This window comes from Diadema setosum, chromosome 4 (genome assembly GCF_964275005.1).
Source record: "Diadema setosum chromosome 4, eeDiaSeto1, whole genome shotgun sequence".
NCBI classification, from domain to species: Eukaryota; Metazoa; Echinodermata; class Echinoidea; order Diadematoida; family Diadematidae; genus Diadema; species Diadema setosum.
In genome coordinates this window covers 2,185,782-2,329,960 of record NC_092688.1, presented here as the reverse complement: position 1 = coordinate 2,329,960, position 144,179 = coordinate 2,185,782, and the positions used below count along the sequence as shown (strand labels likewise).

The window sequence follows — 144,179 nt, the reverse complement described above, 5'->3', positions numbered from 1 at the left end:
AAAGATTTTCCTCTTCCCAATCCAGTAGACTGTCACATCAAGGGGGAGATTTTCCACTCTCCCCCTTCCCTACTATTTTGCTTTCCGATGACTATTGCCGACAGATTTAGGTAACCTCACAATGACAGGATTTCATCCATAACGAAAAGAGTGTCGTCGCAAGTATTATGTCACAACAGCACAAAAAACTCAATGGCCCAACTGCATTGAAGACTTGCTGTGATGATTAAAAAACAAAAGCAAACAGTAAACAACTTTGCTATGATAGCAACCACCTGGTAGATAATACACAGGAATCTGTAAAGCTGACTCCCTGGCACTGTAATATACAAATGCTGACTGCTCTTAAGGTCATAGTACAAAATATTGATGTGAGATATACTCATCACAATATATACAATGGAAAGTGCCCTGAATATCAGAGGTAATGAATAAAAAAGAACAGAAATGGAAAGACTTCTTTTGACAGCAACTGCCAATACAGATAACACTGTTTGCAGTACATGCTAACTGAAATTCACAGATGATGTGATATTGGTATTGAGGTTGACAGATTGCCTAATTTGCACATTGCATTCTTGAACTGTCTACAGTGGTTACCATCAAGATGTTACTGTAAAACGTGGAATGTTTACGTGCATTTTAGTTTCGCGAGAGCCAAGATTCAAGAAATTAAAATGCACGCCAAAGTTCTTTCCTACACTATATGCATTGAATGCCAGTGGCAATATTGTGTTTGACAGTATTCTAGTCAATATGAGTGATGTCAGAATCTGAAACACATTATCAACCTGTAGTGGAGGATGCACAGTTCTTGTGTCAATCATTGCATGGACTCCGAGCCAATTCCGGACGCCGCAATCAACCAATCAGAAAGCAGCATTCTTTGGGTGATTCATCCTTTGATTCATATGTCAAGTAAGCCTTTGATGCAGTTGGGCCAAAGAGTGGTAGGGAACACATAACAGATACTTTTTTTTTTCTTTTTTGGTTGGTATGACACTGTGCAGTATTCTTGCACTAGCTGGACTAAAAGTTGTCTACAAACCGGTCAATTATTGTTATGTAATTAGAAGATTGATTCCTTTTGAAGTCATCACAGTCATTCTGTCAGTGGGTCGTCTTTGTTGTAATGTAGCAGGAATTTGGGAGGGGGCGCAAAATGAAAACTTGACGTAGCATACACTGGATGCATTCTTCAAGACCTCCAAGGGACAGTGTTTTTTGTGTATTTTTAGCATCAGTGGGGATGAAGTGATGTGAGTTTTCATCCAGGGTGAAGTGTACCCTCCCTGGTGACGGAAGTCCTCAGTTTCCATGGCACTGTGTAGGCACCAAAAAAACAAAATACGATGAAAAATCACTGTTGCAATTTCACAGCCACACTAATACATTGCAACGAGAGAAAAATTATTTTAATGGAAAGAGCACATTTATGAAAAAAAAAAGATGTTCTAGTCAACAACAAACAAAATTCCTCACCCCAATACATATCACCTGATATCAAGTTCTTTGCATGTAATTTCAATATACAAGTTCAATATTTTAAATACTCTCAGTGGCAGCTCCCAACTAGTGTTCAGGCTGTATTAAAGAAGGTTGGCATGTTGTCATTCTAACGAAGTGCAAGTTTAAAAGGCAGTGTAACCAGAAGATTGAAGGTATAAATCTGTTGCTGTAGTAACTCCCATCTGCAGCTGAATAACACAAAGAGAGATGGTAGAAATAACGTAATGGACTTGTCACTTACTTGTAACTTATTATTTTGACAAACTCTATTGTAACGTTAAGTGGCCTGACAGACCAATACCAGACACTGTATGACAACTACATTTGACAATTAGGCATATGTTGTGATGGCAATAATTCCTGAGCTCAGTCAGCTATGATTTTAGTGATGTCATGAAATGTATTGGTATAGGCGATTTGTATGTGATCCAAACCCTAGCAGCATTTGACAATTTTGTGGGTGGGGTGGGGGGTTGTCATGTGGACCAAGCTATGGATTGTGTGTGTCTGCATACATCTGTTGGGAAGTTTATCCTCGCAGACACACGATGCAAGAGAAACCAAGGACTAACTGCACCCAGCTGAATACCAAAGCACAGTCTGTTTCATCATATCTTTAATGGGCGTCATTCAGATTTCATCTTGACCTTTTTTGCGAGGGATGGAAAATTTGTGGACGTGGCCAAGTAAAGATACTTTTAAAGAAAGTGATACTAATGATGATAGTGATGATGTATTGCTCTCATAAAGTGCGCGGCATTTTGCCTCAGCATGTAGATGTGTGCTTAAAAGCCAAAGAAAGAAAGGATGAAAAGAAAGAAATCTTGCAGAGAAATTTCCCACTTCTGTTTGCATATTTTCAGGCTTTATTAGTCTAGGGTGTGGGTCTAACTTTTAAATGCATTTTAGTTTTAAACTGCTCAATCTAATGGGCTTTTCTTCATAGAGCTGTCCTACCTGGAATTAACCAAGTCTAAATACAAGATTTAACTCGAATAATGTCATTTCTTATAATGACAGTATTTCAATGTGCTAGCAATGAGTGCTTATACAGGGAATACAATTTTTTTTTTTTTTTTTTTTTTTTGCCTTTGCCTTTGTTAATGCAGCTTGCTGGATTTCATCTCCAAGCCCAGGGTATAACTATAGTACTCAACGATGTTTTTCCACCAACAAATGTATTACTGTTCATTTTGACAGTCAACTCCATGCCGTCCGATCCAGGGAGGGAGGCGACAAAAAGAAAGCGCGCCAGCCGACAGTTGTGGTGATAGAAATCATGTTCAATTATTGTGATTGAAACTCTCAATGTGGATTTGACTTTTGTGAGCCATTTCACTCGCAAAAAAAAAAAAAAAAAGAAGTCTTGCTTTGTAGTAGCCACTCTGTGATGGGGGGAAAAAAAATGAAGACTACCAAAAGAAAAACATGAAAGGGGAGATTGTAATTTTGTCAGCTGCACAAGATGTGAAATCAAGTTCATGCGATGATATTCCATGTGTATTTGCAAGTATTTGGGTTGTAATCGGTATATGCAGTTTGAATGGCTTCAAATAAGTGATGAGTTGGAAGTGTTTACAGCAAAGACATCTGCAAGCAGTTGAAAATGACATTCATTCCATGTAGGTTGTTTAGAAAGAAACAAAAATAATGATGAAATAGTGAGTGAATGAATTGCTTCCATTTTGTGACATCTTATCATGCATTCAAATTTGATGAAAAAAAAACAAGAAAATATGAGGACATATGAGAGAAAGAATATTCTATAGACAAAAAGTGTCAATGTGAAATATTGAAACGTGCATTAAAAAAAAAGAGGATAAGTGTTTTAAAGACAAAGATTTCTTTACTGTCCTATTTGTATTTTTTGATTTGGTGTGTGTCTTAATTCTTTTTCAAGAAAAAGTAAGTCTGCAGGTGTGTGCTGTATGTTTGCCCCAATCAATTTCTGTATACCCCAAATATTTTGAGAGTTGGGTGCTGTTTACTCATTTAAGGACATGCAAAAATAAACTCTGATCCCGACATGAATATGACTTGCACGCATATATTTCTCCATTCAGTATTGTATTCCACGATCACAAATTTAACCACTTGTGAAAAATTAGACTAGCAAAATATATGGCGTTAACAGTGTACTAGCTCAATAGGTTCTACAACCAGGTATGTGTGTGTTTGTGTGTGTGTTTGTGTGTGTGTGTGTGGATGGGGGATAATGATAATGTTCTTATCAGTACTCTAGTGACACCTCGTGACGGCTCAAATATGTCTCAAGCCAAGTGAGAACAAGCGTTCCCATAATGTACCATTCACAGCTGAGCTCACGACAGAAATCTAGGAACATTTGTGGAAGTATTCGAGCCCAGAAGAAGAGGCAGTTTCAGTCTTTTGCGTAAGTGCCGTTAGTGGGTAATTGATGAACTGTGCCATACAGGCATTTGTGTGTTATCACTCTTGTCTTTACGTAACCTGCAGTTTATTCAAAGCAAGGATAGTGAAACAAACGAACAAAAAAATCACCAAATTTGACCATTTGGCAATTTTTTCATGCATTTTGCAAGACTTTTTGTAGACCTATGTTATCAGAAAGATTATTGTCAAATGATTTTTAAGTGGTTGGTATTTTCTGTAGTCTGGATTGATTCAAGGTTTTAAAGCAAGTAAAGTTGACTGTAATTATTCTTCTCCCTGTCTCAATAAAGATATTTACCAGCAATGAATCTGGCAAGCCCAAAGTTGTTGATTTTTGCTTGTCATATTAATCATAACAGATAAAGACAGAGAGAACAAAGAGAAGGGAGAGCAGGGGGTGGGGGGGGGGCACAGTCGCACTACACAAAACTACTTAGTTTGCTATTGTTTGCTTTTCCAATAACTTCCAGAAGTTTGAGCACGCAGTCGCACTTACAGCCAATGCTACGCATGACGTGAAACTACCCGTAGTTTCAATCTCTTACAGGAAAAATATGCAAACATGCAACAGGGTACAAAATATTATATGCACAATGTTCGTCACCAACATGAATTGATCGATTGTCCCATCATATTAAGTTTCAGCCGCACGCGGTCATACTACATAAAACTATGTGTAGCTTTGCGAGAAGTGATCAACTCCCCAAATGCATGCAGTGAGTTTAGCGGGCAGTTTTAGCCGATAACTTCTCAAGAAGTTTGCGATCACACTGTCCAAACTACGCAAAGCAAAATTGTGGATAATGAAAGTACTTGTAGTTTCGCGTAGTATGACTGCGCCTAAAGATACAGAGGTTAAAAGGATGATAGAGCCTTAGGTGTATATCAAATCCATTTCTAATCACAGAATAATTTAACCATATTTGCCATTTGTCTAATAAGCAAATATTGTCATACCTGTCTATAGCGGCCACCCAAGGGAGATAAAAAGAGGGGCTATTATAGACAGGTTCTCCAACACTACGAATTATTATGACTGTACGTAGTGATTTAATTTGACCTTCTTTAAGTGTACGCGTATGACATTCTCACTAGTGTCCATCCTTCTTGCATTCTTTTTCCTTTTTCCTTTTTTTTTTTTTTTGGTTCTTTCTCTGTAGGGACTCTTTAATTGCAAAAATGTATGCTTTTTTAAACCTCTTTAATCACTAATGTCAAGACTTACCAAACGAAGATTCCAAGTGGAATTAGTCGAGTGAAGATAGTTCTGTGGTACAAGGGTAACTGTTCCGCTTAAAAATACACATAGACACACACAGAGGAAATACTTGAGCACAGTAAGCAAGAGAGGGCGTCCTGGCGTACGTTCCTAAGCTCACCGAGTACACTCCGTCTCTGATCCCACTGATCTAGTCAACTGGTTACGCCTGAGAGAAAACGTCGATACACATGAACGCAAACAGTGTACTCTAATACGTTGTAAATCAATCGATCGCGTATCTCGCGTCAAAATAAATGCTTTGAAGGACGGACCGATCAGCGCAAAACACTGATGCACATCGGAGTAAAGCTAAAAAGGTTGTACAGGTAAAACTCAAAACTGGTTAATCAAATCACCACCGTTTTGCATTTGGTACGGCTACTGCAATCACAGCAATCTAGAATGAAAGTTGATTATGTTCAACAACAAAAAAGGGGAAAAAAGGAAAAAACGGGGTTTCGCAGAAGATCTCAGGAGATTGGAAAAGAAAATTGATACATTTGCAGGTTTTGTGTGCGATTGCAGCTATATAATTATGAGGAGCTTGATCGCAACACGAGTCAGGTTAAGATTTTTTCCTATTTTTTCCTTTTTTAAACAACTTTCAAATATATGATATAATCGCAATCTCAAATTTACACGAATTGAGTTTAACTCGATCTGCGATTAAAGGCATAATTTACCATTTGCAGATGAACCAAAAACCCAGTATTAGTGCTTTAAAATAGTTCCAAAATGTGAGTTGGGGATAGAAACAACCACTGTAAAATTTGAATCCGTATAATCAATGTTAAGTATTGTTAAATGCACAAAATGTGAACAAAAATTATGATGAAATTGTTACCAGTCTAAACTGTCTACAGTTATGGTTTAATGAGAAAAATATTGATATCTCCTTATATCTTAGGATTCATTGCGAAAATTTTATATGGACGGGTGTTTTGTGATACAACAGACCTGCATCAACCACACTAGGACATTTTTTAAAATCACTGTTCCCAAAGGTAAACAGGACCTTTAAGCTCTTCACTTTAATAGATCTCAACACAATTTTTTTTTTCTGTTGGCTCGTTCGGGCCACTAGAATCTTTCAATCTGAAGTTTTGGTCGCCCGAAAAAGATTATTTAGTGGCCCGAAATAAAAGCAAAAGAAATGGGCAACCAAATTTAATCTGGATGGAGTTGATTCGTAGATGGCGCCCTCCACCTCTACCTTTTACCAGTGCCTTTTACCCGTGACTTTGACATCAGATCCGGAACCTTCGGAGATTTTCGGAGAAAAAAAAAATGTACACAATACACCAGGGAAGCAACCAAATATCTACTCATCATAGCAACTAAAATACAAAGTTAAAAAAAGAGCAGAAAAAAGACGCAATTATGCAGACTTTGACTATTCAAAAGATGATTCATCAAGGAACTTGAGTTTGTTTGCCCTCTGTTAAAAACACACGCGCGCGCGCACACACACACACACTCCTACATGTCATTTCCATATGTAGCTCGAAGTATTGAAATATAGATTAAAGATATAATATATCATTATGGCGAACTGAATAATATGAGATATATGAAGGTATAGGGTGGAGATTCAGTGCAGCAATCCCAACATTACGTAGAATTTCCCTTACATCAGTGTTCCAGTGTGCATCTTTTTATGTGTGTGCGTGTGTGTGGGTTTAACCATTTACTGTTGCATATATATATATATATAAGTCTTTGTGTTGAAAGTACCTAGTTGTATGTATTTCTAGTCAATTAGCACCGACTGATTTTCTTTTATCAAACATGGCTGATTGTATATTGTGTTTATTCAAGATAAATGTTTTTGTTATGTGAAATTATAAAAATTAAATAAACATTATGAAAAAAGCAAATATATATATATATATATATATATATATATATATATATTGTGTGTGTGTGTGCGTGTGTGTGTGTGTGTGTACGTGTGTGTACATATAGACATGTCCAGAGAGAAATATATATAACAGACACGAGTACCTCAAACAGACAGTAAAGATATAAACGTACATTACATACAGAATATAATTATATACGTAACAATGAGGCCAACTATGGGTGCACATAATAGATAGGCCCTACAGCATGTATGCCCACTTACAAGGCACGCAGTCACACATGCACATAAACAAGCGTACGCCTTGAGTCCAGGCTACTGCTTGCGCGGCTTCTCCTTGTTTTGTTTTTATTTTTTTCTTTTCTTTTTCTTTCGTAATGACTCACCTTGTTACTAGGCAACCGCTAGACGTCACCACTGAGGGGGAGCATCTAATCTACACGGTGTGCATATGTATCGCGCGGCGGAGCGAGCGGTTGTGGTCGATTGTTACCTGTCAATGGACCAAGGCCTTGTTACGCTACACTCATACGACCGTGTACGATGACTGTTCAAGCGCGGGAATTACAGGACTGCTTAGAGTTGACCGTAAAATGCGTCGTCCTCATACACCGGTGCAGATTAGACACCAACACTTGTTTACGGGAAAAGAGGTGAAAACCGAAAAAAGGTACCGCCCACGGCTTCCTGTAGACAAGATCGGTATCAAAGGACAATGACTGGATAGGATACGGTATCAGAAAGATAACGAGTCAATTACTAGTATGCCGGCGTTTGCTAGTAATTCAAGAGACATACGGAGCCTATATACGGTCTGATTCAAAATGAGTAGGCAAAGACAAAAACAATATATTAACCTGAAAATCACTTCCTGAAAAAGGTCTTGAATTGTTTTACACGGGTACGGATCATTGCATTAGTTTGCTAGCGCTTCTGTGGTGTGGGAGAGGTATATATTAGTTATCATCAGCTGTCTTATAAATGGAATTTATTCAATGTATGTAATGGAATTATCGCTTGCGTGGCGGGTATGAATGTTCCTTTAGTATAGATCCTCATACCCGTATATTGTATACTCTCACTCGAACAAGCGCGCATAATAGACCGTTTATGTAAATTACAATTCATATAGTGTCTTTTGGCCTACAGATTTTATTCTCTGATGGTACAAAATAATATAAGGAAACATTTCATTCAACTGCTCCCTCCAATTAAGTTTCATAATGATATAGGCAGGAATTCACTTAGTTGTTGCTAGAATCGATAGGGCAAATCTCCGGCAAGTTTGTGTTTGCTCAAGGAATCCAAAACCCCAAGTCTCATATAAGCCTAAATGTGGATTCAGTGAAAGCAGCAATATTAGTAGAACACTTCAGTGATAGAGGAAAATCGGACAATTGTTTCAAATGTTTTCGAATTTCTAAACTGTCGGTTCCGTCATCGATAAGGACAAAATAGTTTATAACGTCATTATACCATGGACAACAAATTATGAAGAAACTATAAAGAAAAATCAACATAATATTGATATCACTTGTATGGCGCATAATGAAAGAGCACTTGAATTGCCTCTTACAGAAAGCGGGGGAAATGTCGATAGAATGTGTACTTTTCATGAAAAATAATATTTTTTGGAATATTCTTCTATATGCTCAAAAATATTTTCTTTATACAGTGATGTCCATAATGACGTCATGAACTGAAGAAGGCCTATGCTAGTAGGCCTAGTCTTCTTATCCAGCGTTTTGACGGCGCCTTAACTTTAAAATGGGTAACTTTTAAATCGATTGTCCGATTTTCCTCAATATAACTTTCACTGATGTGTTCTACTATAATAGTGCCGCTTTCACTCAATCCACATTTTGTGTCTGGATTTTACTTTCCTTTAAGGGCAAATTTGTGGACAAACCATGCATATACAGAATTTGAATACATAATCCTGACCACATCAATGCAGTTGAACTGAGAGTGGAGGAATGAAATGTATGTTTGTGTGTGTGTGTGTGTGTGTGTGTGTGTGTGTGTGAGTGTGTGTGTGCGTGCGTGTGCGTAGGGGGGGGGGGGGCTTTCGGAGAGTATAGCATACTATCAGTTTATATAGTCATCATGTATTACAGTTACCACAGAATACAGGAAATGATCGGTCGGAAGCGAAACTATGGTAATTGTCCATGTAGGCCCTATACTCATCCGTTGCAGATATGAGAATAAAGTAAGCCCATATGGACAGGACATGTGAATATCATTACACCGCACTCTTTCCAACTAGAAAGAACGTTAGTATAGGCCTATAACCCACCTAACAAATTGCCAACAGTGCTCTTGCACTATATACGCAATGTTATTGTCCTTTAAACGCTATTTATTCTACGCGCTCAAGTCTCCTTTCTGTACAGTATTTCTGGTTGATCATCACAGTCTCTGAGCTAATTGACTCTCATTCTCACTAGATCAAATGCAGCATATATCCGGAATATAAAATACGTTGTATAATGATGTATAGTGTGTGCGATGTCATTGTTTTGATAAGAACGCATGAATCCCAAAAATTCTACGACTTCCTTTCGTCTTTGTCCCATTTCTTTCTGCGATAGTGTTTGATTTCCCTCTATAGGTATGAGCCCTATCAAATATTATTAAAGTCCCGGTGAATATGGAATGATATCTCTCGTTGAAAAATGAGCTCATCAGCAAGCATCCCTCCCTGCCTCCTAACCCATCCCATCCACCACCCCAGATCCTAAAAACCCTTATCCACACCCTCTCGACACCCCTCTTCATACATATAGGATGAATATACAAAGTTACACATAATTGCATTTCATTCAAGGCCATCCATTTTCGTTTCATTTTTTTTTGACCCGTTCGCATCTATGATATATTGAATCTAACGCAAGAGATTCGATCCCATTATATATATATATATATTTTGTGTGTGTGTGTGTGTGTGTGTGTGTGTGTGTGAATTTAATAACTCATTGTGATTCGTGTATGAGATCAGCAGTATAACTCCCTATAACAAAAGCAAACAAACAAACAAACAGTCCCCCCATCACACATACACAATACTTCTTACCGTCTGGGCCCGTGACACAATAATTATGTCAAACGTTGAATAGAACCAAGAAGGTAGGCTTACCTACTAAACGAGACCTCGCCCAATACCATCTTGGTAGAACTACTCACATTAAGAGGTTTTGCACCTATTCGCAACATATTGCTATGCCTACACTTTCGAGCCGTGATATCTGTGAAGGACTGCATAATGAATAGATTGAAAAGCGAAACTGCAACTTCTTGAGGACTGACAAAAGGTCTCAAAGAGTTCCCATTCAATTCAATCGCGGAAATGATATGAACGCAAAACTTTGCAGCAAGAATGATAAAATCCCCGGTATGCTTTATGTTTATGATCTAAACATAATAACAGCTTTAGGCGTCCTTGCTCCCAAATCAAATGATGTATACTTCAAAAGTGGAGTAATTAATGGTGAAGAAGAGGATGTTAAAAGCGCAGACGACTGATGGTATCATCCCTAAGTGTAATGAAGATACTGACGACGATGATGACGATGATGATGTACGATGATAATGATGGTGATAATGGTGATGATGGTGGTGATGATGGTGGTGATGATGGTGGTGATGATGGTGGTGATGATGGTGGTGACGATGGTGGTGACGATGATGGTGATGGTGGTGATAGTGGTGGTGGTGGTGATGGTAGTGATGGTGATGGTGGTGGTGATGGTGGTGGTGGTAGTGATGGTGATGGTGATGGTGGTGGTGGTGGTGATAGTAATGATGGAGGTGATGGTAATGATGGTGATGGTGGTGGTGATGGTGATAATGGTGGTGATGGTGATGGTATGTAGTGGTGGTGGTGGTGATGGTAATGATGGTAATGATGGTTGTGATGGTGGTGGTGATGGCGATGATGGTGGTGGTGGTGGTGATGGTGGTGGTGGTGATGGTGGTGATGGTGGTGATGGTGGTGATGGTGGTGATGGTGGTGGTGGCGGTGGTGGCGGTGGTGGCGGTGGTGGTGGTGATGGTGGTGATGGTGGTGGTGATGGTGGTGATGGTGATGGTGATGGTGATGGTGATGGTGGTGATGGTGGTGGTGGTGATAGGAATGATGGAGGTGATGGTAATGATGGTGATGGTGGTGGGGGTGGTGGTGTCGGTGGTGGTTAGGAACAGTTTCATCCATCATATTCTTTGCACGATATACAGTCTGATAACGTGACATGCTCAAGTCTGTTTATAGGATACATCATAACATTTTGTTATTTCAATCATTGCCTTTGGAATTGTTTGTGTATTTTGAACTTAAGTTTGAATTTGCGTTTGTTTGAATGCAGAAAACGACCAAACCAAACCAAAAAAAAAAAAAAGGAAAAAAAAATACATAAAATGTGGAAACAGTTACGTTCCACATTCGACATTGGATTTGTCAAACTTGTATGGGGTGGTCGTTTGGTTGAAATGGGGGAATACAGATCTTAAACTTTTTGCGAGAAAATTGGAAACTGCTTATGAATATGAAAGAGCAAACAACTAAGATGTATTCAAAGTTCTCGATGAAAATTGATTTGAAATGGCTGATATCGAAAAACAAAATAAAACAAAGTGATCATGTTAATTAAAGTGGTTCCCACCTTTTATTAGGACCCCTGTGTTTCTGAATATTTCAGCCATTTCAAAACCAATTTTCATCAAATAAACTGAATACCTCTAAGAACGGTATTCTCTTTCATATTTCATAGCAGGTTTATCATTATCGCACAAAAAGTTGGAAACCTGATGCCCAATCTCAATGAAAACTACACCACCACTTTAAAACACATATACGCGGGCGCACACCCGAAGTAACATTGTTTCTGCTTAGTTTGCACATACTATTCTGGCAATTCGCTCAAACTTTGCCTTGTAAAATATCAATAAATAATGCTCCTTAAACTCAACCACTCAAGGTCGTTTGGAGATAAAATGATGCCTCTTCCAGTGTAGAGCCCCGAAATAAAACCAAACATGAGTTGACCGCAAAACCAGTGCTCGCGATGTTGTGAAAACGTTGGCATTCGAAGGAGAATAAAATTATCTTTTTGCACCCCACTTCTACTATCACGGGGTTACAGCTCTAAATTTGCTGGTATATTTGAAGTCATCCCTTTTTGAGAGAGGGAGAGAGACGCTGCATTTGATGTAATGTGTTTATGTGTGTGTGTGTGTGTGTGTGTGTGTGTGTGTGTGTGTGTGTGTAATATTTGATTTATATGTAGATACACTTGTGCATTTTATTTTCATCCCTTGTTCTGTACAGTGGCAGATCCAGGCGGGGCGCACCGGGCGAGTGCCCCCCCCTTTTTTTTTTGTCAAAACAAAAGAAATAAAAAAAAAATGAGCTGGCGTATGCCTACCACCCTTTTTACAAAATTCCTGGATCAGCCCCTGCTGTATGTGTGTTATAATTTCCACAGAGATTTCAAAAAATGCAGATCACCTTGCGCAGTGTTGATAAAAAGAGTATTAGCTATATGAGTCGTGTGTACGTGTGTATATATATATTTTTTTTTTTCATGAGAAGAGAAGTACTTCTCAAGATAAGATGACGTATCAGCTACGCTGACATTAATCCTACATCCCCCCCCCCTCTTTTTGATAAGGCAGGAACTTATAAGTTATATTTTCTTTTTATCATTCAGTTTATTTCATTACGTCTTATTTACACAATCCTCTATAAGTTTGATGTACAATAAAGTAAAGATATAGTCAAAGGTATAGTTGCCAAGTAATGTTATTTTCTTTCAAACTTGCATGTTTCTGTGATATTAATGTGACTAACAAAAAAATATGGCGAGGGAACATGCAAGTTATGCTGAGTCGAGGGGAAGGTGCATTCCAATATCTTTTGTTAAACATTTCAGTACTTTAGCAATGGTTGACAGATGAGGTCATCTGAGGAATATTGGTTTGGAAGGATTTTTGTGGGCGTTCCCAAGTAATCTGAAGAAAAATAGGAGAAAAAAAATCGTTAAAAATATATGGAATGTTTCTGAATATTCGTTTCACTGCAAAAGTGATGTCGAGGGTATCATAAATCAACACAAATGCATTTTCATTTTAGGTAAAATGTTAAAGATTACAACCACAAGGGATGTTTAACCCTATATATAACAATGCTTATAAATCTATCCACTTTTGATCAAATAAACCCTTTGTTTCACCAGATTGTTTTATGAACTCTCATCATTATCTTTGAGTACGATATATAGTGCCCTTCTGCTTGTATACGCTGACTATATAAAGTGGAAGTATATGAAACATCCCTCCCTCCCAGGAAAGTCTATGATTGGCATTAGTGGCGAATATTATTGTATGGGGGGGGGGGGGATATCTTGCCAACAATACTATAAGACAGTTCACATCGTTGATAATAATCATGATAATTATTATATTTGTCACAGGCATGAAACACATTTTGTTTTCGATTAGGAAGTACATTACATATACGACAGGTATTCTATAAAATCTTGTTGATCGCACCCGTGTTAAAAGTAACTTGTACTATATTATAATAATGTTTTATGACATTATTTGCAAACTAATAATGTGTGAAAGTAAGTGTAAGATTCTGATTTACCTAAAACAGTACAGAATTCAAGTCAAATCAAATCATATCCAATCTAATCCAATGTATAACTTAGACTAATAGAATCAAATTAAACCAAATCGATCACATCAAATCTAATTGATTATAAGTATGGATAGGACGATGATAATGCTCAACGTGAATGTGTCTCGTAATACATGAACTAACGCAGGGAAGCAAGACAAAGTGTTCTAGATCTCGACCTTACATACCTGCTTGGATGAACCCTTTGAACACAAATGCATTATTTCCATCACCCAGTGTTTGAAATCGTCGCGAATCTCTACAAAGGCCATGTACCACACATCACTGTTTTATGTACGGAACCTCATAATGCAAAATGAATATGAGTGGGATTATTGATACAAGCTTCGCTCTGTTGGTTTTCTAAGGCTATTTATTATAACAGGGCTGTTGGAGTTGTGGAGGGAGTTCGAGTAAGGGCACAACCAATGAATTTAACTGCATGCATAGTAATCCAAAAAAAAAAAGCAGGCGAAAAAGCAAGCAAAGAAAAGGGATGCGGGGAAAAAATACAACGTACAATGTATCCGGCTTTGATACTTCACTGAACTCTCATATACGTTCCTGTGCAAGACCAGATCATAATGATTGAACCCTGACTATTCATGCACAGTTAGTGTACGCTGGCATTCACTAGCAGGCGTGGCTGGAATTTGATAGTGTCATACCACTCGCGGTCTGTATACCAGAGAAGCGACTCGGCTCTCGATTGAAAGCATTAGCAGAAGATCACAAAAGTTCGGAATACTCGGGTACCCACTTTGCAGTCACTATAAGGAGAAGTTTGGTCTATATTAACATTTTTGCGATGGCGTGCCATTTGACTTTTCCTCTACATGACGGCGTCACGGAGGAAGAATTTAGCAAATTGTGCGACTTTGACAAACTTTATTACACGGACAATGCTCGATGGTCCTGGGTCCAGAGGGCCAAAATGGCAGAGATGACGGAGCAATACGACGGTAGGTATAAAATAAAGTAATGTAGCCCTATAAATGGAGAGTTAGGAACTTTCAAAGGAACAATAGGAGGTACACTTGCCTTTGAAGAAATTTTGTAGTGGTCAAACATAAACTTATCATTAGTCAGATACAGGGCTGCCAACATTGGAAACTACTTGAGAGTGAGACTCCCATAGGCCAATGCTATAATTTCGGAGTCAAAATGAGTGAGATCAATAGAAATGCATGCAAATGAAATAAAGTTTTAGAGTGAGAAAGGACCAAAATGAGTGAGTCTCACTCTCAATGAGTGAGAGTTGGCAGCCCTGCAGATATTTCAGTAACAACCCGACGTATGTTTGGATTACATTGTTTGGCTGTGTACAGAAGAAAATAAAGTGTTTCAGTATTAATTCAGTAAACGGATACTAAGTATGAGAATTATTCACCTTTATTTGTGTGTGTGTGTGTGTGTGTACTGTACTAGTGTGTGTGGGCATGTCATCCTCCATAATTATTCTGTTTGCTTGGTTTGCTTGTTGTTTTTGGTTTTTATATTTTCCAGTTGAAATAATTTCTCTTGTATGTGTGTATGTGTCAGAGTGCTATTCAATGTGCTATTGCCGATAAAGGATATCAGATATCCTTTATGGATTATGATTATACAACCATTAGTCCTTTCATTTCATGATTTCATTATATTGTATGATCTTCAGTTAAGAATTAGATTGTGATACTTTCTTATTAATCTGTTTGTTGTTGTTTTTTTCTTTTGATTTGTTATGCGCAGTTGAGTATATAATTATGCTCCATAGAAATTGGGCAATACTGATAGGGGATCCATGGCTGGACTGATTCATTCGCTGCCCACCGAGGTAGTAATAGTGCATTCGAAAACCATGAATGCGCCGGTACGTACCGTACATCCATGGGTTCATGGTGGTACATCGAAGAGTTTGAGAGCCTACGCCCATCGCCTGTCTGAATAAGCTGTTCGCGATTCGTTATACGCGTATCTGATTACTAGACGGCGATTCCGCTAAGATCCTCAAATCGACAAAGCGCGGCATAAATCTTCTCCGTACGAGCGGAGGGTCGCCACTATCGTCGCCGCCAAGTTTTGAACATGTCCTAAACTTCCGTAGAGAGAGCGCGGTGGTTTGACTCGTTGTCTGATATGACTTGTAGTTTAATCTGTGCTTGTTCTATTATACAGGTCACTATAATTACCCTTTTAATTGAATCGATGACTTAATAACCGTGCAATTTAACACAACAGGTTCTAACTGGGTTTGCTCTAGGAAAGTGAAACCATTCTGCGCATCCATGTTGGTTTGACACTGACATTTGACTGAAGAAATTCAGTTGTGTAGCTCATACGCACAGATCGCTTGAGATCGTAGCACGAGCCCGGCATTTGTTTATTTATTTATTCATTTATTCAGTTTTCTTTTAGCAGGGTAGCCCTTTCAGCTCACTCGGAACTGCTCTGCCAAAAGGGCCCTGCATCACGGACAAGATACAATTTGAGTAAAAAACACAGTTACAAACACGGTAACAAGGAGGGAACATAAAACACAAGATATAAGTTCATATAGAGCGTACACAAGAAAAGGATTGTACACAAGCCAATGAAACAAAAGTGGAACAAAAAAATACAATCAAATCCGGGAGAGATAGAAAATAATGCTGTAAGAAAAGACCTAAAACCAAAACCCAAAGAGAAAATGTGGATCCTTATCCATGGTTCCAACACCAAGACTTAAAAAATTCGTAACTTTTGCATCGATTGTCCGATTTTCCTCACTGATGTGTTCTACTAATGTTGCCTCTTTCACTCAATCCACATTGCATTCTTTTGGGTTTTGGTGGCTCCGATCGCATCAACGTTGTATTCTGCATAGCGAGGTCTCGATAAGCGTACGAACATCGCATCTACGATCGGACAGATCGCAGAAGCTGCGCGTCTCTTCGGCCTGGAAAAGCGACAAAAAACGTGGCAGAGTCGTACGTACTATCATCGTGGCACTGTTGCCTTTATTGCAGGTTGAGCGTAGAGAAACCGTATACAGTGTAATCGCCTTACAGGCCAAAAATGAGGATGGATGGCGATTATGTGCCACGATTTGGGAATTTTTCACAGATTGTCATGGTCGCCACAGGTCACCGTGATCGCCTTCCCGTATTAAGGCATCTCTAATAATATTATATCCGAGCCGGGCTATAGCCTTCCCTGGTCTCTATCCTGGGCTGTATACTCAAGCCTATGAATGCAGATTGACACGGTCGATGAACAGAAAGACTATCAGTAGTGTGGCTGGTACACACTTCCGTGTGCAATGGATATCCGTAATGACTATCTCGATATATGCGTATAATATACCAGAATGTACATGTAACACACTCGTAATCATAATAATTATGCAAAACACAATAACAATTATAAATTGTGTTTTGTGCATGCATAAACACACACAGACATGCATCAGCTCTATGATTGCACACACATACATGGATCGCCGTAATAATTGTCATGAATGTATCCTGACTGCAATTCGCTGAGTCATCTTAGATATCAACGCTATTAAACAGGTAATTTGGTTGGAATATGTTTTCACCGGCAAAGGATGAGTTAATAATCATTAATGAATTTTGTTTCGGTAAAACTATACCATACGACAACTGAACTGTTATTTCCACAATCATGTCAATGTATAGAAAGACAACACATTAAATGTTATCATCCATCAAAGCAATATAGGATATAGGCCTAGGGAGGAGACGTCTCCGCGACTCGAAGGAAAAAATAAATGCTCTCTCTTGCTCTCTCACCACGAAGGTGACTCCAGGGCAACGTCTCCATGAGGAGACGCCGCGGAGACGTCACGGAGACGTCATGGAGACGACAAGGTCTCTCTGCAGGGCCGCGTCCACCGAGACCATTGCGAGTCGCCACTGCAGGTCGCAGCCTTGTCTCCAAACCAATATTCTATACCCACTTGTCCACGGTTGTTATTGTTGTTTTCTTCTTCTTCTTTTATCCCCTAATATAAAGCGTCGCCGCTATTCGAAGAAAGTGCTACTGCTCGTAAAAACCAATATGCGTATACATTCTAGTCTGTAAAGTGCATTGAGATATTAAAGGGACTATACAGTACTGGTTGAGGTGAAGCTTCAGCTTGTAACGTTTTGAGAGATATCTAGAAACCACTCTATGAAATGTTAAAGAGCATATAATTTTAAGGGGAATCAAAAGTTTATTCGATTAAAATCAGTTTTGAAATTACTGAGATATCTAAAAACAAGGTAAAACAAAGAAAGCATAATAAAAGTCGTGCTAATGACCTGTCAATTTTATCAAGATCCCTTTTTTGATATCTCTGCCATTTCATGGCCAATTTTCATCAAATAAACGTTCTGGAATCCTTCTTGAAATTACATGCTCTTTCTTATTCCATTAGAGATTTCTCATTATCTCACCAAAAATGTTATAAACCTGCATGAATCCTCACCTCAACCCGTACTGTACAGTCCCTTTAACAATTAATGCGCTATATAAAAACCAGCTATTATTATATTTTCATCGAATAAACTTTGAATTCCTCTTGAAATGGTAAGCTCAATCCTTTTTCATAAGTGGTTTCATGGTATCTCGCAAAAAAAGAAAAAAAAAAGAAAAAAAAAAGAAAGGTTAAAAGCCCCGGCAATCCTCATCGCTACAATATCACCCCTTTAAAACCGTTAAAAGAAATATGCTCACGGTGGTTTTTATAACGAGAAGTCAAAAGAACAAATTTCACATTTGGTGTAAGATGTGTTTTCTTTTTCTTTTTTTTTTTTTGGGGGGGGGGAGGGGGGTATCGGTGGGGGCACATAAATGGGTCGTGTGGTATAAACTATATCCTAGGGACGATTTTGTGTGTGTGTGTGTGTGTGTGTGTGTGTGAGTGTGTGTGTGTGTGTGTGTGTGAAACTGAAAGCTGCAGATTGATGAAATACATGGCAGTGGGGATTTACAAACAATCTTTTGCATCTCATAGTTTGTTGTTGTTGTTGTTATTATTATTGTTGACTACAGTGCTCAGAAAGGTAACCTTATGGCCTACAACTTGGTCTACACGAGTGCACCACCTGTGACACTCAATAAAAAGTTTTAGTTTCCATCAAAGTCGAAATGAAATATGGGTGGGAATAGAATTATTTTTATAACCTGTTCTATATACGATAAGGTGCATAATCAAATTAGATCATTTTGCAACTTTGTCCCAGGCATGTAGATATCACAGATATACAGTAAGCACATTATCTTTTGGCAAAAATTCAGCCTACAAGTTCACCATTGCTAGATAGTTCATTGCTATGCTGAAATTCTTCTGGAAAAGAGACATTAAAAAGGATGGTACATTGGTTGAGGTGAGGATTCAGCTTTTACTTTTTGTAAGATACGTAGAAACCACAATGTTGAAGAGCATACAGATATTCTAACAGGAATTCAAAATTTAGTTGATGAAAATCGGTTTTGTAATTGCTGAGATATATCCAAACACAAAGATAAACAAAGCAATCCTATAATTAAAAAAAAAAAATGGGTCCCACTGACTTTTATTAACATCGCTTTGTTTTGTATATCTCAGTCATTTCAAAACCATTATTTTCATCAAATAAGCTCTGAATTCCACTTAGAATTATATCCTATTTCATAAAAGATTTCGCTTGAGTCTCAAACAACCATCATAAAAAAAAAAAAACAACGTTGGAAAACTGAAGCACCATCTCAACCAAAACTGTAGCATTCCTTTAACTTTGTCACAATCTGTAATAGAATTGGGGGTGTGCTGCGCATCTATATGTAATAATTATAGGGCCTAATTAGTGTGACTTCCTGTGGCCGACATCATAGAAAAATGTAAATCCTTCAGAAAATGTTATTGTATTAATTATGATATATAAATACCTATATAGGGCCTATATCACAATCACTAACATCACAATATTTACAATATTGAGCTTTTTTGGCAAAATCTTTTAATGCAAATTATTGGAACTTACGATCATAATTGACTTCATACTGAATGCAAAAAAAAAAGTGTCCGAAAAAAAGATTAAAAATTAAACTTTCCAACAGAATTGTTGCAGAGCTGTTAATATGTGCTTGCAACTACAATGATGACAAGTGCCTATTGGGCGAAAAGACTTGAAATCAGATTAGTTCAAAACTTTTTGAGATATGAGATCGAGGTGCGCAATGTCCCACGTCCCAGTTCACTCCACTCTCCCCTATAGGGCCTACAGCACTACGTAGAGGAAGACATTGGCAGTCACCATGGAAATCATGAACAATTGCAGGTTTTTGAGGAATATAAATCAAATTCAATTTAATTCAGTAAAAAATAAGGCCTACTTTATTTCTACCCAACGAATATGACGAAAGATAATGGTTTGGGCCTATATACAGTGCATTTATTCAAAAGGTTGATAATGTGAACACAATGCCTATAATAAGTCTACCAAATCCCCGAAATGAAGTTCGTGTACGATTCCGATGGCTCGTATACTGTATGCACTTTTTTTCAGGTTTGTTTCATATTTTGGATTCATCGGAATAGCGAATTTTACTTGTACAGTGTACAACTTCGTTCATTTTAACGAACATCACCGAATGGAAACTCTGTAGGGGCCTACAGTACAGCGCAAATTTTGTATTCCTATCCATTTTATAGTCTCTGCGTATCGCACAAGAATTCATTGCTATTTTTACTGCAGTAATTTGTCCTAATTGCCGTGACACTCTAAGTCAATCTCATATTTTTTTTTTTCAAGGCAGCTGCCCGAGAAACTATGAAGAAAACGTGCCCCCAAATCTATGGTATCGGGGCCTGAGGGAGGTCTTTTGAATTGTTATCCGCTATGGAGAAGCAAACGATCATACATGTCATAATCTACTTCATATTGTTTCATTGACATTGGATGAGTTTGTACAGTTTTGTTTTTGGTTTTTTGTTATAAACATGTATGCTTGTATGTACTATGTAGTGTTGAGACATATCATAAAAAAAAAAACAATGTCAAACGTGGAGAAATCGGAAATAAAACAGAAAAGAAGACTCGAGAAAATAAATATCGATAACCGGAACTACATTTCCGATAACGATTACGATCGCACGATAGCGCGGGTGTTGTGAGTGTGCAGCCATTTTGTGAACTACGGTGAAATTTTATCTTGAACTAAAATCGTGCTGAATCTGTGTTATAATAATTACATCTACCATGGCAACTACAAGGGATGAACACGTATACATGGCTAAACTAGCCGAACAAGCAGAGAGATACGATGGTAAATATTAACTGTTATTTAATCCCATTGTACGCTTATGAACCAAAGCTGTATTCATCTCCAAGGTACGTAAACGCTCCATAATGGCAGCTCGGGCAAGCGGTGAATTCTGAACACTGCACTGTGTGCTGTGTATGCAATCTGAACGAACGATATGCGTGCGCTAGCCGCTATGGATGCAGTCCGATTATAAATCTCGTCGATACCTGAATAATGTTTTTCAGATGGATTAAGTGCTAGCCTGCATGCCATTCTGTTCAGTTGTTGACTTTGTATATAATATTCAAAATCCTGTAACGTTACATTCTAAATTTGTATATCTACTTGACTTCTAGGCCAACATATTACTAATACAGATAGCCGCTCACCTGCTGAGACCGCGTCATTTGGACATAGCATTGTTGGCTACTTGCATAGACTGTAGTGGAGCACACGAGTGTGTATGTGTGACAATTGACATGCAGACTCTCGTAGCTCGGACGGGAAAGGGAGGGAGAGAGACTACGCCCATTTCGTACTTCGCTGCTGTTTTTCACTTTCCTTTCAATTTCTGTTATTGGAAAACACATATACAATACCTGTACATGCAGTAGATGTCTTAATGTTTTGAGAAGTGCCATATTACTGCAGACTTTTTTTCACTGCTCTAGCGTGCAGTGTAGTGTAGGACAGTGAGTGGGTGGATGTGAGTAACCAACATCGTGCATCAAGCATGTGCATTGTTCACAGCACAGTGTCGGTGACTTTTAGGGTTGAGGTTTGGGCCGTGGCTCACCGGGCCATCACTGTGACCCTTGAGATACATATTTGTCTCTTTAGTCCTTAGATTATAAGAATCTACTGTATGAGTGTAAGAGCTGAAATTTTGGCATACAGATATTTTTGCAAATTGCTGCGTGGAGGACATTTTCGCATGTTGTTAATTTCGCGGTTGCGAGGGTCTGACTGAACTTGGGCCTATATATTTGCGCATTGTTATTTTCGCGTGTTGTTTTTTTCGCGGTTCAAAGGCGATTCGTGAAAATAAAACCACCGCGAAAATTTCAGCTCGTACACTAACTCTTAAGTGAGTGAGCATGACACAGGGCTGAATCAAATAACCTTGGCTTTGAGCCTTTGATGTATGGGCGGCCATGGATATTGCGATTTAGAATGCAAATGTATTCAAACACAGAAACCATGAGTAGGGTGGGTGTTTGGAGTAGGCCCTATTTTTCTTTTGAAATTCCTTGAAAAGCCAATTATGAACTCTTTCATATGAAAGAGGATTATGTCATTAAGTAGGCTGTCGGCTCGTGCGCTGCTGCACACCTTTGATCATTTATTTTAGGCACTTTTCAATTTGCACATTGAGCCCAGCGTCATCGTGCTGTGATGTATTTTTTACGTACTGCGCATGCGTGAGTGTCGACCCCCGGCTCATCACCAAATTTTTGAACGTGTTCACCCCAGTTATCACCGTCCACCCAAATTCACTCGCGCCGCTCTCAAGCGGCCTTGTCTATGACATCACACTCCTCTTGCGATAGACAAAATTGCACGAGAGAGCATGACTCCTCTCAGGAAATCCATGCTCGGTTCACCTGTTTTGCTATTTCTTTCGAGAGAATATTGATAATTTGATTAAATGAAAGCGTATGATCTTGATACGTCACAGCAGCAGCACTGACATACAAACTACAGCCTTTGGTATCTACTTATTTGCCCTGCCCGCTGTCACTGTTTCGCAATTTGCAACTGCATACCATAGTCCCACACATGCATTTGCACGTAATGCTGTATACAATCACATCTCAGTGCTTGGCCTGGTGCAGTGCATTTTACTTTGCAGCCTTACAATGCATTATGTTTTAAAATCCACATACATGTAATTCATCCCAGGATACTTATTTGGCATTTAGTCAAAGACAAAATACATATTGCAGGTAAAAAAAAAACAAGTCGCAAATTCCACATGAGCACCCAAGGCACAGGTACGAGGTAGCCTGCCGCACGCACACGCCACGAGACGTGACGCCCGGAATCAAAATGTACAAATTCAGCAGTGGGTCAACATAAAGATGTGACACCTTGATATACAACCAGTATACGCTTGCGCTCTGCATCACAACCTTCTCGTTCACCCAATCGAAAACTCCCTGTTGAAAATGAAGGTGCCATGCAGTTAAGTTGTCCGAACGATGACATGGAACACTCTCCTCAGACCACTGACATTGTTGACCTCTTATATTAATATTTTGGGCCACAGGATTTCATTACCGGTACCTCCGACAAGGGAAGAGGTGTTTTCATAGGCATTTGTTTGTTAATAAACAGCTGTATGGTCATTACCAATCCACATGTAAACTAATAGTACTACTACTACTAGTAGTAGTATTTGTTCTCTGTTTTCAAATCAATTGAATTAGCCAAGTAGACCATATGTGGTTTGTGAGCATGGATATATCCATAATATTCACATTGTTAATGAGATGGAAATCATAAGTGTTGTAGAGCTTTTGCAAGGCACGGCTCACTTTTCTATTCACGAGTGCAGTGGCACGGGTATGCACTTTTATCTACACATACACACGCACACACGCACAGAGCTAGTTAGCTAGCTAGGGGCTCGCTTTCTGCATACACACACACACACACACACAATCCAGCCTTCCACCGCAAACGCCAAACACCAAAATTATCGCAAAAAGATGTCTTCAATGGCAATAATCCCTGCAACAAGTCGTGGAGCTACTGAAGACTAACCTCACCATCGTATTCAGCATATCCTAAACTACTCACACACTACATGCTGGTACGAGTACTGAAGCAGACACTGAGATGAGATAAGTGGGATTCTATTAAAATGATGTTTGCACCAATTTGTTGTCGGATTTATGTACCAGCACTCTGTGATATGGAGACAGATTTCTTTCATACGATACCAAATTTGTTAGGATTCGGTTGCGGCATGGACTCGGGATTTTGCCATAAAAAGGCAATATTTGGCACAAAATTGCAGGGTCACCAGATTTGCATTATGTGATACAGGTATGTTATGATTTCTACAGTACACTTGTGTAAGTTTTGGAAAGGTACCACCATGCCAGTTTAATATTTTATTGGCAGATAAACTACCGTAGGAACAAGGAGAAAAACACATACCGTAAAGTTCCGTGTATAAGACCCCTACTTACGGACCTAAAATAAAAAAATAAAAAAGCATGCAAATTTCCACGCAAATATTGTGTGTGTTATACAATTATTTCAGCTCAAAATTTCCCTAGAATGCAGCATGCATTTGCTTTATTTTTTGTTTCCTTTTAAAAATGGAAGACGCAAAATGCGAGACTTGTATCGGTACTCACTTGCTATTGTTACGCCTTTCAATTGTGGTACATGTATCATCAAAGATTGTACTCATGAGTGTACGGCACGGTCTTTGCATGCTATCATACATTGATAGTACCGTGGACGTGTCTCGAAGCAAAATGTTCTTTATGAAAAACATTAACAAGTGTAGCAAAGGGATCGTATGCCGAGACGTACGGTGCGTAACTCACTGTTTCGGCTGGAGGGATTACCAGTAACACATGTGTCTCTTGTACCATGCTTGTATGTACAGTGCTAGCCTTTTGCAAAAGGCACGACACGCACACAGAGAGCAATGGACTTGTGCACACAGCACGCAATGGGCAAGCTCGCTCCGATCCGATGGCTGTAACTGTACTGTGCACGCTATGCGAGTCCATTGCGAGAGCCTGCTGTGCCTTTGCAAAAGGCTAGTGTAGTGAAGAGCAAACGAACTCCATGGATTATGAATACATGCCTGACACATCGTTCACATCACGATGACATAGGGTCGATCCTACTCCGTATTTTATAGCTTTTGTCTATGGCCAGATCGATACTAGTATATCGATAAGTTTTACGGTATCGGTAATTTAGTAATGATACAGAGTAGGCCTACCTGTACATGGCATATTTACAGCTACTAGGTTGGCTGTTGGTAGCTTGGTAGACTGATAAACCCTACAAGGCTATACATCGGTAGGTACATGTACATCGCGTATTTACAGCTGTTTATGGCCAGATTGACTACATTAGGCCAGTGTAAGTTTATCCTGTATTTACAGCTGTTGTGTGTGTCCAGATTGCTACATCGCTCATTTATCGGTAAGTTTTAATGATTGCTTACCCTCCAGACGTGGATGGGCGTACATGGCCTCAAGTTGACCTTAAATTGGGTGTACGTGACAGATTTTTTTCCGTGGTTCGACTCTACCCGTATATAAGATGCATCTCCGATTTTTCATATTTTCCAACGAAAAAAAAAGGTGCGTCTTATACACGGAACTTTACGGTACATGTTTTGGCTGACTTTCTTTCCACTGTCACTGCTACTTGACAAACTTGGCCAGGTTTGTTTCCTGCGGAATGCTATCGCGGGTCTGATTTTAATCTTATCAAACATTCTTTGGTATGCTTGGACATTTCAAAGATGAATGTATAGATAGATCTGTGGCTGTGGAGAAAAAAAGGGGTTTCCCTTGTCGATTTAAGTTAAAACTTTTCAGTTTCAACAATCAAAGCACCAACAATCGCACATTCTTACCAGAGTCCAGCTGAGCAATGTTGGTCAGGGCGTTCAAAAAAAAAAAAAAGAAAGTCTCTCCAACTTTCAGAATGGGTATTGTGGTACATGTACATGTATATTGTAATGTAAGTGTCCCAATTTCTGAACAGGCAAGGGGCCCTTCATTTCTCTTGCCCAACTTGAGTTGTAGAATCTAGAAAGAACAGGCAAATGGGATCTGTAGCACCATTACATGTACAGTATAAGGTTGTTCTAGTGTAGTGATCATGCTGTGTCCTCTTCTAGAGGCAAAACATTCTGTTCCTGAGGGGGATATACATTGTACACTTATAAATATAGAATGGAAGTTATGTGTGCATGTTTTAGCTTCATGACACGCGCAGAGGACTGCATGAAATATGGAATTGCTCACATGATTCTGAACGGATCTTTGCATATTAAATGCATTGTAGACTTACTTGAGCATACACATGTGATGGTTAGTATACCAGATTGATTTCAAACCAAAATGATAATACTGTACTCGGCATGAATGTTAGGGTATCCGGCGATATACAGTAACATTTGTACAGAGTTCATAGAAGCATACACACTGGTGCTACTACATGTAGAGGTTAGGGGTTGCTTGTAGGAAAGATAGATTTATTTTGCTACCTCACTATTTATATACTTACTTGACTTTATCGCCAGTTAACTACATTGTATGTCAAATGCATTTCACACTTTCACCAAACAAAGCTTTTCCTGAACTCTGCTCAAGGTACAGGTACACATACAAGCATGGGAGACATTACATCAACATGTGCACTTGTATTATAAAATGTTCTTTCAAGATGCACTTGCCGTTGTTGACTGAGGAGGTCAATTCTTTTCTGCGACTGCCTTATGTTATTTTCTGTTCCACAGGGAATAATTTTTCTTCTTGAAATTGAATAGCACTTTTAGTCGATGGACGTACATTTCAAACAAAATAGTGTACAAGTCTATGTAATGAAATTGCTATGCAAATAACATTTTTATAGCACTCGTACAAAAATGCATAGCAAATTGCTATGCAATACCAGGAAAATTATTTCCTGCACTGTATGATACAAATGAGAAGTACTATTCAAGAAACACTAGAAATAAATGAGTAATACTGTTGTACTAGTTGACAGTCAGCTATAATGACATCCAAGGATTTTATGATAAATACATGTAACTATCAAGTTTCCGTTCGCTGTGATATCAAATGCTATCAAAACTACTCATGTGCAATTGTAGTTGTTTGTGTTTGTTTTGTTTTTCCTTTTTACCTTGTACAAGGTATTCCTGCCTTTTGATTTTTTTGTTCTTGTTTTATATGAGATTGTCACAGGTACTTTTGATTCCATCACTCAGTGATAATATCATCACAAGCTGTAGTTGGATTTTTCTCAATTGTGAATGGAGGTTTATGGCAGTTACAAATTTATTCAAAATTCTCTTTTGGTAGGGATTAAATATGTTTTATCAGCCAATATTAAGCTTTCCTGTAAATGGAAATGAAAATGATAGAAATGATGCATGTATCAAACCATTATGAATCAGTATCAGTGCAGATTTACTGTTGTAATACTTTGCTCAAAACCTTTATGGATTTTACACCCATGCACTTAACACATCTAGACTGAATTGTCCAATGTTACAGTGCAGTTTTGTATGTTTGGGTGAATACTACTGCGTAGGGTCACAGTTTGACAGACATACAATTGTACATGTACTTTTATGAAAAGAAGTATGGTGTATTGTACAATGTTCATACTACACCTTTTGCCGTGAATCTAAAAAGCCCATGAGGTTAAATTATCCACAACTTGTAGTACTTACGTTTTGCTTGCTGTGCTGAGAGGCAATTAGGTGATGATGTGGGACAAGGGGAAAGTGCGTTTGTGTGTAATTTATACCATGGTGTACCTGCACCATTACCTTTGATCATACCAATTACGTGTACAATGTAAGAATTAATTTTTGTGCGGGAAGATAAACAGAACTATTCCTTGGCATTACAACAGGTGTTCTGAAAAAAGTATGTACTGTACAAAAATGTATGCACTGATGATTATTTTCCCTGTAGAAGTGCATCTGAATGCATAATCCACGTATAACAATTTGGAGATTTCTTTGATGCTAGAAATGACCAAGATAATGAAGAGGTGGGGCAGCAGAAGCTGAAGAATAAAACAAAACAAAACAATTATAGAGTTGCAGGTAACACTGTACATAGAGCATTTACACTGTACAACACGTGTACAGCTGTAGATTCCATAGTGTACCTGTATCTGCTGTCCCTACCCACATGCATCAGACATACCGGTAGGTGCAATTGTAATCGTGTATACACTCAGACGTACAAGTAAGGAAAGTACATATAAGGTGCACAGAGCTGATTTGTACCAAGATGGAAATCACATGTAATACTGGATAGAAGTTCATTTTGTCACAATCAACTTCTTCAGAGCTTGTGAATAAAATTTTGATAGTCATGTACAATGTGTATCTCATATCTGCTTGGATAGTGTCCCAAATATTGGAAGTATATTTGGTATACATACGTATGTCTGCTTAAATAATGGGGGCATGCCTATAAAGTACTTAATACATCATCTAGAGAGAATGCAGCTTTCCGATAGGTTGATTGCTCATCACGTGACATTCAATTAGAAGTGCCACTGCACACTATCACTGTCAACTGTGCAACTTTGAGTAAAAAATGGATATCCTACTGCTGTTCATCACCAGTTTCCATTAACTCCCTATCAACTCAAAGAAGATTTTGTTCAATTGCAGGGCTCTGATGTCATGTAAACAAACATTTGCCAAGTGCACTTAACAATTTAAATTACAATTGTACAAGTGTGCTTACAAGCGCATATTTTGTCATTCATTGTAAATAACTTCAACCGATCAGTTTCGCAACGTACACATATAGGGCTGATGATGACTGTGCTGCTACTCGTTCACCTTTCACAGAAAATGGTTACCATTTCTGTGCTAAATTCAAGAATCTGTGTGGACCATACACAGTATCTGTTGATGTCTGAGGTGTCGTATAAAACAGTGTACGGTGCTTACTCTTGCAATGAAACAAGATTTCACACTCCGTGAAAGATATGGAGCACTATTCAATTGACTTTGCCTATTTAATCGAATAAAGAGCACCTCTACAATGTACATGTATCTTTCACCTCGTGCAAAATCTTTCACCATTGCGCTCGTGGCCATTCACTGCAATTGTATTGGTATACTTTAATGCCAGTCTTGATGAATCTACTCTGTCATTTCCTTTTTAATGTGCATCAATATGTTTTCTTATCCTTTTTTTTTTTTCACCTGCAGAGGTTAGTGGTGCTAGATCTAAGAGTTAGAGGAGCATGCCATCTCACCTTTAAATGGTTTATTCATGACTCGTCAGCATCACACAAATGTTGTATAAGTGCAGTGCCTATTCCTGCCCCACTGAATACATGTATTTTCTACATGACCCATGTCAGGATAATTTCATCAGAATAATTTTAAGATCAGAAATTGAAAGTATGATTTTAGCTTAAATGTATACTACTGTGGTTTGTACATTGTTCCTCTTTTCTATTAACCCATTGGCCATTGCAAACTACCAGTATTCCTGAGTATACTCGGGCAGGTGTCTGGGAATTGTGTGTTATTAGCAAAATCAGCCTGTCCCCAACTGGCTACAGTTGTAACGTATAAAGTTTCCTGCAGCCATATTTGTAGGAAGCGTTTCATCTCTGTGTGGAACATTATGTGTAGGTTGTGTATGAGAGAAAAGATACATCGACACGGTGATGTAATGATTCATCCCTATACAAGACCCCATCTTAATTGCGGATTGGACAAGATTTTCTTATCTGTTGTTTTTGCAAATTAGGGATTAGCAGCACATTGTGTGGCTTCACTGACTGTAATTTTTAATGAGCAGTCCTGTTGCCAGCTTTAGTACGAGTTGTTTTTGTGTTATTCCGACTGAAATTAGAGGGTGTGGTATTTGCTTTCTCTACTGTCATGTATGTGCCTGGGAAGTGAAGGTACTGTACATTGTACGATGAACAATTTTCATATAGTGGAATATGCAGTACATGTATATGTAGTGCTTTATGTGCTTGTTTGTGTATCTTTAGCTTAATGCCTATAGGAAGTCTAATTGAAGGCTTACAGTCGGGAATACAGTTTTGATTGATCAGTACAATGTACATTTGTGTGAATATACATGTAGTCCCTGAAAATGCATACTGTAAAACATAAATTCGCGGCATGAATTTTTCGCGAATTGGAGCCGAAGGCCTTTTTTGGGGCATGAAATTTTCATGAACTGCCACTGGCATTCAATGCATATAGTGTAGACAAGAACTTTCGCATGCATTTTTATTTCGCGTATCTTGGCGCTCGCGAAATTCGCAAAATTAAATTGCACACAAACATTCCTCGTTTTACAGTATGAAGCTATTTTCTCACTTTAATACAATTTAACATTTGTACACATACAATGTACATACAATTTGTACAATATGTACAATGTATAATCTTGTATTTGAGAAAGCAGAAGCTTGGCTTCAGCCTGTGTTATGAATGTTTTATGAGTTGCACTTTTGACCTCTTCAATTTGCTCAATCACTTTGTTCAGCAAAATATTTACTCCAGTATTCATTAGTTTTGATGAAGATGCCACCTGCAATGTACAATTGTGTACACAGGTGACAAGTAGTGAGCAGACTCAGACAAATATTCAGGACAAATACATTTGTAACACCACTGGAATACTGTACGAGCTGAAATTTGCGGTGGTTTTATTTTCACGAATTTCGCAAATCGCCTTTGAACCGCGAAAATAACAATGCGCAAATAAGTAAGTTCAGTTAGACCCTCGCAACCGCGAAATTAGCAACACGCGAAAATGTCCTCCAAGTAGCAATTCGTGAAAATATCTGTACGCGAAAATTTCAGCTCGTACAGTGTTATGTGCAACTGGTTGTTTAACCTACAGTGCATTACACACTTGGTACATCTGTACCATAGAAAAGCTAAACTTTGCTCATCTACGTTGTACAGCTGTGCACAAACGTATTTCACATACAGTATAAGGTGGCACTTGATTAGACATTCTGATAGGAAATACATGTACAGTGTACTGTATAAGAAGCATTAATGGGATGTTAAACTTGCTAACAATAATTTTCAGGAATTGTGGCATCTGTCTGTTATTAACTGCATACAGTATGCCTGTGGGCCGTACATGGGAATGTAATAAATTGTTGACATAATGGCCCGAATTCACGAAGGTGGTACAAATGAAACCATGGTTACTTTAAACCGTGGACAAAAACCATGGAGCGCCAAGTGTCGCATGGAATATTTCATTACGAAATCAGTCATTTCGTCAATGAAATGATTATTTTGTAACAAAATGACAACATATTGTAACTAAATGAACATTTTGTTGACGAATTTCGTAACGAAATATTCCGTGTGACACTTGGCGCTTCATGGTTTAAACCATGGTTTCATTTGTACCACCTTCATGAATTTCCTGCCAATGTGTGGAAGTGGCTCTCACCTTACTTTACATGTACACGTGTACAAATGTAGTTGGTAATTGAGCAAAGAGATGGGCTGCATGAGCTGGCTTACCAGTAAATGTCTAAGTGAAGACCAATTACTGTCGCACAACCTTTACACTGTACCTGCTTGTATTTGTGTAGGAATCATTCAGAATAAGCAAGACACCAAGTGAATGGATACATGTAGCTGTGAAAGAAAAAAAGAAAGCATCACTGCTGTGAAAAAAAAAAGCATAACGGAAAGGAAGTCATTTAAATGAAAGTAATGATAGAGAAGTACCGTTACTGTAAAAATGATGAAGTAAATTTCAGTGATATAGACAAATCAAGAAATGTACAAGCATGTATGACACATTGAATGTCTGAGTGTGGCTTCCAGGGAGCCAATAAAGAGCTTTCTTGGCCATGTGACTTGACATTGCTTGCATAAGACCTCATTTGATTTTATGTATGTAGCGACTATTAATTCACAGTCTCAAAGTTGTGCCGAGTGGTTTCATGAAATGCACATTATGCTATAAAGCATTCAAGGTGAAGGGGGAAAAAAATTGATTGATGATTAATTTGTTGTGTTGTCGTCTCTTTCCACATGTACTTGTTCACTAACATGTCTTTTGTCACTGTTGTGAAAGTGTATTTGACAAAAAACCCAAAACACCTCTGTTACAAATCTTACAAATTTAATAGTGATTTGCACACATTTCCCCTTATTTGGTATTTTAGAGGATTTGTACATGTTGCATGTGAGAGCACAACTTAAAGCAAAAATCTTTCAGGTCATTTTTGTTTAATAGATGCAGTTCAGAACTCCATGTCCAAAAGGCAAAATACATTTGTACAGTGAAATTGCAAATCTGCCGACAGAAAAGCAGCTTTAAGACTATTGCTCTGATATGATTATAATTATGAAAAGAGAGGAAAACTGGGAGAAGACGTCAGGCTCTATCATCAATACGTACAGTAGTAAACCAGTTTCAAGGATGTCGAGTCCTGCATGCAGATTATGGAGCTCGTCTTTCACATAGAATCAGAATTCTGCTAACGATTCTTTCTTTCCATTTTTTTTTTTCTGAAACTAATGCAAGATGCATTTAGCTCTTTCTGGCTTAGAATTTAAAGTCAGACTCCCTGTTTGTCTTTATCACTAATTTTCGATATCTGAATATTGGTCTCCATGATCTTACGTGAAAGCATGTCTTTAATGACGTATAATTTGGTAGTGAATTCCACAATGCAGACCACACTAAAAAAAGTACAAATTATAAAGCATCGTCTTGGGTATAGTTAAAATGGTGAATACAGAGTGAAGAATAACACTGTTGAAAGTGGTATACAGTCAGTCCGCAGCACGTATGCTAATGAGCCGATCCGGCAAGATTTATTCAGCACTCTCGTTGACGATCTTTGCGTTCGAAAGGTGTCTCGTCGTGCGAGATTTTGCGAGACTTTGATAGGGCTATGGTTTTCTCAGTGTAGCGACTTGTACATACATTCGTCATGGCTACAAGTCACGATACATTGTTCTCCAGACTTTGATCTTTATTTTGATACTAAATTTGCGTATAACATCGAATCTTATCATGACTATATAATCAGTTGAATTTGCGTAAATTTTACCTGCTTTTCAAGGAAGATTTTGTGGTGTAAAGTTCTTTTTTGGTTCCTGACCGGATTAAGAAACTGTTGTTTCTGATTTTGGCTTTTTCGTAGAGAGGAAACTTAGATGCTCATCATACGTATATTGGAGTCAAGGAGACGCAAGCATGATTTATACTAGTTTTTCCGTTTTGAAATGTCTGTAAAATTCACTCCTAAGCCGGAAGTATGCTCCACACAAAAGTGTACAGTGGGGCAAAAGAGCTCTCTCATTGGACAGTGCTTGTATTCAGCGCTCGAACTACACGCGTGCCAAGAAACCGCAAGTGGCATGAAACCGTTATGTAGCAGCGTAATGACGTAATGCAAGCGCTGTCCAATGAGAGAGCTTACTCTTGAGATTGCACGGTTTCAAGCTGATCAGCACTGACATCGATGTATATTTTACTGGTTCCTGACCGGATTAAGCAACAAATTGTCAAGGTATTTACATGGATACAAAGATTAGGAGATGGACTACCAAATAAAGCATTTTCATTGAGACGCAAGGTCAATTTGGTATTTTTTTGACGTCTTGAACGTGTACTACACGAATTACTCTTTTCATCATTTTTCAAGCTCAAATTACGCTATGATATTTTTCATTTACAATAATTTAAGTAACATGTGACGATAGTTTACATATTTTCCTTGAATTTGATACCAAATTTGTGAACGTAAGGTGTATTTTTGTTGCCGAAAGCCCAAGGACAAAATCCCCTTACGCAGCTCATTACGTATGCAAGCCTAGAGCGGGCTTGCATACGAGTTGAATAAATACGAGCGAATTATCGGGTGCTGCGGACTGACTGTATAAAAATTATATATTTATACTCTAAATCCTTTACAAATTTGGTACTGTGTAGCATTTTGTAGTAGAATAGAACTTTGGTGGCTTCATGGCATTTCTGCAAATGACTGCAATACATGCTATTGTTCATGCTCATGGTTGAAAGATAATGATGGATTTTTAGGACAGTTCTAAACAAAATTGTGTAAATTAGAATAAGCTTTGTGAAACATTTTCTTTGCACGAGACTGTTGGTTGTCTTGTTACATAGATTGTTTCACAAGGGGTCATGTGTATGCACTGAAAGTAAAATTCTAAACCAATCAATCCCTTGAACTGCATTCTTTAGCCATTAGACAAAATTACTGCCACAGAACCTTGCCCTGTGCAGCTGCTGGGCAGCAGCAATTCTACAGCATGCCAACTGTATTGAGAGAAAGAGAGTACATGTTTTATCTCTGCCAGCTTTCAAGCTGTGATTGAGCATTCAGGTAGCAAATCAACGGACCAAGCATGTTTCCCTCCCAGTTCTGTATTGGTATCTCTGCAAGGACAATGTACAATAAGTGTGGGAGTGTACAGTAGACTGTGAGTCGTCGACTGGCATTGCAATGTCTCATGCTTACGGATGGGAGAGTGGGACACTAATTGCAGAGACTGCAGCTGGGCAAAAATGTCTTCCAACCCAAAATCAGTTACCATGTACTGTACTTATCTTTCTACATGTACAGTTTGTACATTCATGCAAGGGCTCTTTTGCAGTGTATGCTGAGCAGTAGGGAAATATACTGTACACTCCAAATGACACTTCCTCATTCTCTGAAAATATGTTCATCAGCTGGGGGGGGGGGGTATCAAGTCAACTCCATTTGTGGCTTGGCTTTTAAGTACGGTAGATTTTTATTCTTTCCCCTTTTATATAGTGTTTGGACCAAAGTACATGTACAGTATGTATGTACATCATTACAAGAGTGTTGACATCATGAAAAGCATTATACTGCTTCCTATTCCTTGTTGGTGAAATACTGTGTAGGCTCACAGATAGTGTAAACCAGAACCCTTGCAGTATGTAACTTCCTGACTGAAGAATTACCAAAAATAAGTTTGAATATGCAGTAATAGACATGCAGAAAATTATGGCAGTTACATTTTGTATGTCATACTAATATATAAAACAAAAGAAAGTTACACATTTTATTTTTGGCCATAAATGTTCCTTTTTTATTATACAGGTACAGTACATTGTGCACTGTACAATAGGGCCCGAATTCACGAAGGTGGTACAAATGAAACCATGGTTGAAACCATGGACAAAAACCATGGAGAGCCAAGTGTCACACGGAATATTTCGTTACGAAATTGGTCATTTTGTCGACAAAATGACCATTTCGTTTAACGAAATTATCATTTTGTGGACGAAATGTTCATTTAGTTACAAACTGTTGTCATTTCGCTTCAAAATAATCATTTCATCGACGAAATGACTGATTTCGTAACGAAATATTCCATGCGACACTTGGCGCTCCATGGTTTTTGTCCATGGTTTAAACCATGGTTTCATTTGTACCACCTTCATGAATTCGGGCCTAGGAGTCTGTATCAGGGTATAAAAACCAGTGTACATACAATGTATGTAATTCATGGAACATACAATGTACCATGCAATGTAAGTGTACATTGTACAATGTGTACCGGTATTCATTTAATAGCCCAAGTGGTTATTGTTGTAAAGCATGTCCGTTGGAACAAACAGTCAAAAGTTTGATTTTCTTGGGAAATAAAAATGGTTCGAAGGTGAAGTTTGATATGCAGGACATTGTACTGATCCCTTGAGAATTGCTGTTACACTGAACATCAACTTGAAATATTCGTGATTAAAGATGATTACAATGTTTACCTGTTCTTCCCCAGTGAAATTTTTACTCTGTATTAAAATTGAAATTTAACTGCATTGAGGAAGTGTGCTGGAAAATTGTTTCCCCTGATGTCAGAGTACTGTACAGTAATACCCACCCACAGGGCATTCATTCATTTATACATTCATACACTGACGGCTTCAAAGCGTGCATAAGTGCCTCCTGCCTACATAGGATTCACCAGTGTGCTGATGCATGAGAGTCATAGAGCATTATGCTCAGTGTGACCGGTGCCATTTGTATACAGATGAACCCTCGACTGCCTAGCCGTTGCAGAATAGGCGAAACATCTATTTAGGCATGATAAAACTGCATGTTAATATTATTGCTGTCCGACATGTGGAGACTCTGAGGATATGTACATGTACATACATTGTACATCTGTACATGTAAAATGTATGTCTGAATGGACATGTAAATACATGTGTGTGTGTGTGTGTGTGTGTGTATTTGTATGCTCATGTTCTGATTAAAGCTTTAATACAGTGATTGATACAAAAGATGAGTCACAGATCATGTGTGAAGTGATACTGATAGTACATATCTGGTATTCAGTTTCAGGTCCATATCACTCTAAGTGCAAATGGCTAGGTCAGTTGATCTGGCATGCATACAATTAAAAAATTAATTCTGTCTACTACATGTGCAATGTACGCCCGAGATGTTAATCAGGCTATCTGTTGAACTATGTAAAGTTGTATGAGGCAATGAATGTAGACAGTTCTAGAAGATTTTATGATTTTTCACATGATTATGATTCTATAATGATTTGATAATAGTATGAGTGTGTATGACTACATACTGCATGATATTTCATGTGATATTTTGAACTGTCCAAAGCAACAAATTTTCAGCCATCTAAATATGATTTCAAGTTGTCGTTAGTGACCAGTTTGTCTTAAAAGTATTTGGAAAATCTGTGAATTGTTCACTCATTTTGAATACCAAAATTTTGAGATGGCCTTCCAAAGGATTTTTAAATTTTTAGGTGTTGATTGCAATCTTGTTTAAAGGGATGGTATAGTTTTGGTTGAGACCTAATTTTAGATTTCTAACATTTTTAGTGAGATAATGAGAAAGCTTTTATGAAATATGAGAGAGCATGTAATTCCATGAGGAATTCAACATTTATTTGATGAAAGTCGGTTTTGAAACGGCTGAGTTATCCAAAACAGAGCAATTCTAATAAAGTGTGGGACCCACATTTTATTACAATCGCTTTGTTTTACTTTGTTTTGGGATGCTTCAGTCATTCCAAACCTGATTTTCATCAAATAAACTTTGAATTCCTCCTAAAATGGTATGCTCTGTACTAGGTCATAAGTGTTTTCTTGCTATCTCACAAAAAGTTATAAGCCCAATTCTCATCTCCACCAATACTGTATCATCCCTTTAAAATGCTTGTTGAAATTGTCATGTGAAAGTTGTCATGTTTGGTCATGCAGGAAAAGTCCAATGATTGTTTTAATTTTGTATTGTGGCTACAAAAAGATTGTCAAATGTTTCTTTTGAGGAAGAAAAAAAAGTTAAGGCACAATCCTGAATATTTTGTGTATCAGAATATAATGAGTCTAAAATAAGGTTAAGGCATCAAAGTTTAATTGCTCTACCAGGTACATTATGTAGTTTGGTTGAGTGAGAGGTGTTATGAGATTGTAGAGAGGGACCAAGTTTAATATGATGCAGCAACCTTTTGTCAAGAGTGAACATACATTTTTATTCATTTTTGTGGCACAAGGCACTCCATGTATTTATTGGGATCGTCAAGTTTTGACTCGACCCTACATTGTACATACTGGTAAACTGTTCACCTTACCTTTCTTTTCTTCTCAGAAATGGTGGAGAACATGAAACACGTAGCAGAATCAACTGAAGATCTGTCTGTAGAAGAGAGGAATCTCCTGTCAGTAGCGTACAAGAATGTGATTGGAGCGAGGCGTGCATCGTGGCGTATAGTCAGCAGTATTGAGTCAAAGAGTGACGGCAAAGAGAAGGGAGAGGGCAAAGATTTTTCCAAAGAGTACCGGGCCAAGGTGAGTTTGTGTATGGTGCATTCAGTAGTGGGATGTTGGTATGGTATACAATATGTCCCCCCCCCCCCCCAAAAAAAAAATAAATAAATAAATAATAATAATAATAACAGGATTTTCGCATTGATAACTTCCAGTATGATTACTGTATACGCCATATATTTCGGGAGTCTAAATTTTCACGAATCGAGACTTTCCGATGATTTCATGAGTCGTTTAGTTCGCGATTGTAGAGTCCTTTACTGAACGAAGAAATGTGTATGCGTACGTCGCATTCAGATCAGGATCAGAGTCAATATTTTCGCGTGTTTTTAATTTCGCGAATAGTAGCTGACTCGTGAAATTCGTGAAAATAAAAGCCTCGCGAAATATTTGCCGTGTACAGTAAACCATCTACATGTTGTTTCAGGGTCTTTAAAAATATAACATCTTAGCCACATTTTGCAGAAAACCCCATTGAATTTCATAAAGTTGTCACAGAGAAATGTGGATCGATGTAAAGCAAGTCATGGGTCTGATTCTTCCCAGTTTAGCACTTAGATGCTCTTGGAACTGCATCTTACAAGTGAACACAGTGGACAGAACTTTGAAGGAAGGGATTCCTGACATGCTCTACGAAAATCCCCATTTCTCTTTGACCACTAAAGCAAATTGAATGGGGTTTTCAGGAAAATGTGGGTAGCAAAAAAAGCTGCTGAAAACTGCTTATCCAATAGTGGTGGGCCAGTGGAGTAAAATGGAGTCAATAGGGTCCTGAGCTTTCGATCCCAGCAGAATCTTTGTCAGAGGCAAAATTTTGCCTCTGACGAAGATTCTGCTAGGATTGAAAGCTCAGGCCCCTTTTGTACTCTATCAAAATGTGGGTAATAAGTTATACACGGTATAGTTTCACACCCTGAAAGTATATTTGGATTGATTCACTATTTTTAAAGTTATTGTTGCGGAGGGTCCTGTTGTCATTTTTTTTTTCTGGGACATATGGTACAGAACTTTCGAAGCCAGAAGTATCTGAAGGTATTTAGATGTCATGAGAGGTTTTGTGGATGAAAGTATAATTTTTACAGCATTTTTTTTTTAACATGTGCTCCCCATATAATTTTGTGTGCATCTGCTTAATTGTAAAAAAAAGAACAACAACAACAAACAAAGCGAGTCCATCGAGAGAGACTTTACACCCCAAACAGGTGTTACTTACGAGGCTCAACTTTGTAGCAGATTGAGCATACAATAGTATACAAATCATGCACAGGGGAGAGGGTATAAGTGGTGCAGCGCACGCAAGAGTGTTAACACAATGGTGTAACATGCATGCGGCTGCGCCTCATCCATGTTGCGCAACATTGTTGATGCAATAGTCACAATGGACACATTTAGACAGGTGCTACTTGTGTGAAAATACTATTTTCCCCCATTATGTGGCATCACTATTCAGTTATGGCAACTGTCATGTACAGAAACATTCAAATCCCTGCCCAACTTAAAGATGCATAGTCCCGGTAGTGTAGAGGGTGCTGTTGATGATACTGCCGATCACCGTTAGCATTGATACGAAGATTGCTGAAGTTGAGCTGTCATCAAGAGTAAAGGGCGTAGGTGTTGCTAAGTAACGTTGCCTTCGTTGTCTTCTCTGCGCATCGCGCAGTCTGTAGTAATGCCAGGGTGCGTGCATATGTGCTTCTTATTATGACGTCACAAAAGAAGTTTGCTACAGCTGTCATCCCCCTCAGCCGAATCATGAGCCCCACTGACTACAGTGGATCGGATTTCTTCGCACTCGGGGGAAGTAGGCTAAAGCGTAAGCGCCAAAGAGAAGTCGATAGCGTAGGTCTCTATAGGCAACTTGCGCCGTGCGCCCGAGTACTCATTTGACTAACACACCGGGACCAGGCACCTTTAAAATGTATCTGTTTCTTTCACACTGAAGACTTATGAATGCAATGTATCATGTTCGAAACAATTATATATTTTTTTTTATTTGGTATCTGTTTGTTGTTTGATATTTTCTTCTCTGTTGTCATGTTTGTACTTGTATAGGCCTATATCTTTTCATTTTGTTGAAATGCCATGAGCACCAAAAGGTAGACCTGTGCGCTATACAAGTAGCCACCATTATTATCATTGTTACATTTTGATAATAGCTCAGTTGCCAAGAAAGTTGGATGTTACCTGTAAATGTTTATTTGAAAAAAGATGTGGGCCATGGACACAACCCTATTCCCACCCTCGACATTTCGCGTGATTATTCCACAACGCGTGATGCTTTGCCGCGACATTTTATGACTTTTTTCTTTCAAGTATCGTGCAGCTTTTGAGACCAAATTTGTCGCTCCCGGGCATACCATTTTGAAGCCACACCCCTTTGAAAAAATTACGTTGACCCAAAAATTGCTCAAAAATCTGATTTTGTGTACAAATCCAGTGTTAATTGTGTTTTTGCAACTAATTCATATAAAAATAAATATTTTTTACTTTCAATGGCTGATGATTTATTTTAGCCTGATTATGCTTTAAAAAGTTTCTGCTACAAATTTCAACAAAAAAAAAAAACAGAAGTAAAAAACAAAGAAATACACAAGAAATTCAATAAACAATAAAATACATAGAAATGATCATGAAGCTGAATTTTTGCTTCAATATTATTGTTGAGGATATTGAAAAGAATATGTTCACCAAAAATTAGAAGTCTTGGAGCTTTATTTTGTTTATTAATAGGCAAAAAATATGTTTGCATTAATTAGCATAAATTAATTAATATAAAATACATAAATTAAAATTTGAAAAATCTAACTACAGTTGAACCTCTATTATCCGGCCTCCCTTTATCCGGATCTCTCTATTATCCAGACGCAATCTCGCCGTGATTTTTTTATCTTTTTTTAATAATTACGGGAGGAAAGGGGGATTCTCAACTCCTTGAGAACTCCTACACAAACACACATGAATTACATATACTTGATACATTTCTTAATAATTATTAAGGTAAGTCATCCCAAGAATTTATAAAAGAAAATGATTTCATTCTTGCAAACACGAACCTCTATTTTGGGGTCTGTTACTGAGTGTAACAATGAAAAGGTTGCAGTATACACATTACTACATGTGGTACTACCATGGAGCTACTTCTTAGCTCCATGGTACTACAATGGGCTACATCAGTACATGTGTATGTATAATATGTACATGTATAAAGCATTGAGTCTCCCGTATCCGGCCAAATCCCTTATCCGGATGAGCCCCGGTCCCGACTTGTCCGGATACGAGAGGTTCAACTGTATACTGTCTTGTAGATTACATTGGCCTCTAACTTAGTGCAAATTTTCGCAAGGATCGTGCGATCCACAACCGAGATCTGATGGGTGGGGGGGGGGGGGGGGGCAAAAAGCCCCCCTGGTGGTTTCAAGTCCCTCAAAAAAGCCTGGTAGGATTAGGGTTAAGGGCAGCAGTCAAAGGTCAAGTAAAATGCTCAAATTCCCAAATACTTGCTCCCTGAAACAATTCAGCCATCCAAACGAAATTTGTTTCAAGGAATGTACACTTACAACATGTGTACATTTATGTATTAACACTGAACACATCAGGGTTGTGCCATCAAACTTTCAAGTATGTCATTTTAGTTTTTCACTAATCATGTGAAACTGTCATCTCCCATTGTCAAGATGTACAACGGACCTATTGCAGGTCTGCCAACATTCCCGCATCCAAATCAGGGAGATTCCACACAGCAATCAGGGAGATATCTGTGTGTTACATGCATTTCAATGGGTGAAAATAATTCCCAAATCAGGGAGATTTTAATATTCTCTCAGACATGAACAGATTTTGGCATTTTCAGGGAGACTCTGTAGAATCAGGGAGACTTGGCAGCTCTGCTATTGGAGAATAATGTGATAGTATGGCATTCATACCCGTCGCCATAGTGACATTTCTAGACCTGTGTGTTTTTTTCAATATTTTAATGATTTTGCATTGTCAAAAACTTTAGTACATGTACTGTAGTTCCAAGACCTCTGATTTAATATCAAAGCTGCAAGTGTAAACAAGAGTGGGCTTTATATCATATAGAACCCAAACCCAGCTACCACACATACACTATGTGAACCATCTGCAGGGATCTTCAAGTCTGAAGTAGGCAGATCATTTATGTGATGATTTGTCTCATGGAGAAAGAAAACAAACATTGTAGGATAAAATTATTTTCTTCCGTAGGGAAATGCTTTCTCATGTGTATCTTAAAGTACATTGTGTATATCAAGAGGAGTACGCTTGTTGGCTCTTCTCTCCTCTTTCTATAGAGTTTTATATTGCTGGAAAAAAAAAGGAAATAAAACGAGGCCAGAAGGGAGAAAAAAAAATATCAGTCATCTTTAATACCCAAAGTGTATAATGTATAAGTGGAGCATACGAACTAGACAAACTGAGCTCTCACAATGAATACACTTGTGTCAGCATTGCCCACATTCACATTCTTGTGAAAAATGTGCTAAATCAGGGAATAATTTTCCTTCTCGAAATTGAATAGCAATTTTTGTCGATGGACATACATTTCACCAAAATGGTATACAAGTCTATGTAATGAAACTGCTATGCAAATTACATTTTGTATAGCAGTCATACCAAAATGCATAGCAAATTGCTATGCGATACCAGGAAAATTATTTCGTGTAAATAGATTTTTTAGATTATATTTTTGGATTATTTTAAAAGTAACAATTATTTCTTACATGGTGTACGTATGTCAGTTTCTTTGCTTGTTGAACTGAAAATTATTCATGGAGTCATGTACAATTGTAGTAGAGCAAACCTGTAAATTGTTATCCATGTGATTTTCTCCTGTAGTGTTATCAATAACTGAAATTAAATTTATGCATAACAGAATGTATAACATACACATGTGCATGTATGTACATGTATTGTACCTAAATATATAACAAAGGATCTGGTAGTCGCTTTATGTTAACCCTAACTTACCTGGGGGGGGGGGGGCATAATGCCCCCCCCCCCCCTCGACACTTCGTGTGACATCTCCGCAACGCGAGAACGCATCCACATGGCGATTCATGACAATTTACCTTGAAGCCTTGTGCAACTTTTAAGACCAAATTTACGACCTCCGTGTATGCGGTTTCGAAGTTACGCAACATTGTGTAAAGTGCATGTCAGACTGAAAATTGCTCAAAAATGTGATTTTGTGTACAAAACCAATGCAAATCAGGTTTCTATCTGAAATTTGTAACTGTATCATTATTTTTACTTTTAGTGATTAAAAACAGTTAATTTTATGTTTCTTATGATTGAAATAGTGTTGCCAATGATTCTCATTGAAAAAACAAACAAAAAGTAGAAAAACAAGGAAATACATAAGAAATTATAAAAACAATAAAATACATAAGAAATTAAAATTGATACCAATTTTTTTTTTGACCTAAATTAAATCAGAATCCTGCAAAGAGTCCTCAAGCAAAAAATTTTGAAGTTTGGAGGTTTTATTTAATGATTTCCAGTCAAATTCTAATTTTATGCATAAATTAACATAATTAATTCACGTAAAATAAAATAAAGCGATTTATTAAAATTTAACAACACAGCCCTATTGTAGATTGCGTCATGAGTGATGTGTGTGCCAATTTTTGTAAAGAATGCGCGAATCGCGGCTGATCATAAGGGGGGGCCATCATGCCCCCCCCCCCCCCCCCTCCCGCAGGACTGTAAGCTCACAAAATAGCCCAGGTAAGTTAGGGTCAAGGCTAGCTGGAAGTATTTGTCGTCTATACAATGTAATAGGTGTAAAATAGGTGTTACACACACACACACACACACACACATGCACACACATCCCACTTTTGATCTTTAGTAGTTCAAAAACTATATCAGATAACACTGGCATTGATATGAGCAATAGGTGAATATTGTTCAATTTTCTTGGAGTTATGAATTTAAAAATGAAAGCATAAATCAGTTTCATTAAATTCAAGATTCATTTTTAATTTAGACTTTTAACCTTGCACAGGGGTTAGTTGGTGTGTATGGGAGTGTGTGGTTAACACCCAGACAATGGCTAGGGTTTGAATGCTTTAATGACAAATTCCGCTATATCAGCAAGTCTTTATTCATCCTGAAATGTAGTTTATGCAAGCACATGGAAACGTGTGCTTACTTTTTTCATGTGCATGCATTTTACCCTTTACTATGAATTCAGACTCGCTGGGCCCAGGGCTGTCCATTATGAATTATTAATAAAGCATTCATGTGCCTCGGAGCAAGGGACCAAAAGCCTAGTCAGCAGAGCTCTGAAAAGGTGGTATTCATGCCTGTTGTTTGGCTCATTGTTAACACACACTTACACACATCATGTACAGAGGGTTGAAATTTTACCAAAATCTGGAACCTAACTTTAACATTAATCATGGATTTAATGAAACTGATTTTCAAATGTCTTCATATTCAAATCACTTCCAACTTAATTGTACACTATTCAGCTATTAACTCACATCGATGACACTGTCATCTGATGTACAATTTAGTGTACGGTATGCAAACTACAGTTGTACATTAACCCGTTGAGGATAGGTCCTGAGTATACTCGGGCAGGGGTCTATGGGAAATGCGTGTTGTAGCAAAATCAGTCCATCCTCAACGGGTTAAGGATCAAAATCGGGAATTTTTTTTTTTCGTAACACCTAGTGTAAAATGTACACAATGTAATGTAGATGTATTGTATGTATCTGTCAATGTATACATTTACATGATTGTCGTCATAGATAGACAAGATCGGAGTGAGAGTCTCACCACAGATTTCATTCTTCTCTATACCCTACCAGATTGAACAGGAGCTGACAGAGATCTGCAACGACATCCTATCTCTGCTCGAGAGGTTTCTGATTCCCAATGCCAAACTGCCAGAGTCCAGGGTTTTCTACCACAAAATGTGAGTACCTCAAAACCTCGCTGGATTGACACTCTGTTGATACAATACTAAAAGAGATCATTCATCAATGAATGTATTGTTTGTTTTTTAAGTGTTTTAACCAGAAGTTATTAAAGATTAATCTGAATTGCTTAAAGTATTTAGCCATGTTTGTTTGTGTGTTTTTTGTTTTGTTTTTTGTTTGTTTGTTTGTTTGATTGTTCCTTGTTGTTAAGTTCAGAATAATGTGGTAATACTAATGCTTAGATTTGGGTCATCAAGATTGTTAACAATGTCCAAAAAATGTGAGATTAAAAATTTCAAGATGTGTCATGTGACAACTGAGTTAAATGATGACAAGTGGACAATTAAAAGAAAACTGAAAACACCGATCTCTTTCAAATTTAAACAGCGTGTTTGTTTCCAGTCATGTAGTCCACCTTTTATATTAATCTCAACTGACGTTTTATTTCTGTGCATTTTGATATGACTGTGATACAAAATTTCATTTGTGTAGCAATTTCATTACACAGAACTGTACACCATTTTGTTCAAAATATGTGTGTCCAACAGGAGTTGCTATTCAATTTTTTAAGGCCCTGTCACACCTTTCCTGGCAAGATACGCGGGCTTGTTGCACTTAAGGATTTTGCAGCACGCAGGAGAATTTTCTGCGTGCGGACAAGGATGTTGGCGAGTTTCGCATTTCCGTCTTGCCTGCTAGACATGTGCTACCTACCTGCAACTTGCGTGTATTCTGTGTGACCTGCGTGAGAACTTTGAAATCGATCAGTTTTCAGTTACAAGCGACATAAGGGGACTGCGAAGTACCTACCGTACAGCTGTGAAGTACCTTCGGGAGAGTTGCCTGCGAGTTGCTGCCACTAAGGGCCTCCTGCTGGTGTTCTGAGCGTACCTTTGTGGGCAAACCCCTGCGATTCACCCAGAACAAGTTTTGAGCATGCTCAAGGCCCTGTCATACCATGTCTGGGGAAGCCTTGCGGGAATTTTTTTGCTACCCGGAGGTCCCTGCAGTTGGCCTGCACCTGACAGTACCAAGCACGTATCTCGTCTGTAGTGGCCCAGAGGTGCGCACGCAAGTTTGATTTACGTGCAGCCAAGTTTTGATCATGACCAAAACTTTTTTTTTTTTTTTTGCCCGCAGAAGTCCACACAGAACACCAGTAGGAGACCCGTAGCTGCCACAAGTCACAGGCAGTTGACCCGCGTGAAGCACGTAGGAAAGGTGTGACAGGCCCTTGAAATTAAATTATTCCCTGTATATTAACATGTTAGGCAATCTGAACAAAGTTGTGTATAAAAACAGTAATAAGCAATCGGAGAAAGTTAAGCCCGCTGCACGCTATACGATCCGACCGGTCGTATGACCTTAAGACCGGAAGTGTGACATCACCAGTCTTGCCAGTTTCCAGTCGTACGACTGGGTCTTAGCGCCGGTTGTAGAGATTTGACATGTTGAACTTCCACAACCAGTCATGGGCTTTCAGCCAATCAAGATATATACAAGCGCGTGTATGTGCGCTTAATACTCATTTGTAAAATTTACTAAAGACAAAACAGTCATTAGCCTACTCTTAAGGTCAGGTTGTAAAGTGTGTGTTGGCAGGTCGTAGGACTGGGTCTCATGGGTCTTAAGGTCATATAGTTGTTAGTCGTATAGTGTGAGGTGGGCTTTATGCTGCATAGTGCTTTATGTGACCCCACCCTTGCATAGCCTGTACTCAATGACCCGAATTCACGAAGGTGGTACAAATGAAACCATGGTTTAAACCATGGACAAAAACCATGGAGCGCCAAATGTCGCATGGAATATTTCGTTACGAAATCAGTCATTTCGTCGATGAAATGATTATTTTGTAACGAAATGACAACATTTTGTAACTAAATGAACATTTCGTGAAAGAAATGATAATTTCGTTAACGAAACGGTCATTTTGTCGACGAAATGACCAATTTCGTAACGAAATATTCCGTGCGACACTTGGCGCTCCATGGTTTTTGTCCATGGTTTAAACCATGGTTTCATTTGTACCACCTTCGTGAATTCGGGCCATTGAGCTGAATCTCCATTCTTCCTCTTGAGTGTTTTTTAGGTTGTTGTGTAACTATTACACAAGAGCATTAGGTGAATTGTAGAGCATACTAGCAGTCCATAACGACGTAACAAAATGAGAAGTGGTGGGGGGGGGGGGGGGGGCAGAGAATTGGTGGGATGTACTTGATACCTTACCAGGAATAATTCAGGCATGCAGCTGTGATGAGTCATGTAAGTTCTCCGTTACTCAGTTATCGTCATGTGGTCAGAGTGTATGCCCAGAGTTTGTCCTACTTTCTTGAATAGTGTGCATGACTAGAATGTAGATAGAGGGAGCATTACAATATAGTCAGCATGGTCACTTACCAATACTACTTTAACTGTTTTCATATTAAATCCTGAGTTCGGGTAATGTTAAAAGTAGGTCAGTTTTGGACATTCCCCCCCCCCCCCCCACACCATTGACTAAGAGCTAAAGAATATCCCTCAGTCATTCCAAGAGCTGCAGATATAAAGCAGTGAACAGTGACCTTTAAGTTTCAAAGTCCCCTTAGAGAATTAAAAAAAAAAAAAATATTAGCTTGAAAGGAATGACTTTCAAGTGTAGTCTTTTTTCTTATTAGACTAGATGGAGGTTGTTCAGAGTAGTGTGTCATTGACCAGATTCTTAGAATATTGAGAAGGTTGAACTGATCCACTCCATTACTGCACACTGCATGTTTCGTTAGACATTTACCCTGTTGAGGCCAGTTTGATTTTGCTACACGCATTTCCCATAGATGCCTGCCCGAGTATACTCGGACTCGTCCTCAACAGGTTAGGGATCCTCTTGGAATAGAGACTGTAGCTTTTGTTTGTGAGGCTGAGCTTCAGAATATTTATCACTGGAAAAAAAAAAAAAAAAAGGAGTTAAGAAACAACAGCAGAGCATTATCCACACTCTGCACACTGCATAATAAATCTACAACTGTCTGAAATGTGTGTGTTTCTTTCTTTTTACCATCTTTTTGTTTTTGTCTTTTGTTTCTTTACCCCTTCTGCAGGATGGGAGACTACCATCGCTACTTGGCTGAATTTTCCAAGTCTGATGCACGCAAGTGTGCGTCTGACTCCAGTTTAGGTGCATACAAGAAGGCCAATGAGATCGCTTCATTAGAACTGCAGCCTACTCACCCAATCAGGTGTGCAGATTGTCAAAGTGAAAAGAGTGGGGGATGGAGTCTTCAGGCATTCATAGTATCACACGTACTCGCACACTCTCAATTTACATAGAATCACCATGATGGCATGCGCATGCACAATGATTTATCCAGAACAGTTTGTTTACAGCAGTCCTGATTGCATATTCATGTGGCATCTAAATTTTCATCCTTTCTTCTTCAGTAACCAATCAGAAATAAGAAAGGAAGACTAATATGAATATTCAATACTTTTCTCTTGAATGTAGGAGGATGGTGACCAGCAATTCGCCCTAAACCATTATTAAGTCCCCTAATAAAAGTGACAATTTAGATCTTTCATGAGCATTGACAATTACGCAAATAATGTAAAATCTGATATCTTTTCCCTCTTGAGTAGTAATCACTTTGCTTTAGGTGTTGTAATAGTTTCTGTGTGACCATGTTCATGTGCCTTCAGGTTGGGCCTGGCACTGAACTTCAGCGTGTTCTACTACGAGATCCTGTCCTCGCCCGACCGTGCCTGCCGCCTGGCCAAGGCAGCCTTCGATGATGCCATTGCTGAACTCGACAACCTGAGCGAAGATAGCTACAAGGACTCCACGCTAATCATGCAGCTTCTGAGGGACAATCTGACGCTGTGGACATCTGATATGCGTGAGTAAACTAGCAAGTGTAGGGTGCTGATATAGTGTGTGGATGTGCCTTCTTTTTCTATGTCTTTGCATGAGCTGAGGTTGCTACGAAATGTGAAATATTTTGTGCTTAACATGTTTTCATGGAGCAGTGATGTTAGTGTGCTCTGCAAATATGCTGATTAGATAAAATTATAATGTCAGCACTTCACAGCTCGTCCATAGTACACAGTCCGTATTTCAATAATGTTCTTCATTGATGATTCAGAAGTCTACATCCTGTTTGAAATGTTGTCATTGTTAGGCAATTTCAATATTATCATTTTAATATGAAGGAATTTCAAGTTGGTATTTTTTTAAAAAGGAAGGTTTTTTTTTATACTGTTTTATTGTCTCTTTTTGCAGTATTTTAGGCTGTTCTTGTTTTGTTTTGCTCTTTTTGTTGTTGAATATACTGCAGATTCCATGGAAAATACTCTTTTCTTTTCTTCCCCAAATTGTATTACTACACATGTCTGTTGCTAGAGAGGTAAAAATTTTTCAGTGAGAAGTGCCTTTTCAGCCCTTAGAATGCTACAGTGCTGCTTACAAGGTTGGCATCCCTGAATTAATCCTTTGCCCTTGTCTCTCCTTTGTTGTGTCTAGAATCAAATAAGGATGACAAGGCAGAGCCAGAGGTAGAGGACCTGGAAGAACAGGGGCAGGAGGCTTCTTAATCAACGGTGGAGGGTCCAGGATCGCTCCTCAGATCCAACCTGGCACAGATAGAAGGGACATGTTACAGTGCAGTTGTGTGTTTCTTGTTTCACTATCATACTACTAATCAACTTCATTATTTTTACCTCCTTTCTGTGTATCGGCACACTTCATTTTAATATTCTCACTCTTAAAACACAAAAGAACGTCACGAAAGACAAAATAAAGACATGCAAGGAAAAAAATCGCTAAAATGCACTTGTTTAGGTTTTATCGGTAGAAATGAAATAATTTATTGAGTGTTGTGTGGATTATTAGTGGTAGATGTTCAGAGAACCAAGTTGTCAAAACAGCACATATTTATAATAAAACATCAAGGAAGAGATACTTCGCCATGCACTATAGTCATCATAAGATAATAGACGTCTATGATTGTGTGATATATCCACTTGAAACTTAATGTATACATATATTGTGTAAGATATTGTAACTTTTTTGAGCTTCGTATAAACCTGTTAGGCAGAGCAAAAGCAACATTTAGACAAAAAAAAAAAAGCCAAAAAAAAAGAAAAAAAAAAGAATGTGTATATATTTAGTCTCATTAATCAGCTGTTCCATCTGTTCTCGCCTATGCTTCTATTGCGCTAGTATTGAAACGGCTAGGCTAGCTTTGTCAATGCAGAAGTATTGTATCTTCTCTCTCTCTCTCTGTTTTGTATGCGTTTCCATTGTTTTTTTCGTGTCACTGGGGAGAGATGATGTCGAGCGAGTTGGGACTCAACCTGGGTTGAATTTGTTGTGTAATGCTTTCTTTCCAATCTGGCGTGTTTCTTTGAGCCGCGACCGGTGTGCGTCTCCGATGAGTTGAGACTACAAATGCCACGTGATTCTGTGAATTTGACCGCTCCACAGTTGGAACTTTTTGCACCAGTTTCACTCGATTCCACACTCATAAGTGCCAGTTGATTTTTTTTTTTTTGCGTTCTTTTAATGAAATCGAGCTTCTGTGAATAATGTGATATTTTAAGGATTTTTAGTTACTGTTTTTGTTTTGTCGATTCTGCACTTCAACATAAATGCTGTCATTGTAGATAACGGGTGACTGTGGCGTTTTAGATATGTTACACAAGAATGCAAAAACTAAAGTGCATTTATTTGCTTCACATCTTGACAGAAGATGGTTCCCAGAATGTTTTTTGGTACGCACTGTTCCCCCCCCCCCCAACACCTTCCACCCCTTGTAAATGAAGAGAAAAAGCTGTGAAACTATCCATGAAGATATTTGTGAATAGATAGTGCCAGTGGGAGATCACATACTTTGTTATACTTTAATAAGCTTGATGTCTCAAGAAGAAAAAAAAAAGTGGCTGGGAATATTCTGTAAATCATTCTATTAAAATAAAAGAAAAGAAAAAGATGAACTGAATGCTTGCATTGTACTGACTTAATGCAGTACGTGTATGGTGATATATATTCCCACACACACATACTCACACTCTCGTATAGAAAGAGCTGGCATGTATATTTGAGCCACTGGCTGGCAGATGTCTCCAGTGAGCAAAGAAGGAAAAAAAAAATATGGTAAAGTTGTACAAATTCAGTGTACGCAAAGAGTGCAGGCTGGAGGGAAATAAGCAGAATTATCAGAGATACTTATTGTTGTGTGGTTTAGAAAGCAGCAAATACACACTAGACCAAGCCATTGTTTCTGCAGACAGAAAATTAGTTTGCTATATGAAATAATCAAAAGTTTGATATTAGCACAAATGGTGTACTGGTACATGCTCTTTATGCGTGTGGTCCTGTCCAGGAATGTGGATTTAGTGTTTTATATAGACATATTATGTTGTAATGGCGCAATCAGACACAGCATAAGCATAATGAAGGAATTTGCAAGGTACATTGTTGTATGAATTCAATTTCCTAAGTGCTTAGTCCGATCTATGGTTTGTGATGATATACAAATATGCCTACCAAAATGGGGAAAAAATACAATGGAACATTTCCTTAAGAGGTGTGTTCTGGGTTTTTTTTTCCCCCTCTCTCTCAAAACAATTCCTCAAATTTGCCGCAGCATAACAGTATCCACTGAATACGAAGCTCAAGCATATTGGACGAAAGTTGAAATTGTACTTGGGAACATGTACGACATTACACAGTGTTTGTTTTAGATAACAAAAAAAAAAAAAAGAAAAATGAAAAAAAAAAATATATGTGTTAGTTTGACCTGTGTGCAGAAAGTAATGATTGCTGTTTCATCACTGTAATGAAGATGTTTTTTGTCTATATATTCTCTCTTCTCTACTTATATGGAAATGAGAAAATTGGCTGATTCTCTTCATGTAATCATTGTGAAGACGAGAGGAAATGTCGCAGAATGTTCAGCAAATACAGGTTTATGACTTGGTGATAAAGCTTGTCTGTCTTTTTTTTTTTTGTGCTCCTATTTTTTTTTTTTTTTTGGTCATGGTTTCATGGTAACTTCCAAGACCAGAATTGCTTGAAGGGATCATCTTTTTTTTTTTCTTCTTCTTCTTTTTCTTTTTCATCTTTATGCTGGTTGTGACTTATGGAAGAATGACGAGTTTATTCAAGCTGTAGGAGCAAATACTCACTGAATTTGATACATTTGTGATTCCAGAACAGCTGAGAGAGTTGTTTGTGAATTAATTCCACAGAGAGAGAGAAAAAATAAGCCACATTAAGTAGCAATCTTTAGGTCAGGGCTCTTGTTCAGGTCTCAGAAACAAACAGACAAAGGATGGGGGCTATTGGATTTTAATTCACTGTAGATTAAGGTAATACAGTGTACCAGCTTAAATGTTTATGTACTTGATACATACAAAGTGTAGAATTGATGTCTATTATGCTTATGGTGAAGCGAAAAAAAAAAAAGACAATAAGTGGCAGTTTTGGAGCTCCGATTGTAGTAACCGTCTTAGACTAAATCTAGTTTTGCACAGTTTACATTGATTACAGAGAGGATGTAAGGACAAAAGACAGCAACACCTGGTTTGCTATAGTAAATCACCATCAGCTGTTGGTACAATAACTACCACAATAAAAGACGGACTTTGATTCTCAATGTCTCCCCATAATACATCTCGTGCTGGCCTCATGTTTCTGGGCCGCTGGCCCCATCTTTCTGCCTTGCTGGTCAGTGTTCACAAAGGTGGTGTGAATTTAGTACAGGGTTTATGCCAATTTCTTGTGGGTAAATGCATGTAGAAGATTGTGTAACCAGCATCAATAACTGTGCGTTGATATGCGCATGTGAAAGGTATGCATATTTCACGCTTGTTTTAATAGTCCATGGACTAAATTTGAGCCAGGTTGTTGATTAACACCACCTTTGTGAATACGGGCCACTGTGTCCAGTGATTAATTGCGAGTGAATTCATACGGGTGTGTATGTGAGGCTTATGGACAAGTTTAGCTAGGCTGCATGTTTGTGTGGAGGGACCGTAGAAGGCATACAGTGGCACATCTCTGCCCCCACACTGGCAAAACATCACTCGTACATTGACATTGTTGTAATGTACATCTCTACTTCTCAAAGGAGTAAGATTTTAGACTGCCATTGCTGTCGGGTATTGCAAGACCTCCCCTTCCCGTTGTCATTTTTGCCTGTGTTCAGACTAAGCATTCATCACTTTAAATATTCACATTTGATCAGCATTCTTATCAAAGGGTAGTGTGAATGCAGGTATGGCAATGGGGGTGGGAGCTTCAGAGGGGTATGGCTTATATGCACTGTTTAGATGTTGGGTTGTATGAGATGGTTCCATGATATTTGCTCCTGGGACACCTGCCCCCATGAAATATCTGCATGCTAAGCCCAACAAATTCTACCCACAAACATAACCCTAATCCTAATCCTCGTATCAAACTAAACCCAAAACCCAATCACAACCCTAACCCTAACCCAAGTCCTTGGAGAAAATAAGACCTGAGCAATTGTTGCAGGAGTAAATGTCATGTCACCATGTGGGCTATGTTCTTTATTGGTGTGAATGTGAGTGTATGAGTTTGGTTGTTTGGGTATGGAGAAAAGGAGATGGGGGTGGGGGAAGGATTTGTCAAAGATGTATTATGTTCCATTGAGTGACAATGGAAGGGTCTACATCAGGGTGTAATTTTAGAGTTTAAAAAAAAGTTTTGGTGAATTAAAATGAAGGGAACAACATACACGGTCACCATGGAGCATGACTAACTGCATCCAAGATTCACCTTTAAGTTTAATATACAAGGATCAATAATACTGAGTAAAATCTCTGCATGGATTAAATATTTAACGGGGACCTCGGCTCGGCTTCCGAGTTTACTATTAAATAGACCGACATACAAATGTAAGACTGCATGTTTGTTTCACAGAAATTGAATGTGTACAAAAGTTTGGAACATGTCCCCATGGCACAATGCACAAGTAGCCAATGAGGTGTAAAGTTTTTTTCTCACACTTACACACAGTGCTTTCACAGTCTGGGACCAGTGTGGTGATGTGCACAGATGGCAAGAAAAGTTCAGATTGTACTTTTTACAATCAATCGACACTATACGTATTTAATCAAGGGGACACAGTTCATTTAGTAGGCATGTTACTAGTAAAGATATCCACACACTTCTCCACACAAGTCACAGGTGGTCATGGATAGGTTGACAAATTAAGTGTGAGTGAAATTAAATGGTGTGAAATGTTTGCACAAGTGAGTCACCCATCTGGAGGCCATTTCATGAAGCATTTCGTCAGATATTTCGTCTGACAAACTGTTACAAGCTACAGAAATCCTTGCATGTGATTGGCTGACAGCAAATCTATCCGACAAAGTTGTCAGACAAAATGCTTCATGAAATGCCCCCCCCCCCCCCCCCCCGTCTATATGGAGTAATGTCCGTCAATGACTCTCTCTTTTCTCCTCTTCAGTCCATATTCTTCCCCCCCCCCCCCCCCCCGACTTTCCTTGTCCAAGATATATCAACCAATTCTTGTACAGGTGACTCCAGTTACAACAAAGTCTGCGGGACCAGCAGTTTTCTTTTGTTCTATATAGATATCAAAATGTCGTTTCAGCCGAACAAATGAAGTAAATAAAGATATACTCGTATAAGGCCTAGATAATGATTTTAGGACCTGAATTTAAACTTGTAACAAAATTTCTACATCACCACGTTCGTTTTGCTAGGTGGGCACTGTACCTAGTTTTACCACAAATATATATGTGGAGTCAATGAATGGAGAAATGTACATGTAAGTACACCTGTAGAATGTAACAAAGTTTGGGGAAATTTTGACCAATCTGTTCAAGTCATAATTATTTCAAAGTTTTGGTATGAATTCACATGCCATCATTGCAGGAATAGAAGATTACAATTTGTGATGTCACAGAAAGTATAGAAAGGAAAGGGGAAAAAAATTCTACATATTTTAATTTTTCTAGCATAATGAAAGAGCATTTGACTTACCACGTTCAGGAAATTGGGGAAATAATATAACATGTAAAACATATCAGTAACAAGTGGATGGAATGTGTGCTTTTCATAAAATACTTGGATTTATGGAATTCTCTTTAATATCTTTATCTTTGTAAAATGACATCACATAGAGTAGTATTTTGTTTCCTTTTCTTGTGTCTTCTACATTTTACACTGTACAGAGATGCCAACTGTTCCTTTTTCCCCTTTTTTTCAGTATTTAACAGCAGGGTTCAGGAAAAATAATGTTTTTTCCAAATTGGCTGATAACCAGTCAACAGCATGTCATAATAATATAAAGTTATGATAATTTATGGGCCTCCGTCTTCAAATGATGTCCCAATCTTACAAGTTAAAAGGATGGTATAGTATTGGTGGAGAAGAGAAATGGGCTTTTAATTTTTTGCGAGATACCAAGAGACCACTTATGAAATAGTACAGACCATACCATTCAGAGAAATTCAACATTTATTTGATGAAAATTGATTTTGGAATGACTGAAACATCCAAAAACAAAGTAAAACAAAGCGATCGTAATAAAAGGTGGGTCCAACCTCTTATTAGGATCGCTCTGTTTTTAATATCTCAGCCATTTCAAACTAATTTTCATCAAATAAATGTTGAATTCCTCTTGGAATTACATGTTCTTTCATATTTCATGAAAGGTTTCTTATTGTCTCACCAAAAAATGTTAGAAACCCGAAGTTCGGTCTCAACCGAAACTATACGATCCCTTTAAAGCATTTCCCAGACGCTTCAGAGTGCTGCATCACATCAGACCCCAATGCATCAACACGCCATAGTGTACGGGTAGTCTCCATTAAATTCAATTCATTCTCATTTTGTTCTTCATCAGAATATCAAATGAAAATCAAAGAACTCTCAAAATACAATATTTCGCTGGCATTATCTGACAAATGGTACATGTAATCAAACTGTGAACAGTACTCTTGGGTAGTCTGATGAAACAAATCATGTTCTGCCAAATACAATGTATATGGGGGAACCACTGGAGCACATTGCTGGAAAAAAAAAAATGTCTCTCCCACGGCTAATCATGCAAAGTTTCTAAAAATGACCTTGAGCACAACAAATTTTTTCTATAGACAATAACACCAATCCTGAACTGAATGACATTTAATTAAATGAGCAAGCAGCAATAGGCAGAATGCTTTTTCCCCTTTCATGTTTCTTTTTTTTTTTCTCTCTCTCTCTCTCACAATCATACACTAGTATACAACAACAGCTGGTAATGACAACATTAACAGTATTCCTGCACATCACAGAGTTTGTAACTGTACAGAATAATTTAATGGAGACTTTTTCCTCTTTTTTTTCCCTTTTTTACAATTCATTTGCTGTCACAGTATGTTTACAATATTTTTTCAATTTTCCTTTTTTAAATACACTGTATTACAATCATATTTTCAAATGTATTGTACAATATTGATAGAGCATTTCACAACAAAGTTCATTAAGATTGTGGCACTTAAAAAATGTTACCGACATTCACAGGATCGCTTTAAACTGATATATTTACTGTACCTTTCATATGCGTACGTTGAGATACGGCACCGAAATACACCAGTGGCCAACATTTCTACATTATATACCACTACCTGAAAACTAATATACGTTTTTAGTATTATTCTCTAAAATATTGATTATCAGTCATGCTATGATGAAGACATATAATCCCAAGTTCTCTGGAGCGTGTCCAATCACAAAATTCTCTCTCATTTATTTTACATTTTAGTGTCAATTACTGTAAGCCTGACAGTAAATACTGTATCACTCCATCAGTCAAAACGCAATTACCATCCACACTCACACACACACACACACACGATACACACACATATGCACTCATAAAACTGTACATATGTCCATGCATAAACAAACTCTCATATTTCATGCACACACACTCACACACACATTTTAGTCATGCATGCACACAGGCACACACACCTTCAATCATGCTCGACTGTGAACCTCCCTACAATTACTTCTCCCCCTCCCCCCCCCCAAAAAAAAAAAAAAAAAATCTTTCTTCAGTTAAGAAGAGGATACACACAGACAAAGCTTAAAACTGAGGACCATTCATCTGCTGGGCTTGCACTTGGACAGAAGGAAAGTGAAAACTCAAATCCACAATTCAGACAAAGATGAACCAACTGTAAAAATTATTGTGTAAATTCACAGAGAAATACCTAATTTGACCAATTACAGGAATCATAGCATGGTTGTTGGGGATAAATGGTGTGACCAGTTTGCATTCTTGCATTTCTTTCTTTTCTTCTTCTTTTAAGATTTCAGTACTTAGCTGTTCCATGGGCAGACATGCACTGCAGAAGACACGACAAGATTTTTACAGCACTCGTCACAGAGGTTGCACATCACTTCTGAGAAGGAGTGGGAACATAATATGCGAAAGAATAAAAGCACAGTAAGAACAGACTCTTTTTTTTTTTTTTTTTTTTAGGATCATGGTACTTCGAGTGAGAAAATGGACTTGGCTCAACAAAGTTACTTTACATGAGGCAAGGTGTGTAATTATGTGTTTTAACTGTATGGAAGGAAAACAAAGATTTTCTCACATGTAAGATCCAACAAGTGTGTGCGTGTGTGAACATATTTATCACATAAAAACTAGCTTAGATAGAGTTAAGATGAAGTTTAACTACCTGAAATGTTTACCTGAACTCAAAACATCTCAGAAAAAGAACCAACATCACATTCTGTGTTCTTTACATAAAAAATAAATGCACAAACTCCCTTCTGATTATAAACCATGAACAAGTATGAGATACCATAACAACTAATGGATTTCTTGCACAAATTGCAAATTCATGTCACTATCAACAAAAGGGCACTAAAGCCCATCCACACTAGCAACACGGTCACACTGACCCTAAATGTCATGGATGACTCAAAGTGACTGATTGACCACTACATGACCTCTTGCTCCAATATCCTGGCATTTGGACCAGTATGCCACAACAGATAATATAGTGCACTGACCAATGAAAGCTGTGTGACCAACAATATCCGGTACGTGTTATGCCACAGTGACCAAGCTGAAACTTTGAACACACTGTGATAAAGATTTGCCATTTTCCATGTACAAGATACGACAAGATGGGACAATCAGGCCATAATTTAAGGTACAATCTTTATCGGGGTCATGTGACAAACAGCCTTCTTCCAGTAAACAGACATGTCTTAACTTACAGCACATTGTTAGCCATTTGTTTAGTTGTGATCTTTCAGCTTCACTATTTTGCAGAGACAAGCATGAAACCTTCTGGGCAAATGAATTTTTCACACCAACATGTGCAAACATTTGACCAAGACAGACATAGATCTACTATGGAGATTTCTTCCCCTTTAATTGTTTTCATGCCTTTTACATATTGTGTATATCAAACCATGGCTAGGTTATGACATATTCCACTGCTGTTTTCTCAGTCATCTAACATGTACACAGGCTAGTGAATCAAACACAAACACACACACACACACACACACACACACACACAAAAAGACTAACATACTAAAAATAACAAAACCTCAAACATTTCTGCTATTAACCATGTTTGCCCCATGAAAAATTCCATCACTACACAAGGTCCCTCTTTCCTTCAGTCCTGGACTAAGATTCTATTATCCTCACAAAATTACAAGATATAACAGTAACCTACATAACAAAACCAGACCAGCAATACCTTCGAGCCAAACGTCCAAATGCCATCAGTACCCGTTTCTGTTTTGAATCATAGCCAGAATGCTATTGCTCAGAAATAACACACAATACAGAAGAACACAAACACACAATTAACAAAAAACAAAACAGAAGAAAACATAAATTTGAATGAAAACAAAACAACTGCATAAGCTGCACCCTAAGCGAACAGGTGACCTAACTGCTAGTCCAAGCATGGCTGATAAACCAACAATGCAAAAATTCACATCAAGAATGGGAAGAAATTCACACAGTGTCTTTTTTTTTTTTGTTTCCTATTTATGAGACTTTGTGGTTGAATTGGAATACACAATACATACAGTTATACTTATGAGAAGGTATCTCAATTCCTTCATGAGCGTTTCAAACATACAGGAGAAACATAAACAGGAGAAGAGTTGAAAAGGAGGAGCAGGAGAAGAGATGGAACAGAAGAATACCAGATGGAAACTTTAGGAAGAAGGGATGGAAATATACACGATACATATAATATATATATATATATATAAAGGAAGGAGAAACAGAAATGATATACAGCACATGTGGTTTTAAGGGGGCCAGAGGACAGACATGAAAATATGAAAGGTTGGTTTCCTTGTAAGCGTTGAAAAAAGAATCCAAGTCTTTCTTTCTTTTTTCTTTCCTGTTGCATTCAGCTGAAAAAAATGCCATTACACATGCAAGCAGAATGTCTGCATATTGTAACAAGCCACTGAGCATGACCGGCTGCGGTATACAAACATGCCATGTTGAACACCCTCTTTGAATAGGTTTGCTGTTATTGGATGTTGTTTCTTTTTTCCCCCTTAAAGGATCAACAAAGACTGCAATGTGAGACTGTTAATTCCTAGCTTTCATTCATCATGACCCTTGACCCTTGACCCTTGTTTGGCATAATGTGCATACAGATGTTAAAACCCTTGGACTTCACCAATATGAGGACTATGAGTTTACCATTCATGACTACTGTATACACCAATAGCGAATCTTACTTCTCGAGAATCAGGACTTCCCATCGATTTCTCGAGTGGTTGAATTCACAATTGTGGAGCATGGGACTGAACAGAGAAATGTATGCATACATGCACATCATCATCATGATGGGATCAGAGTTAACATTTTTGTGTGTTTCTAATTTGTCAATAGCACCTGACTTGCAAAATTCACGAAAATAAAAACCTTGCAAAATATTTGGCATGCACAGTACTTCATCTCGATGTTTTCAATAACACTGAGAGGACTTACAGACACCATACCTCCCCTTTATTACAGGCCATAAACTTCTTATTTTCATGGCATACATGTACATCGCTACACACAGGGGATTAAAGTAACAGTACCAGTATATAAGGAGAGTCCACTACATCCAATGAAGTTAGGAATGTTTAGATGCACAAATACCCTTGTCAAACTTGAAGCATTGCCAATGTACACACACATCCCATTTATCAAAATGAATATAATCACTTGACAGAATGCAAGTCATTAGATTTTTGGCAAAAATATTTTACACATGGAGAATGCACAGCTCAACGCCTATATTTCGTTTTATTTTTCTTTCAAATGGTATCCTCTCTGCCATAAATGGATGTGAATTATATACATCTCTCCACAAAGGAGAACAAAATTAATGGTCTGCAAACGTTATCATACACTGTATTCCTGTATGTGCAGTCCACCCCCCTCCCATATTTTTCTAGTCTCGGATATGTATTAGCATTAGCTCTAAAACAATAGCCATCTTCTGCTAAACAATAGCATGTACCCCTGTCTTGATATCAACAAAACTACCTGGTAAGCATCCCTTAAATAAACTTTTGAAGTTGAATTACTATCCACACATAGGTACTTTGAGCATCATACTACCAGATAGATGTGGTGTCATTAACAGTACACCTCACAATGCTTGCATTTTCTACACAGAGACAATAGTGTCAGAGAGCAAAGTACATATTCTCCTCCTTCTCCTCCTTAATTTCCTCCCCTTCCCCTTCATTCTTGGTTACATATCAAGGCAGTCATAATGCTCAATTATTATATCAATTCTCATGGTTGACCATCCCAGTACTTAGCAGCGGCGGGAGTGAAAACAAACCTATGATCAGCATATTTTCGAGACAAAATCAGCTACTTTTCTTCCATAACTACTGGCTTGGAAATTCCATGAAACTGTCAGATACGGCCCATCTTTACATTTCTGATGCCACAGGCAATTTTACTGACAAAATATGGTAAAGAATGGTAGATCAAGGATTCTGAATGCCGACACCGTGCTGTGTCATCTTTAAAACAATGTAGATTCGTGCACAAGGCCTACCAGCCGGTAGGCCTACACTCAAGCAGCTGCTCCGCACATGCACATGTACCTTGCAGGCAATAGTTTTGATTTCACTCCAGCTATAGTAGAACCATCTACCGTGCACCTGACCATGAGAATACTGGCAGAAATAGCTTCATATACACAATAATGGATGTTGTAAGGCCCTGTCCAAGACAGAAGGCTGAACCTCATTATAAGTAGTTGTTTTGAGCGCTATTTATAGAACAGAAGACAAGCATTGGCATATCTGATGTCACACCAACCAAATTAATATGGCTTGTATGTAATTCCCTATGTATCTTTATATCTGCAACATCAACATAGCGTGCACATTTAATTAAATGGTTTAGTATTTCACTGCATGAATCTGCATATTCTTTATTCCCTGTAAGAAAGAAACATAAAAAATAAAATGAGCGCAGACAGCTTGAGGTATTTCACAATACCTACATGTTCTTTACAGCAATTGCGGATATCTTATTGGATAGCTAATACAATTTGTTTTAAACCAGTGACAGTATCACCTTAGTACAACGTTTTGTATCAGTCTCTCTTTTTTTTTTTCCAAACTGTACTGTCAATCTCTCAAACATGTTCTTCACACAACTTAACACACATATCATTTAAAAAACACATTCATCCTCTGAACCACTCGAAATAAAAGTCACTTAAAACCAGATAAAACCAAGATATCTTTCATAGCACCTATACAGTATTTCTCAACATTTCCTGCTAGAACCCACTCTCATTGTCAAGCTGACCTGCATATCCCTGATATATCTTTACAAACGAGCTGTATTCAATAAACCCACACCCTGACAAACACTCAATAAATGAGGTAAAACAAAAGAAAGCTGTAATCCGCCAAACACGCGGCAGAAAGCATGCTAAACCAGTTTCTATCATGCATGCGTAAACCCCATTCATGGCAGTTCTGGTGACATCTAAAGTCATAATTGTATTTTATTGTGCGAACCTACTTTTTGAATCTTCCAAAATCTACACACAAAATTTTTACGCACATAAGAGGAAGTGATTCATATTGTGCTCTCAAGCGGGTCTACCTCCTCTAATAAAACTTCTTCACAATGCATTCAACATAAAAGAATTGACGCCATGACCTCCACTCACATATTTTCCCAATCTATTATCTAGCACCAAAAAGTATTCATATTCTCAGTAAATACATACTTCACGCCTACAGCCCAGTGATGAATATTCTAGTTATTCTACACAATGATCAAAACAAGGGACATCCTCAGTATCAAATTGTTAGCTTTTTCACTACCATTGAACACTTGCATGCTTTTTATGTCCAACAGCTGGCATTTCTCATACAATTGTACCTTGCTGTAAACACAGAGTAATCAATCCTACTACACTCAGCACAATGGTGTAAGTACTTCATGGTGCAACATCCATGCATGTACATGTTTTGAATGATCAATGCCAATCAACCAGGCTCACAAGTCTGGGCAAACAGGTGCAGCAGACCATATCTCACTTTGACTCCAGGGGTACCAATAAACAAGATCAGTAAGATGCAGTATTAAGGTAACACTCCCTATGAACTCAGAGCATAGAAAAGAATAAGATTACTATGGCTTAATAGCAACAAACACACAAGGGGAAGTATGGGGGAGAAGGGGGCATTGCTGTGTTATATATGGTTGTTGTTTTTCTTCTTTTTAGATTAAAGAGAAGAAAGCAAAGAATAAAAGTAGACACAAACAATTCTAGGGGAGCAAAAAAAAAAAAAAAGAACCCAACAACAGAACATTCACACACAGAACTGCATACCCTACTGAACATATACAAGCAAACAGATAATTATATGATATAAATAAGCAGACGAGAGTAGACAATACAAGGTTACTAGATCCTATTTTTGTACATGTACATGCACGCTTTTCTAGCTTTGGAGCAAAACTAAATACACATTGAGACCTCAAAATGATGAGACATTTTTTTTTCCCCTTGATGCGAAATCTTGGAGCAAGCAATGCATACCCCAACGACGGAATCAAAAAAGCCGAATGATGTCAACTTCAGCTTTAGTAAACGTAAAGATTTCTAAACATTTAAGAGGGTGCTGGATCTTGTGATCTTCCATGAAATTTCAAAACTCCTGTTGAATGAAACCTCCAGCAACACTTAGCATGGAATATATCTCGTTGCGGTAAGGAGCAAAGAAAGCAAGAAATGATACATGTATAGGTGATGATGATAGAAAAGTGCATGACAGATCTGAACAGCATCATACCATGATATACTGGCAGTGTTAACTTCAAAAAGGAAGTATGTGACATCAATATGAGAAATATTCTTCTATCCCTCCTCCCATGTCCTTATTGAAAGCTCAATTTAAAAGATAATAATAATGATAATTTGAGGCCACAATAGGATTTTCCCCCCCTTTTGATTAAAAAAAGGGGGAGGAGTTTTAAAAGCAAAAAGGGAGAATTTACATGCTGGTAGCAGAGACTGATAGGGAGGCTTTCAAAAATGGTCACAATGTAAAGTTATAGGCATATCTAAAAAGCATCAAGTTTGGTTTAACTGAATTTATTATATTTTCTAACAGTGTTTTTGTTGAAGACACTCCTATTCTTATCCCCCCCCCCCTTTTTTTGGCCAAGGACGTTTACTCCCATTAAAACATGGAATAGTGTTTTTTCCTTTCAGTTTCTACATCCTTAAACCTGAAACAAAGGGCTAAGTCTTTGTATTTCACCTTTGAGTGGGAATAATTGCATTAGAAATTGAATCTCTTGGAAGAGAAGGAAGCATGTAACACATCAACATTTTGGGGCATCATCATCACCATTCCACTCCTAAATGTATACAGTGTAGATTGTGTCAGGTTATAAGGGGTAAATACTGTTGGCAATATGTCTTTTCGATCATATACATGTAACATTACACACTGAGAAATACTTGGCTGTGACTGGAAGATGGCTGTAAGTAACTTGTAACCATCATATAGTAATTACACAACAGTGAAAATGAGAATATAAACTCTGCTGCCCACTAATAGTCAGTACAGCACATGCACAGTATGCCTACGTGCCAACATTCATGCCAACTATGTACACACCCACACTAATACACACACACACACAGACACAAAACAAAACCATAACACACATAAACAAACACACATGCCAACAAACATACACACACACACACACGTTCAATTCAACACGATCAGGCACACACAAAAAGTCTGTGTTCCAATACCTCAATCTGCAAAAGTAGCTTCACTACCTACCAAATACAATGTAGTTTACTTATGGTACTGTCTTCCAAAGAGACATGCAAGAGCCCCAAAACAAAAACAAAAAAAGTTACTCTTCGATCATCTTCTTTACATCGCCATGACATAGAATCACAGAATAACCAATAAAGAATTACCACTGCCCATCACACACTGCCATATCCTAGTTCTACCAAAATTATTTGTTACAAGAGATGACGGCATAATATTCAATGAAGCACAATCATGTTACTTTCAAAATCTTCAATATGCTTTATATTTCATTTGAATATCTAATGAATTGGGACTTGCATGACAATTTCATATTCGGTGCAAATTTGCAGTCTAGAATCAAAGTGATGGAATGAGCATGGAGTATCATACCTTTCTTCGGTAGAAAAGTTAGTGATTTCCAACCTGGGAGTTGATACATGTTGCATTCATGCTACCACAAGCAATTTTTGGCATATGGCTGATTTCCCAAATACCTGTCAACTCTTGAAATTAGCTGACATAAAACCATCTCAAAATATATGTGGTATTCAGTCAGCAAGTAAAGCTTATATTGTCTGTTGAGAATGAGAAGGGCGTTAAGTGGTCTTGAACACTATGGGTTTTGTGGCAACTTAACGCCCTTATCATTCTCAACAGATGATATGTGCCTTGTAGCATCTCAAGTGTCAAGAGTCTAATGCTTCAGGTTCACTGTTTGCCCCTTTTAGTCTCTCAATGAATAAGAACCTGCAAACCAGACTTCAACCCAAAGTATCTCTCAAACTGGAAATTCTCCTTAGTAAATTGGAAACTCTAATCACATGAGCTGAAAGTGTGATGTCTCTTGCAGCTAGGGCTTAGCTCTAGGTTTATTGATGCTCTCTGGGGCTATGTTAGCCTGATCTTTGATTACACATGACAACATAAAAGGGGGGGGGGAGATTTTGAGAAAATTGCTCCAAAGCGGGAGAGCTGGAGGCTCTGAACATGAAGTAGGAGGGAGTATGAATCACAAGGCTGATTACAAGCAAGAAAATGAGTTGTGAGTATTACACAGGCTTCAATACTATCTCAGAGAATGACAATACAGGATATTCCCCACATCCCTAATATCTTCGCATGAGATCTTCGGTGTTAAGAAGGGGAAATGATCCTCAAGACATCTTAGATACATAAGAGTTCATGTCAACAAAGAAGCACAAGTATTGTAATGCCGGCTTGAATGTAATAATATGGGTCATATTTACACAGTGTCCAATGTCCAAATCTTGAAGGTTGTAGGAATACATGAAGGTGACATATATGAGTAACATGAACCTGGCTACATGAAGCTCATGTTTTATTCACTCATCCACACAAATCTCTTCACCACAGGATGGAAACGGGTGACCACAAGAGGAAATGGTTTAATACTACTTTAGAAACACAAGATTCCTTCCGTTATAAGTTAAATTAGCTGACACTTTTTGGGGTTTTGAAGTGGTGGTAAGCTCAGTCCCACACTCAAATTACCTCCAGTAGAGAGGAACTCACTACCACTCTTTCTACACCTCCATCTGGGGGGCGTTTCATCAACGAGTTCGTCGGAGGTTTTCACCGACAAATTTGCTATCAGCCAATCAGACGCAAGGATTTACACTGACAACTGTTAAAAGCTAATGAAATCCTTGGTCTGATTGGCTGATAGCAAATTTGTCGGTGAAATCTCCAACGAACTCGTTGATGAAACGCCCCCCAGCTATCCCCTTTAACTGGGTGATGACCTGCACTGTGCATTCATGAGCTTGCGACCAACCCATTACTGCATTTGCTCTTTCACCACAGTTAGAGAGTATCCACAAGCACAACATACCAGACCTCAATGCCTGCATTCCACTGGCAAACATGGATATACATACAGTATATATTGACACTGAAGGGGCACCTGAGAATGTTAGGAGGCATACAGGATTTCTTAATATGAGATCTTTGATTTGACATGAATGATCATGTTACTGACACCTTCCTCCTTCTCCTCTTCCTCCCAAATCTCCCCTGTCCCTTCCCCACCCCTGTTTACCTCATTTCCAACCTCCAAAACACAATTTTCTTGATATCAATTTTGAAAGTATGGCACAAGTGTATTTTAAGGACAGCAATGGAAATACTTGCTGTATATTTACAAATAACCCCCCCCCCCCCCCCCCCCCCCCCCGACTGCTTATTATGAAGCACTCTCATTACAGGGCACAGCAAGTTCAGGACTGGGTAGCAAGGTGACTTTATAAGCAAATGGTGCAATGATGGCTGTTTTTGCTGATTAGATGCCAAACACTGATGATGGGGAATGAAGCAATCAAATTATCAATTGAGGACTGTACTATAATGATTCTTGCTGTGATTGATAACTCTGCTGAATCATTTGAACAATGTCTAGTTACAACAACTCGCTATAAAACACTCACTTTCGCCTGCCCCCCAAGGCACAATCATTTCAGTTCTTCAATCATGATAAAACAACAACAAAAATGATAACTGATGTAAAAGCTGAATTACTGCGATACCAAACTCAAGACACTTTTTTCTGAATTCATTCGACTTCCACCAGTCCCAATCTTTTCCTCTCTGTCATCATCAAAGAGTAAATCTAGCAGAAAACGAAGAAAATGAACAAAAATCTGAGTAAAAAAACAGGCATTTTCCTACATTACTCCCTCCTTCATCTCTTCCCATATCTCCTTCACTCTCTCTCACCTTTTCTAGTCATCCACTCAGCATGGTACCAGGTTCTCATTACATGTTAAACCACATGGCTGATAGCAGCATGCCATATGGATGCATCTGTGTACGACTCCAAAAACCAAACTCAAGCCAGCGATGTCACACCTCACACCTGTTGCTGTCTTTGATTCCTATATTTGATTACTAGAACAATACATTTCTCAAGACAACAGGTTGACACCACATGGAATTCAGCACACCCCTGCATCATTTTTCCCTCCTGTGCTGAACACCCCATAACAGCCACGGCTCACTGAATGCCATCCGCATCCGATCCACTAGTCCATTTAGCGAGACACAAATACAAGAAACTACAGAGTGGTCTAGCAGCATCACATCAGAAGATCCATTCTCACAAACATGCTTTCAAAAACACTACAGCATCTGATACAATACTGAGATTCCTTTTTTACTGACAGCAGTCACAAGAATGACATGTGGCTACAAACCAAGTTTCTTAATTCTCAATCTGACGCAAGCCACAGAACATCATAATGAGAAGATTCAATATCACCCTGCGTGTATCAAATTATCACATCAGATACAATGTACATCATACAATGTGCATGTATCAAATTATCACATCAGACACAATGTACATACGACTTTGCCGACTGCCCCTTGGCAACAAAATGTTTGCTGCTCTCTTGTCGAGAGTCTGGCAAACGAAGGATTTTATGGGTCAGCAGGACATGAAGTACTTTAATGCCTGAACAGGAATGATAGTTTGCTCATGCTCTGGAAATAAATGCCGATATACCCTATGAAAGATTACAGCCAGAGCAAAGTGTAGCTAAATCGTCTACCTAACTCATAGTCTCCAAATACACGTTCCCTTTAGTGTAGGGCAAAACAGCGCCCTACCAGAACACCCCTCCCAAGCAAGCCCTTCATCAATTGCACTCCGGTGAGCTGCTGCTGGCTGAGGGAAAGACCAGAATGTGGTCCATGGTGTGCTGCGGAGAGAGGCGGGCCTCAAAGGAGTGGGGGATGCTGTCTGCCGAGCCGGGGCTGGAGCTGAGGATGCCGTTGCTGTCGGCAACGAGCTCCACCGGATGCTGCTGCTGATGATGCGGCGACTGATGATGCTGGTGGTAATCTGAGGGAGATGCGGGATAAGCACGTTTGATGAGACCCGGTCTCGACTCAGAACGGAGCAAACTGGCCTGAATGGTCAAGGGTTAAGGTCAAGGATCACAAGATGGGCGGTGAAGAGATGCAGTCAAAGGAGTTTAACAGAGATAAATGTCAGGAAATGTGAAATGGCAGAGGAAATTGGAGTTGCCAGAAAGCATGCAGGGATGAAGATTAAAGGCAGGGGACCCAAGCAAGGGGACCCAAAGTTAAGATGTAATGAATACAATGCAAAAGCCAACAAACGAGATAGATAAAGGGGCAGAGGAGCACCCGTTTAAGAGTGGGAGGGAGAGAGCACAAGTATGGAGGAAGGGTAGCAGTTAACAGGAGGGAAACAACCAAATGAATGAAAGAAGTAGATGGAAAGTGTTAGTAGAAATATTCCACAGCACACAATAGTTATAGTTAGTGATGAACAAAGGAGTGTATGGTAAATATTGGATACATATTAGTGATTAAAGTCTTGGGTATGATAACACTAAATACAAGGCTGTAAGTTTCAGATTTGATAGAACAAGACCTCCACCGGAGATGAAAATGCAGACCATGAGATGCTTTGTTAGATAGCTTGATTACATGGCAGGGTTATAGCTGGCTCAGTGGGTAATTGGACTATACAAAGGGGACACAATAACAATCTGAAACATATGGATTTGAACTTATAATCAGCATAATATGTCAGGGAGGAAGGTTTTTTTTTTTTTTGTATAGAAAGAGGGTATAGAAATGATTGCTTAAAATAAGAGGTGTTACCTATATAGTAGGTAGGTGCATGTTTTAGTGATTCCTTAGAACTTAAATCCTATTTCAGTTACACTGACACAAAGGGCATCTTTTAAATACATACAGCTAATATCACACAATCTTTTTATCTTACAATAACAATAGTATTAATCATACAAATTTTATGAGGGTATCTAGTGTACTTTAGAACAAATCTAAGCATTAAGGAGGCATAAAGTGTGCACAGTGAATCATCAATCTCAATGACAACAGATGTTTCTACACCTGTCATAAATACTTCATTTCATAACGTCATGCTCTATGCTAATGGATGGTGAAAATTTAACTGTCATCACTTGTAAATATTGTAGCGAAAAAAAAAGGCAACAGAAAAGCCTGATGTCAAAGTCTTGATTGGCAATGCATGGTTTGTTGGGTCCTGACAATGTCAAGTTTATGAATTTACATGTCACATGCACAGGTTTTGTTTGTTTGTTTTTTTATCTCGGAAAAAATTTGTTCATTTGAACACAACTGTTTTAAAGGTTGTATATCCCTTTTTGCAAACATCACTAAATTTTGCATGGTTGAAAAATACTGTCTCTGAACATCGTGTATGAAATCTTAGGGTAATACAACTCATGATTTTTGCAAAAGAACTGAAAAACTAATCCACATTTCTTGAGAATATGCTCCTCTTTTGTACTGAGAATATGATTGGAATTTTGGGGGGTTGCAAATTAATTCATTAGGAATTTGTAGTAGTATTTCCCCCTCCACCACATAGAAGTTTTCCACTTTTATTATTCTAAGGAAAGGTCTGTATCATCTACCTTGAATATACCAGATTACGAAAGGAATCAAATTTCCAGGGTTGCAAAAGGGACACATACAAATTGTAGTAAGTGTTTCTCACCTTTGCGCTTTCCTGAGGGGCCTGTCTCACTGATGGGAGACTCTGCCATGGCCTCAGCGATGGTCTGCTTGAGGTGTTCCTCCAGCATCTCACTACTGCGCTGGTGGCTGGGGTAGCTCTCTGGCCAGCTGCCACAGCTTACCTCCAATAGGTTGGAGGCATGGTCAAATGTACCTGGTAACATACAAAGCAGACAGAGGAAACCATTTCACATAAACAATTTATCCTTCTTGGCTGACAATAAGTCAAACCTGGTCAAATATGCCTAGCAACATACACAACAGACAGAAAATAAACTTTCAAACAAAATTTCTACTCTTCTTGGGTGATAAGAAGCCATTCCTGGCAGTGTCATTATGGAAAAAGACAACTTTTATATAAATATTGTGAGTAGGGAATCACCCCATGTTGGGAGCATGATCATGTTTGCCTAGCAAATATACATGGTAGACAGGGTAATCCAGTTCAGATATGAAATTTACTCTCCTTGAGTGCCAGTAAGTCATACTTGACAGTGTCACTGTGGAAAAGAAAACTCGAGGGAGCCGGGACTTCCCCCATCATGGAGGTGCGGTCAAGTTTGCCTTGCAACATACACAACAAACGGGCAAAACCATTTCAGATAGACAACTGGCTCATCTTGACTTGTCATTCAGGTGTTCCTTGCAATTGATGTGTAGGAAAGAAAATGTAAATAGTGCATACCTGCCAACATTTCAAGATGAAATATCTTACTCGTGGATTGCAAAAATCTTATTTTATATGCAAACTGAAGTTAAGAATCTTACTTTCGGTCAAATCTTCAGAAAACACACATGAAAGGTATATCTAAATATTTTTTTAAAATCTGATTTCTCTGACAGAAAATCTGATTTTGCTATTTTTAATGTAAAAAATCTTACTAAATCTGATAAAATCTTACTAGTTGGCAAGTATGATAGTGGAGAAACCTCCTCTGCAGGATACAAAGGAAGATGATTTCTGACTTGGACCACAGTCAGTATTACAATCCCAACAGTGAGAGTGTGGATTGTAATGACAAGGAGACATAGCACTTTGCAAATATTTGACAAGCACATTTTTAAAAATAATGTACATAATTATTCTGGTTTAGATGAATTCTTCCAAACAAAAGTTAGCCATATCTTCTTTTTCTTTTCTTTTTTCTAAACACTTCCAGACTGTTAGAAACTTGGTATGCTGATCATGAACACTTTTATCAAATATATCCAATAATGTACTTTTTCCTGCTGATTTTTGATGGATTATAGAATTCAAATTTGGATTTATCTTGGGCAACTTATCAAATGGCTAGACATGTAAAAAATGAATGACAAAATAGAGTTAGTTTTTACCTGATCCGTACTCTATACTGGCTCCTGCTGACCCCTCACAGCTGGATAACCTATGAACTCTGCCCTCTTGGCTCTGCGGGGTCGGCAGGGGGTCAGATCGCAACGGCTGGATCCTGTGAATGACAAAATGAATCGAAATGAGCTTGTTCCATTGAATCTTTTAAAAAAAGAGCAAACAGTAACCTCTTAAGGGTGGCCCTTTGGAATACCTCACAAATAATGGATGGAGTATGCTCAGCCAAATCCTGCATAAGAAACTTCATCATCTCCAGCAAAGTTTTTATATTGTACTACAGTAGTAGTATGGTGTGAAACACACCAAGCATGAAATACATCTTAAGCTTTTTACTCTCTGAAAGTGTTAAACTAAGCAACTAAAAACTTTGGAATGGATAGGGTCAAGTTTCCTCACCAGGGCTTCGAACAGAGAATACTCACCAAAATATTGATGTTTGTAGCAACAGAGGTAAACATCTGGCAACAACCTTGTGAATGATGGCCAATTTTATTTTAGAAGAATTGTAGCAGAGCTGTGCATCAGCGAGTTCTCACCTGAGGGAGCGAAGGTCAACATCATCAACGGTCATGTCCATGGCAGAGCGGTTGGTTTCCTGCCCCTCAGTGAGGAGCGCCGAAGAGCTGGAGGAGAGAATGGTGGTACTGCTTGGCTGGGGCACCGTCTTGAAGACAAATTGTGGTCCCATCCATAGGTGACGGTGTGGGCCAGCGTGTGTTACCATTTCAACCTGGTGACAAACAAAGGGTTGTAAATTTGTATGTTACAGTCTGGGGATGCTGCCCATTGCTATGTTAAGATATACAACCCTCCACTCTCATCATCATCAATTGGGTGTCTGCTAAAGGTATATGAGTAGTTCTAAATTTCTTGAAGTAAACAAGACTTCTGAAACACTTGCAATCAAGATTTGCATACATCTCAGCTGTGAAAATTGATTTGTGCCTAATCTGTCATTATCCCTTGTGTTTGCAATATCTACAAGCAGCAATTATATTGGAAACAAGAGAATTTCATATATGAAGTGATTGTGGTGGAATTAGATTAAAGAGCAAATTTTGAATTTCTAAAACCTACATACTGATCACAACTCTTCTCAAATGATATTTTGCTATGTACGAGAGTGTAGCTGCATACAACCACTGATCAAGTTCTCCATTCATACCATATGAATATTTGTGGATTTAAATTGAATTGAATAGAACAGAAATATGATGAACTTTGCCTGGCCATTTTGTAAGGAATGTACTCATGTACATGTAACCAGGCAACCACAGGACCGGTGGCTCCAGGAGACCCTCCCAAAGTCCAGCTAATGAGGAAAAACTGCCTTGCATAGGGGGCACTATGCCTGCTAACAGGGGGCATGAACCAAGGATCTCATGAATGACAGTCTACGGTTGAATTCACTGAGCCGCAAACAGCTCCTATATTCCATGAACTGTTGCCAACCCATTTCTGGGTCCCCTAAACTGACCTGTGCTAGCCAGGGTTCATCGAAGTCACTGTCCTGGCTGCTACTGTGGGCCGAGGTGAGACTCTCACAGGACTCGTTCCTGGGGAGGGACTGGTAAAAAGACCCTGTGGAGAGACAGGTGGTAGAGTCATTGGTTGAAGGAGAGAGAATGACAGCCTCTAAATCTAAAATACACGCTTCCTCTCTTGTATTCAATTTTAACACATCAAACTGAGGATGAAATTAAATAAATCTAAGCACAACAACCTTTAGGGAAATGGCAATCTTTTTTTTTCCCTTTTTTTTTCTCTCTCTCTCCATTCGGCAAGCCTGCAGCAAATTGCAAACTACCTTTTTTTTTTTTTATTGTAAATCACTTTCTTACAAATTTGTTGTAAAAATTAGTAATTTTCTGACTCAGTGTCTTAATGTCTGCAGAAATTTGTGACGGATGATACTTTCACACTGTCATAAAAAAGAAAAAAAAAATACAGAAAGTACTCATGACCACTAATCTGTCTTTCCAAAATAAACATTATCATCGAAGTACGGATTACAGAACACCTTCAATCAAATGCACGGCTTGAAATGCAGCTTTGACAGAAAATAAAGATGACGGTTAGATAAACACATGAGAACAACTGCAACTTTGCAGCACACTTGAGAATAACTTTGAATTTTTCATTTTTAACAGAGTAATTACATTTCATCATGACAGTGGTGATTAAAATGATTTGACAGAGAATCCGAAAGAAAGACAGATAGAGTAGAAGAGAGGAGAAAAGAGGCTCGATGTGAACACACCTTGAGTGGCAAGTAAGGACTGCTCACCATCATCCGTGAAGAGATGCACTAGACTATTGCCTGTTATCCTCATATGACACTCTGATGACGCGATGTGTCTGTAGCAAAACAGAGGTGGCAAACAAGTTATGAGGAAAGTTACTAATCTATCCCTGCCCCCCCCCCCCCCAAAAAAAAAAAAAGAAGAAGAAAGAAAGTGTTCTAGATAAACTGCTAAAAACACAATTTCAGATTCATTTCATGATCCCACACGTTACAATAAAGTAGAAGAATTGCTCTTTCAGAAGATCTAAAAAACTCAAGATTGACTATGTTGATCAGTTTTTCCTATTTTGAGCCCTCACATAAAATCAGAACATAAAACTTTTTGTTGGTTTTGTGATGCGTGGTCACATTTACGTATGAATAAACAGAGAGCTGATTTCAGGTCTAATCTCTGATGAGGATACCAGGTGGGTGTGAACAGACCTCTGCAGTGCCCACTGGGCAGTCATGATTGCACTGAGCTCCAGAGGGGAGTCATCCCCCTTCTTGACACTGGCTGGCTGGGAGGCCCTGGGCTCTAAGAAATACTCCACCAGCACTCCATGGCACGACATGATGAAGAGAGACGGCACTGATGATGATTTGGTCACATCTACACATCACAGGAAAGGCAGTAGTAGGTAGATGAATATAATAGACTTATCTACGTCAATGTAGGGTAATTTGTCAATCAGTTGCAATAAAATCAACTCAACAAAAGAATTTCATTTATTTTAATAAATATGCAGTACCCGATGCATGCTATCAGGATTAGAACCAGCACTGGCTGTTATGCGGAAGCGCGCTGTCATGTGGAAGCTCGGTGTCTTAGCTAGTGGATAGGATGCCTGTTCAGTGATCAGGAGGTCGTAGGTTGAATCCTGCCCTAGTATCTATGCCCATGATTTTTTATCATGGCAACTACTACACACTTATTAATTCGATGCTTTTAAGTATGTGGATGTAGAACAACTTGTCAATCAGTTGCCATAAAAATAACTCACTGCCAGAATTTTGTTAATCAGTATAACATGCAAATAAATAAACAGACAGATAGCTTCATAGATGGATAGATAGACAGTTAGTTAGTTAGTTAGTTAGTTAGATAGATAGATAGATAGACAGATAGATGAACATAGATGAAAAAGAAAGAGAGGAAGGGAGAGAAAGACGAAGCTTCCCTGAATATATATCTATCTGTTGCTCTCACATTTGTCTGTATGTTTTTCTTTCCATGATTGCATAATTCTTGTTCTCTTTTTCTGTTACATCAATATGGCATTGCTGTAGAACAAAAATTTAATGCAAAATGTGATTCTTTAAATTCCAAAGAAAAATATCTTGCCCTGTTTCTACACAAGCTAGAAGCACATACAACTTTCCCTGCCCAAGGTATCTGAAAAAACCCCCACAAAAACACTTGTTTGTGTGCATGATGCACTTCATTGACTCAAAGTTAAAATATTAAATGCCATTAGAGTTACCCTTTCCTCCAGCAACTCATAATTTTGACAGAACATCAAAACTAACAATCAACAAAACAAGGCAAAGAATGTACTTGATGAGATGATTTGTCATTTTTTACCCATCTCCCTGTTGCATGGGTTAAATGATTAGCAGATCAAGTCAATAAAACCTTCTTCAAAGAATACAATTAACCCATTCCATACTGAATTCTTAAATCTCCACAGACTTAATACACAAGCCACCAGGTTCCTGGTGTCAATGATGGCACTGCTGCCCGACTGCTCTGTAGAATGTACCCATCGCGTGATGCAAGCCTTTGCTAAAAGGAAACAAAGGTATATTACTAAGTATTGGAGGTGACATAACTCAGAACAGACCAGAGAACACCTTCCACAATTACCTTTCTCCCTTGACACCTGGCCAGCTCCCTGCACGTGTCCCCTGGATGTAGCAAAGCATGTGGACAGGCCTGAGTATTCACTGACCCCTGAGGCTTGGGAGGGGGACTTCCCCCGCCCCGCCTTGGTGGAGCCAGCCATGCTGGTGGCTACTGCTCCCAGGGTGGTGGAGAGTTTGATCTGCTCCAGGGGTAGGATGGTGATGGTCTGGGGGTAGGGAGGCAGGCGGGGGTTACCGATGGCAACGTTCAGGGTGCTGTTGTGTGGTATGGAGGCGATGGAGTCTGGTGTGTGGAAACCTGATGGTGTGAGGCAGAGAAAGTCTTGTATGTATATGTACCATGTCAAGTATATGAACAGGGCTTTGTCATACAATGCACCCTTTGGTCTTCATTCACTGTATGAACAGAGAAGTGATTTAAGGCAGCTCACTGAGTGTATCATGATATCTCTATTTCTTTATTTTGCTTCCTGACTGGACAAACACATACACATACACAAAGTTACATATAGAGCTTTGTGTGGATCCCGTTTTCTTGCACATGCTGCATGCATGTACTGTGTCAAGGTAGGATATCATGCCTCAATCTTTCATTAGTCTTTTAATTCATGTGTTAATTTACATCTTTATGGATGCATTTTTATATTTAACTATTTCCTTCAGAATTTTGCAACAAATACAATTTTTTTGCGACTGGTAACTGAGCATATCTTCTACCATCATGCCTCAGTTACCTAAAATCATAGTTACGAGAGGCAGTTTAGTACTAATGGACCGACAGACTGATGGAAAGACAGCCTCATAACACAATACCTTCAAAACCACTCTGTCATAGAGGCACACAAAATATTTCCACTCTCACATGACATCATGCTGCTTGGCTACACACAAACATTATGATTGATTAACATTGTGACCCTGCATCCCAAAACCAACAAAAAGTCGCCAGACATGGATTTTTGGTCGAGGGCAGATTCTAAAAGAGCAGACTCTTATCTTTAAAATGCTGTATAACTCAATTCAAATGGACTCTCCTAACCTATCTAAATACTTAAAAGAAAGCACACACTCTGAAATAAGGTGAACTGAGAAAAGAGGCTCTGAAGTACAGGGTCTATTCAAGCGCATAATCTTTACCAAGCCATGGCTAGCTGCGTGATGATTGGGACAAAAAACAGCGTGTAAACCACCCAAGCAACAACAATGAAGGGATTATCAGATTAAGCTTATTGAGCACGCTCTATCAACACAATCTGTCCATGATAGAACATCAACTTTCAAAGCAGTAGCATTATCCTATCAAAATCTTTTAGAGTTGAAAGTGAAGAGTGTGCAAAGGATTTTCAAGAAATGAAAAGGGGTCTTCTAAGACATACCTGATCACAATACTCTACAAAAAAAAAAAAAAAAAGAGGTTGCAGAAAAAAAGACTGAAAACACATTTTCCAATTCATTTAATGATCCTAAACTTAGGAATAATAACGTAGAAGATGAAGAGCACTTTCAGAAACTATGAAAAACTCAAGATCGATTGGGTTGAGCCTTCTCACCTTTTTTGAGTCCTCACATAAAATCAAGGGATGCAACTTTTTGTTGGTTTTGAGATGCATTGTCATATTTTATGACAGCACACTAGTCTGTACTGTGGACTTCAAAACTGTTGTTCTTGTTGCTACTGTTCATTAAAATAGTCATTCATATTGGCAAAGACAACCTTTTCCAGTCCCCAAAGATATGGTGACCTTACCTGATGATGTTGGGCTCTCTGACAAGCCATGGACGGGGCTCCACCTTCCCGTCTCCTCCAGTTCCTCCAGCCCGGCACTCTTGTGAAAGCGGCTCTCCTTGTTCACAATCTTCTGAGATGTGTGGGTCCTTGCACAGACGTGTCCTTCAAGGCATGGGAATAGGGAAGTGAAGAATCAATCATTCACCGTAAATGGAGAAATGCCTATATAACACTAACCTCCCCACATTAATAGTGAGCCCTAGATCTGTGACGCAAACGCTTAGACAATGCTAATTAGGTAAAAGATGGTGTTCTGCACATGTGCGAGACAGCTGTTTCCACTGTTAAATCTGGGAGGCTGCGTCGTCTTGGCGTTCCCCTCGCAGATCTAAAGTTCGCTAATATCTCAGAGATGGGTAGTGGTGACTGGCACTACACCAACCTTGTAAGCAGTATTGCAGTATTCTGAGGGCTGAAAATGTGTATTTTTGGTGGGAAAACAGCTTTTTTACATTTCATACAATAGACATGTAAAGTAACATAATTTAAGAAAAACAGGATTTTTACTGAAACCTGCAATATTTTTGGCCAAACCCCCCCCCCCCCAAAACACAGTACAGACATGAGAACGAAGCAACATTTGGCATCTCTGATATCTGAACTATACGTTTCCCTACATTAATACCTGCATTACACTTACTTCCTCATACCAATACTCACAAAACATTTATTTCCTGGGATTGTGGACTGCATCATAACCACTTCCTATTCTAAAGTAGTCACAAATCTCATCTCTCAGCAATATAAGACTCATCTAATGACACATAAATGGGGGTAATAGCTGTTTCAAAGGAAACACTACTGCAATGAAACTGCTGCTTGTAGAGTTAGTATTTTCTGGCACTGTGTATTGATTTAAGTCATACCATTGATAGCTGATGAGTCATTGATATTTAGGAGGGTGAATTCAATAAAGAAATAGCACTGTATACCGTATACACCATAATATATAAAGAATCGAGGCTAGTTACAGACAAAAACGTGAATTTGTGAAAAATCAGTATAATCCGTTTTCGGGAAACAAAGTTAGTAAAAATTTCCTTTCACAAGATTGAATTGCAAAAATGTGATATGAAAGGCAGTATTTGGTGTGTTGTGGATTTGCGAACAGCCCTTGACTTGTTATATTCATGAAAAGAAAACCACCATAACATACATTGTGTATACAAGACCCATGCATTGTTACCAAAGGATTTCAACACCCACAACTTTTCATTCTGTCAACTAAATTGCTATACTGTAAAAGTGGAAGTTTGGAAATTTTGCGCATTTCACGCAAACAGACGCTAGTGTGAAAATGAAAGCATGCGAATAATGCTAGCGCGAAAATAAAAGCACGCAAATATTTTCACATGCCATATGTTCCAGTGGTTAATGTCCTGATTCCATGGAATTAAAAACACACGAAATCCATTTTACCCGGCCAAGAGCGAAAATTTACTCACGCGAAAATATCCACTTTTACCGTATATAGTGTACATCACGTTTGAAACTCCCTACTGTGAAAACATCATATACCAAGCTGCCTTCTACAGTTATTATATGCCTCTGTAACAAAGGGTTGGTAGCCTACCTCCGTAAGGAGTGATAGGAAAGACGTGAGTGGTCTCCCTCATAGTACTAACAGCCACCCAGCGGCTATCATTGGTGAAGGACACATGCTGAACCTGTGAAAGAATCGGTGCAGAATGAGACAGAAGTTTGAATGCAGGGCATTGTAACATTGACCACACGGGGGCAATCTTGGCAGACACTGTAGTATCGTCAAGATTTCAAAGTCTCATGGAAAGCATTTTCCGCGAGTGATAGGAGATATAACTGTTGAACATGCACCTTAGAAACTTGTTGCAAAGTTATACAATAAGTTACACAATAAGTAAGTGTGGTTAAAACACAGAGAACACCCCAGCCCCCAGATCCCGAATAAATAGACTTATTCAATGAGTTAGACATATTTTGGTCTTGAAGAGAGACTATGTGTACCTGAAAACAAACAGAATGCCTTAAGCATGTTAAAAATTCTGTGATTAACCAACTGAAACCATCTTCAATCATGCTAATCATTGAAGGATCTAATCATCATGAATCAAACTGAGATGACATTGAACCAATCATTTGAAAACAAAATAAAAGTGTCCAACAACAACATGTTACACTGAATGACTGTGGACATTGAAAAAGTATAACTCATTACTAGGAATAATGTTAAATTTTCCCTATCGCAGGTAACTGTACAAACTTGACGGCAGCGGAGCTATTCAATTTCCCGTAGCAATTTGTTGATGACACCGAGCCGATGCACAGAGCAAAATTTATTGATTGTACATGAAAAGCATGGAGCACCTTACTCTCTCCACACTACCATTATAATTTTGTAGATTTTCTCATCAATTGTTATGTGTTGGGAAAGGAAACATCAATTTATAAGCTCTGAAAATATAAGCATTTCTAGTGTGAAGTGTCAATGCTCTAGTTGATTTAAAAAGGGAAAAATTAGCTGTGATCATTGCATGTTAACTAGTACTCTCTACCTGTGCCTGCTGCACAGTAACTCCACTTGACCTCCGCTATTCCACATGGGTGCATAGGATCACCTTAATCATTTGCCCGTAGCGTCAGCCAAAGTATGGACCCGACAGCCAGTGACAAAATGTTTACATTTATAAACAAAAGGGAAAACTGAAAGCACCGACAACGTATTAGAAATATCTAGACCACCAACCTTAGCAGCAGTGTCTCCCCTGTAGAGAATGTAGAGGTGGTGGACGGCACCAAGGCCCGACCTGCAGGGGTGGCTAGTGATGCGGAATATGTGAAAGACATGACCCTGGGCCCCCGCAGTGAACAGTAGCCGCCCGCTGGGGTCAAAGGTCATTGCTGTGATGGGCTCGTTGAGGTGGGCCAGGAAGTGGGCCACGATGCCGTCCCCGGGACTGTCGTCACTGACATTAAACTGATGTGGCGGGGTAAAATACATGAGAAAAACAGTGAGTGAGACTATTGGTTGACTGAGCAGTTTTTACAAACATATTCAAATTTTATTCAAACCTCTATTCAAAGACTTTTCCTCAGAACCAGAAGGCTTATCTCAAAACTTTCTAACATTGCACAAGCAATGCATGAAAACATGCCTTCAAAGAACTGAAATGCATTAAACACATACAGGTGGGTGGGTCAGCATGTCTAAAAAATAGGTCCTTAGAGGAAAAATATCCACAAATATTAATACACCATTAAGCTGGCCAACTGCAACAGATCAAAATTTTAGTGATTTAAAGGGACTGTACAGTACTGGTTGAGGTAGGGTTTCATGTTTTGAACATTCCTAAGTGAGATAATGAAAAGCCTCTTATGAAATATGAAAGAGCATGTAATTTTAAGAAGGATTCGACGTTTATTTGATGAAAATTGGTTTTCAAATGGCTGAGATATCCAAAAAAGTGCTAATAATAAAAGGCGACATGCCCCAACTTTATTAGTATCTCTTTGTCTCACTTTGTTTTTGGATATCTCAGCCATTTCAAAACCGATTTTCATCGAATAAACTTTTGATACCCTTTAGAACTGCATGCTCCTTGACATCTCATAGAGTGGTTTCTGAATATCTCACAAAATGTTAAAAGCTAAATCTTTACCTCGACCAGAACTGTACACACCCTTTAAAGAACTTAAATTTTGCTCTTGAAGCAAAATATCTTTGAATGACAACTCAATTCTCTATGCACATGGTATACTGGTGTTAATAACCCATTTGACTGGCTGGTAAAAATCCAGAACTTACCTCCCCCTCCAATGAACAAGCATCAACCACTGTTACCACCCCAGGTGTACCCTGTTTGTGGGGAGGACTGGTAGTCGCCTTCTCCCCAGGGCTCTCTGGAGAGCGGGGAGGGGAGTTGGACAGCTTGGAGGAGGCATACTTGCCCAGGGACTCACTGAACACAGAGATTCCTTTGGTGATAGCCTACATAGGGAATAACAGAAGAAACATAAACATTACATAATTTTTCAAAGCATGTATTCCACATGATATGAATGACAACGTTTACCAACATCTCTACACGTCTACTGCATGCTTCACTAGACATGTAAAATTGTCGACTATTATTACTTTTTTGTTTGCATGTGATTGTCCATGATATACATGTAGGCACCAAGGCAGAAGGTGTGAGATTTTTTCAAGTGCATAATCTAGAATAGCACACAAAGAGTGACACTGGCTGAAACTCTTAATCAAGGTATTAACTGACAAAAGGTACTTTTTTCATGGCCATACAAGAGTCCAAACACAACAGCATGTCAAAAGCCATTGATACTTGCAGGTGTACAGCGTGAAACAATGTGTGGGTAGATACATTTTGCCCTGCAGCTAATAAAGAAAAAGATATTCGATGTAGATCGTAACTGAATATTCATATTCAATTCTGTAAGAGATTAATACTGATGATAGCCGAAGTATGTATGGTTTAGTGAACTTCATATTTTGTACCAGGTAATGCAAAAACTTTATTTCTGTGTTCATAAAAGTGAGCATGAAAATTAAACATGTCACTTGTAGGGTGTGTGCTATTGTATTAATGTCCACTTTGGCAGAAAAATCCTTGAATTTTTTATCTTTCCTGAATTGTTTGAGAGTGTAATTGTTGATGGAGTAGTTTCAGGGTACTTGACCTGGACCCTCACTGCACAATATAAACCTTTCACGGAGTATGCCACACAATTAGCATACAAGGAGTATCTTGGTAATCAGATTTACAATGTATCTACTGAAATCAAACAGACAATTTAGATTTGTAGAGAGAAAACAAAAACATCTGAAAAAATAAAAACATATTCTCAAATTAACCATACATTGCCCCCCCCCCCAAAAAAAAGAAAAAAATCCCAAAATTCACTACCACAAAAACAACGACAAACCCATCTGTACATTATGTATGTGTACATATCTGTAAATGAAGAGCCCCATCAAATCAGCACCTAGTCATATCAACCATATCAGAACGAGAGTCATGCAAGCAATCTAAAATAAGCTATTGGGCGTGTAGGCGGTGGGTGCTGGTAGACGGATCATGCACACATCTGTGCATAGCTGAACAGAGGGTTGTGTTTTTGGAGTGGTGTATCAATTTGCACATATGGACTGAACATCATTGGCTTCCTGATTTCAGTATTTACATTTGTATACTCACCCTCAATTTAGAAAGAAGGAATTGTGTTTACAATGTAGCCACTCGCAAATGTAGAGATTGACTATGAGAGCATTTCTAATTTTTATTTTATTTTTTTTGCTTAGAAGTAGAAATAATATTCACTGCATAACAGTTTACATGGTACTCACACTACTGATGATAGACATACAGTGTACAAAACATGTTTATCTCAATTTCCCATCATTTTGATAACAGGCAGTAAGTCTTAATTTCATATGAGTAGATATTGATATTACATAATAAGACAAACTCTTGTTTTCAGTAAAATGTCCTTACTTGGGGCATAATCCAAACACACCACTAGACACATTTAATTCAGTTACACAGTCCAGCAGCAGTGCATGTCACTTCAAAAAGAGAATAATTTGTGTACAATACCTTGGCAGCATGGATAACTGTAGCCTTGTAGGACTTTGAGGCATCCCGACATACACCGCCACCTGACTGGTGGGTGGGGATCAGCTGCAATGCAGGAGGGAAAAAAAAACCACACACACAATCATTTTGTCAATTATTATGAAATAAGGTCATTCAGAGGTGTTGAAGATAATCAGTGGTTGTAATACACCATCTTTTATGACCCTAAAAGGACTATTAGAATTCCTCTGGGCACTGTTTCATCAAAGTTCTCAGCCCTGACAAGTTGTCAGTCTCTGACAATTTCACTAAAATCCTTGGTTTTGATTGGCTGAGATGCTCTGGTCACTGACTGTTACCATGGTGATTGTCAGAGACTGACAACTTGTCAGGGTTGACAATTTTCATGAAACGGTACCCTGGAATCACATCCATATCTACAGTGTAATTATACCTCTCCACAGGGAGCATTCAACCTAGGTTACCACACTGTACATCTGAACACACTGAAAAAAATTCAACTACTTTTACAGTATTTATATATTTTTGATCTTAATTTTTTACTTCATAATCATTTTTTTTTTCTTCAAAAATCTGAGCAGAGAGGTGTAAAAGTGTCTTCCTGAAAAGTGTCATGGCTGGTAGGACTCAAAGCCTGGAACTCGTTTTTGAGAATGTAGCGCACAATCCACTAGACCACAACTTCACCGACTCTCGACTTCACTTTACTGTGAAACTTGTCATTTAAAATTTTGTTCGAGACAGACTAATAAATAATCCAGAAATGTTCAGTGAATATCATAACATGCAATGCATGCATATGACAGAGTACTGGCATTCTTCCACTTCATGCTTCTGAATGCTGACTCTCACTATCAACCCATTGAGGATGGACTGATTTTGCTTCAACAGGCATTTCCCATAGACACCTGCCCGAGTATACTCCGGACTCGTCCTCAATGGGTTCAATAAACAGCTTCACTAGTCCACACTAGAAGGCTGTTCAATATCCCGAGTTTAAGAAAGCTACGTGTGCTATGTTACCTTGTGATTCATAAGAAGAGTTGGAAATATATGATTAAGCTGAATGCCAAAAAAGATGTGAATTAAACAATAAAACATGAAAACAATAGATATAAACAAACATGAATATACAAGATCACTCATGCATGTTGGGCATCATACTGCTCTCTTTGTTTTTACTTTGTATCATGGTAGGGTTATGTGCAGTTTAACAGTACAGATTAGGGCTGATGCTGCTCTTACCTTCTTGTCAGCATACGCGAGCCATCTTGTCCCCAGAGCTAGTGGGTTGATGCTTGGTGGACCTGCTGGGTAGCAGCTGGTTATGATAAACCGGTGTTTGAAGGATGCTGCATCAAATGCCGCAATCTTCTCCTGTAGGGCTACTATCATCAATCTGTGGTCAAACATGATATACATATGTTACATTATACACAATGTCCATGTGTCAGTGAAAATGCTGGTGGAGAAATGCTGCTACATATGCTGATAAAAGTAATTGACAGTGACATAAATATTATTGAAACATTTGTATCTACTGTACATTTAAAAAAAAAAATCTGCTGATATTCAGCTGCCTAGCTAAAACTCCAAATTTCAAAACCACTCTTACTGACAAAAGGGAACTTCTAAAACTTTGTAACATTAGACATGATGTATACTTATTTACTCTTACAAACAAACTTTCTGAATCTGATAATGTTATGTATTCAACCTGGGGAGAAATATGCAAGCTTTCCTCAGTAACATAGGTACCAATAGGAACATTTTCCATGAGCTTGCAAGGCTACTTCAGTAGTTTGTCATTTCTTACAAATTATTTAGTCAGAGCGTTTTATTAATGGAAATGGCACAATATAAACTGTAATTATCATTATAAGTATCAAAAACAAAATGGTAATTTTAAGCAAACTTCATATGATATGTACTAAAAATAGCACACATAATACATAATGTTTTGTTTTAATATGACTACAAAAAATAAATTTTGTAATCCTGACTTTGATCCCCCCATACACTGAAACATTTATAACTGCAACATTTTGCATTACTTTTTAAATGTTACTGCTGGAAAACAGTAACAGTGTATTCTTATACATTACAAATACAGCTGAAAGAAATCAACTAAAGTTATAAAGGGGTATTTCAAAAAACAAAAAACAAAAAAACCTTGAGAAAAATCTATACACATGCATTATATAATTTATAATCAAACACAAAAAATATATAAAAATGATATAATTATACATGGAAAGAGAGAGAGAGAGAGAGCAATAAGCCAGTTCGGAGTTAGCTCATGGGCACATTGGTATGAATAACCTTTCTTTTTTCTAAGTTGGTTAGGGGCACTTCACTCGTTTTCAGAGCGACATAATGCATAAGCTTTACGTAACAATTTATGGGATTCATCAATCCCGTTCAAACAAAGAATAAACTTGCGTAGACCAGATGAGCAGAATGATCTGTCAATTCACACTTGAGAAAGCATCCATTTCATTATTTTGCATTGGATGTATTGACAATCTCTTTCTATTGATATTGCCAAATACCACTTTTGCTGTCAGGTGGATGTGCTGGCAAGCGGCATTTATAAGGATTACATGAATAATCATTACATGACAGATGCTTATCCCAGTAAATTTAAAAACCAACATGCCTGTTGGTCCGAATGACCTTGTTTCTGCTCATGCGCAAAGTGGAACTCCGAACTGGCTTATTGGAATGGACCTTCACGTATCTCTCCTCTTTAAAGCTTCTTGTTTCTTGTTTGGAGAATAACAGATAAGCAAAATTCCACCTTATCTTGTGTCATAAAACAGAAGTAATTCTATACCTTCTACATGTTGTAACATGTCAACATTCCACATACCTCTTGTTACAGAGTATATCACATACAGGTGTTTTGAAGGAGACTGCATGCACTTGTTCATTGGACCTCAGTGACCGTATTGTCACAGAACAGAAGGGCTGGCTAGAGCTGGAGAAAGAACATGTACACAAATGTGTGATGAATACAGTTCTCTTGGAAAGTGAATCATTCTCATCATCATCATCATTAATACATAAATGTAGCAGCTATCGTCATTATCCAGGCATTTAGATACACTATGCACAGTCCAACTATATCACAGATTTGATGAAAGTGGTGGTGGTGGTGGTGGTGGTGGTGGTGGTGGGGTGGGGGGGGGGGTGTTCCATTCTTTTGTTGAGCACTATGAAAATGAAAGTATGATCCCAAGCTATCACAAATATCAAATATATAAACCATATAAATAAAAACAAAAAAAAAATTCTTTCCATCATATAAACCAATGTATTCAGTGAACAGCAATGTTTGAACTTTACATTCTGTTGTTGTTACCATGTCAGGCAGCTTTGAATGTAAGTTTCAGTTTCTAGGCATGTGGGTTTGATTGGTTGATAACTGTTGTGAGATTTTAGCCTTTCAGTGGAGAGGTTGTGGATAAAAGACACAATCATGGGTATTAAATGTTAAAGGGATTGTACAGTTTTGGTTGAGACCTAACTTCAGATTTCTAACATTTTTTGGTGAGATTATGAGAAACTTTATTTGAAGAAAATTGTTTTGGAAATGGCTGAGATATCCAAAACAGAGTGATTCTAATAAAGTATGGGACCTACCTTTTATCACCATCACTTTGTTTTACTTTGTTTTTGGATGTTTCAGTCATTCCAAACCCAATTTTCAGTCATTCCAAACCCAATTTTCATCAAATAAACTTTGAATTCCTCTTTAAGTGGTATGCTCTGTACTATTTCATAAGTGTTTTCTTGGTATCTCGCAAAAAGTTAAAAGCTCAATTCTCATCTCCACCAATACTGTACCATCCCTTTAAGTTGATGCAAAACAGAACATGTCAGCACTTGGTTTAATAGCCCACATAAGTGTAACTAAGCTATTCAAAAGTAAGGATATATTTTTCTTTGGAGCTAGTATCAGTAGAAACAATCAATTCATCTCATTTTACAAACACATTAAGCATGTATTCAAAAAGCCATTGTTGCTTTGTTGGGTAAGACACTGACAAACTCGCTACGGATAGTTGTTTGACAGGAATGATGCTTTATACAATTGCAGCAGAAGAGTGAATTCATCATTTGAAAGGATTTGAAGAAGACTAGTCCATGGTCACTGGATGCCATTTAAGGAAATCTGCAACATTTGGTCAGACTTTGTGTTCAAAACATGACCGAGATCAAAACAGATATGGGCAATTCCACGGTAACTCGCGTTACAAATAATGGGTACATTTATGGGATAATGTGCCAATATCTTTGTAATTGGAAGGATCCACAAGTTACTTTTTTCATCACTGGTTAAGTAGACATACACCAACTAAATGAATCCAAAAAGAAAAAGAAAGGACAAACATGTTGGGATTTTTGAATCATTTAATTTTGGTAACTCGCGTTACACAAAAAGGACATGGTCAATTCTATAAAGGCCTCTTTTTGGAAAGTCTCCTCATACTAGACAATCCTGATAAAAGTTTTCCTACCTTGAATTGATAGTGGGTTAGGACTCATGAATTAACACTATCAAAGTTGAGTAACAATGACCTGGTAAAATGTAGGGAGCCTTTATATCGGTAACTCGCGTTACGGTAACTCGCGTTACATTATGTCCACTAACACAGGGTGACACAAATTGATGACATACAACTGTTCTGATGGCACTGAATCTTGTGTTGAATATCTTGAGAGATGCTTTATTTAGTAAAATGAATAAATGTCAAACAAATATTTTACTAATCAACCCAATTGATAGAGAAGAATGTGTTTAAGACTAAAAAGAGCTTCACTCCTCAAAGAGACCCTGAATATGTTTCAATATATACCCAGATGATTTAGGTGTATAAGTACATAATTTTCAGAGTGTAAAAATGAAAGATGTTGAAATAAAAAAAAAAAAACAAATCATAAAAGTATCAAACCCTATCAACAAGTTTACAAAAAAGCCTACAATCTTTCAAGAATTAAAATCCTGTCTTTTTGAAAACTCTAATTTCTTTGCAACTGATTGACAAATAGACCAGTTCGCGCATGAGCAGAAAAAGTTCATTTGTACCAACAGGCATTTTGGTTTGTAAATTCACTGGTATAAGCATCTGTGATGCAATGATTATTCATATGATCCTTATCTAAATGATGCTTGCCAGCACATCCACCTGACAGCAAGAATGGTATTTTGCAATATAAAAGGAAATAAGCTGTTACTGCATTCAATACAAAACAATGAAATGGATGCTTGCTAAATTATAAACAGATGGGAGTATTCTGATCCCCTGATCCAAATGCAAGTTCATTCTTTTTTTGAACATGAATTCCATAAATTGTTATGTCAGGCAAGTTTTATGCATTTTGCCGCTTTGAAAAAGAGTGAAGTGCCGAACCAACTGAAAGAAAAGAAAGGTCATTTGTACAAATGTGTACATGAGCTACAGTGTAATTATGAACTGGCTTATTATCCTACATCAACTTAAATAAGCACTCAATTGATCAGTGTTTTAGTAGTAGCCATGATAACAAAAGTCATGGGCGTGCATACTCGAGCAGTATTTGAACTAAGACCTCCTGATCTCCGGACGGGCATCACCTTGGAACTAGACCACTGAACTTCCGCCCGACAAGAAGTGTTGGTTCTAATCCTTATATTATGCAGCGGGTACTGCGTAATTATTCAAATTCATGAAGTTCTTTCGTTGAGATGTTATTATTGCAACTAATTGACAAATTGCCCTACATCAACATAATAAAAACTGAATTGATCAGTGTTTTATTAGTAGCCATGATAAAAAATCATGGACACAATATACATTAGCAGGCCGGATTCGAACCCACAACCTCCTGATCTCCGGACAGGCGTCATTTTCACTAGACCACCGAATAAGGATTAGAACCAACACTTGCTGCTTTATAGCATTCTGTAATAAAAATTCTGTAATACTAATGCAGGAATTTCAGAAGATAAATTTTAGTCGTTCACTGCTGGATGTACATGTACACATGCAGTGAAAGCCTGGCTAGACTCCTCAATGTGGCATGTGATCAGTGGCCTTTATGCTAGTATTATACAATCACAGTTTTTTAGGCTACTCTCCTTTGTTTCAGTCCAGCATAGTGTGTATAACACTGGATTTGATTGTTTTCACCATGATATAGCTCAATTAAGTGTTAAAATGTGCTTACATTGGTGGAAACTTCTGTTTATAGTCGGTAACTCGCGTTACATGCCGGTAACTCGCGTTACATGGTAACTCGCGTTACACTTTTCATTGACATTTTTTAATGTGATGACAGTGTTTATTCAAGTCAACATCCTGTGTACAGTATCAGGGTGTGATGAATTTAGAAAATTATGATTCCCAACAAATTACCTCCACTGCTTCCTTCAGAATGAAAAATATTTCTTGTTTTGGTAACTCGCGTTACATGGCTCAAGGGCTGAACTTTTAGGTGGTGACAAAAATTTTGTGAAGGTGGCATAGAAATTTTCTCATGGGAGACTGCAGTAGAACCAATTTGCTTCTTTAAAATGAATTAACTGAAGTGCTAGCAGAATTTTTCTTTAAAAAAAAATGTATATCAAGTTAGGCATGCATTTTAGCAATTTGGATGACTGAAAAATTGTCTTAAACATTTGTAGCTGTTTCTCGGGAAATATTTGACCGATTGATATAATTCTTTTAGTTTCTTCAACTTCAATATATGGGTAATACATAATGAGTAATTCTTTTGCAATATAATAAACTTGAAATTTTAGTGCCATGTCCACATTCCCATGGAATTGCCCATATACATTGTATGGAGGGCAAGTGGAGACAAACACTGTTATGCATTACAATCATGTATACTATGTACCACCTGCAGCACAACTGATCATATCGCCACAGTGCTATTTTTTCCATGGCTGTCTCGTGGCAGATGTGGCTCTGTTTTATATGCCACCTAACCCACCACCTGTGGGGTGCCGTCTGGCCGAACACAAGGCTCAAGTAACAGAGCACCAACTGGTCATGCTGATGTGATTTGTACCAAACACGAATTTAACATTACAGTTCACACAGTGGGCTAGTGATTTGACAGTTTGAATATTAGAAAATATCCCCACCCCACTTTGCGCAGGCCCCATCCATTTAATCCACTAAATTTCACTTGTTTATAGCAAATTGCATAGGAAAGCATGCATCATGTGTGAAAACACAATAATTACTGTTTGGCAATGAGGGCCCCCCAACCAGGAAAAAAAAAAATGAATTTCATTCGTGCTTTTTGGGCAGTTTTTGTTTAATTCCCGTATGCAGGGAGGTGGATGAGCTCACCATCCTGCAGTATGCATGACACGCGAATTGTGACCACCACTTGATGAACGCACTGGTGAATTGTTACGCTTCACAGCCATCAGTTTGTGCTTTTCTACACAGCCTAGCACAACTCCATTAGCAAATGAGGACTACTCCGCCTCTTGCACTGTGAAAGTACTACAACATGCATAGATGCTCTTTGACTAGTTTGAACAGGCATGATGTGTTCATTGCGGCCAACTGTAATTGCATCTTGTCATTCTGAACCATCGTAGTACTGAACTAGTCTTGATGATCCACTATCATTTGGGACTCTGGGCATTTGATTGTGCTTAAAGGTAGTTGTCAGCAGCCACACACTTTCTAATTTGGTAAATAGTTTGTATTATACGAAATGCAAATGATACTGTTTGCCACAAAAATAGCACGCATGAAGTCAAAAGCTAAATTTGGTATTCTCAATTCTTGAGCTAAATATGAAATGACATCGGAAGGTATTCTGCAGTCGTCTTACGCAGAGGGAGGGGGGGGGGGTGGGGACAGTATTAAATTTGCAGCAAGATACATTGTCAGCTCACCTTGCACCATCACAGACAGCTATGAGGGGCCTCTTGTCCTGGTGGTGGTTCTTGGAATGTGGTGGAGTAGGCAAGATGCGTAATATTCGCACGGGTCCCTGTCGCAGCGACAGCACCTCCTCTGCATCCCCATTGGACTGTTGAAACAAGAAAAATAAAACACTAGAGGAATAGAGGGAATCTTCAGTAAAATAGTATGGAAATCTTTTGAAAACTCTTATTCATCCTCAATCAGCATACTCACAATAACCTTGGGGTTACAAACGTTTCCCTTTTAATTTGGCAATACAAACAGTAATTGTAAGCTAAGCTATTTATGTAATCACACACATTTAATTTTCCCTTTTAATATGGATATTAAAAATTCATGCTGCACACCAGCAACATTCCACACTGTGGGATTACACTATCAAATGAATCACGGACTCCTGCTTACAAACTTGAGCAGCCTCAGAATCTCATCAAATATACATTAACTGCAGACATGAAGAATGTGCCAGTTTCCACCCTGGGCTCATGTTCCAACCACTCGGGGGTCAAAGCCAAGTTTGTTGCATACAGCATACACTACCTAATATCCCACCACATGAATGTACTCTAGTGACTCATGCATGTGCCATGGCAACCAAATGTTGAATATGCTAATCATATGCTCCATTATTTCGTGACAGAGAGTGAGTTTTTCCCCCTCTTCGATTAGAGCACAGCATTGTCCTAAATACATTGTCAACGCCTCTAGCATTGTAAGGGAAGACATACGTCCTACAATGTATATCATAGAGAAATGATGTGAAGTGTAGACTGTGCATCACAGCTGGGATGGAGTAATACTATATCTCTTGTCTGAAAAATATTTTCATTGCCCACTGAATAAAGGAATTTTCATGACTATGATATGAGGCATGAATCAATTTTATCCAATGGTGCACTTTGAACAAATTGCAGGGATAAGCATTTCTTCATTAACCTGATTATTTTTACACAATATGCATAAATGTTGTACCTCTTCTCACAATTTCTTGTTCTATCATCTTGTGTACATGCTGACCAGTCGTACTGTGTTGACTGGTATGATTGAGTACAGAGTTGACATGTGCACAGACAGAGTAGATACTGATTATTATTAAAAGGGATGGGTACAGTATTGGTGGAGATGAGGATTGGGCTTTTAACTTTTAGCGCGATACCAAGAAAACACGTATAAATGAAATACAGTAGTAAAGAGCATACCATTTTAAAGAGGAATTCAAAGTTTATTTGATGAAAATCGGGTTTGGAATGACTGGAACATCCAAAAACAAAGTAAAACAAAGTGATCGTAATAAAATGTGGGTCCCACACTTCATTGGAATCACTCTGTTTTGGATATCTCAGCCATTTCAAAACCAATTTTCATCAAATAGACGTTGAATTTCTCATAGAATTACATTCTCTTTCATATTTCATAAGAGGTTTCTCATTATCTCACCAAAAAATGTTAGAAACCTGAAATTTGGTGGCAACCAAAACTATACGATCCCTTTAAACAAATTGCAGCGATATGCATTTCTTCATCAATCTGATTATTTTTAAACAATATGCATAAATGTTGTACCTCTTCTCACAATTTCTTGTTCTATCATCTTGTGTACATGCTGACCAGTCGTACTGTGTTGACTGGTATGACTGAGTACAGAGTTGACATGTGCACAGACAGAGTAGATACTGATAAAATAAGTCACGATGATAGACATGTGTTATGCAGTACTGTATTACATTACAGTGCAGCTTTATATACGTGCCAAGAAAATCCTGAAAAACAAACCCAGCATTTTACCCACTTCAAGTGTGATATTATATTAGAATTAATGATGGACATAAATCAAGCTGTTTAATTCATGGTCTAGAAATGGCAGTCGGACTCTAATTGTAACAGATCATTCCCTCTTCTGGGGCACTTTTTTTTTTGTTTTGTCATCATCAATGCTACAATAGAAACCAATATTATTACAGACACTACAGCTCTGCAGTTCAAATGTTTACGTGTAGCTATATTTTCCACAAGAAGAAATTCCTGTATTACAGCATCCATTCCATGACAGACAATAGATTTATAAAGTAGACATGATCGAGAATGAAAGGGAGAGGTGTTGGCTCCAATCTCATACACATGCACCCTGGCACTGAAATTTCCATCCATTTGTAGCCCCTAATGATTTTAGGGAAGACCAGATGAGACTCTATTACATGTGAAGTCATTCCAGGCATTGCCACTAATTCTACGGGACAGCAGTATTATGTTAATCACAAAGAGGTGGCGGAGATGGGGTAGCGGACATAAAATGGCGATGACTGAGCAATCTAAAGTCACTACATTGACATTCCACACATTAAGGCTGATGATAAAAGAGGAAACATTTCACTTAGAATTCAAGTAATTTATTGCTGGTTCCGAGGGACAGTGCATACAGTGTAGGAGTATGTTAATCACATAGCGATGGAAGGTGGTTTTTCAATAGGGAGTCCACTCTGCATGGAAATGCTTGAACATGCCATAATGGTGCATCAAGCACTGCACAGGGCTATTCTAAAACACAAAGACCCTATCATTGCCATTGGTTTATCTGAATGCATCATTTGTATCTCGGTAACAGCAAAGCTGTACACATTTTCATTTGGATTAAAGATATCATGTACAAGGTACAGCATATAATAAAGGAATATACATTTAATTGGGTTTTTCAATAAAGAGAAAAAGGCACTATAAAGATAACCTAATCTGTTCCGTATGAACCAATATGCAACCTTTACATCGATGGTGAAAAGATGCATTTATGACAATGATAATTTGACAGCATAGAAAACAGCAATCTTTCATACCAGCTTCCATGTTGAGAAACCCCCCCCCCCAAAAAAAAAAAAAAAATACACTTAATGGAAAATTATTTTATTGACTTAAAAATGACTTGATCACTCATTTTTGGTTGAGAACCTGTTTAGACTTTGCACATAGTATCATGCATTTTCTGCATTTTCTAATGTGTTTCCCTCTTATGCATCTATTCAATTCTTGATACTCAGTTTAGTATGTACAGTATTTTTCCTTCACCCTAATGTTCAACATTCATTACTGTCAAGCACTGCTGTATAATACATAAGACCCCGTTTACAGTGTGAGGCTTGGCTGCAGCTCAGCCACGGCCGAGCCCTCCTTCATTTCAGTGTAAACGTGCAAAAGACCAAATGCGAGGCCAGAATTGGCCGCGCATTTGGCCACACTCTGGAGGTGATCTCGGCCTCTTCTTGGTGTAAACGCAAACTGGGCCAAATGCGCGGCCAATTTTAGTATGGCTGCCAGACCCTCTGCCCATACTATTTCGCTATTCACGATATCAACCCCCTCAACGTCGAAAACTAGTATAGTTTAAGGTGGTTTTGTCCTGCAAAGGATTTTTCCTTCAGCAAAGGCCTTTGCCCGAACGGCGACTTCGTCGCCACGGAATCCAGTTGGCAAAGGGTCTGAAAGCCAGGCTACACCAAATTGTGTTTGTTTACAAGCAGAGCGCCACTACGACAAAATACTGGAAGGTTTGAATTAAAAGCGCGGCCAAGCCCGGCAGTGTAAACGGACAAAATTGCGGGGCTCGGCCGCGGCTCGGCCCAGCCCCGCACTGTAAACGGGGTCTCACTTTCATGAAAAAAAAAAGCATGATCTGCTGACTCTTTGCACATTATCTTTGGGGGATGCCTGTTATTTTCCATTAACATCAACAAAGTTCAATTGCATAACTAATATGTGAATATTCAATAGAAAAGAATAATTCTTTACTTGTTGATTATTCAGGTCATCTTTCGGGGTATCAATCAGCTACATTTAATGAAAATTTTAGTCATGTAATCCATAATGGATGGTTAATGGTAGTCTCCTGCCATTTAAATCTAAAAAAAGAATCCAAACATTTACAAACAAAATGAATTATCATACATTGTGTATAAAGGTAGTTGAATGTCTCACAAAGTATCAACTTTGCCATACAATGTTGATGTTTGGTTTTTTTTTTTCACAGCAGTAAGTTTTTGTAAGATATAAAAGAACAATAGGGGACAGGGTCATATCACTCTCCTTTAATAGGAAGGCTTCCTTAGAAAGGCTGTGCCCATTAGAAGTGTTCGTGTACATACTTACAGCTGCCCTAGCAATGAGGGCTACATTACAATGGGACAATTATGGTTCCCGTACAGTTTTCATAAAAAACATTTTTCATTCTTCATAAAAACAAAAATAAACATATACTTAACATCATGTACTTAGTTGACAGCTGAGTGCTTAGACTTGCTTTACTCTCATCCACACCCTAGTCACGCATGGCAGTCAGGATGGAACAAGCTGATTCTTTATCAATGTATAATAACTGCCTTGTGCACTATTTCCTGATAGTGTAATTCATTCTACATCACTGCTCACTCTTCTCCTGGGCTTGGCTTCAGAGCAGTCACAACAATTGCCATTTGCAATCAGTGCAGGTTGACAGTACATACCAAAACCTAGCGATCATCAGTCAGACAAAGAGAATTTGAGCTGCTCCCATGGTAGTTGCAATTATTGCAATTTAAGTGATTGCCACCTTTTTTCAAAACACATCCTGGGTATACTGTCTCTTTTTCACAGCAATCTTTGGTATAATGACATACATGTACAGCCAAACCTGCCTTAGCGGCCACCTGTCTATAGCGGCCACTAAAAAATTCCCCCGAGAGAAAAGCCCTGATAAAGACCCTGTGTATAGCGGCCACCTGTCTAACGCGGCCAGCGGCCACAAATTTTGTTTCCTGCGGTAGATTTTAACCTGCCTATAGCGGCCAAAAACCCAATGGAGCCGTAGCCGAGCAGATAATTCAGCGCGTTTTTCTGCTTTGTAGCCGTGCGGGCAACGTTCAGTGATCGCCACCACTGCATTCATCCCTCGATCATTCAGTCATGATAATGCACTAGTGTTAAGCTTTCTTCACAACAATACACTATACTGTGCAACAATTTATACATTGTACACCGGCATGGTTAAATGCATGAAACACACGGAGTGTGCATATAATACGTACACACATGTACATACATGTACATGTAAGGATACAACGATGATACATGTAGGGCCTACAACATGTACTATTAAATGCACACAAAGTTGGATTACCTGTCTATAGCGGCCACCTGTCTGTAACGGCCACTTTTTCCGTCTCCCTTGGGTGGCCGCTATAGACAGGTTTGACTGTATTTCATACTTGCCAACTCTCTTGCTTTGGGTGGTAGACTACTGCTTTTTAGAGGTTTTGACCGGCTACCGATTTTCTCTTCTGATCTACCGATTTTGTAGCAAACCTACCATAAAATGAAATGGAAGTCATATTTTCCCTTCATTGTGCGTTGATTCCCTAAAATAAGCTAGTAATTAGAATACTAATAATAATTTCAAGGAACTCGTTCCTCAAAAACGCCGTATTCAGCCTTCTAATATGCACACATGTATGCACACTGCGGTGGTGCACTAGTCTCTATCAAACGTGCGTGCAAGACTTACTGTACACGTGTACATGTAGCTAGAACCACACGTAATAGTAATGTTTTGGTAGCTCACGTTCTGCAAGAGTGAATGCTACGAATGGAAACCCTTCCAAACACTGCAGAAGAGAGCAAAATCTGCCACGTACAGGAATCTCACAGCCAGGTCATCTGCTAATTAATTTAGACTTGGTGAGGGCAACATTATGTCTTATTCATCAAACTAGCTCCACAATAGAAAGTACACTAGATATCTATAAGGGGATAAATTATTTGCCAATACGTTTGATTACTTTTTCACATATGCTTAGCCTCCAAAAATTATTTACCAATATGTCTGATTTCATTTTTATATGCATAGTCTACAAAATAGTTCATAGATTTACATGGATTATATGTTTTTTTTATCAATACCAAGAACCCTTTAAAAAGGTTAAAAAGCATGCACCGAATCTCATATTTTGATATTGAAAAAAAAAAAAAAAAATCCACACCGTGGGAGGGGGGACACCCCCCCTCCCCCCCCCCCCCCCCTCGCACGCAAGCGCGCTCGGGCTTGGTCGCTTCACTCCCTCGCAAAATCTACCTCTTCAGGATTTCAAAATGTTGGCAAGTATGGCATTTCTAAATTGAATTAAAAAAGCAGTAGGCCCTATGTTGATTTTCTTATGAGGAATGTGACAATAAGGTGTCACAAGCATTTCAAAATACATTCAACCATGTTGATGAGGCATGAAGTTGAAAGTTGTACATATTGCCCGAGTGAGGCACTGTGATAACACTTGGACTGAAAGAGTGCATACACTGTACAGTAGTTATTAGTGTACAAAAATGCAAATTACTGAATATATTATTAAATATATCCAATGCACAAGTACATTGTATCAAATACATGTATCCTTCATCTGATGAAAAGTGTGACCACACAGAGCAAGCCTTCATACTAGAAAACAAAGCAAGACATTTCAATTTACCTACTCTTTACAACCCTTCTGTGTATGTACAGGTGTACCTCTCTCTCGCTCAATAGGAAAATCAATGTTCTCGGATTACAAAGATAATACTTACTTTCATATACTTGAATCTGAACATAAATATTTTGGCTGCTATAGCCCTCCTGGCTCATCTTAGGTATAATCTAAACAGACATTGACTCAAGTACCTGTAGTCTATTAATGCTCAGTCAACCATACTAGCAAAGAATTCTTGGCTATTGTGGGAAATTTAAATTTACCACATCAGTCTTCTTGCAACTAGACGATGTGTTAAGAATAAAGTCCTTTCCAAGCAACTCAAAAGCAATTGTTTCCTGCATTATTATACAAGCAGCAGTTGCTGTGCATGATAGTTCAACGCTATCATGATAACATAGCAAAATGAGTAGCCTTCTTGTTCCCTTTCCAAACATGAGAAGAAGGCATACTGTACGAGCTGAAATTTTCACGGTGGTTTCATTTTCGCGAATTTCGCGAATCGCCTTTGAACCGCAAAAATAACAACACGCGAAAATAACAACGTGCAAACAGATAAGCACAGTTAGACCTCGCAACCGCGAAATTAACAACACGTGAAAATGTTCTCCTAGTAGCAATTCGCGAAAATATCTGTACGCGAAAATTTCAGCTCGTACAGTAACTTAGGGCTACCCATCTTTAGATACTAAAAACAAAAACTAATGCAGTAAACAAACATGAAAACTACACTGAAATTGACTTCTTCACATTTAGGCTTTTTTTTTTTTTTTCAGTCACAAAATATGCCTTCAAAAAGTAATGCAACACTGGCATGAGATTACATGACACTGACCTTTGTGTAGATGGAAATTGCTTCAAATCTGTAAACAAACATTTGTTGTTGTTGTTGGGGTTTTTTCTACATTTATATTAAAAAGTGGGAAAAAAAGTCAAATCATGCAAACTTTCCACATACTTTGTATTCCTGTCATTTGCAGTTAATATTCTATCCAATGGAAAAAAAAAAAAAAACTAGATATATCGCTACGGCGACTGATATGCCTCCGCCATAATGCATGGTTCTCCTAATAGGTCTATAGTACAATGTCTTGCCAATGTGTGATGACAGTTTCACACAATTGGCAAAATATTAAAATGACAGGTTTGCCACAAATTTGCTGAATGTTCACTTTCCTAGAACTAGCTTTGTAGGTTCAATTGGATGAATGATTAAAAATGTCAGAGTGCAGGTATTTGGGGAACTGATGATTTTTACTTGACTTTTGACCCTTTTATAAGTTAAATGCATCTTGAGTAATTTTCAAGGTATTGAGAAAAAGTATAATTTCAGTATCAAATGGGAAAATAGCATTATCTAAACCTGGCCTTTGACCTTTGACCTCACAGTTCCAAAGAGAATCACTGTTAGGTTGAACATGCATAAATATGTAAGTTTCATGATGATACCTTGAGTTACTTTTGAGATATGGAGGAAAAAGTGCAATTCAACACTTTCACTTGACCTTTGACCTTTTGGCAAGAAACTTCCCACAGAATATATATCGGGTAATACATGCATACATCAAGTTTTAAAAAAAACCCTTCAGGCATTGCATAACCATAAAGAAAGAAGAGATATTTTGAGGAGTTTACCTTGACCTTTGACCCCCTGACCTTTGAACCATGACCCCCAACTTCCCTAGATAGTCACTGCCCATTGGAACAAGCATATATATCAAGTTCCATGAAGATACCTTGAACCATTTGCCAGATATGGAGAAAAACATGAATTTTCAACCTTTTTTTTCACAAAATAACCTGTGACCTTTGACCTTCGACCCCGTGACCCTAAAATCCAAACAAAGTATTATCCCCCCATGATATACCCTCATACCAAGTTTGATGTGAAACCACCACACGGTTCTTGAGATATCGACAAAAACAAAATGGGACGTAATTTTTGTACGTACGGACGGACGGACGAACCGAAAACATAATGCCTCTGGCCACTCCGTTGGCGGAGGCATAAAAAAAATTGGTCACGAAGCAAGGCCAGCGTCGCACACACAAACAGACCCTGTTAAATTTACTTTTTCATGTATAAAGACGGAACAAGCGAGGGCACCATCACCAAAAACAATAGGCGTCTTCGTTTTACCATAACACACCTTCATGCCAAATTTGAAGATGATCTAAGAAGAACTGCAGCCAGTAGAGTGCTCACAAGAAAATCTCTGCGGCGGACGCGGTGCAACGAGGCCAAATCCATAGTATTCTCCGAACTCTGTTCGGGGGATACAATGAGTGGATGACCTATATGTCAACACTCAGCATACTTTCACACCCCATGATAGCATACTATGCAAATGATAAGCAAATGAGTCCATTATGCCCATTGCATATGGATATGAAAGATTGAAAATACTGAAAAATGTGAAATGCATACACTTTGTATGACTACGTTCCTCTTTAACTGGAACATTTTCTCTGTGTGTACAGCTATAATTGTCATCTACAGAAACATTCAAATCCAAACTTCAAAACGTTACCTATTCCTCTCACACTGAGGACTATAATTGCAGTCTATAATGTTCGGAACAATTGTATTCTTTATCTGGTACATGTATGTGTTTGTTGTTGTTTGCCATTTTCTTCTCTGTTGTCATGCTTGAACATGTGTTATATCTATCTTTTCATTTATGAAGCGCCATGAGCACTAAAAAGCGGACCTGTGCGCTATACAAGTAGCCACTATTATCATTATTATTATCATTGCTACTTCTACTACTATTACTACTACTACTACTAATAATAATAATAATAATACTAATACTAATACAATACTAATTGAACTCTGCAATATATCTTGTAAAACTATGTCTGCTGATTCTTTAACTCCTTTACATGTATCAGTGTTTTTTTTGTGAGTGAATATATGCTACTGTCATACATTGTATAGTACATACATGTGTGAATAATGTGCACAGCTATTAATATTTACCAGGTACCATATTTTTTCCTTTCACTGATTTCACATTTTTCACAGAGGAAGACATTCAAAACTACAGAAGCACTCTGAGAGCGCAGACCTCCGCCAAGCATGCAGCTCATTTCCACCACTGATCTTGTTCTTCCATAGAAGTGATTTCCACCCATACATACTTATAGCATTGTGTGCTGAAAGTCGCCCAATTTCCCAATACAGAAGCCTTTGTTACGTCATAAACCCTCAGCTGCACGGCGCGCCTCGCCCTAGTAGAAACTAGAGCACGCACTAGTGCGCGCATGCAAACCTCAAATACGCGCAGCCTGAACTCCCAAGTTCATTGACCCTACCTGCCAAAATATAAAAAATCCTTCATAAATTCCTCCAAAATTCTCAGATCACTACCAAAATTTGATCATCTGTTACTTGTATCAATCTAAACCTTTCCTGCAAGTTTCATCCAAATTCGTTACCTACTTTTTTGAGTTATTTTGCACACAGACAAACTAACTAACAAACAAACAAATAAACAAACAAACAAACAAACAAACCAACGGTAACGAAAACATAACCTTCCCCCTGGGCGGAGGTAATAACACAGTAACAGCAGATTTGTGACAGAAAAAAATCTACTTTATCTGCAGATTATCCTATCATTGTTTTGATAGCAGAAATTCTAAAGAATTTGATAGGGTTGGGGTTTTAGGTGGTATGGAAATGTTAAATGGTATTGTTAAATTCAAGTATCAGGATGGCTAATCACTTTCGACATCCAGCTGAATCCCTGCTTGGCAAACTGCTTGGCACACTCTCTTATTGCCACAAACTAGCATTAGACTAACATGAAAACATATGAGTGGGACTGTAAGGACAGCAGCAATTCTGCTTAACCCACCACCTAGGCTTCAGTTTCTGTACCCGTTCACATGGGTGAACCGACATTTAAGAATTTTTAGCTGGCAGAAATGTATCAATACATTGCTTTGAAAGTGACTGCTATACAGAATCAGAGCGTATGTGAGTTTTGTCCTGGCAGCTCATATTACAGGATATAACAGTAGTTGTTGAATTCATGTTCATGGAATACAGCAGTGAACACAGAAATGTACACATGCACGTTACATGATCAGGAGTTGATATTTTCACATGTTGTTAGATTTGCAAATAGTACCCAGATTGGAGAATTCCCACAAATAACCCCAGGAAAACAGGTACGGTATGAAGTCTCATTAATAAAGATTGTATTTGATGCATTTGAGGTGACAAAAAATGATGTCAAGTATCAAAACTAAATGCAATCGTAAAATTTGCTTTGTGTTTGCTCTGTGTTGTGGGCTGCTCAGGTGCAGCCCTGTCGCGATATATACAGCGACTGGGCTGTGTATAGTGTACAGTGTATTTGTAATATGCACAGCCCTGTACAGTGTATTTACATAATATGTGTATGCACAGGCCTGTCACAAGTCATGACTGTGTATAGTTAGTGTACAGTGTATTAATACATAATATGCACAGCCCTGTACAGTGTATTGCACAGGCCTGTCACATCATTATCACAGCAAGTCATGACTAGTACTCTTAGTGGTCTCAGTCTGGTGGTCCCTGGCTGGGCCCCCTGCCTTGGGCCAGCACTTAGGCTCCTGGCCTCGGCCCGGCCTTGGGGCCCCGTGGGCCCCTGGGCCACTGGGCCTGGGCCCACTTGGGCTATGGGCCCCTGGGCCTGGGCCCACTTGGGCTCTGGGCCCCTGGTTCCGGGCTAAGGCCCGTGGCCTTGGGTCCGGCCTTAGGCCCCGCCTTTGGCCCGGCTGTACTTTGTACATGGTCTATGTGAAATCAGGCTTGTCTGTAACTGTATAATTACAAATAATTACAAATAATCACAAATGATCAACAGGTCCATACTACATATAGGACTATATGAATATATGAATTTATGAATATATGAATATATGATTATATGAATATATGAATATATACAATGTATGTGAATATATATATTATTATACATGAATATATAAATGTGATCAGGCATTCTGTTACGGTGTCAGATCTGCGGTCATTCATATATAGCAAATTTTATGCATACGTATAAATGGCATACATTCATGTGTACAGTATGCTACTTGATTGAACCAGCCAATGGAGAAAGATCACACCCATTGAACAATACTTGAAAGACATAATATGTACAGTTCAATGACTCATTGCTTGTTATTATGAACTCTGTAGAGGTATGCAGCCCTCTTCAGATGGAAAACATACAGTTGGCTATCAAACAGAGCTTGCAAAACCATCCACAATTTATTGAGTTGGATTTGTGTGTGTGTGTGTGTGTGTGTGTGTGTGTTAGAGCTATTTGGCTTGTTTCCTTTGCACACATCATCACAAATTCCCGAAGTCTGAATAAAGTGAAACCAAGACCTTCATATAGATGTGCTGCATTGTAAGGTGCTGGATCAGAGCACTACCATAAGATTGACACCATGGCGGGAATTGTGCTCACAGTGTACTATCCTTCCTGTGCATTTATGTTAAAGTGTACCAATACCCTGAAAATCACATTTTAAACTAGAAATGTCACTATGGCGACTGATACCTCCACCATAATGATTCTCCCAATAGGTGTATAGTACAATGTCTTCACAATGTGTGATGACAGTTTCACATAACTGGCAAAATACTGATATGACAGGTTTGTCAGAAATGTATTGAATGTTCACTTTCCTCAAACTGGGTTTGCTATAATTGTCTAAGAGTGCAGGTACACATATTTGGGGGATTGAGGATTTTTACTTGACTTCTGACCGACCCCGTTATAAGTTTATGCATTGAGTACTTTTCAAGGTATGAAGAAAGAGTGTAATTACAGTACACAATAGATTTTTTTTTCATTTAAACCTGACCTTTGATCCTTAACCTTTGACCTCTGGAAATTTCCCGGAGAATCTCCATTAGGTAATACAACATGTATACATTAAGTTTTAAAACTAATAATGCAAGCATTGAATATACACTAGTTCAGTATATGAGGGAAACAGTAAAATTTTGAGGAGTTGACCTTGACCTTTGACCCCTGACTACATACTGACCCATGACCCCTAAATTCCCTAGATAATCCCTGCCAGTCAGTACATGCATATGTACCAAGTTCTATGAAGATACATTAAACCATTTGCGAGAAAAGTGAAATTGCAACATTTTCATCTAACCTTTGACCTTTTGACCTTTGACCTTATGACATGAAACTCTCTCTGGAGAATCTTTACGCAGTAGTACATGTCTACACTAAGTTTCAATAAAATACCTTCGGGCATTGCATAGATATGGGGGAAATAGCAACATTTTTAGCATTTGACCTTGACCTTTTGACCTTTGACCTTTGCCAATGTCACTAAAATCTCCTCAACTAATTGCCCCATCATACATCATCCTTGGACCAAGTTTGGTGAAAGCTACTTCATCCAGTTTTGAGTTATCACGTAAACAGATAAATTTTAGGATTTGACCTTGATCTTTGACCTTTGACCTCTGTCCGATTTCACTAAAAAAAACTAACATGTAATTTTCCCATCATACATCATCCTCAGACAACAGAGACTCCAACTCTCCCGCTTTCGACGGGAGATCTCCCGCCGAAAACCCATTTTTGCAAAATCTCCCGTTCTCCCGCTTGAGATTTAATTTCTCCCGCCCTGGCTATGTGTCTCCCGTTGGAAAGGATTTCTTACTTATTGCTATTGTATGTTGAAAAAATAAGCCTTCGATAGCACCAGAGAGGGTCTAGAACCTTAGGAACTTCGCGCTTTGCACACATCAACTTGGAGTCTCCTGTTTGCTAGGGGTTTCAGGCGGGAGAATCTCCAGATCAGAAGGTCCTTTGGGTTGGAGTCTCTGAGACTCTGAGTTTGGTGAAATTTGCTCAATCTAGTCTTGAGTTATCGCGTAAACGGATACAATTTCATGATTTGACCTTGACCTTTGACCTTTGGCCGATTTCACCCAAAATCTAATCAAGTAATTGCCCCATCATACTTTATACTTGGACCAAGTTTGGTAAAATTCCAGTCAATATTTCTCAAGTTATCGCGTAAACGAATGCGGACGGACGGACGGGCGTACGGATGTACGGACGGACGGGCGTACGGATGTACGGACGTACGGACGGACGGACGGACAACCCGAAAACATAATGCCTCCGGCACCACTTCGTGGCGGAGGCATAAAAATCAGATCTCACACTATGCAGAAATTTATCAACTTTACATGTGATCAATATGCCTAAAATTGGTTACACATTTGTGATCGTAACACTGCAAGTTGTTTTTTTTGTTTGTTTGTTTCTCGTAACATGATTACAAAAATGTTACATTTTTGGTCATCAAACTATACAAAGGCTTTAAAACCATGTATAATTTGTATCATCAGATACTGTTCAATGAAGAAAATTTGTACAGATTCTTACCAATATGCTCCAAATCTGGACTCCATTTGAGTAACCAATCACCAAGAACAAAGGGCAATCAGCTGCTTCTTGACACGGAAATATGTGATCTAGTTGATGTAAAACACAGAAAATGGGAAGCTTGCATTTATACTGTAGTTTAAACCAACATTGAGGTGATCAATAATATGGGACCATAAAAATTTGTACAGGTATACCTATATGTAGTACATGATACAGCGCACTTGTAATAAGTTTTTTAGTGATCGAATGGTCAGGCTTGAGATGCTCGATAACATTGTCAAGCCATTAAAGGCATGATTTGAAAAACTTATTCTTTCCATTTCAAGCTGTAAAGACAATAGTATCCAACATAAAAATTCATTCTTTTGATATTAAAGAATAAAACACAATGAGGGCACAGGACAGCATACTCCAAACTAAATCTGTTGAATACAGATTGTTATAATTTGGTTGGTATAAAAGCCATGCTTTGAGAGCCTGTCCTTTCAATTTCTAATTACTTTCAAGACGTCACATTTTGAAACTAAGTTAAAACTGTTTTGATACTCTCAGCTGGGTAGCCTACTTTCAGTAGTCTTTATAACAGTACTTCCTTGTAATTTATAGGCCCTCTACAATTACTGTAAAACCAGGCATTTTCACGTGCATGATACTTTAGTGAACTTTGCAAGGACCCAAGATTCACATTCTAAGTAAAATGCAAGCATATAAGTTTTGGTGTACATGATGCAATGAAAACAGCTTGCAAGTCACAAAATTTTCATGTCACTCAAAGGGCAATCAACTTCAATTCAGGGAAAATTTCACGCCGCAAACTGTTTCTGGTTTTACAGTAATGCATTACACTTCTGGAGAATTTACATTGTGTGTAATGAACTGATGGTACATCATGATGGCTCCTAATCAATTTTAATATTTTACCTTATGATCTATCTCATTTTCAGATTTACAGTAAGTGCAACGATGTATTACGTTATTAGGAAGTCTGTATCTCCAACACTCCTTGTAGAGAGTAGTCTGAACATGCATTGTATTTACAATAGTTCTGTACATGTGTAGATACCATGTTTGATATACCATTACAGCCTTGCTGTTTGTTCTGAAACTCCCATCAAGTTCAAATATGAATAACACTTTGTGCTTTCAAAAGCCAAAACATACATGTAGTTCTCCTGTGCTTGCAGAACTTTTGATCTTTTGCTCCAATCTGTAAACTATACAAGAAATTTGTGAAAGAACCCATAAAACATGACTGCCATTGGGTAAAGATGAAAAAGCAAAAATTAACCAGAAAGGTTCAACGGAAGTACTAGTGACAGTTTAAGATCTTATCCGATCATGTTTGCTACAGAATGTTTAACATTCAATAACATTGATTATAATGTACAAGGTATGTATCAGGCCATAGCAATATCCATCACTCACAAGAGTGAATTGAATGCAGTTTGCTATATGGTGTGATTCAATATTACTGCTAGGACATGATTCAATCATAATAAATGTAGTACATAGTGTTCTACACACTCACTACTGAACAGGGGAGGCACTTCCAGAATAAACGTCAGTACACTGACTTTTGAAAATGTTTATCAGTTAATATCACATTCTTTGATCTCAAAATACTACACAACAACTTGATATCCTGGCAAATGGCACCAGCCAGACAGGTTTCTTGGTAGATCTGTCCAATTATAGCAAGCAAATTCCAAATGTCAGAAGATGAATGTGTAAGGTCCTGCTGAGTAATACTATGTTTTAGCTGTAACTGCTACATGTACATTGCAAATATCAGTCTATGATTTGGACTAAACTCTATTCTCATATTCAAGCCAACTGACAACATATAAATATCGCATATTTTTTATTGATCTCAAAATACTACAAACAACTTGATATCCTGGCAAATGGCACCAGCCAGACAGGTTTCTTGGTAGATCTGTCCAATTACAGCACGCAAATTCCAAATGTCAAAAGATGAATGTGTAAGGTCCTGCTGAGTACTATGTTTTAGCTGTAACTGCTACAGTTTGTACATAATAAAATTGTAAATATCAGTCTATGATTTGAAGTACAGTTAAACTCTGTTCTCGTATTCAAGCAAACTGACAACACAGGTATAAATATCACCTATTTTTGATTGACAGATAGCATGTAGCTTCCTTGGTCTTATCTATTACATAAGGCATCTACTTTAATCCATAACACTTTCGTTCCTAAAATGTACACTGTGCACACCATTGATATTTTTGGTCCTGTGTACTTATACATCTTGGGCACTGACAACAATAGACTGTTTCACTCACATGGACAATGCTGAAATAAAGTTTGTTATCATCAATTATGAGAAGGATCGTTAATATATAAGGAAAGGGCGCGTCTGAGGTTTGCCAAACACTCCATCAGGTCCATAAATTGTATTTCTTCTTCTGCACACATGTGTGTGCATCCCAGCTCTTCATCTCTCTCTCTCTCTCCTTTTCTTTTTTTTTACTTTTTTTTTTTTTTTACATTTCTGGAAGTTGAATTGTGTTCAGGCTCTGAATTCATTCTGAATGCATAATGTTAATGTACAACGTGTACTGCACATGAATTTGGTCACTGCAGCTGCTATGGTGCGCAAATCTGAAGTACAGAATGTTGGCACCTTGTAGAAGATGCTACTTGTCACTGATGCAGGTGAAGATGCTCCCCATTTAGTTATGTACAACATGACCTTTCATGCAAAATAACTCATCAAAAAAGGGGAGGGGCAAACAGTACTCGCAATAGAATCTCTGCAGTCATGAATTCAATTGATTTTGAGGGTTTCTTGCAAAGGTTTTAAATCACTTCAAAAGTGGATGCAGTTTAGATTATGAAACAATAGGTAATATTCTCCATGATGACTACAGACAAAACCCCATTTTTTAATCCAAGTTTTTCATCAGTTTCTGTGGAAAATCAATACACAACATTATCCCATCAATTCGTTTTCTTTAGCTCAATAGTTGGTTATGTTAATTCTTTTTTGTTGTAATCATTCATGAAAGATATATTTTATGGAGGAAAAAAAACACAGACACCCACTCTAGATGTAATTTCTGCATATATATTTATAGTCATATTCTATACTCATTTGGTTTTCTGTGGATTAGTGAGAGCTAAAATTAGAATCATCCAGACAAAATAGGATGATACTTAAGTCCAATCTTTGTAATACCGTACATAATTTGAGTGAAGTATTGTGGCACTCACCTGTAATATCAGGTTTTTCAAACTTCACCCAAATGATCTTGTCACTTTCAACAGGACTGGGACCAGCATAAGCGTCGTGAAGGAAATCAACAACTGACGCAACATATGACTTGTCACTGCAAAAGCAAGAACAAATGTATATGTCATAATAATATGTACATTGCTTTGTACATCTTCACATCTTATGTGTGTGGTATGACCGTGTGAACATATCTAAAGTACAATGTAGCTTCATAAAAAATGATGCCTATTTCTGAATATGTGATTGCAAAAATCTCAAACTTAAATTCAAATTCATATTATTTTACATGCTAAAAGAAAAAAATCATGTTTACAAGACAAACAGAAGAGAAAAAATATACAGTGTACATACACTGCACATGTAGCACGTGAGGGATCAGTAAAGGTTATAAAGCCTCTCGAGGCCGATTCCCTTATAGGATGCAATTTGAATCGAACAGAATTCACTGGGTTATACATACATGTACATGTAATCTGATCTGTCCATTATGCTATGGTCGATGATAAGATGGTCAAGAATATAAACTATGCATTCATGAGATAACAAAGTACCGGTAACAATGTCAGGGGTAAGAAATTACTGTAATACACTAATTTCAAGATTTCTCAGGAAACATTTGCAAGAAAAAGATTGCAGTTACTCAGGTACCACCTCTCTTTCACTTGGGTGCCTACATTCTACTGTACATATAGTTCTACTACAATACATGTGTAAAATGTGTTATAAATACCAAATTATTCTAACAATGAACAAAAAAAAAATGTGTCTTTTGATGAACAAACAAAAAATTAACCAAAAAAAGGTGTCCTTTGATGGAGGGGCAAATACAAACTTGTGTATACATGTTACAATGTCACTGTGGTTTTAATCTCAGACAAATGACACTTTGGACATGCTGAGTGTAATGCTTTGAAACACACACACACACAAATTTTGTGTGGCATGATGTCGGCCATGGATCACTACTGTGCTATCTTCTAGCAAGGTTTGACATAATATTGTGATTAAACAAGAGTGGTCCACGACTTTAAACTTGGTATGTTACAAAGAAAAAATAGATGATGACAGTACAGATTAAGTTTAGACAAGATTGAACTACTTCTCAAATTTTGGCTCAATTGAAAACTGTCTGTCTGCCCTATTTACATCCATGATAGCACTACTTTTTCACACACATACACACATACACATACATACACACACACATACACAGTCTGATTTTGAAGGGGACCAGACTTCATTAATTAGAAAATAAGCAAATTAAAAAATGATTAATATCATTTTTTAATTTGCTTATTTTCTAATTAATGATCCAGCTGATCTGGATATAATTGCATCGTGGACATTGCGGCGCCCATTCGTGTCCGAATTTTGGTGACTCGACTGCACTTGCATTCAGCCCTTGTACATTTATTCACTGCATTAATGGGCATGTACAGAGATTTTGTTTTTCTTTTGTGTTTTTGAGGATACCATAACACTCTGAGCTGGTGATAAGCGAAAAAACTTGCAACAGAACGGCATAATTTTTCAATTTTTAGTGCTTTTCCGGTGACCCTCATTTTTTGCATGGGACCTAATTTGCATGCGCTTTGGAAAAGTCGCGGCGATCCTGCGTTTTTGACGGCAAAATTCGGGATATTAGATGGATTTTTGGAGGTGACTCGGGCACTATCCTGTGGTGAACGAGTGTGCCAGTATGTGAAACAATGTGATATGCGTGTGTTGTGACAGTAACGTTAGAGTTTGCTGGCTTGTGATAACTAATGTTAAAGTGTCCGGATTTTGGGGGCCGGTCGAAAATTGGGGCCGGGCTTTTACTCTAGTCTCTGGTGAGTGTCAATCGATTGTTATTAACATCAAAGAACTACAAGAAGGTCTAACGAACGTTACAGGCTAAATAACTATACACAGCCCAGTCGCCGCTGTACATACGTAGCGCGACAGGGCTCTACCAACGAAGCTCCAAACACGAAGAGGGTCCAACGATCGCATGCGATCGGATTGAATTTTGATACTTTAGATCATTTTTTTGCCACTTCAAACTCATCTGACGAACAAAATGATAATGAGACTTCATATCTATGCTATGAGTATTGAAATTTAGATTTAATAACTTACCTAAATTGATGGTTATATGCAGCATGTGTGAACGGTTCACGAACGGTAGGACCTACATCGTCTTTCACGCCAGGCCATTTCCAATATTCGGGAGGTCACATGATCTGAATGCCCTTTCAAAAGGTCGCGCTGTCGACCGTGCTGCTACACCAACACTCAAGCAGCGCATCGCATGCACGCAAAAGATTTCCGCAGAGATCAAGGCGCCATTTTGAATTCTGCAACGATGAACCGCGACGGTGTTAGGGAATCCGCCAGAAAGTATCATTTTTTTGTTCCATGGACTTATCACGAGGGCTCTCAATGGACTTACGAACCTTCTGTAATACAACCATGCACTTAAGGGGAAAGAGTTCCTTTTGTACCCCCCCCCCCCCCCGATAAGATTGCGTATTTTGAGCTCTACCTAACTTTCTAAAAGAGGGCGACATTTTGATGGGGGTTGAGTAAAAATGGGGCGTGGAATTTTGGGGGGGTCATTACTAAAAGAAAAAAAAAAAAAACGTTGAAAAAATGTTTTCTCTCCTCTCTCATTCCCTTATTCTGTTCTCTTTCTTCCGTCTCCCTCTTCCCTCTCTTTCCCGTTTCTCCTTCTCTCCGTTTGACAATTGCCATCTCCAGTTGACCTCTTGCATGAACCTGTAAAGATAAACATGACATAATAAGAGAGAAAACATTTCACTGAAAATAAGTGCCGGGTCTGGGATTCGAACTCACTATCATGAGTATCGGAGCCCAGTGCGTTCACGATCGCGCTGCACGATGAGTTGCGAGGCTGTGGTGATTTGTGGGAAATAAACAATGCATCAAAACTGTACTATACTCGTCGTAGATGGCGCTACCTGACATTTACGTAGTCTGGTCTAAAAGTACATGTGTGTACTGTACGCAAGCACGTCCTCAGTCAATTTCAGTCTGGTACAAGATGTCTGACGAGACAGCAGCATCTAAATCGCTATACCATAGCCCTAATCCAACAAATTACTATTCCCTTTCACCAACATTAAACTAAATAAAGGTTATGCCTTTTATGGGAAGACTTTCCATAACCTTTATTTAGTTTACCACCAGCAAAAAAAAAATTGTGATATACACATTCTGCGCACACTGTACATGGTCCGCGTCACCCTAGGACACCGGGGTCCGCGTCACCCTAGGACACCGAGGTCAACGTTACCCTAACACTAACCCTAACCCTAACCCTAGGACTTCGGGTCCGCGTCACCCTAGGACACCGGGGTCCGCGTCACCCTAGGACACCGGGGTCCGCTTCACCCTAGGACACCGAGGTCAACGTTACCCTAACACTAACCCTAACCCTAACCCTAGGACTTCGGGTCCGCGTCACCCTAGGACACCAGGGTCCGCGTCACCCTAGGACACCGGGGTCCGCGTCACCCTAGGACACCGGGATCCGCGTCACCCTAGGACACCGAAGTCAACGTTACCCTAACACTAACGCTAACCCTAACCCTAGGACTTCGGGTGCGCGTCACCTTAGGACTCTGCGATCAATGTTACCCTAACACTCCTAACCCTAATTGTTGGCTCTAATGTAAACGTAACCATCGAAATCACATTTTTACATCCTGACTGTCAACTTGTACATGGTTACGGCCGAGTTGTCTAATATTTGTGGCGAGTGAAGGGCGAGCAGTGAAGGGCGAGCTAATTACAGTACTAGTACCTTCAAACGAGCGATGGTACGTGCACAATGCGTGCAAATATGCAGCAGTAGGCACAGTACAGTGGAACGGTGTCCATCCATCGCATTTCGCTAGCAATACGACTCGATCTGGTTTAACATCAGAATTCATCTTTCTTTTTTAAACTACTGTCCACCAGGAGCTTAATTCAGGAAATGACGTGGCATTATCACTTTAACTTGATCACGACAACGAATTGGCTGTAAAGTGCGCACAAAAGTTAGGATTACTCGCTAGCACTGTAGCAGCGTACGTAATGTTAGTCCCACCTACGTGAAATGAAGTTGGTGAGTAAATTATCACTATTATTACATTTTTGTAGGATTTTATTAATTTTTCCACTAGTTCTACCTATATAAATGTGTTTTGTAACAATATATATATTTTCTTCTTATTTTTTTTTCAATTTATCGGGGGGGGGGGGGTACAAAAGGAATCTAACCCACTTAAGGTGAGTAACGTTTGGTAACGTGTACATTGTTTATAAAGAACGTATAAATTTTCATAAGTTTTGCAGTTGTGTTGTGGTTCCCCACTTTGAAGGTGCCCGCTCGCTGGTCAGACGCTGTATTCGCGTAGCGTATTAACAGCGTCTGGTCGGGCTACAGGCTAAACTGCGTTAAACTTTTTTACTCACGCCCGCCAACAACTCCATCCCTTTCAGTTTCAGCGCCCCCCCCCCCCCCCCCCCCGACCGACCATCCATCCTCACACAGATATTCATCCATTGTTCCACTATTTCTTACACACAGCTCTGGCTCCAATATACTGCTGTAACATAATATGTTACAGCAGTTTGGAGCCAGTGCTGTGTGTAAGAAATACATGTGCAGGGTTTAGAAACAACATTTCTTGCGGTCAATAAAGTATCATACCTCACAGGTTGTGGCCTCACAACATTTCCCCCACGTTGAGCTCGCCTCACACCTTCGTATGACATTCTGAGGCTGGTTGACAACTGTTTTCTCCACGGCTGTGCTGTGTGTTGTAATCTGTTGTTTGTAGCTTGTGGATTTCGATTCGATACCTAGCTAGCTCACTCAGCTGTTTTCCGTTGTCTTCTGCAACTCACTACGGAACGCAGTTGTGCTGTCCAGCGGTCGTCTAACTTCGGAGTGCATGCGCCTTGTTTACAGCCTCGGAGGCCTCTAAACACGCGGTAGAGCACTCTCTAAGATACTTTTCATCAAACCATTCTTTTGCCTTCTAATAATTCGCTAAAAGAAACAAAATTTAGCTAGGAAATACCAACAGTTGCGAAACAGTCGAATGACGTTCTCATGTATAGTGTTGTCGTCTGTATGTAAATGAGGAGGATGCGTTAAAGATCAACTTATGAGGGCGGGCGATGCATACGTGTATGCATACATGCAGCGATTGTGTTCGAAGCTTCTGGCTTCAAAATCCACATCACACTAGTTAAAATTTTATTGTGCAATCGAGGATCGGCCGATTTTTTTTTTTTTTTTGATTTTTTAATTTATTTTTTTTTTCTTTTTGCAGGTGTACAACGACCAATCGAATGAAACTATTACTAATAACCCACCCAACAATAAACAAAACCACGGCGTAGGAGCACCAGTGCATTATAATATATGTCATTTTTTATTTTTGACTTTTTTGCACTGAAAACCCACAATGCACATATATATTGAATTCGGTCATTTTTCGTTCTTCACGAAGAATTACAAAGAATACGTTATTTGAAAGTTTCATATGAGTTGTTTTCATGAGGATAATACATTAATGTGCGCATCGAGGACTAGCCATTATCTGCATATATTTATTTTGTTCAAATTACAGATGGCCCTATTTTTCTTCTTGCAGCCGCCCATAAGTAGGCCTAAAATTTTGATATCATGAAAGCAAAGTTATGAAATTAGAGTTATAGCATTTTAGCAACTGCGACTCCCCATAATGCACTAAAAAGATAATAATGCTCAGTAAACTGATATTAGGCCTACAACTTTGAAATTATCAAAGTCGATGCAAAATACTGAATTAAAAAATACTGATTAAGCCTTTTGTGTGTCAACGGATGACAAAATATGCTGCACATTCATTGTGTAGGCTATTAGAAACGTCAGTCTTTTCAACCACCTAAAACTCTAATTTCATAATTTTTCTTTCATGATGTCAAAACTTATAGGCCTACTTATAATGGGCGGCTGCAAGAAAAAAAAAATAGGGCCACTCTATAATGCCTACTAACAGGAAACCAAAACCCAAAGAGCAATGTGGATTGAGTGAAAGCAGTAACATTAAAGGAAATCCAAACCAACAGAGAGAAAATAATGTAATGTGGATTGAGTGAAAGCAGCAACATTTTAGTGAAAGTTCTAGGAAAATCGGACAATCGATGCAAACGTTATGAATTTTTCAAGTTTTGGTGTTGGAACCGCTGGATGAGGAGACTACCGAGAGATTATGACGTATGTGTAGACAACAATATGTAAAGAATTGTTGTTGTTTTTTCCACAAAATTCATTTTTCATGAAAGTTGCACATTCCATCAACTAATTGATACTGACATAATAAATGATAAGGGTAGCCATTATCCCCCTGCTTTCTGAAAGCGGTTATTAGCGCTCTTTCATTATACTATAGAAAAGTGAATTAATGAGGAATTCCCTTTATATCTTCTTTGCGTTGTTGTCCACATATCAATCATAATAATTATGACCTTGTTGTTGTGTTTGAGGTGCGTCATTCACTTTTGAATATTTGCGCCTTCATCTGCATTATATTACTTTGCATAGAATTAATTCCTACAAAAATAAGCTACTCTCTAAAAAAAAAAAAAAATCGAGTGAAACTATTCACTCTTAAAGGAGTGAATAAAAAATAGAGTGAATTTAAAGTGAAATTGGAGTGAATCTTGAGTGAAAATGTTCATTTTCACTCATTTTGGAGTGACCTCAGAGATCACTCGAAGATCCCCTTGGAGTGATCCCTAAGGTCACTCTAAAACGAGTGAAAATGAACATTTTCACACAAGATTCACTCTCAATTCACTCTTTTTTGTTTTCTCTCCTTTAAATATTTTCACTTGATTTTTTTAGAGAGAGTAAATACTTCACATATTTTCATGCCCGCTATCTGTCTGCTGTCATACTGTTAGGGCAGATAAGGACTGCAGTGGTGCATGCTGCATGCATGATGACAAACGCCACAAACTCTAGTGGTCTGTCATCCAGCGGTCGTTCCAACAGCAAAACTTTAAAAATTCATAACTTTTGCATCTTGTCCGGTTTTCTTCAAACTTTCAATGATGTGTTCTCCTATGTTGTTGCTTTCACTCAATCCACATTTCTCTTTCGGTTTGGGTTTCCTTAAATAAAACACATTTATTGTGATCCATTGTTATAATTTATTGCTGTGCATACATGACATCATGACATCTCGTATAGTCTCCTCATTGAGCGGTTCCATCACCAAAACTTAAAAAAAAAATCATCGTAACTTTTGTATCATTATTGTCCGATTTTCCTTAAACTTTCACTGATGTGTTCTACTAATGTTGCTGCTTTCATTCAGTCCACACTTAATTCTCTTTGCATGGGTTTATGGATCCGAACCAATCACCACCTTTATCTTCTCTATACTCCTGTAGGCCTTTTTTTTTGGGGGGGGGGGGGGCAGGAGGATTTTTTAGTTAAATAAAGCTTAAAGGGATAGTACAGTATTGGTGGAGATGAGAATTGGACTTTTAACTTTTTGCAAGATACCAAGAAAACACTTATGAAATAGTACAGAGCATACCATTTTAAGAGGAATTCAAAGTCTATTTGATGAAAATCGGGTTTGGAATGACTGAAACATCCAAAAACAAAGTAAAACAAAGCGATCATAATAAAGTGTGGGTCCCACACTTTATTAGAATCGCTCTGTTTTCGATATCTCAGCCATTTCAAAACCAATTTTCATCAAATGAATGTTGAATTCCTCGTGGAATTACATGCTCTTTTATATTTCACAAGATGTTTCTCATTATCTCATCAAAAAATGTTAGAAACCTGAAATTAGGTCTCAACCAAAACTATACGATCCCTTTAATATCATTGATTATACACCTATAGGCTATATTTACATATAGTGAACACGCGTATACATTAATATCGATATTATGTGCCAAGCTCGAACCCCAGGCCCTATTTATTAGCTTTTTTTTTTTTTTTTTTTTTTTTTTTTTTTTTTGGAGACGCACCGGGGCAACTTTTGTTGTGACGTTCGCCACATTATCAGAGGTTATGTTCAAATTGCCGGCGTATGTGTGTTTGTTTATTTGTTTCAAAACTTACAAATGGCCGATTTGGATGAATTTTTCGGGAAAAGTTGATGTAGACAAAAGAAATAGATTTTTAAATTCCTGGTGATATTTAGATCACCGTTTGGATCCAGGTACGGTTTTTTTAGTTGTTTTTCTTTTCTTTTCTTTTTGAGGGGGAGGGAGAGAGATAGGGCGGTGAGCAGGGAGAGAAAATAATGGAACATAAAAAGAAGAGGTGTAAAAAACCGAGGATTCAGTTTAATCTGCTCAACAAAACTCGTGACGCCGGGCAGAATTTGAATCCACTTAATGCACTCTTCGAGAAATCAGTGCCAATCCATTTATTGTAAATGCGATCCATATACATCAATACCGCGCTATCTTGAAAGAAAGGTTTGTGACAACCAGATTAAAAAAGAAGAAGAAAAAAGTAAAGACCAGTCCTCACCTACACACCCTCCAGATCCTATGTTATAGGAGTTTTACATTTCGTGTTAGTTGCGGCTACGGAATCTCGAGGGTCATTTGTTGTTGTTGTTGGTGGTGGTGGTGGTGGTGGTGATGGTGGTGATTTTGCTGTTGTTGTTGTTGCTGTTGTTGAATGAAAACGATCAGAAGGTGAACAACATTATGAAGTGGCTAAATATATTAAAATTTAGTCACTTGACTTAATATGCCTCTTTGTATCGATACCTTCAGGGGTAGTGAACCGATTTACTTGGCCTTTTGTAGGATTCTCCTCAAATGATAGGCACTTGTCTAACTGGGTAGCTAAGGTCCATAAAAGCAAGATGAAATATACAAGTGGAAAATCACCATTTTCTAGTTTCATAATCTATGATAGCATGCACTTATGAAAAGGAAATCAATTGAATGAAAGAGAAAGAGGAAAGTGTCAGTGAGATGAGAAGAAAAGGAAGAGACAACATATAAAAAATTCTGCAGAAACAGACAAGAAATGATATGATTTATCTGAAAAATCATGAATTCACGAGCGCCAAAAAAAAAAAAAAAAATGAAACAACAAACTTTGTAGGCCTATGTTTGCTTAAATTGCGAAACCAACTCCCTCAACTCACATGATGATCATAGGCTCATTCTTCGAGACAGTGGACACGGAGATAATCTCATAGTCTTTTCCTGGACGTTTTCTTTTATATTCTCAGTAAAGTGTTGGTTGTTGATACAGCTGTGATAAAACAAAACAAAAACAAACATAACACATTCCCATATCATGTACAAAACGAACAAAATAAGTTTTGCTGTACAAACACTGATAACTTATTCTTTTAATTGAGATTCACAATTCACACAATTGTGACTTTTTATATAGGTATGATTAAATGGAAAAGATGACTTGGCCTCCATTGCGGTTGACCCAAGTTACGTTTCCAAGTTCAAAATTTTAATGCAGGCCATTAATAAAAACCTACTCAATGTGTGAATTGTACATTCATTAAGAGACTAAATAACTTTCTCTCCTCAAAATAAGATACTATCAGCGATATACAATGTCGTTCAGACCTTATTTTTGTTATTTTCCAATAGCCGGAAACATGGGGCGCCGGAAGCGGGGGGGGGGGGGGGGGCAGGGGTGGCACTTGCCCCCCCAAACAAAAATGTTGGGGGGCAAAACGAGTTTTTTGCCCCCCCAAAGTGCCCCCTGTAACAAATAATTAATCACTGATTTAAAGACCAAATGAACAATAAAGGCATATTTCTTGTCTAAATGTAGTAATTTCATAACTGAAAATGCAAAAATTTAATACACTAACAACATACAGTATGTATCTATACGCTAATAGGAACTTATGAGTAAATTTAGTGTATAGATGGTAGCCTCGTGTCCTCGAGTGTGCCCGCTGAAACATACCTTTAGTAAACCTTTACATTTTCATTTTCTTCTTTGTTTTCTAGCAGTATAAGAATATTTTTCATTGTTGGAACGATGCGATCACGTTTAAGCTTTTAATGAGTACATTTCAGATAAACTGCAAAGTGAAAGTGGCTCGCTCGTTCTGCCCGTACTTATAGTAAAATGAAAAGTTTTCATAAGTTATCATAGTCCTTCGCAGTGATTTCTTTTACTATGTTTAATTCCTCAGAAATTTAATTTAAAATGCTCTATAAAAGCGACTTTTATACTCTGTTTTTACAAAAAGTCCCTACCGTGGGAGGGGGTATCCTCCTCCCACATCCTCCCCCGGCTCGGTCGCTTCGCTCCCTCGACGAGGATCTCACACCATCACAAACCCCCCGTATGTTAAGATCATAGTCCTTCCCAACTGATTTTTTTTTTTCAATATGTTAATTCCCTAGAAATTTGCTTTTAAATGTTCTATAAACGCGACTTTTATACTCTGTTTTCACAAAAAAGTCCCTACCGTGGGAGGGGTATCCCCCCTCCCACACCCTCCCCCCGCTCGGTCGCTTCGCTCCCTCGCGAGGATCTCGCACCATCACATTATTAATGTACTCCCGTATGTTATGATCATAGTCCTTCCAACTGATTTTTTCAATATGTTAATTCCCTAGAAATTTACTTTAAATTCTCTATAAACGCGACTCTTATACTCTGTTTTTACAAAAAGTCCCTACCGTGGGAGGGGGTATCCCCCTCCCGCACCCTCCCCCCGCTCGGTCGCTTCGCTCCCTCGCCGAGGATCTCACACCATCACATTATTATGTACTCCCGTATGTAATAATCATAGTCCTTCGCACGATATATTTCACTATGTTTAATTCCTCAGAAATTTGCTTTTAAATGGTCCTAATAAACGCGACTTTTGTACCCTGTTTTACAAAAGCTCCCTACCAGTGGGGGGGGGGGGGAATCCCCCTTTCCACCCCCCCCCCCCCCCCCCCCCCCCCGCTCACTCGCTCCGCTCCCCGCGCCGAGGATCTCACATCGCACATAAATGTGCCCCCGTTGACATTTTGCCCCCCAAAACCAGAAGTGTTCCGGCGCGCTTGGCCCGGAAAGGATGAGTTTTGATGATAACAATGAACGATGATGATAATAAAGAAGAAACTTGAAAGAGACTAATTCGGGCTATTGTTGTGATATGAGTGTGTGATGTGGTGGTGGGTGTATTTATTGCGTGTATTGTGTATAACACCGCATAACTAGGCAAGCCAGCAGCGACGTGTGATACTGCGAGAAATACATGTAGTCTTGTAGAAGCAAAATAATCTTGAACAAAGTCAAAATGTCCAGCAGTAATCCATTTTTTGACGACGGAAGTGCCGGTGGTGGTGGAGCAGGGAACACATGGAATGACTGGGATGATCTTGGAAAGGACACAAATGATTATGATCCGAACAAGGACTATGGTTTCGGCGTCCAGAGTAAGCAAATGGAGCTGGAGAGAAGGAAACAGAACATGTTGGATAGCACACATCGCTCGATGGGGCTGATGTACGAAGCGGAACAAGTTGGCAATGAAACAGCTGCGGTAGGTTTGATGTAAACGATATCTATTCTAATGACGGGCCGTAGTAAGGTGTTTCAGTTGTTCATACATGAACTTAGCAATATAGTACAGTACACTACGATGTGCATGTGTACGATGCGATGTGGACCCTACACTAGATCCTATATCGTATTCCAAAGAGAGACGCAGCTATATGGTCATGTCAATGCTTAATTTCCAAACTCTGTAAATTAGTCAGTGCAGCTTGTGTTGTGTCAGTGTCACTAGTGTCAGTTTAGATAGTACAGTCAGTAGCAGTACAGCAGCAGTCATGTTGACAAGTTTAAGTCCTGTATAGCGTAATGTCATGTAGGTCTGCAAATGCTTTAAACATGGTAAAAGCCCCAATATGTGAAGGTAATATGTCACTAGGCCTACATCCAGTGTCAGTGTCTTTGGCAATCTCGTGAAATAGGCCTCGCCATTATGCATGTTCATACTAATACTACGGTGGCCTAATAAGCATGGCGGTTTGGCTTTCTTCCACAATATTCTTCAACTCGTGAATGCTGCCCCACCAAACGGCGTTTATGCGAAATTGATACAGCAGCGGGACCGATTTCCAGAACTTGGCATCTTTCGTCCTTCCTTTCTCCCGTTTTTTCCTTTGTTCATTCTTTTCTTTCTCCCTGTTGTTCTCGGAAAGACTTCTTAATATCCCTCGACTAATTCAACCATGAATACAACCCTAATCTAACCCTAAACAAAACCCTAACCCTAAACCTTAAACCTGAACTTGCTTGCTAATGCATGGATACACGCGCACTGCGGTGGGGGCGATTTCACGATTTTGCCTGGTCTTCTGCTGTCCAACACAGTCGAGTAGACAGTTTATACAAAAATTCAATGTAGAAAAAGTTATTGTTGCTAAAAGCCCCAGTGCCTCCAGTACAGTGTATGTAAAAAGGCTTATCATGTCAGTGTCTTATGCTGTATATACATTATGTACACAATTGAGTAAACAGTTTTTACAAAAATCCAATGTAGAACAAGTTTTTGTTGCTCTCCATACAATGTAGCCATATAGTCTTTTTCGCTGCATCTTTTCTTTTTTCTTTTTCTTTTTTGTGTGTGTTAAAGTTATCGCTATGTGACATATCTCACTCCTTGTGATCCACTAGAATACCATGCTTCGGCCTGCGAGCTGGTGATGGGTCCAATCCATACTAATCATACAATGTGGGCTATTTACATTGATTAAGGGTATATTATATTTGTCAAACAGTCACAGTAAAAACAACTCGATGCAAGTACACCCAAGTAAACCCAAGGAAGTAAGTAAGTTAGAATCATTAAATTTTGCTTCCAAACTTCCTGCAGGAATTGCTTCACCAAGGGGAGCAGCTGCGGAGGGTGGATAACAAGCTTGACAAGATCGACTCTGACCTGGACACTTCCAAGAAGCACATCACCTCCATGAAGTCAATCTTTGGTGGCATCGTCAACTACTTCAGCAAGTCCAAGCCCACCCAGCCAGAGGCACCCAAGGCCCAGGGCCCCAGCAAGCTGGCCCAGCACATGGAAAGGGTGGACGCAGAGGAGGAGATGAGGAGGGAGCACACAGACCACCCCGCCCTCCAGATCAGAGGGGTCGGGGCTTCCGGGTCAACGAACGCCGGCTCCTGGGGTACACCATCATCCCGCGGCGGTGGTGGTGGTGGTGGTGGCGGATTTGGTACATCCGGCTTTGGGGAAGAGACGAGTGGGCAGACGGCTGATGTTTGGCAGTCTTCCAGCCACATGAGGGACTTTGACAATCAGCTCAATAGCAACCTTGGTGAGAACATACAATAGGCCCGTAACTAGAATTTTTTATGGGAGGGTTCAGAATTTGAAAAAGTGGGGGGGGGGGGGGGGAGGGGCGCTAACCGAGTAGCCAAACATATGTGACCCACTACAACAAAAGGATCCTAAAGTCGCTGACGGCTGAGCCAAGAAAAATGAGTTTGAAGGTGCATCATCAGAATTGGTCAAAACAATCGGATTTCTGTTTTTGGCATAATTTTGAAGTCTAATATTTTGTCTATCATCTGCCGAAATTTCAAAACTAAATGATCAAAGGAAAGGCAAGAAATCGGCATTTTCCTGGGCCATGACTTTCTGACTTTCAACGTAACAGAATCGTGTCCGAAGATTTGGATTTAGCGCCGCAGCTAGACTCCGCCCCTAGCAACGAGGGAGTGATCTTATTGGTCAGTGTGTGGCATCCTGATTACTGATTGGTTGTGCGTAGACCATTGGCGCTAAGCTTGAATGAACATTGCCAAGGTCGCTAGGAGCATACCTTTTATTGTCAAGTGGTGAAAACTGTCTCGCCTCCCCTTGATCATGATAGCGTCGGAACGAAAACTTTGAAGGCGTTTTTCTTGAAACTCTGATTTCCACAACCACTTGACATGCGATAATAAAATCATCAATATCTCCGCAACCGAGTAGTTTTATGAGTTGTGCTATAGATATGAAATTAGAGTAGAAGAGTAAGGGAATAATCTCATGCCATTTTCAGAAAATTGTCCCCGACTTTCAGATCCTTTTGTTGTAGCGGGTCACATATTATTGTGGCTTCTATCTGTGTAAGAGTGGCCTATATCAACATGAATGCAATGAGTCACATTTAAGTGAACTCCACTTGTTTCTGATTCTGGATGACAATATTTCTGAATGTTTATGATACAAATATCTAAAAAAGAAAAAAAAAGAAGCTATTTGTGTGATGTTATTTTTGTGCCAATTCTTTGCAAATTGATGTAACCATCTAGAAAGTATCACTGCAACATATCTGCTAAAAATGTGAACAATATGTTGGAAACAAGAAAGGAATGTATAAAATCAAGTCTGGTAGAGGATTAAATGTTTAAAAGCCAAAAATGCAAACCTCACTTGTTTGTTCAATGAAGATTAATGTTTGACACCAATGAATAAGTTCACGGTGGAAGTGTTTAAATCTAGAGCATGAATTATGCAGATGTGAAGGTTAATGTGAGCAACAGGGCAACACGCATCCAAAAATGAATGCTATGTGAACTGTGCATATGCAACAGTGGACTCCCGTTATAATGAAGTCCTTGGGTCCGGCAGTTTTCTTTCGTTTTATCGAATTTTTACTTCCTTGTAATCGGAATGTTGTTATAACTGTCTTCATTATAATGGGAGTGCACTGTATACGGCATATATTTAGCAAATTTAATTTTTTACAAATTGAGACAGTTTTGCAAGTGCTAAAATTTGCAAGAGTAGAGTACAGGACATGGTACAGTAATGGATGGAGAAATGTAAGCATGTACTTTGCATTCATGTCAGTTTCAGAGTTTATATTTTAGTTGTTAAATTCATGATTGCTCATCATCCAACTCGCAAAGTTTGTGAAAATCATACCCTTGCAAAATATATGGCATATACAGTAGATTAAAACTTTGGATTTGATTTCAGATTACACAGTATGTGTGTGAATTGGGGCCAGTGTGTGTGTGTGTGTGTGTGTGTGTGCATGTTTGTTTTTCTCTTTACTCATCCTTTCAAATAGTTATGATTTCTGCATGTGTTTTTCTGTTTGTCTGTCTCTCTGTCACTGTCTCCTTGTTTCGCACATCTAGACGAAATTGGAAGTGGCCTCAGTCGACTGAAGGGTCTCGCCCTGGGTCTGAACGATGAGCTGGAGAGACAGAACGACGACATCGACAGGATCACAGGCAAAGTGGAGCGAGTGGACGACAAACTGGTGAAGACCGACAAGGACGTGAAGAAGATCCTCAGGAGATAATGGCCGTCCGCTCCTGCTTGGACACTCGAGTTAGAAGCACCACTTGCGGAGCACTTTCATGAATTCTATTTCTAACCAGTTAAAGTCTGCAACATGCATCCCCCCTCTTATCTCTGTCAGGAAAAGATCACATTAATGACTGACTGGACCTCACCTTTCTATTTGTCCAGAACACATGGGTAAAGCAAGAAAGTATGTTGTAACTATTCTAGCTCGTAGTGGAGTATGGTGTTAATGTTTTGTGGCATTTTTGCGTGCTTGTGTTGGCCTTGAAAGTTCAGGTGTTGGTGGATATGTATGAGCAAGGATATGGTCATTGAAAAACATGATAACAAAATGATGGCTGCACTGATAATTTGATAATTCATGAGACTTTTTTTATTAATATAGTGAAAGGTGATTGTTGGATTTGATCCAAAGCCCAGTAGCAAGAATATTGAAACTGGGAAATTTATCCTTGGCTTCAGCAAGGCACCAAATAATCTCAAGAGTGGACAATAGAATGTGAGAATACTAGCATTTAATACCACATACTGAGTGTTCACATATTCAGGAACAAATCGCGCCCAGACGGGTTACTTTTAGGATTATCAAGGTGTCAAATCTGAGATTTGATGCACATGGTTTCACCCTTTCTCCTTCGTGTCAGTGAATGCAGGGTTCTGTCAGGGTATAACTATTGCATGTTACAGTGTCAGGTCACGAAGCACACAGTACAATTCTTTGACAACAGACAGAGATTGAGCATGTTCTCCTGCATGGAAACTATCAGAGGAGGTGCTGTCAACAGAATTGTAATTTGAAGATGCTGATTTCTCTGCACAAGAGAAGTGAATGATTTGAAATTTTGGAATTCCATCAGCGATGGTCAAGGCAAAAGAATATATATGTAGGTTATTATGCAGCTCAGTCAAAAGAGTCAAAATTCATATGAATAAGGTGTAGGATTATTCCCATATGAAACCCTGCTGGCTGTACTATGCTGCACTGGTTAAAACATTGCTAATGACATTAATTTGCCATTTTCTTGTCGTGATAGAATGTTCAGGATGTAAACAAAATGAAAATGAGAGTGCATGAAATAAGGGGGCTGGGGCAACCATGAGCCAAAAATTCATAAATCATATTTGCTGGTACAATGTACTCGTGTATATATTTTTGATGACAGTATGTTATCCCATCATTAGTCATTGAATGATGAAATATCATGCCCATGAATCTTCATAAGGACTTCTTCAAATGATCATGAAGTTGATATTGATGTCAAAACTTTACAAATAAGAAAAAGGCATACTGTATATATTGATTTCTCAGGTTCTGATGTGGTTAAAGTTTTTTAAAGTCCCTGTCTGCCAGTGATGGGAAGTATTGATGTAGATTCTTGCCATGGTACTTACAATTGTACTGAGCTACTTCATTGTGTGGCAGTGGAAAATCCAATTGTTAGCTGGAAGCCAAAAAGGAGCCATCTTCAAAGTATTTTCCCCATTTTCAGTCTTGGCTCGTGAGAAACAGTTGTATAGTGTACTGCATCTATGGGAAATACCCATACCTTGAAAGCCAGTGGTTTATACCAAAATGAATTTTCAAGGGTTTTCAGGTAATGAAATGTTGATAAGGATTTCTGTGTTTTGTGGTATTGATAAAATCATCCTCCCCTCTAAGATAGAAGCCTTTGAAAGTTACTTTGCAGATCAGGTCACTAGGCCAGGGGGGTGTTTCACAAAGCTGTTCTTAAAGTTACGAAGGACTTAAGAACGACTGGTGATTAGTTCTTGTGCTGATTTATTGAGATTCTGGTAAGTATAGCACACAAGAACTGATCACAAGTCGTTCTTAAGCCCTTCATAACTTTAAGAACAACTTTGTAAAACACCCCCCAGTGTGCATTCAACGCATTTCATGGGAAAATATCCATTGCAGATTGCTTGGCCGACAGTTTACCAAGATCGTGTGAAAAAGAAGCGTGCAAGTCTGTATGCAAACTCCAGGCAAAATGGAGGACTGGTGTGAAATCAATGCAATTTTTTTGACAGTTCCTCCATGTTCAGTGACTTGAAGCATTGGCACAAGATGCCGTGTTGTGTGAATTACTTTTTGTCATTGACTGTATGTATTATATCACCTGCAATAGCCAATCAGTCGGCAGAATTTGTGTTTGTTGTCATGACTACTTATATAATTCGGCTACAGTCACAATGAGTCTTTGTTGTGCATTCAAGCATAATTTGGGGATCACAAATATACTTGTGTGAATATTCAACAGTAGGAGGGCATGTGTGAAATCATTTGTGATGGATGTCAAATTACATCATTTCTCCCATTTTGACATCTTTCTCCATGTCTACAAATGTCAGCATTGCTGTGTGTGATGGCAAATTATTAGACCACGTGGAAACAAGTAGGAAATTCTCACTAAATAAGATTTGTTCTTCCACCAAAATATGCTTGTTCCATCAGTCAGTATTTTTGGTCCAAAAGATGACTTTGTGTGTTACAACAAATACAATTACAGACAAGAAAGAAGAGCAATAATTAAGTACATGATATGACTGTCCCTCTCAACTTTTTACATTCTCATCGGAAAAGAGATGTACATACCATTAAAGGGACATTCCAGACAATTTATGTAATTCTACATGTAGTACATGAATCAATAGTCCCACGAATAGATGTGCAGAATTTATTGTGGTCCTGGAGCAGAGAAACCCAAACTGCAAAACCCAAAACATAATACACCGAACAAAGGTGATGGCTCACATATTCCTGTATAGAGTAGCAGTGTAATTCCATCACAATACCACTTGTCTAATAACTTCACCTTTGTAGAAGCAGTGGAAATAGCTTCTTGACTATCTGCAGTCCCCCATATCTCTGGTGATGGTACCTGCTGTCTTTAGTAATCCATCTGTAATTATGGAGTTACTATATGGTATATTGATAAAGACAAAGCGTTTTACTGACATTGGACTAGCCACTGAGAATGGACATTTCCATAGATTGTTCTTTGTTTTTGTAACTAAAGGTATGAGGAAATCTTCAAGTGGCCTTGAAGTAAAGCAATTTCATTCATTTCATTTTTTTTTTTTTTTTTTTTGGTCACATTGGTACACCAAATGTCATGCTGTTACACTTTTCAGAATTGTACTTGTCATGTAGTGTTTAAACAACTCCCTTGTCTTGGGTATCGTGGCTTAAATCATTTGTAATTTGTGATCAAATGTTTGTCGTGTAAAGTGTGAGCAGACCCAACCAGACCTATGATTGGCGGACTAGACAGTCATTTAAAAGTGTGCCCTCAAGCAAATATCTTTGAATGTTACAGTGAGGTGCAGTGATAGGATTACATTAAAGAAATCTCCAAAGACAAGCATCAGAGGCTAACTACATTACCTGACATGTAATTCTGTTGAAATATTACTTTATTATTTTGATCCTGGATTAAACTAATTGTGATGTTATACAACAACTGTAGATAAAATATTAGCAGACAAGCTGCTTTTTGCAAAGTTAATTTTCAAAGCTTCTTCAGTGCTCACATTTCAAGGTGAATATTTCAGCAATAATGGGAGGAAATATCGAGTTGCTTCAATGGAAATTATCTTTGGCAGTTGCCGTGCAATGTTCAATTTGTCTTTCCAACTTCTCATTCTGTTTTCCAGCCTCAAAGTGTGAGAAGATGATGCGTCTGGTTTTTGATGCTGTTCAACATGTGTTGGTGGGGAAAAAAAGTGATTTAACTCAAATAGGAGTTTGACCCACAGTCATGGAATACTGTAATAGTGGATATTTTCGCAAGAGTAATTTTTCGCGCTCGGCGGGTAAGATGGATTTCGCGTGTTTTTAATTCCGCAGTATCAGGACATTAACTACTGGAACATATGGCATGCAAAAATATTCATGTGCCTTTATTTTCACGATAGCGTCTGGTTGTGCGAAATGGGCGAAAATTTCCACACCGTGAAAATTTCCACTTTTACAGTAGCTTATGAAGAGCACATCATAACAGATGTGGATCTTGCTGTAAAACATGGCTTTTCTGAGAAGGCGGAAACATTGAAACTACTGGACTTAGCTGTATATACACAATTTATGTTTTCAGTGAAGTCCCATGTTCATTCACTAAATTGGCAACTCTGCATATTTTACTATTTACCTGTTATTAGAGTCTCAGAGAAAATCAAATGAAATCAGTTTAATTCATTAATTCTGAACATATTCAAGCTAAAAAAAACAACAATAACATTTGCCAATTTGAGACAGACACATGAAGTTATTGTGTTGTCAATTTAAGGATCAGTTTTTAATTCTGTAACCAAGATAAAGAATGGTACAGCATGTATACCGAGGGTAAGCAAACATTGTATAGTTAAATAAACATGAGATGCTGGTAAATTCATGCATTACCAGGGGGAGAATCATCAGTTGATCTCCACCAGTCAATGGCAGTTTCAGCCTTTTATGAGTTTAGAAGTAAATACATTGTATCTCTCTATATCAAAGGATTTTCTGGAACCTGATGTTTTAATGATAAGAGATTCAGACTTAGCATGAAACATGCTAATTGAGGCATTGGTGTGTGATTGCCAGTGTGACAAATGAGATATTTGAATGACAAACTTGTTGCCAAAGAAGATGGTCTATTTGTCCATCAAAAAGGTGAAGATTACTCCCAGGAGACAATATATGTAATGGACTTCAGTATGTTTACACATGTTTTATGATATGTAGCTTATTCAGACTTCATTTGATTATTTATGCCTTATATTTTATTTTGTTTTGCTACCAGAACTGGCCACTCATCCCATTTTATAAGAGGGTGGCTTACCTATGATTTATAGTACATTGTGTATACAATAATATGTATTTTTATGTTTATCTTGGCAATGTTTATGAAAGAAATTGTATGCGTGTTAAATTGTACCGTATCAAAATAAATCAGAGAATAAACTGTCATAGAATAATGCATCACTACAGACTACAATTAGTTGTTAATTCATATTCAACTACATTACATTTATCATGAGCAAAAATTATTACAATTATTAGAATTTAATTCATATCTTTGTCCCTTCATCCACCTATGTATCAATTAATCTCTCTATCTATCTATCTATCTATCTGTCTATTATATATCTGTCCATCCATCCATACATGTATGCAAAGTTTTTTTTTTATTTTTGTCATATGCACATGTCAACTTGTTTGTGTTTATGCTTTAGCACATTTTAATGGGCACTCCTAACAAAAGTGGCAGTGAGAAATAAAGATGATAAATGGTGTTGTGTCGCAGCCCATAGAATTACCAGGAAGCTGTTAAACAAGTACGCATAATTGTATGTGATGCATCACACGTTACCCCGGGGTACCGTAGTACCTTGTGTTACCGCGTTGGGTAGCGCCACCTCACGTCCACTCGAGGACAGCCAGAGAAAAATGCATGCACTGTGTGTGCGTGTACATAATCATTCCCATGCCACTGCATGTTATACATGTGTGCATGGCACTGTGATACCACTAGCGTGTGCTTCAGTGTATAATGCAGTGCAGTGGCTAGCGCGCACTAGCACCAGCACCAAAATAATTTCCTCTTTTTGGCACCCAGGGTACAACCTTTTTAAAAAAATAAATAATTCAACAAAATGGCGGATTTTTATTTGGTACCCCGGGATACCATTTATGTCATCATGTGTAGAGAGAGGAATGTATGCAGATGGATGCACGTTTGACTTAACTTTACCTCCGAGGATTGTGTTCAAACTCGGTTTACGTCTTTAGACACATCTCCCTGTGGGCCACACACACACAAGAAGGAAAAAAACGAAGCAATATAACGAAAATGATGAAACAGTACCAAAGTGGACACTTATTCATTGTTTGCTCAAAAGAAAGGAATATTTGCTGTAAGCCTCACAATATTTCTAGGTCTTACATGTTCCTGTACATAAAAGCAGTTTTAGACTTTTCTTTCATACAAGTCTGAGAAACTTAAAAAGTAAGACAAGTGTTTTGCAGGAGAGATGTCGAAGTCACTTTACCATTAAAATGTGCTGTGTCACAAAGATGGAGGTACATGTACTTTACATTGCACTCCTGTCTTATCTTGCTTACAGTTTCACAATAGGTGACTTGCTTTAAAATTAAGGGGGAACATTATTTGCACTTTCCTTATGCAAACAGGCTTTTATTCCGGGGAGTTGTCTCTCAGAAAGACCCGATTTTTTCCGAGACTATCTCACTCTCTATGGGGCCTTTCCATTCCATTTTCCATTCGTAGTCACAGTTTTGTGTTTCTCTTGGATTGAACCCATGCCACACGTAAATCGTAGATGGCGCTACATAGAGAAGATTCGCAGTAACAACTTCACAACCAATCATGATCTCGACCCAGCATTAACCTGATTATAGCTTCTTCTTCTTCTTCTTCTTCTTCTTCTCCTTCTTCTTCTTCTTCTTCTTCTTCTTCTTCTTCTTCTTCTTCTTCTTCTTCTTCTTCTTCTTCTTCTTCTTCTTCTTCTTCTTCTTCATCGTCTTCTACTTCTACTTCTTCCTCTTTTTTTTTTTTTGGGGGGGGGGGGGGGAGGGTGATTTTTTAAAATACACGTGTACAAAACATCGAGAAATCCTATCTAGGGATGGTTCGCATTTTATTTTGTGTAATTTCTTTTTTGCCGGTACGCTGTGTAGGAAGTTAGGACATGTGGAACAAAAATTAATAACGATCTCAGAAGTGATAAGTTTTTGAGTTTGTGTACGGCTGCAATGATTCCAGCGCATTTATTCATCTTTTCTTTCATCTTCCCAGCGCCCATGTCGAAAACAGGAAAGACAATTGTAACTGTCATGTCAACCCCCTGGACTCATCAATTCCGTCTTATATCCAAGATAAATTGAACTATTTTGAATTTTGAAGAACGGGCAAATCCTGATCAAACTTCCTCTCTAGATTGACTGTCAGGTATAGACATAAAGCAGGTTTGCTTTACTTCCATTCCAGAGGTGTTTCTTTTCTTCTCTATTCCTTTCTTTCATCCCATGGGGGCAGAGATGGCCGAAGGGTTGATTTAATGTTATTTCGTGTCGAGATAAATTACGCAAAGGCAAATTGACGAGGCAAACATCATGGTCTCATACATTGTGCTTACTTGGATGCACACAAGGTTGCAATATTTGAAAACTGCGCACCCGTGAAGGCATTCGTAGTAATGTTATATAAATCATGATTTCGACTTACATGGCAGTGTTTTGCACTTTCGAGATAAACTTTTGTTTTGTCAAATCGTAGTAGATGCCATGTCAAAGAGTTTCGATAATGTTTCTTTTACAAAAAAAGAAAGAAAAAGAAATGAAAACAAGAATTTATTGACGCGATGGTCTTTCCTTGATAATGGTTATGGTGTATATCAGCGGATGTTAGATTCCCTGCATAGGCCAATTGAATTTCTTCAGGATACCCATCTGACCCCTGGCATTGGGCACTTTCCCGAAGTTTTCCAGCTTACAGTCATGCTTCCAACCAATCAGCGCGGCGGTTGTTCGGGCGAATCTGGGCGACGACGATGCAGCTTGAGGCTTTACGATGACCGGCAACTTCCTGCCTACGGAATCTCCTTCTATTCCCGTCGACGTCGTCTTCGTCGATGTCGTCGATGAGGGCGACAACCTCTTCGACCTTCGCGGCGTTGGACGACTGCTAGATATGGAAGGAAGATTGTTGTGCGCCGACGACCTCTTGAGCGGCCTGCCGCAGCTTGTGACGGTCGGAGAATCTGATTGGACTAACGGCGTGATTTGGCTGGACGCGCTGGGCGGCGTCTGACTGCGGCAGTTGGCGTAGAAGTGCGCGTCTTCGGGATCGGGCGAGACGCGCTGGCCGGTAAGGCGCTTGTTCAGGCGAGTGTATTCTCGGGTGATGAAACCCCATTTGTCCGGCCAATTGCTCCAAGCCTGGTATTCATGTCGTACGTGATCTTTCCTGTAGGTATTGTAATCAAAGGAGAGGTGTACTAATATTTATGCCCTCCAAAAGGATAAATCGACAAATTAGTTTGTCGTTTCAAAACGCACTTGAAAAATCCAAAGATCTTCTTTAATGAGGTAATTCTAAATCAGTCGCTGAGTATTCCTAGAGCCATGTTCTAACTCAAAGGATGTTTTATTGCAAAACGGGTTAATTCCTTTCTCGTTCATTTGAGATTATTTGCGATAAAAGCGGCTAAAAAGCAAAGAAAATAATGGCAAGAAATACGGGCTTTTTTAAAATCATATCTTGAAGAATATTCCTTGTTATAGTAACAAGTGAGATATCACTGGAAATGTTTTATTTTGCCCTGTTTGGTCATGGACTTAAAATGGCGCTTATATACCCGTTTGGTGGCAATTAAACTCTTCTCATCTTCGTGGTATAGGTTGCATGATGATAGCCCTTTGAAGATAACGGAGGGGGGGGGGGGGGAAGATTTGCAGGTTTTAAAGTGCCGGTTATAAATAACATTCTGGCAGGGGATAGATGTAAAGTTGTCAGAGGTTAGGATGTTACAAGCTAAAACGCCAGTAGTCAATATATCATACAAATTTGTATGTACTACAGAGGTCAGAAGTGAATAGGTCAGGTGTAACAAAAAAAAAAGCAAAGAGGTAAGTCCGACGTAACAATGTCAACATAAGACAGAGCTAAAAGGTCAACAAAGATAATAGAGAGCATATAAAAAATTCTGGAAAGCGAACAATTTTTAAGGTGCAAAATAGGTCTTCATCATGTCTGATTTTTCTGTGTGATTATGACCGACATCGCTGTTTCATGAGGAAATACAGAAATGACTCTAGATTCCACAATTCTTTCATTTTCGTCTGATATTTGTGTCTGTTCTGGGAATGTTTGGTTGTATATGCTTCGTATTTGGAGTGGATTTCTTATTAAACACGATAGTAGTTCATCGCCTCCCAACCTCACGCTGTGCACTGCCGCAGCTCTATGACAACAAGAGCTTCTTAATGCATGCCTAAAATCTTTTCTTGGTTTTTCTCTGGCAACAACTTTCACCCTTCTTAAGTTTCATTTCGCATGTGTTATTAAAACGCGTTAAGTGCTTTTACGATTGGTTTTATACATCGTTCACACATCACCACCTTTGGGATCCATTGTGATTGCTGATACTCACCAAATTTCGTCCACATGAACATAATTTGGATTCTTCTTGGCGTTTATTGCTTGCATGTTATTTCCTGGTTCACGTGAAAATTTGTATGAAAGATATCAATGGAGTTAAAACACTACAGGAAGAGTTTTGTCTGATATGCAATCAAGACCTCGGTCTTCTTGTTTTGTTACACTTCAAAAAACGTTGTCACACAATCCCCAATTTATATCTAGGCAACGCAAGCGCGCACTGATTACGCATCCTGGAATGACGTCATAATCATGGTCAATTGTACTCGCAGAGTTGTATCCGGTTTACTGGTATGCCCTACTAGTACACTGTAGTACTTAGTATCCATGCCAAGTCAGAAGACAAGTATATATGGAGTTGTGGTAATGTTTTGCTCTCCCGTCTAACTACTGTATGTGCCGACAGTTAGCCTAAGTACGTGCATCTGTAACCCCATCAAAATTTCAGGGTGATATCACATACACTTCGATGAATAAGTATTAGACCTGTACGTTTGAGACTTGTAGCAGCACTATCTGAAGTCATTTTTCTCACTGGTCAACACTTAAAATGTACTAGTATAATATCCGCTCGTGGTCACACTTCAAGAGTGATTTTACCACCATTCTGGTCCACTGTGTCGCGATCACCCATTCGTGTTCAAATTCTTCATGAACAAAGTAACAAAAATCTCTTCGACAGTCACCTTCTATATAAGGTTCTTGTCGAAGAGATTTTGGAAGGTATATTTCAAAGTTTTGGACCGATGTATTCGGTATAGGCCTATATAGCATAGGCTTGTGAGTGGTCTGGCTGTACAGATCAAAACGTGTCTGAAATCTTTATTATCAAATACAACAGTATTGCAGATGTGCAGAAGGAGCGGTCAGCAGTATTAAATGGTCAGATGCGGACACAAGTGTGTTACAATACTTTCAGACTACCCGTAATCTGAAATATCTTTTTCTTATAATAGTTTACAGAAATAATATGGATGGCATTACTCTGACTTTTGCCGCCATGGTAATACACTCCGTGGCGATGAATGCACACACGCTTTTTATTTCAATGGTCATTTCCATTCAAATGATATAAACAGTAATCTAAACTGGTACTCCTGTATTACAACCTAATAAAATATTCGCATTATTTAAATACAGTTAATAGAATAACATATTTTTGTGCACACATGTGCACACAAGATATTGAAGAATGAAATAATGAATGAGTAAGGAATGACTGAACGAGTATTAGGCCTACAACTGACGAATCATTCTGGGTATAGTTGGTCAGGTGCCATGCTCTCCTTCATTTCTAAAGCATATAATGAATACATAATTTCTGACGAATAACAGAGGAATTGTCTTCTTTTCCCTAAGAACTGAATGTTGTGAAATTCATTTTGATATTTTCTCTTTTTTTTTTACTGACATCACACACAGTGTTGTAGAGTTCCTGTCTTTAGAGGGCAGCAAATCGAATTACATGTAACCAAAATTAAAAAAAAAAAAAAAAAATATGTAGGCTCTCCTGAGTGCACTCTTTCAGATTCCCCTTTCCATGAATGTGTATTCGCTAAATCCATTCTTAATATTACTTATTCAAAGGATCTATGTGTCTCCTGTGCGTTGGAGAGTGTGTGTTTTCTTTGATATAGCTTTCTGTTAACTGGTACAATTTCCGACATTGGTCCTGGAATCCCAAAAGAACCAGAGAGCTTGCTTCACCCCGTCTCCCTCATTAATCAAACCAGAATAATCAGTGTTACCCTGACAATCTATTAGTATACCGGCAGTGTGCGTGTGTTGTTGTTGTTGTTGTTGTTGTTTGGAAAAAAAGAAAAGAAGAGAGGAAAATGGGACTCTACTAAAAAAATAATAAAAAAAAAAGATCCCTTCGGACAATACTGACATAAAATCAGACCATAATAAATCTTAAACAAATCAAACATTATTATATTACAAGATGTAATTTAATGTCTCCAAGAGGGAGCTCATATATAGTAAGTGTCCTTACGAGGGAGCTCGCATAATTCAATGTCTCCTCGAGGGAACTCATGACTTGTGTCGGTGTGTTTATTTGTTGCTTGTTTGTTTGCTTGTTTTTTTGTGTGTTATTCATTCATTCATTTTTGTTATTCATTTGCAATGCGCTATTGCATCCGTCTTTGTTTTCGTTCTCATCCTTTTACAGTCTTTCTTTACTTTCTGTCCATTTCGTCTGACGTCATGGTGTCAAGATTTTCATACATGGAGTCTTTGACTGATCTTAAGATGCCTTTATCTTCTAGAACAATTCACCAAATTTATAATTTCCTTTTTCCATAGATTTAATATGTAATTTTAGCTGCCAAAGACAAAACTACTATTACTGTATGATGTATTATGAAAATATGTGTGATTTGAAATTGTTTATACTCATCTAAGCTTGTATTAGTTCATATGGGAATAAGATTATTTGAACTGAATTGAATTGAATATCAAAACTTGATATTCTTGCGACGTCAATACCCATTGATCATACGGATCATGCATTATCACTCTGAAGAAGGAGGAGAAGAAGAAGAAGAAGAAGAAGAATCGACCTATATGATACAAATCAAAATCATAATTTGGATAGGGGCCTATGTGATAATCGTCAGAACGTTTACATTAAATTGATCATAGGTATACAGCATAGAGTAATTATTCGTGAATAAAAAGTTATCCCTTTTTTTCGACATTTTGAATATTAAGTTTTTTGTTTTAATTTTTTTTTCCGTTTGCCTGCAAAATTATTGTTTTATTAAAAAAAAAAAAATGTCACTGCAGGTCCGGAAATACAGGGGAAGGGTATGTTGCATGTATCAAAGAAAGTTTAATTGCAAACATAAATTAAAAAAAAAAATCTAGGCCCATTACAAGTGTATAATGCCAAAGTGTTAAATGTATGTTGCTCGCCACTAAAAGGATTGATGTGGTGATTATCTCTAATCCTAATCCGCACTCAATCTACCAGACCACCCCCAGTGACGCAGGGCACCCAATGTTTTCTTTTGTCCATTCAAACTTTCATGTTGCTGTATGTGCCTTGAATGTGCCTTCAGCAAAATCATCGGATTCTAAAGCCTTTTTGAATTGTATTTACTTGATGTACCCTGCGTGAGGAGCGATAGAAAATCCGCTTAGTTAGGCTTTTTATAATGCTAAATAATAGTGATAGTTTGCTGTTGTACAATAATCGAGTCAATAAAATGTGTTGCGGTATAATGTACCAGAGGCTTATCTATTCAGAGCTGCGCATGTTTTCTTGATCTCCGCCGGTACACAGGGTACACACACCACACACATCGCTCGCAAATGTGACGTCAGTAAACAACACTGGTATACCTACCGCACGCCGCACCGGTACATACGAGGTTATGGCTGGATGGATGTGAGGCCACGAACATTCATACGGATTCTGTTCGCCGAAAACTGTTTGATATTTTACATGCGAACTGTGACAAGGAGGATTATAGCAGTTTTCATACTGCTAGATTTGTAACTGGTGAGTGTGCAATTGTGCCCTGTCTGCGCAAAATTACCCGTTGCATCGTGAGTACTGAGTATACGATTAGACTAGAAATGTACCGGCGGCGTATGGTTATCGTGCATGGGGACGAAGCAGGAACGTCCTACTGCGATTAGTGCTCTGCTATACCGGGCCGCGCCCGGTGCGTCTCCGTGCACTACATGTTCGATGTGGGGCTTTCAACTCTCAGCTAGCTCTGTGCCAGTATTCTTTTATGCTGTGTAGATAGCTCAGCTGTAGCTATGTAGCACTCTGTTCGTTTGATTGGTCGCCTCGCTTTTAGCCAGAATATAGGCCTCAACAAATAACTGCTGTTTGCATGTACATGTACATAGTGAAAAGCTACAACTGCGCTGGAGCAGAGTTTAAGGAAATGACTGAAATACAGTGAATGTGCCAATGAATGTTGCCATACAACTGTATTTAAAAAAAGCATTTAATTCTAAAATAGACCAAAGGCAAAGCAAGCAAGGCAGGGACAATAATAAGGGTTCTACCAAATGAAATGGTTGCATATCTTACTTATTTTGCACTGTCATATGATAGGCAGCCTACATTTGAAATATGATCAGACATTTCCTGTTCACGAGCAGTCATCACAACCAGTAGCTCAGCTTTTCCTTGTCAAAACACAATTGAAAGCATAATCTGTATTGTGTACACTGGAGATGGCTGCTCAACTAGTACGGTACTGACTAGAGTAACTAGACACATCTATACAATTTACTATGAGATCGTGTTGTATTGTCATATACCTGTCATATAACTGTGTGTCACAAATGTTTGCTTAAAATTATTTTTATATTATCTAAATGTACAGGCTGTGGTTTGGCCAGATGAGAAACAAAACAAATAAAATTTTGCAAATCTTCTCACAAACAAAGCAAATGATACTCATCAGGGTTCGAAATTGGCAATGGTCCGCTGGCCATTGGCCACCCAAAATCACGTCAGACTAGCCAAAAATCATCAAATTATTAAGTTACTTGTCCGTGTGGCTAGCCAAAATATTGCTCATAGTGTCGTACAGAGCTGCCGACCTTTGGAAGCACAATACTTACTTAGCATGGCAAAATGTATACATCTCAATCTGTACATTTGAGTTTAAGGTACAACTGTATTCAAGGGCGTAGCGAGGGGGGGTGTTTTGGGTGTTCAAACACCCCCCTTTGCCGAAATGGGGGTGTTTGAGGTGTTCAAACACCTCCCTTGGGCAAAAGGGAGGTGTTTGAGCTGTTCAACACCCCCCTTCAACAATGTTTAGATGTTAAAAAAACGAAACAAAAGCTGTCTTTACCGCTTTTATTTCCGTTTTGAATTCCGCCTTTCCTTTCTTTTGTGTTCATTTTCTTTCTCTCTCTCTCTCTCTTCCCTGCTTTGCTTTCTGGCCGAATCGCGAAGATACATTGCGCATAATGTTCACCGTTTACCGGTATTATACCTTACGCGGTACCGTAAATTGTGTATGATGCATAATTATTATGTGTGTGCAATGCATGCTATACCGATTCTGTGACGCGCTTTGTGTATTATCGAAGCATCGACGTTTCTACTTCTTCTCTTCTTTCTTTTCCTCACCTTCTTGTCTTTTTTACTCCTTTTTTTCTTCATGTTTTTTCTTTTCCTTTTTTTTTTTTTGCGTTTTGGGGGCGACCACACCCATCGTCCCCCTGGCTACACGGGTGTGGTCTGGGTCAGGTTCTCCCATTTGTTTATACACAAAATGCGTCGGTTACTTATCCAATGCTGTTTTGCGCCCTTTTCCATAAAGATTATGCATGGCAGGCGTTACACCAAAAACGGCGATCTATCCGGTCTTCCCCTCTCCATTATCTTTTGTAAAAGTAATTCATGAAATTGGGGTCTTAAGTCTTAACTATACTGATGCTTCATACATTTATTACTAGTAGTAACATTGGTTATACGAGCACAATTTCGCCGGCGGAGGGGAGGGGAGCTGAGCCTTTCGGCTTTTTGCCAAATTATCAACTTCCTTATTTTCCCAAAATAAAGTGAGAAAAAACGCTACACAATGCACTGCCTCAAATTTTGATTTTTTGTTCTTAATAATTGAAGTTAATTTAAGCTAATTTGTGTGTGTGTGTGGGGGGGGGGGGGATCCAGACTATTAACACTAATATAAAAACAAAAGCCTTTAGCTGCCACTTCCATTTCCGGAAAGTGAATAATTTTTATTCCTCCAAAGTTAAGCTACTATTACTCTGTCTCATGATTTGACCACAAATTTTGAAGATAAAATGATATGCAATAATTTGAATGAGTTTTGATAATATAATTATTAGACCCATTCATATCCAGGTTTTATTCTTTTCTTCCTTTTTTTTTTGTTGGCGGAGGCGCACAAAACTAAAAGTTCCTAATTTTTTCACGATCGACACTCCTAATAGCCCTGTCATGACGTGCCAGTATCAGCAGACCTAAGTTAGTTCTGTTCTGTAGTGTCTGGTGTGGGAATATTTTATTCGCCAACGCAGTGCATCTGTGCAAGACGAAAATGGGAAGTTGTTGCAATGAAAGATTTTTTGTAATGATTCAACTAGGTATCGACTAAGATTTTACACTTAATGTCTAAAATCATTTAATATCAAATTATTCGCATTTAATGCCCCTTTTTGAACACCTCCAATATTACCGGGGGATGCATGTATGTTCTTGAGGGACGCACATTGCACCGTGCATAATTAAAGAGGTATATAACGTGAAACATCAATGCATCAAAAATCAAAATGCCTTGCATTGCCAATAATAAGACTTGACCTGGGCTATTTCCTAACTTTTTCATGTATATAAAACACACACACACAAACACAAACAATAATATTAGAGGATGTTCTAAAGTGCAGGTTTTGGATATCCTTCCCCCATTTGGTCACTTCGACGTCCCCTCGCTGGTCATACCTCCCCAAATCATGAACATAAACCGACACCATTGACTACCCTCTCAATTTCCAAAGCGTAAAAATATAGCTACAAAAGGCAGTTTTTGGAGTGCAAAATGTCAAAATTTTCAAGCTCACTCGGTCCGCTCGATCGCATTTAATCGCTATGCCATTCTCCTGATGTTGCTGCCAGTAATTGCCAGTATATAGTTGCGCCCGGTGCGCCCCCCTTATTATAAAGTATAGCTACAAACGGCAGTTTTGAGACTGAAAAATGTCAAAATTTTCAAGCTCACTCGCTCCACTCGCTCACATTTAGTTGTTATGCTATTCTCCTGATGTCACTGCCAGTTATTGACAGCAGTTGCGCCCGTTGCACCCCCCTTAATTTCCAAAGCCAAAAAAGTATAGCTACAAACGGCAGTTTTGGGACTGCAAAATATCAAAATTTTCAAGCTCACTCGCATTTAATCGCTATGCCATTCTGCTGATGTTGGTACCAGTAATTGCCAGCAGTTGCGCCCGGTGCGCCTCCCTCCCCTTAATTTCCAAAGTGAAAAAATACAGCTACACAAACGGCAGTTTTGGGACTGTAAAATGTCAAAATTTGCATGCTCACTAGCTGCGCTCGCTCGCATATTATAATCTTTATGTTATTCTCTTAATGTTGCTGCCAGTAATTGCCAGCAGTTGCACCCGGTGCCCCCCCCTTAATTTCCAAAGCGAAAAAATATAGCTACAACCGGCAGTTTTGGGACTGCATGTAAAATGTCAAACTTTTCAAGATCGCTCGCTTCGCTCATTCTCCTGATGTCGCTGGCAGTAATTGCCAGCAGTTACGTCCGGAGCGCCCCCTAATTTCCAGAGCGAAAAAATATAGCTACACAAACGGCAGTTTTGGGACAGTAAAATGTCAAAATTTTCATGCTCGCTCGCTTCGCTCGCTCGCATTAATCGTGATGCCATTCTCCCGATGTTGCTGCCAGTAATTACCAGCAGCTGCGCCCGTTGCGCCCCCTTAATTTCCAAAGCGAAAAAAATATAGCTACAACCGGCAGTTTTGGGACTGTAAAATGTTAAAATTTTCAAGCTCGATCGCTTCGCTCGCTCGCATATAATCGTTATGTCATTCTCCTGATGTCGCTGCCAGTAATTGCCATCAGTTGCGCCCGGTGCGCCCCCTTAATTTCCAAAGCGACAAAAATATCGCTACAACCGGCAGTTTGGAGACTGTAAAATGTCAAAATTTTCAAGATCGCTCGCTTCGCTCGCTCGCATATACTCGTTATGTCATTCTCCTGATGTCGTTGCCAGTAATTGCCAGCAGTTGCGTCCGGTGTGCCCACTTAATTTCCAAAGCGAAAAAATATAGCTACAAACGGCAGTTTGGGGACTGTAAAATGTCAAAATTTTCAACCTCGCTCGCTCCGCTCGCTCGCATTCAATTGTTATGTAATTCTCCTGATGTTGCTGCCAGTAATTTGTCGTTTCACACCGTCATTCCATAATCCATAAGGAAAAAATGACTGCGCAGTGGAATGTATCATATTCCGTTATGTATTGCAGTCCCCATTACAGTTTCCAGACTGACAGCACACGCACATACGCGCACACACACATACACAGGCACGCACGCACAAGCATGCATACACACCCTCAAAATTACTTTTCCACGAGGTGCCCCCCCCCTCCCCCTGTCTTGACCAACCCGCCACGGTACGTCAGTGGCTGCACCCGTCCGGTTATGGGCTTGTAATCGTGGTGATGGTGACTATCGCCGATCACCCCCCCCCCCACACACACACTCCTCAGCACGGATTTACGCCGTTGACACACACACACTTGTTCAACGTCCGTTGGCAAAAGCATACGGATTTGGGAGCCCACAGACACGACGTAGCAATTTTAGGCTACTGCATGAGAAACTTCTGCTGCGTCCGGGCTGTGTTTGGGCCACGGATTCACTCCCCGTATGGATGATGCGCGTGCTCTCTACAGCCATCGAGCGCACAACGAATTGACACCGTGCGTCTTTTACGAAAAAATATAAAAGACGCCCGGTGTCAGGGGGGGGGGGCACATTATGCCCCCCCCCCCCCACCAGATTTTCATTTGCCACTCCTTCGCCCTTTATCCGATTTCAACCAAATTTGGTGACTTTTCCTAAAATCTTATTGCGAACATTTTGATATATAATTCAGCTCTATTTGATGTTGCTGGTTGCCATGGCAACCATAAACTGACAACCATGTCAGTCAGATTTTGTCTGTTCCCATTTTTTCTGTTCCCATTTTATTTAACAGCATTACAGTGGATGAAATGGGTGTTTCTTGGCTGAAATTTTGTTGAACGAGTAAAATTTGAAGTAATTATGGTCCTGGAAAGTTTTTCTTATTATTTCCTGTGTTTTTATGTGACAAAGGCATAAAACAATAGATATAATAGAGATAATTGAAAACAATAATGCTTTCTAAAGATTGCCCTTCTATTTTGTGATATTTTGATTCCCTCACCCAAGCTATGCCTCTAACATCATTAGTTCTTCATATTTTCAATTTGTAATCTTGAAATTCCACTATTATGCAAATATGAAATGTCATAACTGTACATGTACCCATCCCAAACATTTCATCTCAGGTCTCATAATGTATTATTATGTTGACACAAATAGCGCCCCCATGTGGTGACCTTGAGAAATTTCAACCATAACAAATAATAAGATTCCACTTGTTTATCACTTGTGACAAATATGAAAATGATTGGTCTATGATAAGACATATATAATGGGGATAAAGAAATTATGCAGAAAAATCATGTTTTTAGCACATTTCCTATGTATTTCTTTATATTTTGGAAACTAGCGCCCTCCATGGGTGACCTTGAGAAAATTCAAATGTACAGTCGTGTAGAGTATGAGTTACTCTACCCATGTGCCAAATATGACAATGATACATCAAATAATAAAAAAGTTATAAAGGGGGGGGGGGGGGCACAATGTGCCCCCCCCCCCCCTGGGCCTGCGAGGGGTCAAAATAGCTTGGGCTTAATAGGGTTAAACACCCCCCTCTAAAAAATCCTGGCTACGCCTATGACTGTATTGATTATCTCTGTATCACACTGTACAGTGCACTATAGTCCGTTGATAGTGCAAATTTCAGTGCTTGATCATTCCATGATTAGCTGATTGAAGTATTTGCTGGAACCTTTGGGTGCCGAAGGGGTTAAATTTCTATCAGATTCCATGAACAGATAGCTTTACACCTAAACATGACCTGCATTGATAGCCTAGCCATCAAACTCTGTCTGTCCTACATGAATTCTGACACACTTAACCCGCTGAGGACGAATCCCGAGTATACTCGGGCAAGCGTCTACAAGGGAAATGCGTGTTGTAGCAAAATCAGCAGTCCTCAACAGGTTAAGCTGTAAGTTCATGAAACTGTCAATTAAAAGGGTCAGAATGAAGAAAACTCTGACCATGTTGCTCCTGCATTGATTTGAAAAGTAAAGAAAGCTTGTAACTCACATCATGCAATGTAATACAGGTAATACTGTAAAACGTGGAATGTTCGCATGCATTTTAATTTCGCGAATTTCGCGAGTGCCAAGATTCACGAAATTAAAATGCACGCAAAAGTTCTTGTCTACACTATATGCATTGAATACCAGTGGCAGTTCGCGAAAATTTCATGCCACAAAAAAGGCCGTCGGCTCCAATTTGCGAAAAAATCATGCCGCGAATATATCATGTTTTACAGTTAGTCATGTTTGTTTTTTTTTCTTTCCAGGACAGGCTATTTTGGGAGTAAAGAACTGGAAGAGAGTGATCTAATAATATCTTTTGAGTATCAGGCAGTGAGCTGGGGGCTCTTCACATTGAGCTGCTTTCTTTGTGTCTGCAAAGTTCCCTTCCCCCCATTGTTTCTCATGGTTCATTGTCTTCTTCCCAAGACATTATGAGGGATAATATTTTTGCAGTATATTTTTACTGCATTCACTTTCCATTGAGCAAGAACAAAGGACTATAATAATATGAAACCTGTACCAGTAATAACAGAACGTATAGTTGAGCATATGTACAGTATGCGCACTCATACCTGTCGTAATTTTGATGCTCGTGAACCAGGTGAGAAGCTACAGTTCAAAATTTGACAATAGACATGTGACTTGTTCCATTTTGTTTTTGTTTGTTGTTGTTGTTTTTTTTTTCCAGGGATGTGAGTTAAATGTGACTGCCAATGTGTACCAAATGTGGCAAGAATGTCACAGCTATCTTCCCCCAAATCCACCCTGTCTTGACAATGAAGAATTATTAGAATAGAACTTTTTTTCATGTTTACCTATTAAAAGGTGGCTGATCCATTACACACTAGACAGAGTAGAGCCATGCTCACAATGATAGTTGAGTGTCTTGAAAATAAGACAGAAAATACACGTAAGATGTTATGGAATTTTCCAATATCTCACTACACTGCACCTGCATCTTACATGCAGCTTGGATTCCTGGGAAATGACGTCACTAAACTTCACCATTTTCCCATTGGTTTGTTGAACGATGGAAATCATGACTGTTTTCTTTTATTAATGTGCAAAGTTCTGCGACCCCTCTTCCCATTCAATGCCATTAAAGTAGCTTTGTTAGTGCAACTCTCTAATAATTTGGTACAAAATCAAACATTTTGCATGTTTTTTTAAAACTTAAAAAAAAAAATAAGTGAAGATTCGTGCACAGGTCAGTGCTGTCAGCAGTGGCATCATCATCCCATCTAAAGTACGTAATTTGTTCTGATCAATAAGACTGTCTTGATGCAAAAATTGGAACTTTAAAAGTCTGTAATGTTTGCATTTCATATCAGATGTTGATAAAAGCTATACCAATTTCGTTTGCTGAATTGTGCTCCAGTCAAAGGAGTGAGCTCAAACATGGAGCAGCGTTTTACTCTAAAATGCGATAATTGAAATCTGGCTTCTATAAATTATACGAGTGTGGTTGCTAGGGAAGTCCACCCCTTTGTGTTTGTTGCTGTATTAGAACAGGTCCTGCATTATTAGGAGTCCTGAGTCTGGGGATTTTTTCCCCTTTTGATTTTAATATTAGGCAAGGAAAAAGCCTACTTTTCTACTGGAAGACTTCATCAGGGTCATGCACATACAGTGTACATGTATGTAGATTGTGTCGCAAGAATATCATCTAGTGAATAGCATTGACACACTATAAAAGCAAAATACAAAATATTATTATACAAAATGGTGAATGAACAGTGAATGTTGAAACAAATAAATGATGCTAGGAAAAGCAGAGAACCCATTGAGGATGGGCTGATTTTGCTACAGCACACATCTTACATAAATGCCTATACTCGGGTAGGCATTGTTTCTTTAACATAATAACAGGTTAATCAAAACATTTGTTGTGCAGGTCTATGATATGAGCATGGAAAGTGTTAGTTACGAGTATAATGTCAGAATGTGCTTACTCGGGCCAGTATGTTTAAATACGTACACATGTAACACCCAAGTTTATCACTTGATACCTGTTTATTAACATTGCATTACATAGAGTTTTGCAGTTGATGTTGTTTGGTATTGCATGGAAATTGATACAGGCAGGCAGATTGGGAAAAGTAGGCTTCCTTGTTACAACTAATGCAGCAACTTACCATTTTCTAATGGTATGCTTTGTCATTGGGAAGACATTACATATAGTTGTAAACACTTACTCAACGTTTTGTTCCTTGTCAATGGAAGGTACGTTCATCTCAATTCGGGAAGATAAAGTATGAAGTCCTTCACTTCAAATTAATTTGCGAAATTCTATTGACATTTGTATGTCATAAAAACATGTTGCTCTTGTGTAATGGAACCAAACCTGGACAAGGGACACACAAACATGATTAGCAGTATTTTTGAATTCACATTAA

At 38.6% G+C, this 144,179-nt stretch overlaps 4 protein-coding genes across 4 annotated transcripts; 2 read left to right on the top strand and 2 right to left on the bottom strand.

Annotated features, from left to right (window-relative positions):
• Window positions 1-20,829: 20,829 nt before the first annotated feature.
• Window positions 20,830-52,105, top strand: LOC140227516 (uncharacterized). The gene is made up of 6 exons (XM_072307917.1): window positions 20,830-20,997; window positions 37,342-37,541; window positions 44,357-44,463; window positions 47,542-47,679; window positions 48,137-48,333; window positions 48,957-52,105. The coding sequence occupies exons 1-6, from the start codon at window positions 20,931-20,933 to the stop codon at window positions 49,025-49,027; spliced, it is 780 nt and encodes a 259-aa protein (XP_072164018.1). The 5' UTR covers window positions 20,830-20,930; the 3' UTR covers window positions 49,028-52,105.
• Window positions 52,106-65,998: 13,893 nt separating this feature from the next.
• LOC140226754 (BCAS3 microtubule associated cell migration factor-like) lies at window positions 65,999-112,146 on the bottom strand. The gene is made up of 19 exons (XM_072307184.1): window positions 112,030-112,146; window positions 107,306-107,421; window positions 104,069-104,157; window positions 90,132-90,268; window positions 85,098-85,205; window positions 83,471-83,624; window positions 82,226-82,309; window positions 80,419-80,601; window positions 79,360-79,590; window positions 78,211-78,304; window positions 76,596-76,739; window positions 74,850-75,146; window positions 73,427-73,595; window positions 72,959-73,056; window positions 72,176-72,279; window positions 71,235-71,428; window positions 70,683-70,795; window positions 69,328-69,501; window positions 65,999-67,650 (listed from the first exon to the last, which is right to left on the bottom strand). The coding sequence occupies exons 1-19, from the start codon at window positions 112,092-112,094 to the stop codon at window positions 67,445-67,447; spliced, it is 2,760 nt and encodes a 919-aa protein (XP_072163285.1). The 5' UTR covers window positions 112,095-112,146; the 3' UTR covers window positions 65,999-67,444.
• A 6,413-nt stretch (window positions 112,147-118,559) lies between these two features.
• Window positions 118,560-124,401, top strand: LOC140226753 (synaptosomal-associated protein 29-like). Its single transcript, XM_072307183.1, has 3 exons — window positions 118,560-118,879; window positions 120,218-120,674; window positions 122,491-124,401. Exons 1-3 carry the CDS (start codon window positions 118,634-118,636, stop codon window positions 122,655-122,657), a joined length of 870 nt encoding a protein of 289 aa, XP_072163284.1. The 5' UTR covers window positions 118,560-118,633; the 3' UTR covers window positions 122,658-124,401.
• A 5,232-nt stretch (window positions 124,402-129,633) lies between these two features.
• Window positions 129,634-131,973, bottom strand: LOC140226752 (uncharacterized). Its single transcript, XM_072307182.1, has 2 exons — window positions 131,819-131,973; window positions 129,634-130,632 (listed from the first exon to the last, which is right to left on the bottom strand). Exons 1-2 carry the CDS (start codon window positions 131,872-131,874, stop codon window positions 130,071-130,073), a joined length of 618 nt encoding a protein of 205 aa, XP_072163283.1. The 5' UTR covers window positions 131,875-131,973; the 3' UTR covers window positions 129,634-130,070.
• Between the last annotated feature and the right edge of the window lie 12,206 nt (window positions 131,974-144,179).

Excerpts from the sequence above, each read along its gene's own strand:
- LOC140227516 (XM_072307917.1), top strand. The coding sequence starts at position 20,931 with ATGGCAACTACAAGGGATGAACACGTATACATGGCTAAACTAGCCGAA. Across the intron at positions 20,998-37,341 it reads ACAAGCAGAGAGATACGATG|AAATGGTGGAGAACATGAAA; the intron begins GTAAATATTAAC and ends TTTTCTTCTCAG. Across the intron at positions 44,464-47,541 it reads AGGGTTTTCTACCACAAAAT|GATGGGAGACTACCATCGCT; the intron begins GTGAGTACCTCA and ends CCCCTTCTGCAG.
- LOC140226754 (XM_072307184.1), bottom strand. The coding sequence starts at position 112,094 with ATGTCATACGAAGGTGTGAGGCGAGCTCAACGTGGGGGAAATGTTGTG. Across the intron at positions 82,310-83,470 it reads TCGCGTATGCTGACAAGAAG|CTGATCCCCACCCACCAGTC; the intron begins GTAAGAGCAGCA and ends CCTGCATTGCAG. Across the intron at positions 73,057-73,426 it reads GCCCAGTGGGCACTGCAGAG|ACACATCGCGTCATCAGAGT; the intron begins GTCTGTTCACAC and ends GTTTTGCTACAG.
- LOC140226753 (XM_072307183.1), top strand. The coding sequence starts at position 118,634 with ATGTCCAGCAGTAATCCATTTTTTGACGACGGAAGTGCCGGTGGTGGT. Across the intron at positions 118,880-120,217 it reads TTGGCAATGAAACAGCTGCG|GAATTGCTTCACCAAGGGGA; the intron begins GTAGGTTTGATG and ends AACTTCCTGCAG. Across the intron at positions 120,675-122,490 it reads TCAGCTCAATAGCAACCTTG|ACGAAATTGGAAGTGGCCTC; the intron begins GTGAGAACATAC and ends TCGCACATCTAG.
- LOC140226752 (XM_072307182.1), bottom strand. The coding sequence starts at position 131,874 with ATGCAAGCAATAAACGCCAAGAAGAATCCAAATTATGTTCATGTGGAC. Across the intron at positions 130,633-131,818 it reads GTTCATGTGGACGAAATTTG|GAAAGATCACGTACGACATG; the intron begins GTGAGTATCAGC and ends CAATACCTACAG.